We start from the raw sequence: 144179 nt of genomic DNA on the forward strand, positions 1-144179 counted from the left end.
CCTGGGTCTTCTGTGTGCCCCAGAGATATGTGAACTCTCCAGCCTGTTCCATTGTCCCCAAACATTCTCCTCATTAAAACTGAAAAATAGCATGCACATACACCCACACATCAGTGCCTGATGACCAAAACTGCAGTACCAACCTGTCAGGCAACATGTAAACACTGGTGCAGCTGTGGCCTTAAAGGGAAGATAAGAGAGAGGGTAATGGAGGAGGGGGTATAGGCAAGGTACTATAATAAATAAACAACAATAATAATAAAAACAAGTGAAATAAAGGAAAGGAAAACTAAATGTACAGATCTAAGAAGATCGACGGACAATTATAAAACCACAGACGCATCCTAGCTGAGCAGATGCAGTTCAAAGAGAAAATGCTAAAACCAGAAGAGAAACAGTCTGCTGCCTTCAAGTGATAGACATTTGACAGACTCTCCCAAGACAATAGTGCCCCCACAACAAGAGAATATACACATTCTAAAATTTAATCTTGTTTGTTAAAATATTTTAAAGTTGTAATTCAACACTGGCACTTTCTTCCTTTTATTATAATGAAATGTTGAATATAAATGTAGCTCAAGTCATTGCTTTATTTTAACAAGTTCTGGATTTTTAGTGTTTGTTTACTGTGTGTGTGCAGTGTGCCACAGCCTGTGTGTAGAGGTCAGAGGGTAAATTGCAGAGGTCCGTTGTTTTCTTCTACCACGTGAGTTCTGGGCATCAAACTCTGGTCATCAGGCTTGGCAGCCACGCCTGGACTGCTGAACCACCTCACAAGTTCTGGTTTTGATATCATGTTAAAAACAAGTCCCTACTCAACCTTTCTGCTCCCTCATGTCCTCCAGGGAAGAATAGAAGACAACAAGAAAGGAGATACCATAATAGAGGGAGACATTTTAGGTTTAAAGAGAAATCAGGCACTAGGGAAATGTCTGGAGAGATACAAAGATGACACCAACTAAAAATCTAAGCAACAGAGGAGAGGGCACCTTAAGTGCCCTCCCCTGATAGTGAGGTTGATGGCTGACTTACACGCCATCCTATAGCCTTCATCCAGCAGCTGGTGGAAATAGAAGCAGACACCCACAACTAATCACTGATCTGAACTGGAATCCAGTTGCAGAGAAGGAGTCCAAGCAAAGGAGTCCAGAACAGGCTGGTGAAACCCATAGAAACAGCTGACCTAAACAAGGGGGAGCTCTTGGTCCCCAGACTGATAGCTGGGAAACCAGCATGGGACTGATCCAGACCCCAGGAACGTGGGTGTCAGTGAGGAGACCTCAGAAATCTACGGGACCTCCTGTAATAGATCAGTACTTATCCCTAGCATAGGTGTGGATTTTGGGAGCCCATTCCACATAGAGAGATACTTCCTGAGCCAAGACACCTGGGCGTGGGCCTAGGCCCTATTCCAAAGGATATGATAGACTCTGATGATGACCCCCTATGGAAGGCCTCACCCTCTCTGGGGAACAGAAAGGATATGGAATAGGTAAGGCTTTAGTTGGAGGGAACTGGGATTGACACGTAAAACAATCTTGTTTCTAATTCAAATAAAAAATCAGCAAAAAAAAAAAAAAAAAAAAGTCCCTAGTCCCAATTATCCAAACTCTCAAGCGCTGCCAATAGGTCTTTCACCACCTTCTCCAGTGAAGCCCTTCTGGGTCCAATGTACCTACTGCAGCATCTGGACCCACGCTGAAGTAATAAACTGACTTAATTCACCTTTGCTTATAATCAAGTCATTTGGGGACATTTTAGAACCTCGAGTCCTGATTCATTACAATCAATAATTTGATCACCCATCCATCTTGCTATTCTCACTATAGACCACTGTTAGCTGCAGAAGTTTTGGGGGTGGAAACTAAGAAACAGATTTTATGGGAGACTAGACTGATATCAAATCTTAAAGCTGGCTTTAAAAGATGAACACATTATTTTAACTTAAACTTTGTGTATTTGATGTGGTGGTCTCCTGAAGGTTGATGAAGATAAATCCCTACCATGTTGGCTTAAAATAGCGTGTAAATGACTTCATCAGAAATCGACTGAAAAGAGCAAATAGATGCTGAGGAGTCTCTATTTTCAAGACCTCATTTTATTTGTTTTTCTCAGCTGATTATGTAAGTGTCTGCCGTAGTTACTTTCCCATTGCCACGATAGGACACGCCCAAGGCAACTATAGAAGAAAGAGCACATTTGGAGCTTACAGTTCCAGCAGGTTCTCCGCAGCTTCCTCGTTGTTGTTGGTGTGATAATCAGACCAGCCAACTTTTAAACTTACTTTTTGTCCTTTTTCCCCTCTCTTAAGCTTATTAGAGTCCTCTCCACTGGGGCCATTGATTGCTCCTATTGAGTGCAATAATGATAAAGGCTGTTTCAGAACTTTTCTTTTTTAAGAGTACAATTTGTTATGCCTTGATTTTTGCTGATATGAGGAACAAGACCGTCTTACCAATTTATGTCTTATGACTTCGAGAAGGGCTGCATCACTGGCAGTTAAATTAACAAGACTGGATAGAGGTCTGGGTATTGATCCAGAGGGCAAGCTTAGCCTTCAATAAAAAGAAGAAAGCCTCTCCTGTTTCAAGTCTTCAGATGATATCACACTTGTGCTGAACTGAAGCTGGAGGGAACTAAGAAACATCTCTGTCCCAGCGCTCTGCAGAGTCTTCATTTCAGAAGGACTTCTGAAAACACTTTAAAGAATTATGTATGTTCAACCAGGCAGTGGTGGCGCACTCCTGTAATACCAGCATTTGGAAAGCAGAGGTAGGTAGATCTCTGAGTTTGATGTCAGCCTGATCTACAGAGCAAGTCCCAGGATAGCCAGGGCTACACAGAGAAACCCTGAAAAAAGGAATTGTGTGCATTCTTATATAAATGTGTGTGCATGTGTTTGTAAGGGTCAGAGGTCAATGATCCTTACATCCCTCAGTCTTTGTCTATCTTGTTTGTTGAGAAGGGGATCCCTCACTGTCCTAGAGCTCACTGGTTTTGCTAGGCTGACTGGCTGTTTATCTCTAGAGATCCTCCGGTCTCTCCTCTTCAGTGTTGGGATTACAAGTATGTGTCACCACGCCCAGTTTCTTTTGGTTCTGGGAATTGAACTCAGATCTTCTTGCTTGCACTGCAAGCACTTCCCTGACTGAGGAAAGTCAGTCTCCTGTCCCCCCAGAGAGTCTTTAAAATTAGTGCCAGCTCTCATCTGGTTCACATGACTTAATTTCAGTCCTAAAATAAGTCCTAACTGTAAAATGGAAATTCAAAGAGTAGAGAGAATGCGTGTAGGTAGAGTTTTTCTGTCCCAACTGCCTGGTCCCAAATATCCAGCAACCACCTCCTAAATAATTAACTCAGAGGCCTAATATAAATTATAAGTGCTCAGCCAATAGATCAGGATTATTACTAGCTAACTCTTACATTTTAAATTCACCCATATTTCTTATCTACCCTCTGCCACATGGCTTATGGCTTGACCTGTCCTCCAGCAAGTCCTGCTCCCTCTGCTGCTTCTGGCCACTCCCTGACTTCACCCTTCTTTCTCCCTGTATCCTCATTTGATTACCGTGCCTATATGTTTTGCCAGGCTATTGGCCAATCAGCTTTTAATAGCCAATAAGAGTAATACATATTCATAATGTACAAAAGGATTGTTCCACAACAGATGAGGGTAAGTCCTTCAGCGAGATCACCCCTCCTCATCACACAAGCAAAGTCTCATAAACTCCTATAACACAGACAGATGCAGCTGTTCAGTGACCTAGGCATACATATGGCAATTTGTGATGGTTACAGGATTAGCTAACATGGAGAGTTTCTCCATGTAAGCAAATTTGTAACATGTTTCTTTAAATGCCTCTGACAAGAAGAATACACAAATCTCACAAAAGATTGGTTTGTGTGTTTATTTCTCTCCTCCCAGAAGCAGAGAAGAGAGCATGATTATATAGATAAGTAACTTACTGGGGAATATGTGACTTCAAAGGGGAGATGGAAGTGGAAACGGCAGGGAGAGCCAAATCCAGGGAGAGGAATGCAGCATGAGTAGCTAGTGGAGTGTCAGACATGCTCAGTCTTAGCAGGCTTCAGATATTATTTGATCAAGGGACCAAGAGCACTTGATTGACATGACTCAAGTCAGATGTGCTCTACAAGAGCGAAGTTGCCTGAGCAGCAAAAGGCTGACTGGACTCCATGTCCCCACAGCGCTGTTCTATAAGGCAAAGATGGCAGGCTGAATTCACACCATTTGGTGTGTGTGTGTGTGTGTGTGTGTGTGTGTGTGTGTGTGTGTGTGTGTGTGTGTGTGTTTTCTTCCCAGGTTGCTGTGGTTTGGGGTTCTCACGAAGCCTCCTTCCAGTGTCTGTGCACTGTGCAGTTTGCGTGGATTGTCAGAGGACTGGGACATAATGCTCATTTGAGGAACTGTGATTTGTTGCTTCATCCACAGCCTTCTGAGCAAAGTTTTTCATTTTCCTCCCGCTTTAACTTGCTAAGCCTTAAGAGAATTGATGGATAAGGCCAGCTCACAATGGTGGATGCTAATGTTCAGCCATCTACTTTTCTACTTCAAATCATAAATCCCAGAAAAATGGTCCTAATTCCATTGTGCATTGTTTTAAGAAGCAGTTTGATGAATCACCTTTTTTTTTAAATCTCCAAACCTCAAACCCATACTTTCTCACTAATCATTAACACAGTCCTACCAGCCAAAGGTGTCAGATATGTTTTGATTGGATGGTCCTTCTCCAATCAGAATGGTTCTTCCAATGTTACTGAATATTTGAGGACACACACACACACACACACACACACACACACACACACACACACCTTGTAACTCATCTCTGTCCAGTTGTTTTTACCATTTCTACCTATCAACTGACTCTGGTTTACCCTGCAATTCTTGAGTCAAGTGTTGTCACCCACAACCTCCACCACACCTGGTCACACAATAGTTCAGAATGAAGCCAGAGTAGCCTCTCCTTAGGTGGGGTTTCTGGATTAGAGGGCCCAGCTCTGACTCCCTGGAGTGACAGAATTCTCCTTGGTATATAAAGGGTCCATGGAACTAAAGTCTTGTGCCTGCTTGGTTCCTAAAACCTGAATAGTCACACAGTCTTCTCTTTCTGGCCTTTAAGAATTTCATCTGTCTCCATCCTCTCTGGACAGACATCATAGGTTTGTAGTTGTCAAGATTCACTGCCAACAGGTGACTCTCAGGAAGCCTGGGCTAAAGGGTTTGCATGCAGTTGCATGGTCTTTGCAGACACAGGGAGAGAAGAGCAGGTCCAAGTGTGCCATATTGGATCATTCTGACATCACCATTTTCCCAAGTGAATTTCAGGCTGAGCAACCATGGCCTATGTTGGGTTAGATGCATATTTCAACTCAATGTAACCCAAAATGTACAGAGGAAAAAAAAGAATTCGCAAGATTAATTTATTCATAAGATTAGTAGTGAGAGCCGATCACCACCACATTCTTCAGAGAAATAATTTCATTGGACCACACATTTCACTGGACCACACTAACAATCCTGGTGGGTTTCACTGTTCCCTTTAAAAATTAGGAAACCAAGACCCAGAAAAGCCTCACAGGAAGTGGGGTTTGCTCTCCATGGCCACTGTCTCTTTACTACACCTACCAGGAGTCTGTCAGTAGTTTCAACCATGCATTACAGAGTGGTTAAAGAAAATGTGTAGTATGTACACAACGGAGTTTGATTCAGCCATGAAGAACAAAATTATGTCATTTGCAAGAAACATATGGAACTGGCAACCATTGTGTTAAGTGAAATAAGATCGACTAGGAAAGGCAAGCATTGCATATTTTCTCCCATGTGTGCAACTTGATCTATACGTATATGAGTATAATATACATAAATATTGTATATGACATGAACATAGAATGGAAACTGTTTTGAGGAGATTTAGGGAAATAATGGGAGAGAGTGATGGGAATGACTATGGTCAAAGCATATTGAATAAAAATGTCATTTTTAAAGTTATCATTTTGCATAGTAAGTATAAGCTGGCAAAAAAAATCTAAGAGTAAGTGGTTTCCTATTTGCGAACTGGTGGTTATCAACCAGAAGGCTTGTGCTGAGAGTCAAACTTTGTAAAGATTGACATTCAAAAGCTGAAACCTACTTGGTTGCAGAGAATGGATGTAGGGTTTGGGTGAGAGCTAGTTGGTGGTTGGGATGGATGTGTTCTCAATTTGTTGGGCTTAATGATTTAGGAACCCCAAGGATCTTCGTTCATTTTTTCCTTCGGAGCTTGTCTTGCAGACAAAACCACTTCCCTTCTTTACCATGGAACAGATATTAAAGAGAATGAACTTCATGATGTAGGATAAGAGGATACAAAGCTACACAATGGATCTCCCTCTAGGGGGAGAGATTCCCAAAGAAGAACTCTTACCCATTTATTTGATAGGGATGAAAGTCTTAGGGGTTGTAGAGCAGCCTCCTCCAAATGGGGAGGTGATCTCAGAAAGCATGTAACCTAGTCACTAATGGACTAGGGTCAAAAGAGATGAATTTCTTGTCTGTGCATCCATGAGGCTTCTTCTAGAGCCCATGATTCAGTTTGTGAAGAAGCAAGCCATTTACACACACACTCTTTAAATGCTATTAAAGTCAAATTGAATCAAACACAGTAAGTGTGGGTATGTTGTCTCTAGGCATGGGGCTGGGGAGATTTTTATGTATAACGGAGAAAGAAATCTAAGTTCCAGGTCTTCAGAGTTAAAGGACCCCTGAACTCACCACATGGCTGTGTCTCTGCACACTGTGGTATACTGCTATTTAAAAAGTCTCTAAACATACTTTTTTGGAAAATGAATAATATTAACACATTTTTTTCTCAGAAGAGGGAAGATAACTACAGATAGCCTAACCCCAGGTTTCATACATGCATGCAAGCAAAAACTCGACCTAATACATTCATCTGAGGCCCTATGTTCTCCTAAGGTGGCTTTAGTATTGCCAGACTTAAGGGATTCTAGTAAGCACTTCAAAAGAAGTATGTTCTGTCTGAGTCAATAACAATGAAAGAAGAAGACATTGGAGATGGGTACCATACTGGGAAAATTCTTGTTTCTTCTTAATATTCTGAGTAGTCCTAAGTTAAGCAGACCATGGAATTTGTCAGGAATAGATAGATAAATAAATAAGACCGTGTGAGCTCTCTACTATTAAAAACACGGAAGAGAGGAAATTCTCCTCCAAGGAGATATTTTCTTTTGAGAATTGGAAACAGATACACAAAGATACTTCATTGTGGGAGAAACTGCCTTGAGAACATAAATTTTTAAAACTCTGTCTAACCAAATGAAAGGTGGATCATATTTTAATAGACTTTATTTTCCTGAAACTGTTGCGATCGAATCTAGGGAATCTTATCTGGTTGTGTGTATTTTTTTTAAACGTTTGACACCATCAGCCACACACTTCCTGATTTAAATAAACCCGGGCATGAGCTGGACTAAACTTTTCAAAGGAACCTTTGGGGATTTCTGTAAACATCATCTACTTAGTAAACACTTGAAAGGACGTCTGTTTGTGTTTGCTTTTTTATTTAAATACATATATCAACCTACTGACACAGAAGGGAAGAAGGATGAGGAGAGGGAGGAGAGCAAAGGAAAGGGAGAGAGGGGAAGAGAAACAGAGAGGGACAGAGAGACAGGGAGGGGAGAAATGAATCCACTTCTACGCAGGAAGGAGAAAGACACCAACCCTGAGTTTTACGAGAATGTGCGGGTTGCCGCAGAGGAATACGGTAACAGCTGGAGATTACGGTACTCTCTGGGCTACCGCCTGTACTACGTCAACCAGAGCCGCAAAGTTCCTCGCCGCTCTTTTCTGGTGTCCAGGAACTGAATATCAAACCGGTGATCCTGGATTTATTGGCTCGCTGTATTTGTCTTTTCTTTTCTCTTTATCAGTCTTTATTTTTAAAAGACCCAGGAGAAGCAGAAGCGAGCCCGGAGTTTGAGGTGCTCGGCAGTGGTGGGTGAGTCAGCTGGTGCTAAGGACTAGGACTTGGTCTTAGGAGACGTCCCCTCTCCTCCCTGCAGAGAAGCAGCAGACGCTGCCAGGACTGAAGGTCCGCTCTTCTGCACGCCAGGGCCTCTGCATCCGCGCAGCAGGTGAGTAGTGCCGTGGTGCCGGGAGCAAGGCATCCCGCAGGGTCGGGTGGGAGTGGGCAGGTGTGCCTGGCCTACAGTTGACACTGGACCTTCCTCTTAGCCCCGCGTATCCGCTTTGGGACCTGCTTTGATACCAGCACCCCAAACCACCGCGTTTTCTTGAGAAGTTACCTTCTAGTTAACAAGTGTCATTTTAAACCAGTTATAGACCCCAGGTGGGAGAAATCGGTTCCGCAGTGGCGTGATTTGGGTACCGCCTGTGAGAGGACTTGAACTTGTGATTTTCACAGCAGTCTAAGATCTCTGCCTTGGGGCTCAACCCCAAAAGACAAAGTGAGCATGTCCCCAAGCCCTGCACTCCTGTCCCACATTTCCTAGTCTTTTTGCAGTTGTAGAAATCGGGCCATTTAGGTAGATCATGACCCCTAACCCAGAAAATCCCAGGCATCCCCAACTGCACGCGGATTTGATTTTTTTTTTAACCCTTAGGGAATCCGCAGTGACCGCTACTGGAGCCTGGTCCGAGGAGTGATGCGCTCCTACCCGGCTCCCCAGAAACCCGGGTGTGGCTAGAGGCTGGAATCTCTAGGGCGGATGCCCCTGGGCGATTCTGCCTGAATCCATCAGAGCCCTGTTTAGTCCTGGGGATCGGCTTTGCTGGGAACCTGGCTCTCTCTTGCGGGTGGCTAGGCTAGTAGACAGACTCGCGCGCTCTGCTCCCACGAGCGCCAATTCCGCGGGAGTGAGCGTGCGCGTGGCCCTGCGGTTCCGTGCTCTCTGAGGTTCGCTCTCCCAGGCCGCCCTCTCCAGGTGACTGTGGTGCAACCTGTTCACAAGGCGACCTGGAGGCTCCTCCAGATTCCACCGGCTTGCCTCAGTGTGACAACCCGCAGCCGCAGTCAAGCATGTCGAGCTGGGGTGGTGGTGCAGGGAGGGGGCGTTTCAGGGTTTTGTTTCCTCCATCCTGGCTCTCGAAATCCAGCTTCCAGCTACTGCGGCTTGGGGTTTTGTTGTCATTATTTGAGGTGGGAAGGTTGTTTTGATTTTTTTTTGGGGGGGGGGGCTTGGTTTTGTTTTGGATTTTGAACTTGGTCAGCCATGGGGAGGTGAAGTACTCGAAGGCAGCTTCCCAGAGGGAAGGACTAAGGAGGAGGACAAAGCACAGGATCCCCTCCTGTGTCCTCTCATTGCCTGCATCAAGGCCCCACAAAGCCACTCCTGGACTGCAGAGCAGCAGGCACCCAGCAGGAGTCTGGGCGAGCTCAGCAGGGCCTGGCTGTCTAGGGTGCGTCCCTCACTCTCCGCATTTTTTTTTTTTTTTTGCGTTTTTTATTTTCAGCTGGAGTCAGATAAACGAAGTTCCAGGGCCACTTCAGTCTCAGCAAATATTTCAGACCCATGCCACCGCGCCAGAGTGCCTAGAAGCTGGAGCTAGCAGGAACCCATAGTTGGGCGGCCAAGCTGAGAGTAACTGCCCGCCAGCTGCAGCTCCCAGATGCCCAGGGTTCCTGCTTTGAGCTTCGACAGCTGAGCCACACTTAGCTGCTTTTTCAGCAAAGACCGGCGATAGACTTGTGGATTTCTAATTTACGTGTGAACGCACAGGATGGACCAGACCACATAGAAAAGCGAACTCCTGTGATCTCTGGGATTGCATTCAGCAGCATGTCCCCTTGAACCTCTCTGCGAGTGGGTAGGGAAAGTGTCCCCAGCAGTCCAGAGCGCCCCTGGCCATGTCACCCTTAATGCTCTATGAATTAGTGTGGCCCTCTGAGGGTTCCCAGGGCTGCCGAGGGTGGTTTCCAACAGGTGTGTTCTCTCCCTCCCCCAGCCCAACCCGGTTGGCCAGATTCCCCCAAGCTGAGGTCTTTTGACTTGGCTTCCTCACTCCCACCTCTGCCCCCCACCCCCCACCAGAGGGTGGCTGTCCAGAGCCGGACCTTTGTCCCCACTGCCTGGGACCATGGTGCTTCTCGCTGAAAATGCTTCGGAAGGCTCCAACTGCACCCACCCACCAGCACCAGTGAACATTTCTAAGGCTATTCTGCTCGGGGTGATCTTGGGGGGACTCATCATCTTCGGGGTGCTGGGGAACATCTTAGTGATCCTCTCGGTGGCCTGTCATCGGCATCTGCACTCGGTGACTCATTACTACATCGTCAACCTGGCGGTGGCAGACCTTCTCCTCACCTCCACCGTGCTGCCCTTCTCGGCCATCTTTGAGATCCTGGGCTACTGGGCCTTTGGCAGGGTCTTCTGCAACATCTGGGCTGCTGTGGACGTCCTGTGTTGCACAGCGTCCATCATGGGTCTCTGTATCATCTCCATCGACCGATACATCGGTGTGAGCTACCCCCTGCGCTACCCAACTATTGTCACCCAGAGGAGGGGCGTCAGGGCTCTGCTCTGTGTCTGGGCGCTCTCCCTGGTTATCTCCATCGGACCCTTGTTCGGCTGGAGGCAGCCGGCGCCTGAGGATGAGACCATCTGCCAGATCAACGAGGAGCCTGGCTACGTGCTGTTCTCCGCGCTGGGCTCTTTCTACGTGCCACTGGCCATCATCCTGGTTATGTACTGTCGAGTCTATGTGGTGGCCAAGAGGGAAAGTCGGGGCCTCAAGTCTGGCCTCAAGACGGACAAGTCAGACTCGGAGCAAGTGACGCTCCGTATCCACCGGAAAAACGTCCCGGCAGGAGGTGGTGGGGTGAACAGTGCCAAGAATAAGACTCACTTTTCCGTGAGGCTCCTCAAGTTTTCCCGAGAGAAGAAAGCGGCCAAGACTCTGGGCATCGTGGTGGGCTGCTTCGTGCTCTGCTGGCTGCCTTTCTTCCTAGTGATGCCCATCGGTGAGTGTTCTCAGCACCATTGCTTAACATTTACGGGGAGGGGAGTCTCCGTGGAAGGGGGCAGGGTCTGCATGGCAAAGAGCACAGGACTCCCTGGTGGGAATTAGCCTTTTCTCTCTTTCTTTTCCAGTCTCCTTTGCACTGGTCCTTTGTCAGCTGCAGTAAAGAAGGCTCTTGGTGGCTACAGATTCATTGGTCTCTTTAGGGAGAGTGTCAAATTTTCTTAATGCCTTTAAGCCTGTTTAGTTTAAATCTACTCTCTCACTCCATTTAGAGTCCCCAAAGCAGACTGCTGAATACTACTTGTGCTCTGCTATGGGTAGGGAAGACAGTCCTATTGGTTTGAAAATAACCACCATGCTTATTCTGGACAAATGTGTGACAGTCTGCTTGGGTTAGATGCTTCATTCCATTGTGTTAGTTATAGTGTGTGCTTAGGCTCTGTCAGCTAACCTTTGCTGAATTCATTGTGGAAGAGAATATAGCAAACCACTCATGACAACAGAAATAGGGTTTTGTTTGTTTTATTTTACATCAAAACCAACTAAAAATTAAATTAAATTAAAGAATCTATCATAACAATTCCAGTAAGCAAATACTCTTTCATTTTTAGCAGCCGAGTTGGAAAACAGACATCACTCTTATTCAAAGTCATCCCGGAAGTTGCACATGACAGCTTGAAAACAGTGCAATAATATTGCAAATCCAATTTTTTGCAGATGCAAACTTAGCTGTTGTCAAAATTAATTAGCTCATCCTAAGTATCAACAAGCTGATCCACTCTAAACAGTCCCCTGTCTCCGAACGGCCTTCGATGCAATCCCAAAGTACTTCTTTGCTATTTTTAGTTTGTAAGCTAAAACACAGACTCACAGGCTGGTTACCACGAACTCTAACAAACACAAAATCATAGCAAAGAACGATAATAACACAATCCCTCTAAAGTTCCTTTGAGGCCAGTATCAATTACAGTACCATACTTTGCAACTCTGCTTCAGAATAATAATAGGTCTAGTTCTTGAGTGCCAACTGTGCCCAAATGTTGATCAGGCTTTTTCAACAACTATCATCCTGCCACCACAGGTGGAAGAAAGACACTTTTCGATGTGTCTTTTTTTCAATGTGTGGCTAATGATACAGCCATCAGCCACATGTAGCTGTTTAAATGTGGATCAAAATTAAGTTATAGCCAAATTCCATCTCTCAATCCCACTAGCCACTTCTCAAGTGCTCAACGACCAGCTACATCTTTGAGACAGTGGGGACACAGGTGATTTCTACTACTCTGGGATTTCTGTAGAACAGGGCTACAAGAGAGGATGACTTGCCGCATGGCCTTCTTTGTGTCTGCCTGTCACTGTCCCTAACCCTTCTCCTGGAAGGACACTGGAACTTTGCATTTACTGGAGAATATTCTTTAGCCTCTCTGCTTCTCTCCCCTCATTCCTCCTCTTTCTGCCTCCCAGAGAGAACACTATTATAGTTGCATCCGTTCACTCTACAAATGTTCGCTGAACCCTTGTTTTAGCCACCAAGAGTAAACAAGGCACAAAGTCCTTCCCCATGAAATAGGCATGTGCAATATGCCCTAAAATGTTAAGAAGTAAGACGTACTATCAGAGAGCAAGCAGACTGAGACGCCAGGTAGCATAAAGATGATGGAAACAGGTGGTCAGAGAAGTTCTATGCAGCATAGAAACATTCAAACAGAGCGCTGACCCAACTAAGCCTGTAAAATCCGGAAGGAGGGGTGGACTGGCAGAGGGAACAGTGGGTACAGAGATGAGAAAGCCTCATCTGCTCAAGCAAGGGCCAGAGGCAAGGGCGAAAGAGGCTGACAGCATATAGGTCATGTCACGTGGCGGGGGGATGGTCAAGTAAAATTTGGAGACTTGTCTGCTTGTGGTTGAAGTCATTGGGGAGTTTGTTAGCAACTGAGTGGCTCATCTTTATATTTTGTAATGATTACTGTCATAGCTGGGTGGAGAACGGCTGATTGCAAGAGTAGAAACAAGGAGGCTAGCTAGGAGACCTTAGAAAGTTCTAGGAGAGAGGTCATGAGGCCTTGGACTCTGTTGCACTGTGCAAGTGGAGGCAGTGAGGAGCAAGCACACTGGACACTTCCTTCAAAGGCAGAACTGACAAATTTGAACCTGGGGAGGAGAAAAAAAATCAAGTGTAATTTCTAGTTCAGAACCTGAATAACTGGGTAAATGGTGGTATATTTGACAGAGATGGGAGAGAGAGAGAGAGAGAGAGAGAGAGAGAGAGAGAGAGAGAGAGAGAGAGAGAGAGAGAGAGAGATGGAGCTAGGAGGAGCTGGAGAAGGTGGGCCATCAGAACATTGCTTTCCTACTATGCTGGAAATGTCTGTTAGACATCTGAGTGTCTGCCAGGTAGGTAGTGGATGTGGGAACTTGGGGTTTTCAGGGGACATGGGCTAAGAGTAAAATCTTAGATGCATCTATGTGTACATAAAGAGGCATAGAGAAGAGGCCAGAAAGAAGGCATCCAGAGAAAAGACAGAGAAGAACCAAGTCTCAGAGGTGTCAGGTCGGGAAGAGAGCAGACAGGAGAGAGGATGAGGGTAGCACACAAGGTAGGAGGAAATTTAGGAGAATGTGGAGTCCCCAAGGCAGAAGATAAATGTTTAAAAACAAGAATAGTCTGGCCTACAGAGTGAGTTCGAGGACAGCCAGGGCTGTTACAGGGAAACTACCTCAAACAAACAAATAAACCACCACCGACAACAAGAACAAAAGACAAGAATAGTCAATTGTGTCACACACAGCTCCTGGGTAGAGCAAATGGAGGACTGAACACCAGCAGTGGCCTTGATGACGAGGTGGTCCCAAATGACAGACATTGGCCAGCTTAGGCTGAAAGCTTCTGTAAATTGATGGAAACAAAAACCCAATTGTTCATCTTCGAGGAAGAATGGAAGGTCAAGAGGGATGAGGGCAAAAAGACTATTCGTGGGAAGATTTAGGGAAAGGGGAGCTTAGAATGAGTGTTTTTTGAGAGATCCAGAGACAATTCTCAAAGGTGGAAGACAGGTCATGGTGTTTATATTCTGATGGGAAAGATCAGATAGAGCAGGACAACAAAGGAATAGGCAAGAGCAGAGAGAAGTGTCCAGGGGAAGGAAGTGACATAGCAAGAAGGAGTAAAGGAGAGCATTAGTGATCTCTTCATAATGCTTCAGTGTCCCCAGTGAGCTAAGAAGCAGAGAGGGGAAGGAATAAGGAATGTGTCTGCTGAGAAGCAAAGAAAAGACATGAAATATCTTAGGAATGAGAGTCTGTACATTATGAAAATTTAGTCAAGACACTAAAGTCCCAGGGGCCTATGAGCTTGAATATGAAACAGATCAGGGAAGAAGGCCACACGATGCTCTCCCAAAGCTAAGTGGCTGAGGGCTACAGGGGTGTAGCTGAGGATAGATAGGAGATCTAGGAAATGGAGTAGAGAGAGCTCATGAGGGATGGGCATGGACTGAGTCAGATCACAGCCCTCACGGAGAAGATGGTGAAAAGAGTCAGCGATGATGGACACCTGGGACCTCAGGATTGTGTTAGTGACGGGGGCTATAAAGGACATGGGGCTTAATGATCCAGGCCCTGGTGCCCTGAAAGGCAGGGGGCTGCGGGAGACTTTGTAGAGTATTCCATTCTCAAGGAGTTGATAATGCTTGGGTAAGCATGCTGTGACAGAGGTACTTGTGATTTCAAAAAAAAAATAAGAAATAAAAAGACACAAAGTCAAGACAAAAAGTGAAACCTATAGTTAATAGGGTGTCAGAAGACTTCTCAGTGAAGCAGAGGCCCTAAACTCACCAATATGTGATTGGCAATTTCCTCTTAACACCAAAGGAATATGAGGATGTTTCTCCCAGGAGATATGGACTGGTGATAAGTCCCAAATACCAAAGCAGAAAGAATAGAAAGATGTGTATAGCATGTCCTTGCTTTCCAGGGCCTGGCAAGCTAATTAAAGAGGCAAAGTGGGTAATTGATATGGGCCCAGAGACCAACGCTCAAACAGTATTAAGACCTCGTGCTGAGGAATATAGCAGTTGTATTCATCTGGAAGTCACTGTAGAAGCTTCTAGAATACCACTGCTAATGGAGCAGTTTCTTAAGACAGCACTATTTCAGCTGGGCCATCAGTGAGATGTTATTTGTTTTCATTAGCAGCCTTAAGTGCATTTTTCACACAAGATGTGAACAGTAAAATAAATTTGCCATTATGTTATCAACTCCCAAGAGACAAGATCATCATCAATCTGCACTAGGCAACATGGGAGTGAAAAGATTAGAAACAACACTGCAGCCAGTAGGAGGGGGTTGTGCCAAGCTGAGAAGTGAAGCATCCACGTGCAAGCTGTCTAAGGAAAACCAAATGAGCAGATTCCATTTCATCACCAAAGGTTCCTGACCACTGAGGTGTGATGGCTCACACCTGTGATCTCAAGCACTTGACACCCTCCCCTATACTACACTACACTCAAACTATAGTGCATTAGAGAACAGCCTGGAGAAAGCTTTTCATGCTGATATTGCTAGGACAAGCCCCTTTCCCCCAAGCTTCTCCCCACCCAGCCTGGCGTGCATGCTGGATTGAGTAGTGTAGGTGAGAATCCAACTGATTTCAAACCTAAGTCTTGCTTGTTCTGTTTCCTTTTTGCAAGCTGATTGTTTGGTTGAGACTCAACTGAGGGAGGTCACACTGGAGGCTACTATCAGCCATTCTGACACTGCAGTGACAGCTTGTAAAACAAAAAAAGAGAGAGAGTCTGTGTGGATGATAGAGATGAGTGGCGAGTCTTGGAAGGTGTCAGCCTTCAACTGTGGAAAGGAAGAAGGCTGGAGATTGTCCCCTAGGGAAGGTCCAGCATTGGCATGATATCATCTTTGGTATTTGACCCCTTGTCCGTCGCCTAATACTTCCTGAACCCTGGGATTTAGCTCCCTTTTTCATAAAACAGTGGAGGCCATATAAGTCAGCTTTCCCTGTAGTGCCTAGCTCAGAGCAAATGACAACAATTGCTGATCTTATTAGGATTCATAGAGCTACAAATCATTATGGATGTGTTGACATATGGCTGTTGCCATGGGGGTATAGCTGTTGCCATGGATGGTGGATGTCCCTGGAGGTATGAGAGGGAGAGAGCATTGGAAAGCAAGAGGCAGCACCATTTATCAAACATAGTTAAATGTCTGAATTCTGTATATAATACCCTATTTCAATACAATGCCTGGCATTGCTTTTGGACCCACACCATTGCCTCTGCCTCAAAGGAGGCAATGAATGGGTTGGATTTTGGCTTATATGAACAGAGGACATTTGAGGACTGTGCTCCCCAAAAGACAGAAAACATATCGCAGTATCAAGGGAGAATGTGTTCTAAGATGGGATGCTGGGGTGAAGGCAGAGCTGTCGAGATGCTTACCAAATGGGAGCAGTGGAAACGACTTGTTTCCTCAATAAAATTTCATAGACTATCTACTATGTTTTAGGTGGCTAGAGAATCACTGAGGATAATGACAACACATCCCTGAAAATCAGAACAATTACATATGTATCAAAAGCTTCAGGCAGCTGAAAATACAGCAAAGAGAAAACACTGATGTATAGAATGGCTTCTAAATGTCACATATGACCGGTTCCTCGATGGGTGCTCAGGTAACAGGTGTCAATTATTGCTTCCCTGTAGGCAACATGGGACCAGGTTCTTGGTTATTACAGAAAAGGTTGACGTCTCAGAGACAGTAGCATGAAGGCAATCTAACCATGCTCAGGGTTTAAGATCAAAGACCAATATTTCAGGTAATCCTATTACATCACAAACCACCCCAACTCCACTGAGTTGCTCAAGGCAGCATCCACCGTAACTGTATGCTATCTGTGGATGTAAGTCAGAACCCAGCTTGGCTGGCCTTCATGGTGGCCTCCCTTCCTTCAATGTTCTAAATGGATTTTCTCATAGTGCGATCGTTTGTCTCCACGGTAGAGCATTACCTACTAGACCTCTGTGGAATTAACTGCATCCACCTCAGGCCCAACATCTCTGCTGCCTCTTTCGGCATCAAAGCAAGTGAGGAGACTTACCCTAGTCTAAGGGAAAGAGAAGCAGATTGGTGTCTTGATATGGGAGGAGTGAGTCCACACAGGGATGGAGAAGTATTGTCTTCTTGCAAAGAACTCATCATGGGTGTGTCAAATAGTCTCTATATTTTATCTGTCAGCTACATTGAGAAACTCTTTCTCTCCTTCTCCTCTGCCTCCTCCTCCTCCTCCCTCTCTCCCTTCCTCCCCCTGTCTCGTTTTTCTGTGTAACAGGGTTTCTCTGTGTAACAGCCCTGGCTGTCCTGGAACTCACTTTGTAGACCAGGCTGGCCTCAAACTCACAGAGACCAGCCTGCCTCTGCCTCCTGAGTGCTGGGAGTGCACTGCCGCCGCCGCCGCCACCACCACCACCACCAGGCCTATTGAGCTGTACTTTGCATAACATTCAAGGTCCTTTTTTGTCTTCCTGCAGGTTTCTAATTTCCAGAGTGAGACAAACACATAAACAACCCCTAAATGTATACAATGCTAGAAAGTGGGTCTAGACAGTACTTTGAAAATCCATACAGTGTACTAGGGTGGTCGTAGGCATCAAGGACTGAAATTCTTTCACAGAATAACCTAACCTTTGAGCCAAGATCTGTATAACTGGTTGATCACTCATGGTTAAAAGTGAGTGGAAGAACTAGATATGTGGCTCCTCTAGTGGAGTGCTTACGTAGCATGCAGGAAGCACTAGATTCCATCCCCCACAATGAACCAACCAGGCACATGAAGCACACCTGGAATTGCAGCACTCAGAGGTAGAGGTAGGAGGTTCAGCAGTTCAAGTCCACTATACAGTGAGTAGAGTAGCCCAGCCTGGGCTACATGATAACGTATCTCAAAAAAAAAGAAAGAAAGAAAGAAAGAAAGAAAGAAAGAAAGAAAGAAAGAAAGAAAGAAAGAAAGAAAGAAAAGAAAAGAAAACAGAACGTGCAAAAATCTGGCAGGCCCAGCCTGATACCCAAGGGGATTTTCCAGATGCTCAATGTGGATATCAGATGAACTGCAAAGACAGGTACCAGATCAGGCCAGGTTTGAGAGCCATTTTACAAGTTGTTTTTAATCCAATGACAGCCAGGGTACAGAGATGACAAGCTCACATTTCAACATCTCACAGACTTGATGAAAGTAAGATTGTGGATAGACCAGTTGGGAGACCTTTGCATCAGACAAACTGAGCTATCTCCTGCCAGGTAGGATCTGATTCACGTGTTCTTTCCGGGAACCTCTGCTTGGCTCCTGGGTGCCTCTTTGGTCAGCATCTTTGATTTACAAGAAAACATGTCTCATCATCACAAATAGTGTATCCACAGTCGACTTTAAATTAACGTCGGCTCCCTCCACAAGACCAATCTGTCTTGAAGATATACCGTCATATTCAAAAGAATGCACTGCTGGCGTGGGAGGCATTGGAGGCAACTCCTGAAGCTCTTTGAACAATAGCTGATTCTTTCAAAGCAGGCTCTAGCCTGACAAGGTCTTAGCCTGAGGAAGCCTAACTCTGTAGGCATCACGCAAGGAACACCCTGCTATAGGTGGGGAAGAGGACACATTCAGAGGCATTTTCTGTGTCTAATGAGTTTCTTGTCTTTCCACCCTATTATTTAGCTTACCAGTCTGACACTTACATAGTGTCCTTTCATTTTTAATAGCAGATTTCTCTGCTATCTGAACATTTCTTTTCAAGTTTGTTTTGGTCGCTTATATTTTTCCCCTTTGACAGAATTGCTTGTCTGTGCTTTGAGGGCACTTTTCTGTTTCTTTATCATCTTCTGTCCATGAAAGATGACAATCACTCACAACTACTGGCTTACCTGCCTTCTGCAGAACTCATATGGGCTGAGGAGATGGAGCTGCTTTATTTTCATTTCCACAGCACACACACACACACACACACACACACACACACACACACACACACACACACACACACACACACGAGCACACATGCACAGTCACTCACACTTTTAATAGCATCCCAAATTTGCGCCTTCAGGTCTGATCATCCTACCTGCCCTGTCTCCTTCACTTGACTCGGTGCCTTGGTCCACTCTGACACCATTCTACACCAGGTCATTTCTAAACAATAGAAACTTATTTCTCAAAGCTCTGACACTGGTAGGTCCAAGATCCAGGCACCAGCAGATTGGGTTTGTAGTGAGACCCTATGTTCTGGTTCATACATTGTTCTAGCTGTCATGGTAGAAGAAGGGAGCTTTCGGGGCCTTTTCCCTCATCCCATCACAAAGTGCCTACCTCCTAATACCATCCCACTGAAAGCTGAGATGTCAACATATACACTTTGGAGGACATGAACCCTCAGAGCAGAGGACTTGGCCTTCCAGATCTTTCCTTGGAGATACTGACTATGCCAGTTTCTTGTAGAACTCCACTGTTGTCAGGGATGGGAATAAGAGCTTGTGTTGGTCAGCTTCCTTCCTATCACTATAAGGCAGTGGTCCTCAACCTTTCTAATGCTGCCACCTTTAATACAGTTCCTCATGTTGTGCTGACCCCAGCCATAAAGTTATCTCATTGCTACTTCATAACTGTGATTTTGCTACTGTTATGAATTGTAATATAAATATCTGTGTTTTCTGATGATCTTAAACAATCCCTGTGAAATGATCCTTCAACCCCACAGTTTGAGAACCACTGCTATAAATGGATTATCCAAGGAAATTAATTTATAAAGAGAAAAGGCTTGCTTTGGTTCATGGCTCAGCTGATTGCAGCCCAAGGTCTAGTGGCCTCGTTGCTTTAGGCTTCTGATAAAGACAGTGCACCATGATGGGAGACTGTTAGCAGAGCAAGTACTTAACTCCATAAGCCAGAAAATCAACCCAAGATGAGAGAATAAGAATCCCGTATCCACCTTGGAACTCACTCTCAATGACATAAGGACCTCCCATAAGTCCCCACCTCCTGAAGGTCCACAGTGTCACTCAAAAGTGCCAGACCTGGGAGCAATCCTTTATGGAACCCATTATGAGATGTTCAGTATACTGACTATGACCCTAAGTTTGTCTTACTAGTTTTTAACTTTTTTAGTGTCCTGCACAGGGAAGTCAGTTAACCCAGTGGTTGGCCCTCGAATATCTAGTCACTGACACTCAGACCTGAGAAACCTCAGGTTGATCACTCACAAGCCACTTCTCACCTAGTGAGCCAGCCAAACCTTTCCCTTCCTACAACTATAGACTTTCAAGGTCTGACTGTGATCCCACTGGCCCTTGGCTAGCATCCACTTGCTCTATTGCCATTGGGCAGGGAGTTACTCTGGTAACTCCCAAGCCAAAGCCTCAGTAGTGTTTTCATTCTGGTCCCAGCAGAGTGGTCTCTGGGCTCTTTGCACATGTGTGCCGCTCCAGGCTTGCTCTCTGCCTTGACCCAGCTGCATAGCCCTCTGTGCTAGACTGCCTTCCCCACACTGGGAATGGGGAGTTTGAGAAACACCCCTGGGCCTCCTCCCTTGTCTTCAGATCATTTTAATGGCTCTTCGGCTGTGTGGAAGAGGGAGCTCAGAACAACTGACTACCTGCCTCTTTTCGCTTCTCTTTCCCTTTCTCTCTTTCCCTTCTCTCTACAGTTCCTCAGAGTAGATAGGCCTGAGGACTCTTCCTTTGGCAAATAACTGCTTTGAATCTTGCCACCTGCTTCCTGGGGTGGCAGCCAGCTTCTGTAGAATAGCCACAGCTAGTGAACTGCTGAGAGACAAAGACAGGCTTAAAGAGAAGAGTGGAGATCTATTCATGTAATCCTTATATTATACATGGTGACCATTTTTATTTGCATTTCTATGGGGTTTATTTTTTTCAATCATGTAGACACAGAAAATAGTTATGCAGTCAAACATTTTAATCCATTTCTTCATGGAATGTGTCCTCTGGGGATACTTGGAGGCACTTCCCCAGTGTGAGTCAGATAGCCTATTTCTTCCAAAGTCTTTGTTTGTATCTTGGTAAATGAAACATAACCGTATTAATTTTGAAATGGTTCTAGATCTGTCTCTATAGATTTATTGAATAATCTATCAGATCCTATCATGCCTTGAAAATGCTGTTGTCATATTAAAGGGGACCTTGGATCTATTTTACTTCTCTCCCACTCATCTGTCTCTGTAGTTCAGTGTTGGTGCCATGGTAATTGAATTGCTGTGCCTTTAGAATACCTTATTTTCATTTGTTCCCCCACAGTTCCCTGTGTATCCGTAGGGACTTTGATCAGTTTAAGACCTTCTGGTTTAAGACTCCTGAGTGAATATTCCTTTTCAAAATCACCCCGTGCATTTTTTGATGTCCACTCTTCCCAGAAACCTCTGGGCGCTTGGTGTTGCTGTGCTTCTGGACACACCCTGGAACTGCTGCTGTCACTACACTTCTATCGAAAGTCTCCCAAAACCCATTTAAGAGAATGGCATTAAAAGACCCTGCCTTGATATTTAACACACGTACACAACAGTGACTATTGGCTATGGATCAGAACACCTCATCAAATCAAGGAAGGACCTTTCTATAGTTTATAGAACTATTCAGGTCCAGTTTTAAAGTGCACTTTAATTTATTTCCATCTTAGAATGCAGTTTCATCAAAGCTGGATCTACAGCTTCATCAAACACAGATTTTCTTTTCAGTCTTTTTTGGTGGCGTTCACATAATCAATTTTGTCCTATCCCATTATCCTAGTTTACATCTTTGGGTTAGATGTTGACTGACTAGGAAACTGCCCCACTAATTATTTACTTCGAGTTGTGTTTCTGCTTCCACTTGGAGTCAGTCTATAATCTTTACCACTTTTGGGTACCAGCTTTATAAAGCAAATTGTGACACTTTGAATTCCCCCCACACACACACACACCATCAGTAACAGTTGAACTAGAGTAAGAGTTATGTGTGCTCTGAAGCTTTGAAAAATTTGCCCCATAAAACACTTGGGCTCGGCTCCTTTTATGGATAAGTCCTTGAGACTGGTTCCTATTCCTTCCATGGATACTGATCGTTTCTGATTGTCAGGTTTGATAATTTTTATTTTATTTTCCATTTTCCTTCTTGCAGTTGCACATTTCAGTTTGGATTTATGCATGATGTTCTATAATTTTACCTCTCTTGGACATCTTTGTCATCTTCCTCATTAGACACTGGTGACCTCTTTCTGTGACACTCTTCCTGTGCACTGTGACAAACTGGAAGACTGTCAATACTATTAGTTCTTTTTTTTTTAATTTTCTTTCAACAAATCCAGGTTCAGGGTTTATTATTTTCATCTGTTTTTTAATTAATTAATTTAGTCTCTAGCAATTTCTCTCTTTCATTTCCTGGTTACAGTTTTGTTTTTCAATATTAGCTTGACCACAATGTTTATGTGTTTTGATTCTCTCTTATTGAAGAGTGAAAACAATCAAAGCTATTTGTCTTCCTCTAACCAAATTCTCATTTCTTCCCCTAGTGTCATACTCTCCACTTTTATCTCCTGCTTGGTCTGTATTTCTAATTTTGGTTTTTCTTTTGTTTTGTGTAGACATCAAACGAGTCCTTTGGTACTGGTTAATTTGAAAATAATTGGTATTTTATTGCCTCATTTCTTAAAATTAATTCTAATTTACTCCATTCTACTCTGAAAATGTAAACTCAATAATTTGTAGCTATGGAAATAATTGAGGCTTTTAGAATTAAGAGATGATCAATAGCTTGGATGCTTCATAGATTAGCATTTAGTAGATGTATGTGGACGGTTCATTTCTTGTATTTTTTCCCTTATCCGTTATCTAGTTTGTAAAGTGCTCTGAGGACTGGTGAGCTCCCACTGGTCCTGAGTTGCTTATGGGCACTTCTATGTCTCGTGATGGGAAGCCGTCTTTGTCAGCCTGGGGCTGCCATAACAGAGCAACACAGATTAGTGGCATAAACAGCATCATTTACTACTCACAGCTCTGGAGGCTGTGATGGCTCTTGGCTTGGCTCAGTCTCAGAGGCAGGCATGATCAGTTTCCAGACTTGCAGACTGTCTTTCACCTTCCCTGTGTCTTCACATGGCAAGTGAATTAAAAATTAACCCTCTTCTCCTTGTAAGGACGCCAGTCCCCTTAGAAGTCTCCACCCCCATGACCACATTGAATTTCAATAATTTCCTATCTGCCCAAACCCCAGCACACTGAAGACTGGAGCTTCAGCATGCCAGTAGGGAGCATGATCACTGTGTCCTTCTGTGCCCCTGGTGTGTGTAGTCACTTACAGCATCATTCTAATTAGGATAGAAGCTTTAACACTGATGTAAGGCAAGGAAACTGAGGCACGGCTGGGAGTCAGTGATTTCTTGCTGGCCCTGTGTGGCTGCATTCCCAGAGGCAGTGCAAAGGGCCTCGCTATCCAGCCCAAGCCCTAGGCTCTCACTCACAGGACACTGCCCCCTCTTCTGCAGTCTGCCTGCTTATCCAATGGGAGTTGCATTAGGCTTTCAAAGCAAGTTCCAGAATTTTGTGCAAATTACAGCGAAGATATAAACTGGATAAAAGCGGTGCCTGGCTGGTGACAGCAGACTAGAAACCCCAAGTCCCGGGCACTAAGTGCCACCCAACCCCCTTCCTGCTGGCAGCCCTGCCAGAGGATCAGAACACAGGTTGCTCTTCACCAAGGGTGTCAAATTCCAGACTCATTAAATGGCTCTGAGAGGACTGCTACAAAAAGAGAGTAGCCTGCCTTTTCCAGAAGGAAGGGGACGAAGCTGACCTGGGCTCACAGGCTGTCCTTATTCTGGAATGCCCGCAGAGCAGTAGCCTTTGCCCTAAAAGGGTTTAAGAAGGGAACAGTTTGCACACTCACTTTTTTTTTTTAACGTGCTGTTCACATTTAGATTGCCAGGCATCTAGTTACAAGTTAGAAAGCTACTATTCAAAAGCTGACTGTGTAGATCCATGCTTCCTTATGAGAAATGTCTGAAAGTTTCCCTGCAGTCTATAATGATGGTGACTTGTCTTTTCCCGTGATTTCACGATCCCTGGCCAATTACTAATAGGCAATCTTAGAAATAGAAAAATTTTGAGCCATATTTAATGCATACCAGGATTGCCTTCAATATGGAGTGAAGAGTGACCTTGAACTTCTGATCCTCCTGTTTCCACCTCCTAAGTGCTAGGATGATAGGCATGTGCCACTATAACCTACTGTGCTTCCCACATTTTAAATAATGATTTTTTTTTAAACCTCCAGCTTCCTGAAGGTCCTTAAAAAGTCTTTCCATTATTATGTGTGTGTGTGCTTAATTGTGGCTACTCACATGAAATACTATTTGCCGTTTTAATGACTTTAAAGTGCCAGTTCAGTAGCATTTGACAGTACACTGAGTGTTGTGCATCCATCTCCACTAATTAGCTCTTCTCCATCACTCTCGCCATGAGCGTGCGCATGAAACTGTATCCATTAGCCTTGATTCCTCTCTTACCCCTAACAGTCACCCGTCGCTCTCTGTCTGTATGATTGGCCTGTCCTTAGTACCGGATCCATAAGGAATCGCACCATGTGTGGCCTTCGGTATGTCCTTCCTTTAGTCTGCTCTTCTGAAAGTCATCTGTGCTGTGTCACTTGTCAGCATGTAGTCGCTTTGTTTGCGTCCAGCTAATATTTCATTGTGTGGCTATACTGTATTTTACTTACCTGTCCATCCACTGTCCTGCAGCTGAATGATTTCCGCCTTTGGGCTAGTTTTGAATATTTGCCAAGATGAATATTCATGGACCAGTCTTTGTTTGAATGTCTATTGTAGTTCATTTGGATACCTAATCACAAGTGGAAATGCTGAGTCATCAGACTTCTATGTTTAGTTTACAGAGGGTCTGCCAAACCGTTTCCCACAGCAGCTGCCCCAGTTTCTGCAGCCACCCAAGGCACCAGGGCCCTGTTTTGACCCCACAGTCACCACTTCTTATTCTCTTGCCTATAATCGTTGTAGCAACACTGAGTATGCAATAGTACTCAGTTGCTTGGCATTTCCTAACGACTCCTGATGTCCCAAGCCTTCTTGTGTGCGTATGGTGCATTTGCTTATCCACTTTGGAGTAATAGCTACCTGCTTGAGTCACTTGTCCACTTTTGTTTGCCATATGTGGCTGAGTCTTAGGAGTTTGTGTCAGGTGCTAGTTCTCTATCAGCTTCGTGAGTTCACAGATATTTTATTCTTTAGGTTGTTCTTTCCCTTCCTCCTTCCTCTTTTCATAAATAGTATATTATATATGCGTGTGTGTGCATATATACATGCATACATACGTACTTAAATATATACATACATATATATGTAAACCTATGATGGCTTCTAATTTTCGATTGTTGTGCCTCAGCATCCGACTGCTGGAATTTCAGGCATCTACCATTTTCTTCATAATGTCCTTTAATGCACATTTGTCTTGAATTATTACTTCTTATAGAAAATTGTGTAGTGTGGTACAGAAACACGTTTTCTTTGGAATGTCTAACCTTCTACCAAGGCAGAAGGTTCAATGTTAATAATAAATTGTGGTACTGATAAATTATTTTTAAACATTCCAATAGATGAAAATGCTAATTTTTCCTGATAGAATCATTCAGTGTCTATTCATAGTAAGTTATCAAGAAGCACCTCATAGTTATAACTAAAACGGAATAATGGGGACCAGAGCCTGACCTAAGGAGAACTCTCTTGGCAGAGAATGCAATCTGAACTCATGAACCTATTTGTAGATTTTAAACTCATACAGTATGTTTCACAAGTTTTCATATTTTATTTGGGCACATACCTTGTTATGATATGCTGCTTGAGGGGGACCTTGGTGAATCCCAAGGGGGTGAGAGACAAATGTGCCATGCAGGCAGAACTCGCCTGGGAAGTTAAATTGGTGGAAGGGAAGGGATAGAGGAGAGAGAAAGAGAGAGAGAGAGAGAGAGAGAGAGAGAGAGAGAGAGAGAGAGAGAGAGAAGGAGGAGGAGAGAGAAGAAGGGAGGGGAGAGAGAGAGGAAGAGTTGGAAAGAGAGATAGGAAATAGGTGGAGCTTGTTTCTTAAAGGGGCCTTTTGCACCTGTGTAGAGCCAGGCTACTGCTTTGCCATGCTCAGAAGGGTGACCCACTCTTCCAGGTCCCCAAGGGGCAGGGTTAACATACCTCACTAAAATATTGCACAATATACAGTATACAATGCCTTGCCTTTATGAAAATCTGAATTCCAAAACACATTTAACTCCACAGGAGTTGTAGGTAGTTACCTCTCGGGGCTCAGGACTCTGATGATTCCCAGTCTTTAATTAGAAACACACCAAGATAATTAACAGTCATATTTGTTTTATGCAACTAACATTGATGGTACCATGGAGCTCTGCCGGCCAAGCCAACACACCAGATACTTGTGTGTTACTCCTGGATCTACTGTGACTCCCAGAAATTCTCCTGATTGTGCCTTGCTTACAGTCTTCAGATTTGTACCTCAATCAGTCTCTTGACTGAGCTTCACCCTTCTGGATTCCCCCTTCAGATCACAATGCCCAGGCCATCCCTGAGGTGTGTATGTTCTGCCTCAGGCAGAGCCAGTCCAACACCACAGCTTATCTTACTCACTCTATAGTTTGCCGATGACTTTAAGACAGTATTTCCCATGTTTTCTGCTCCTATAAATGCGGTTTATAGAGGATAAGTAACTTAGCAGATGCTACCAAGCTATCACGTGACAGGGTCTCTGTCAGTGTTTCTCTTCTATGTCATGTTCATTTCCTTTGGCAAATGCAGCACTAACAACGGTGGCTATCACTTCAGGAGAAAACAGACAACCCCACACTTTCTACACCCCAGCCCCCTGATGTTAATGGCTCTTCTTGTCCCCAGCATGAAGAGGAGAAAACAAATGAGCTCAAGCTGGAACAAGCCATGAGGTGCAGGGGATGGGGGAAGCAAGGAGCAAATGATTAACTCTGTGGTCTAATGTCCACCGGGTTCTCTGGTGTGTTCCTATCCAGTGCTAACCCTGAACTCGCTGATTAATCAGGAAGTGCTTCCGAAGCACTGGGGCATTCACTGTACCCTCAGTCCTGAGCCGTGTCTCGTGAGGCACTTGGAAGAAGACCCACTGCCCACACTGAGAGAAAGGGCTCTGCAAACCAAACAACTGTCGTCGGGAGGAAATCATGTGCATTAGGAATGGTCTAGAAGCTCAGAGATGATGTAGCAGGGAGGGAGAGCTTAGGTAGTCACAGGATACTGCTCGGAGGAAAGAAGTTTTCAGTGGGGTCTTGAAAGGTGGGATTGGAAAAGCTAACCAAATTGCCAAGGGCAGGAGTAAGAAATGCATGATGATAGATAGTCTAGTGACATAGTCAGGTGTGTGTGTGTGGGGGGGGGAGGTGTCCTATAGAATGAAAGAGTCCTGGAGTAGACAATGATCAGATATGGTGAGACATGATCCTTAATGTCATTTTGAAAACCAGATAAAGATTTGAGTCTTGAACTAAGAAGAATCGAGAAGCCACTTCAAGTTTACAAACAGCTAAGGAACAGGATTAGACTAAGTTCAGAGGCATTTGTGGAGATGAGGCCTTCAAGCTGATTCTCAGATTTTAATGGCAGGGGTATGACAGGGGGAGGCAGACTACTGGGAAGAGGGAGTCGAGGCAGGTCAGAGGGAGTCAGAGGCCACACACATATGGGAGAATCAGAGTGGAATCTTAAGCATTCAAATGTGAAGGACCACATGCAACACTATATAGGTAAAGGTGATGAGCAAGCAGGTGGCCCCAGAAGGCCTTGAGTTTTGATAACTTTCAACCTGGAATCATGGTGTAGAAGTGAATCTCTCTATAATTGTGCTGCCCTACAAGAGGCCCTTGGACACACAGTATCTGACTAAGAAATTCCAAAGAATCATGCAAATTAAATTTGGATTTGATAAAGTTAAAAGTCATAGTCACCACACTGCAAGTGTTCCATCTCTACCCAGAGTTAGTAGCGCCCATATTGGACAGGAAGGAGATAAATAGTCCGTTTCCTCACAGTGTTCTTTTGGATAAGACGCCCTCAGAGATTAGGACTAATATCAGCGCTTTGGGAAGGAAAGAGCTAGCAACCCCTTTCCCTGTTCTTGATACAAATGGTGACATCATGAGTATAAGACACTGAGCATTCTCAAGGAGTGCTGAGAGGTGAATTTTAGGACATGGATGCCATTGGAAGGAATAAACAGAAGAACAAGTAGAAATTCCCTGAGGTCTGGGGGAAGTAGAACATCTAGGATAGTATAAAATCTTGACAAGAGAAAAAAGAGATGATTGTCAAACATAGCAACGAAACAAAGAGGAAAGAAAATGACAGGAGCATCGTGTCAGTTAACCTGAGGTCATCTGTAACCTATCAGATTCCACGCAGAGCGGGAGAGTCCTCACTGGCAGGGAAGTCCCATCTCAGGCTGTGTAGCATTCTGGAAAGGGGTTCTCAATTGAGAAAATGTCTCTATAGCATTGGCCTGTAGGCAACTGGGCAGTGGTGGTGCACACCTTTAATCCCAGCACTTGGGAGGCAGAGGCAGGCAGATCTACAGTTCTAGGCCAGCCTGGTCTACAAAGCAAGTTCCTGGACAGCCAGGGATGTTACCCAGAGAAACGCTGTCTCAGAAAACAAAACAAAGCAAAACAAACTAAAAAGAAAGAAAGAAAGAAAGAAAGAAAGAAAGAAAGAAAGAAAGAAAGAAAGGTCTGTAGGCAAGACTGTTGGGTATTGTCTTGATTAATGATTGAGGTAGGAGGGCCTAGCTCACTGTGGGCAGTGCCACCCCTGGAAGGGTCCTTGACTGTATAAGAAAACAGACTGAATAAGCAATGAGGAACAACCAAGTGAACAGAGTTCCTTCACGGATTCTGCTTCTGTCCCTGCCTCCATGTTCCTGCCTTGAGTTCCTGCCCTGATTCCCCTCAGTGATGCCCTATAACCTAATAGTTACAAGATGAAGCAAACCCTTTCTTCCCCACGTTGTTTTTGGTCATGGCATTTTATCACAACAACAGAAACCAACTATGACAGCAACTTAAGGAAGCAAGGGGTTTCCTCTGGCTCACAGTTCGAGGTTACAGTCCATCATAGTCAGGAAGCAATGTTAGCAGGGACACAAGGCATCTGGTTACATTGTACCTGCTGTCAGGAAGCAGAGAGAGTTGAATGTTCTTATCTGCTCTCTCCTTTTCATTCAGTCCAGGACACCATCCCCTGGAATGGTGCCCCCCACCACATTCAGTGAGGGTATTCTCACCTCAGTTATCCAAACGTAGAAGCTTCCTCATAGATGCACACAGAGGTTTGTCTCCAACATGATGTCAAGGTGACAGAATCGGTATTTGCCATCACAGTAGCCACAGGGATGACTGCCTTCATATTTGGATGAATGAGAAAGGGAAGGGTGAGAGAGTAGAGTTTGGGACCTCAGGTAAGAGGAGCTGCAGGTGGACTGGACGACAAAATCATCTCATCACCTCTGACCATTTTCATTTCCCTATCTTCCCCTGGATTCTTCCTTTGGATTGGCTTGCTCTTCAGTCTCAACTAATTGCAATTGGATACACAATTCTTTATGCATATTCACTCATGTAATCCTTGAAGACATTTAGAGCAATAGGCATTTTGGTTCTCGTTTCAAAAAAGAAAGTGTGGCAGAGTGTCATGAAGCAACTCACCCAAGGTCATGCAACAAGTGTGTGGCAGAGCGAGAACTGGAGTCTGGATCTCCCTGGTGCCAAATCTCATGCCCTTAATGTCCTCTGTGCCCTCCAGACAAATATGCTAGAGGCCAGTCTACTCCTGCTATGGTGAGTGGCATGTCCAGCTGTGCCCATGCCCACATAAGGATTCGTTTGCTCCCTTCAGCCATAATTCTGCCTTGTTACTGAGAGGTGGAAAAATGGGTGGGGAAAATAACACAAATAACACCTCCCAGTGTCAACTCGGCCTCCACAGGGGACAAAAGTGCTTTAGCAACTCTTCCAAAGTAACTAAGGCAAAACTTGACCTTTGGGCAGTTTCTCCATTTAGAGTTAAATTTGTCTTCAAACAAATATAGTTTGAATAAATCAAGACCTCCTGTTTCAGCTATGTAACTGGGAAGGTGATATTTCTAATCTGATTTAAAATTTTTCTTTTGCCAAATTCCACAGGGTAGCATATTTAAAAGAGAAAGAAAGAATGTCAATGTTCAGAATAAAAGAGAAATGCCCCAAGAAGTGCATTGTTATAAACCGTCTCCATGGTCATCAGAAATATCACTTATATTTTCCAAACCCAAATATAGGGTTTTCATGGTAACTTCCTTTATTCTAGCAGGTAGAAATCATGATGTTTGTGTAGAAGCCATTGGCAAGAACTGGATGTGTGTCAAAGGTCAGGTGTCAATATCAAATGGATCTTCTGGGACAAATACCAGAAAGAAAAATTCTGTGCACAGTATCATCTCCTACCCAGTCACCACCAGGTCTTCCCACATTCTGCTACTGTGTGAAACAGGTGCTCAGTGCTATCCAGAATCACAGTCCTTTCAAAGTCCACCCACTGCCTGTATCCTACTGGGACCATTTCTACAGTCCAATTGTGTCCCTTAGAAGGGAATTACAGCCACAGGCTCTTAGTTTACTAATGTTGACTTTCTTTGAGTGTTCTTGGGTAATAATGTTTCACAAGGGTCAGGTCAGGGTGGAGATTTGACAGTAGGAGCCAAACACAAACTTGAGAAACTGCATATTGCCCAGGCTTGCAGATGGAAGTGAGGTCCAGGGTCAGTGAGCAGCTCCATGTTAAGGTGTCTCATATAGAGAACATATGGTATGAGGTAGTGCCAAGGGCCTGTTCTCTCTCTTGACCTTGGCCAACTTAGTTTGCCTGATCCTCCAGTCACAGGAGAGTCATGAAATCAGTCTGTATGTTCCCCCCACCACCACCCCCACGCCCTTGTCTCCATCTCTAGGCCCTCCCTTCTAGTTTTTAGTCTCTGTGAAGGACTGGGAAAAATAGATGCCCCTTTTACCACATCAGTTCTAGCCTTAAAATGAACCGCAGTACACCTCTTCTGGAGAGCTATCCCAGACTGGACTAGGGTCTCAGAATATCTTTAAGAAACACACTGAAATCCTAGTGAATGCCAGACTCCAAAAAACTGCCCTCAAAGTTGGCCTGTGACCAAGATCAGCACAGGGCTCTGATGGTCACACAGGTATTGTCAAAGGAGGTCAAGGAGTGTCACTCTAGGCTTACAACCTCTATTACCTTATGAGACAACTATCAGGCGTGTGTGTGTGTGTGTGTGTGTGTGTGTGTGTGTGTGTGTGTGTGTGTCTCCAGATGTATATGTATATGTGTATGTCCCTATGTGTGTGTGTCCCTGTGTGCGCATGTGGATGAACATGCTTTTGGAGACAAGAGGTTGATGTTGGGTGTCTTTCTTAATCACTCTCTACCTTATATTTTCAGACAGGATCATTCAGTGAACCTGGAGCTCACTGATGTGGCTAGACCAGCCACATGGACTCTCTTGTCTTCGCCTCCCTAGCACAGAGATTGCAGGCACATGCCACACTTAGCTTTCTATTTGGGAACTGGGAATCCAGATTCAGGTCATATTGCTCATGTGGTTATCAAATGAGCCATCTCTCAGACCTCCATTTGTTTTGTGTGCTTGGTGGGAGGTATAGGTGTGGCTGGGGGGACTGTAGAAGCCAAAAGTCCTCCATTGCTATTATGCTTTGAGACAGGGATTTCCTCTGACCTGAAGTTTCCCAAGTAGGTTAAGCTAGCTGGCCATGGAGTCCTTGAGATCTACAGGTCTCGGCCTCTGGTGCTGAGATTACAAATGCTTACCCACATACCTGACTTTGTTTAAAACAGATTCTGAGGCTCAAACCCAAGTCCTCGAACTTAGATGTCAGGTACTGTGTTGACTCGGCCATCTCCCCAGCCCTATATCACATAAGATTCCCAAAGTCATATGTAACCAGACCAGCTCTGTTCTTTAATAACAGACCTTGAGTGTGAAAACTTAGTCTTCACTAGTTTGAGTTCAATATCTAACTTACCCAGAATAGAATACAGTCAGGGTCATAGTGAATTTTACTCTACTTCCATTCTGAGGGGATCGCTTGGAGGACAGACAGGCAGCTTAGCTCTGAGAGGAGGTGGCCCTGTGCCATGTGGAGATGTATGTTCAGAGAAGGAATGGAAAGTTCCCTGAGCCCCGGGGCTACAGGGGAGCACCTTGGGCTTGTATTTTATCTGTCATTGCTTTCCTTTGTTTGCTTTGTAGTAATTCAATCCATGGCAGTCCTGAGTTTAAACATTTAAATTGTCCAAACTCTCCCTTGCTCTGTGCCCTTGGGAAGCTCTCTTGTCTCCAGGCAGGCCTCTGTGGTCCATCAGCAGGATGGCTGGGCTGGCTTAGTGATCAGCACTTAAGCCTCAGAGGATATTCTACAGGCCTAACCTGCATCTGTCTTAATCATATTTGAATTCGCAAGGCCTACTAGGCATCAGTAGTAAGCACTGAATAAATATTTATTGAATTAAATTTAAGAGACTCAAAGTCTCATCGTATTTCATTGGGGAACACCTGGACAGCTGTGGTTTGTTTAATACAAGAAGCTTGGGTCTTCTGCCTGCCACCCAGACTCCAAAGGTGGCCTTAGTGATTTGATCTTTAAGTAGGTCCATGTTGGCTTCTTCAGATGCAGATTCAGAAGAGCCCTGGATTTAGGTCGCATGTTGTTGAATATGTGAATACGCACAGGAAAAAAACAATTTGATTATCCAAGGTGCTTAAATATGTTCTATAAACTTAAAACTGTATCCTAGCAGCTTTCTGATGCCTAGGGGTGGGGGTGGGAGAACATGGTGTGAAGCATCTGTATGATTAACTGCCTGCCTGGCTTGTACTCAACTGCTCAGCTTAACTTCACACAGCTTGGAGAAGCAAGAGTCTTGTGATTGGTGTAGACAGCCAACTAGAACAACTCAAGCCAGGGGAAAAGATCTGAATTGTCCTGAATGTGTGTCGTGCTTTCAATAAGTTGGCGAATCCTATTTCCTTCCCTTCTGTGGTACTTCGGTAAAGACTAAAGTAAGACAGGCCTCAAGGTCACTGGGGAGATGGCTCAGTTGGCAAATGTGTGCCTTACAATTGTAAGGAGCACAGTTCCATCCTCAGCAGTCATGTTAAAAATCCCATCACACGGGGCGGCAGAGACAGAAACATTCCTGGGGCTTTCTGGCCAGATGGCATAGACTACTTGGCAAGTTCCAGGCCAGTGAAAGAGCTGACCCAACCCCTCCCCCACTCCTAACCCCACAAAGGAGGACAGTACTGAGGAATAACACCTCTGGGCTCCATATGCAGGCATTAGAATGCACACACAGAATGGGAAGAGTCACTGAAGTTGGGACCATTTTGAATCACATATGCAGCCACAGAGCCCTCTGCAAGCAGACTAGTTCACTGGTTTAGCCATCTGAGCAGCCCCCACAAAGCGATCTCTCCTATTCAAGCTGGTATGACTGGGCTGTACATCTCCAGGACCTTCAGACTGCCTGTTCCCATTCCTATTAAGACTTTAGTATTAATCTTCTTATTTCTCCTTTTATTGCTCGGTGTGGGGATTTTTTAAATGTAAAAAAATCTTCTCTCCTCCTGAAGCTGTTTTCATCCTACATGGGATGAAAATCATAGGGACTAAAATAACTTAACAATCTTTTTAGATGGGTCTGAAAGAGTGTAAGCAGGAAACGATGAAGTCGGCAAGTATTAGTCTCATTTAGACATCCCAAGGTCAACTGTTTCTTAGTGCCTTTGTGTTAGTCAAGTTCCTTTTCTCATTGTTTACTACTAATAATTCTTGGGCACAGCAGGTATAAGATCATGAGGGCTGGGAAGAGGGCTGGGGTTCTACCCAGGACCTCCAGAGTCTAGAGTAAGCACCTTTCCCAGTTGCATGGCTTTCCTGGTCTGCTATGGGCCTCTGTTCCCTCCTCTGCCCCCCTGGAGCCTCATTTAACTATGCACAGTCTAGTGTGACTTTAATACTAACCTTGAATCACTATCTACATGGTCCCTGATGCCAAACACAGGAGAGCACCCCTGCAGAACACAGGGGGAGCACACCTGCAGAACAACACAGGGGAGCACACCTGCAGAAGAGCACAGCGGAGCACCCCCTTCTGAATAACCATCTGGGTTTTGCTTGAAAGTTCTGAAATCTGTTTGTGGTTTGCAACTTGGCATATGAGAGCTACTGGCTTGCTCTCACACACGCTTCAATATGATATAGTCTATTGTTTCTGAAATACACCTACTTTCTGACTGACAGGTCATCTGACACTTCCTCTTACACAGATACCATGTGGGAGCCTCAGCATTGGCCCCAGGAAAAGGGCTTTAGCATGTAGGAGCATATGTCCAGCACAGCAACCAGTTCTTCTCACTGAATGGTAGATTAGTGGCCCCAGTCCTTTGTCACATACTTGACTCTATTAAGGAGTAAGACGAGCCCAGGATCATGAAGGAGAATGCTACAGAACACATTCCAGCTTAGACACTACCCACTCAGGATAAGTCATGGAGTGTCTCTCTAAGCACCCACAAAATGAGGATTGTAACAAGTTCCTCATAGGGCTCAGAGTTAGATTTTTGGAGACTCCCAGAAAAGAAGTAAATTTGTATACCATAGACAAGGAAGCATTATGGATGTATAAGACAGTGTTGCATGGATCATGAGGTGCAAAGGTTCTCCCATTCCAAAGGAATCCAGGCTTTCTCTAATGAGTTACACAACAGTCAATGAGGGCTGCCTAAGAAAGCTAAGTATTTGGAGACATTGATAGCAACAATGAGACCAACTTTCCTTCTGTTGCTGAACATAATAAAACTCAGCAGCTGCTTTTCTTGTTTCTCTCCTTCATTTCATTTTTGCAATTATTTCTCTTACATTTACAATGAGCACCTGATGGGTGTGAAAATGCTGGCTTTCCACACAAAGGATATGGCCACTACCAAAGCCACTACCACCATGTGAGGCCTCAAAAGTCTAGCAGACACATTAAAAATTAAAACTGGGATCTACACCTTTCACCCATGAGGCATGAGGTCTACAGGAAATGGGAAGCATCCAGTGTTCCAGCTGGATATGCTACTTCTCTGCCAGATGTTTGTTGTCCTGGAGACCCAGTCATAGGATGTGCACTGAGCTACAGGCTCTCTCAGTGTCATCAATAGACACAGGTCCAAATTATAGGCCTGTACTACTTTGTCTAAGATAATGCCTGGGGCTCTCCTGGGCTGGTGAACTGGGGTACAGGAAGCCCCTGTGTAAAATAGTTATCTCCAAGAACCCACAGTTGCCTGAAGAGAGGATGCTGGTTTCTGTGTCCAGAAATGTTGGCTGTGTAATAGAAAGTCTGATTTGTATTTTATTACAAATGTTTAAAAATGTACACAGCTTTATTTTCATTTAATGTGTGTGTGTGTGTGTGTGTGTGTGTGTGTGTGTGTGTGTGTGTGTGTGTGTGTGCTGTGCATGCCATGGTGCATATATGGGGGTCCTTTCACCTTTCTGCCTGCTCTGGGATTAAACACATGTTGTTAGGCTTCACAGTTGACATTTGTACCCATTGCACCATCTTGCCAGCCCATATGCAACTTTAAAATACATTTTAAAATCAAACCAGTCAACATTCATTCCCTTCTCTGTCTCATTTTGTCTTTTTATCCACATTGATTCCTCCAGGTGAAATTAAGATTGCGTTTTTCCAGTGTTGCATAGTTTGGAATTCTGTTCACTAATATATTCAAATAGATACAACTGATACATTCACAGTATAAGCATGTCTCTTTGAAGAAAGCAACAGTTTCCTATAAGTTGGTCCATGTGTGCAGTTTTCCTTGTTATTCATGCTGTACCTCTTTTCTAAGTGTATCCCTAGGCATTTCATGTTTTTACTACTAATGTGAGTGGAATCTGGTCCTCTATTGTGCCAAATTCTAGTTGTATCATTACTAAAGAAAGCCTCAAATTTTTAGGCATTTATTGTTTAGCCAGATATGTTCCTGCTTTCTTAACTATACTGCTAATTGCTTCCAGCTAATCCCTGTGGGTTATCCAAGCACACAAACTCTATCCTAACTTACCGGCTGCCTCCTCTTTCCAGTACTCTTAATCGGACTTTTTCTTGGCTGGCCAAATTGGCTGTTATTTCCAGAACAGCCCCATCTTAGTTTATTTCCCTGTTACTGTGATAAAAATTCTCTGACAGAAGCAATTTAAGGAAGAACAGACTTATTCTTCCTCATGGTTTAAGGTACAGCCCATCATGGTGGGAAAATCAAGGCAGCATGTGCTTGAAGCTTGCTGGTCATGCTACACTCACAGCCAAGAAATGTGTAGAGCAATGAATGTGGGTTAGCGCTCAGCTTGCTTTCTCTATTTTGTATGGTCCGGGATCCCCTGCCCAGGGAATGGTGCCACTCATAGTAGGCAATAATAATAATAAAGGCAATCAAAATAATCTCATCCGGGCATGCTATAAAGCTCATCACTGAGTGGCTCTAGATCAAGGTGACAACACTATCACAAGCACCAAATAGATGAAAATAGATGGTTAGAATATGACAATCTTCTGAACTGTTCCTTCCACATCAAAAGCAACAGGTCACTCTGAGGATGTGGGAGAGCCTCCTCTTCACCTTCATCCTTCCTCCAGCACTTGCTAATAAAAGCAGAGTTCCCCCACTGAACATCAATCCTGGGAGGAACTAACAGGTTGAATGCATCGTTTCTACTTGCTTTGGTGATGCATTTGGGGCAGAAAGTGTCTAATGATGAGGTCCTTCCATTTTTACAGCATCTTAATTAGTCTCAAGAGGAGAGCCTGAGTCACACTGGGCTGCTTGTTTAAGGCAAAGGCAGAGCGAGTACCTTTATTTTTTCAGTGCTCTGAGTCACGCTCTGCCTAAGGCAGACAGTGGGGTGTCTACTTTGGGTCTTTACTCTCTATTTTATTCTCAGTGCCAGTATGAATCCATATTCAAGGTACTCCAGACAAGTCAAAGGGAGATAAAATTTATCCCTTGGTTCTATTTTCATCCCATTCAAAAATAGAAAGCAGTGAGTTCTCAGGGACTGGTATGCACTCAGACAGGAGGCCTAGCACCTGCTGCCATTGTGACAAGGTCAGAGGCAACCATTGGTCTTGAGACAGAACTAGAGCAGCAGTACCCAGGGGCATGTCTGTCTCCCATGGAAAAGGAGTCCTGGCAACCTTAGAGTGATTGGCATTTGGCATATTTTATGAATTGAAATTAAAGAGCTTTCTTCTGCTAACTTTCACACACACACATGCCTATCACTTCCCAGATCTACACAACCTGTACCCATGCCCCCAGAGCTGCGATGAGCCCCTGGCCCATTCACATCCACTCCAGTGTGTGTGGATGATGGACAGCAGGTAGCTGAGTATCTGCCCTATGGCTTCCTTCTGCAGATGGGAGCTACCTCTTTCCTTGGAGCAGAAATCCCAATGGTTAATCCATGTCCTCATTGGACACACATGTCTTTATTGGACACCCATGTCCATAGGGATGTCTTTCTTATGGTTACTATTGCTGTGATGAAACACCATGACCAAAAGCAACCTGGGGAGGAAAGGTTTTATTTCACTTACAGATCCATGCATACTTCATTATCAAAAACAGTAAGAGCAGGAAGTCAAGCAGGACAGGAACCAGGAGGGAGGCAGTGGCTGATGCGGAGGCCATGGAAGGGTGCTGCTTGATACCTTGTCATCATCCCTTGTTCAGCCTCTTTCTTATAGACCCCAGGACCATCAGCCCAGAAATGGCACCACCCACCATGGGCTGGGCCCGCCTCCATTGATCATTAATTAAGAAAATGCCTTACAGCTGGATCATATGGAGGCATTTTCTCAATTGAGGTTCCCTCCTTTCAGATAACTCTACCTTGTGTCAAGTTGACAAAAATCTCCAGAGATGGGCTAAGACTTTGGCCTGGCTTTTTTTTTATAGCCCAGCTCTTCTTTCTACAGGTCCAAAAAGCTAATTGAAGGTGCATGTCCAACTCAGCCTCCTCCCTTAACCTACACAGTCTGCTTGGTATCATTTTGTGTGTACATGTCTACATTTAAGCATATTCCTGTCGGGGAGGTGTGTGTGTGTGTGTGTGTGTGTGTGTGTGTGTGTGTGTGTGTGTGTGTGTGTCTGTGTGTGTGTCTGTGTGTGTGTCTGTGTGTGTAAGCAAGCTTATGGAGGCCAGAAATCACCCTCGGTTTTCTTTCTTCAAATGCCATCAATCTTGGTTTTTTTAAAGACAGTGTCTGCCGCTAGTCAGGAATTTGCCAAATAGGATAGGCTACCCTGTCAGTGAGCCCAAGGGTATACATTTTCCTGCCTCCCCAGTGCCGGGTTCCCAAGCTCATGCCGCCATAACTGGCTTTTCTTACATGGGTTCTGGGGACCAATCCCAGGTCCTTGAACTTGCAAAACAATTACTCTACCAACTGAACTATCTCTCCAGCACCTGCCCCCACACACATACCTTTTATTTCTCCCAGTCTCCTGTCCCACATACAACCTAATCTGTATCTGCATTTTTTTTCTCTTCACATTTTTAACAAAAGCTGTTCATAGTGTCTTGAAGACTTTGCTTCCTCTGTAACCACCACCCACCTTGCCCCAGACTCCACTAACAGTGCCTCATTGGGCACTAGTGTGGCATAGACTTCTAACTAGAGACTGCCAGGTAGAGGAGGGCCCTGCATGTTTTCAGTCAAAAGCAAAACTTTTCAGCAAAAATGTCACCATTCCCTTTCTCAGGATGCTGGAACATGTTTCTCTAGCCAGAAAGGAGAGCAGCCTGCAGCTTCCTGGCCCTGTAAGCATCCCACCTGCAAATCAACGGGCAAGCCAGCCCACTTTGTTCCCAGCTGCATTGCCTGCACTGCTCCCATGTTGAAGGAGGAATTTGGCAGGAGAAAGGGAATGCTGGCAGCCTCAAAGGAAGGAAAGTGCCTAGGCTCTTGGTGGCACTTCCTCTAAGCAGATGAGGGACGAGAAGGGCATCCCACACACCCCACCCCACCCCCCACCCCCCACCCCCGTAGCCTGCAAACCAGGGACAAAGGTGAGCTAGCCTGGGGTATGGGATATCCAAAGAAGAAAGTACATAATACATGGGCAGCCACTGCAGCTGATGGCCCCCCAAAAGGGGTGGGGCACCGGAGGCCAGAGACTGGAGATGGAGAAAGGATAGGCAGAAAGCTGCATGCACACATGTCCTTAGTTCCCTGTGAGTATGATGCTATGTTCTCCTCTGGGCGAGGAGAAAGTCAGAAAAAGAACTTTGATGCTGTCCCTTCTTTGCCCAGGCCAGGAAGGGGCCAGTCAGGATGACCAGTTTAGAAAAACCCACTTAGACTTTTGAGGCACAGTACACCTCCTCCAAAGTCTAAGACACCAAGCGTCACCTGGAATTTTCTTGATCTCTAAATCGAGTGTGTGTGTGTGTGTGTGTGTGTGTGTGTGTGTGTGTGTGTGTGTGTGCAGAAGCCAGAGGAAGATGTCAGGTGTCCTCTTTAACATGCTGTCTTATTCCCTTATGACATTATCTCTCACTGAATCTGGAGCTGGGCTGGTGGCCAACAAGTCCTGGTGATTCTCTTCTGACATCCACACACACACACACACCCCAGTGCTGGACCACATATGTACAGGCCCACAGCTGGGTTTTTCCATGAGTTCAAACTCAGGTCCTCACACCTGCCTTCACAGTAAGTGCTCTTACCTGCTAAGTGGTCATAACCCTTTCATAAAGTGGTCATCATCAGTGAAGAGGTGATATCAGTAGCAGGCTCCCAGGCAAGCTTGGAGGGGTTCGGTCGCAGCATATCTGCTTGAGCGCTGGGCACAACATCACATTGTGTTCCTGCCTTTGCACTGTTGGCGTCTTCTCTCCCCTCATCAGTGTGTGAAATGGAGCTGACCCTATAGGCTGATTTGTGGCAGAGTCATTATCCATAACAAGCATTTCATAACTCCATCTATTTTTGCCAGTTGTTTTAGATCCTCCTCATTAGCTGCGTTGGGCATGCTGTTATCTTAATCTTCATAAGATCCATGTGAGTTTGACAGGTCTGCAGCGGCTCTCTGTGTGGCTGCCAAGGATGTGTGATTAGGTTATAACTCTGTGATCTGGGGTTCCTGGACTCCCTCTCCCCCAACCATCTGCACCCCAGATTCACCTCTCAAGCATATTTCTTTAACCACAAGGAACTATTAAATCTGGGAACAGCCATGTATCAGGGTGAACAAAGGCACTTAATGGAACAACATCTTGGGCTGTCACCAAATCCTTCGATCTTGTGTAAATCGGCAAACAACAGAAGGTCAGAGAGAGACCCCCATCAACCTTGATCTCCTCTCAGAGCCTGCTGTGGCAATGCAGGCCTGCTCCGGTAGGTGGCAAAGAAGTTTCCACAACATTCAGGGGTTGGAACTGGCTCTGTGAATTTGGATGGTTCTTCTAGGATCGGCTAGCGTAAGAAATTCATCTGGGTGTTGTCAGCTGAAATGACTGTGGACAGAATGGCTCAGATCTTAGTTAATCCCTTAAATAAACCATCCATCGTATCTAGATTCTTGTTGCAACCACAACTGGTGAGAAGGCCCAACTGTGCTGGCTGTCCCTCCAGCCAAACTGTCTTTTGGTCTTCTTTTGTATTAATGCTTCCTTTTCTGTATTAGAGGAGTATCATCTGACTCCAGGGTGTCGTCTGTGTGAGTGTACGCATGTGTGCATGTGCGTGTGTGAGTGTGTGCAGATGTGTGTACATATGCATGTGTGTGCATGTACAAGAGCATGTGTATATGTTTGCACACATGTATGCATGTACAATTGTGCACATGTGTCTGGAGGCCAGTGAACAGCCTTGGTACTATTCCCTGTTTTTTTGAGACAAGCTCTTACTAAACCTGAAGCAAGGTGAGCTGGCAAGTAAGTCTCAGCCATCCACCATTTCTGCCTTCCCTGTGCTTGGATCACACACCACCATATTCAGTATTTTGTTGGTGTTTTTTTGTTTTTGTTTTTTAATGGGAACTCTAGGTTTCACACTCTGGTCTTCATACTTTCACAGCAAACAGTTTTTCAACTGAGTCATCTCCCCCAGCTCCCATGCTACCATCTTTTATGGTCACTTCTGAGGGGTCCAAATGTGTGGTATCCCGACACAAGGAAGCTTCAGGAACTACATCTGGAGTTCTAGGGATGGCAGAAAGCACCGCTTCAAGCCAGTTGTTAGTTCTAGCTTAGGGAACACTGCCATTCACAGTCATGTTCTTCCTTTTCTTTGAAGCAAGGACCCCCCAGGTCTATGTTCAGGTTCAAGGGCAGGTGTAAGAGGAATGTGCTGTCTGGGTGTTTTTCCAGTGTGAGTCAGCTTCGTTTCAGAAACAGACTGAGTAGTTGGCAGGGGACACTCAGGGGGAGGTGACAACTCTCAAGCTGTGATGAACATGAATAAGAGTCACCTGTGAAGTGAATTGCTTGCATGTATTCCCTATTCTTTCCCCCCAAAGCCGGACACTTTCTGCCTGAGTGTGTCCTCAATGAATCTTCCACATGTCACACACTTGAGCATATTGGAGACTCAAAGTAATGGACACACACACACACACCATTTACAAATAAGGAGCCATGATTCCCCAATGAATAAGCTTGGTGTATCTCCATCTTCCCTTGGGTCTTCTTTTTCTGTTAGGCTGCTCTGCACCCCATCACTGTCTCTCTGCTCATCTTTATCATGAGCCCAAGTGTAAGAGGGCACCTTGTTTTCAGAAGTGCAATCAAGGACTGCGATGTCTAGCTGCATCTCTGTGATGGTCGGAGCATCATGTCATGTTGCTGGTTGTTCACTTGTTGCTGATTCTCATCCTTCTCCCATTTGTGCCAAGGAATATTTTATTAGAAGTACATGCTGTTGTATTTTATTATATAATATTTATATATTTACACACAAATTTCTATATAGCATATGTTGTATCGTAACAATAACATATTGCTAGAGATAAGATGTGAATGAAAACTTGTGATATTGTGAACAGACACTGGCATTCATTCGTTTGCCTGAGTTTGTGTTTGGGAGTGCGTTTGTGTGTGTGAGTGTGTGTGAGAGTGTGTGTGTGAGAGAGTGTGTGTGAGTGGGTGTGTGAGTGGATGTGAGTGGGTATGTGAGTGTATGGGGGTGGGTGTGAGTGGGGGTGGGGGTGAGTGTGAGTGTGTGTGTGTGTGAGTGTGTGTGAGTGTGAGTGTGTGTGAGTGTGTGAGTGTCAGTGTGTGTGTGTGTGTGTGTGTGTGTGTGTGTGTGTGTGTGTGTGTGTGTTAGAAGTATGCACACATGCATGTGGGGGCCAGAGGCTTATATTAAATGTCTTTCTGTATAACTCTCAACCATGTCTTTTGAGACATGGTCTCTGACTAAATCCAGTGCCCACTGATTCAGCTGGATGTCCTGACTGGCCAGGGAACCCCGGGGATGCTCGTGTTCCCAGCTCCTCCCCACTGGAACCCGTGCCCAGCACTGGAGTTACATAGGTCACTACGTCCAGCTTTTAAGAGTGGGGACCCAAGCTCAGGTGTTCGTGTTTATACACAAGGAAATCTACCCACTGCACCACTTCCCTGGTTGTTTTAAGAATACATATATCTCTATGTTCTTGTTTTTTAGAAAGACTGTCAGGGAGCTGGGGGCAGTTCTTCATGATAGATAATGCCAATACACATTTGAATTTCCTTTTGGTCATGGTCATACTTTCATCAACCCCTATCCACACCATCTTGTGTGGAGCAGACTCTGATGTTAACAGTGGGAAAGACAAGCAGGCTGCCTATACTGTATTAGTCACAGTGGATAATGGCCAAATACCACAACTCAGGTGACAGGTTGATGCCACCACTGTTGCTTGTGTCTGAGATCCCAGAAATCATGATCGAGTGTGACTGCAGCACTGAGATGTGACACTGTGGCAAAGGTGTATGTGTGTGGGGGGCACAGGGGGAATCAGACACAGTGATAGCTATCAAGTACTACTTTGAGAAGGCAACCTCCTGAGGTAGACACTGTAAAAGAAGAGGCACAGAAACCTTAAGACAGTATGAGCTGGCATCTGAGAAAGGTGGAATTTGAGCCAGGTCCTTGGCTCCTACCGAGAGTGCCCTGTATTTGATGATCACATGCCCCTGACAAGCGGCCATAGGCATTGCTTTGTTATGTTGTTTTCATTGTTCAGCTCAACTGAAGATCAGACCAGGAAGCACAAGGACTTGAAAGAACTGGGAATGCAAGCCATGGCTTCATAGAGAAGGTCGTTTCATGGCATGAGGTTCTCTGAAAACAAGCAAGTTTTGTCATATTGTGGAAATGCCAGTGTCACTGGAAAAAAAAAAAAAGTCAGTCCTCAGTGTCTCAATTCTCTTGTACCAAGCCTATACACCTTCACATTCCTTCACATGCCCAGCCTATGTCCTCACACCACACCTGGCCAGCAGTCCAGCTCCTCAACTGCACCCCTACCCGTCCCAGTTTACATCATCAAATCCTCTACCAGTCCCCAGATAGTCTGGGAAATGAGAAGCACATGTGGGTTAGTGTTCTTGCCTAACGAGGGACATGTGCATGGCCTCTTCCAGGAAGACTACTTCTACTTAACAGAGATGGGAACAATGGAAAGGAGCTAGCATATCTGAGGTTAGAACCAAATATGGTCCCTGTGGGGACTTGGGGATTAAATGCCACAGATAAGTCAGAAGGATTTGTTTAGGTACCAATATTCCATAATATGAGGAAAGGGGGGGGAGTCTGGATACCTGGGACAGGGTTTTAATTCTTGTGTGAAGTACTGTGTTAGTATCACACAGTTCCACAGATGAGAAGGTAGGATCTCAGTGCTATGGTCTGAATATTTGAACCCCCAAATTCCTATGAGGAAGCCTTGTCACCATTGTGGTAGTAGCAAGGGCTGCCAACTTTAGGAGGTCGTGAGAACTGATGAGGTCATGAGACCATAGCCCTGGCTGTTAAAATCACTGCCATTATGAAGGGACCCCACAGAGCTATTTTATTCTTCCACCTGTGGGGACACAGCTACAAGATGGCACCTATGAATCAGGAAATGGGCTGTCATTAGACACTGAATCTGCCAGTACCTTGGTCCTGAACTTCCCAGCCTCTGGGACCATGAAGGATGAATCTCCATTGCTTATAAACCACTTATTGTGAACTGTTATATTAAAGAAACCTGAATGAACCAAGACAGTGTGGTAGCATCTTGCCCGCCCTGAGCTTCTCTGCCTTCCAGTCACGTCCACACCTGAAGCCACACCCAAAGGCCACTAACACAAATTCACTGGCAAGGTGTCGATGCTACTACAAGACAGAAATGAAACAGGGCCTGAATGCCACCTTGCTGGTGGGTGACAGAGCCAAGATCTCAATCCATGTCTGTTTTACAGCAAAACATTTCTACACCACTCTATCCAAAACTGTCAATTGGTTACAGTGAGACCAAGAAATTATAGCCTAGTGTCTGTTGTCCTGCGGCAGTTCTTAACAAAGACTAAGTATTCCATAATTACAAATTCTACTGTGCTGAATCACAGGGGTGCAGTGGTCACAGTTAATGCTACCATGAAAGAATTACATCTTGTACTCCATTTTATAGATGAAAACACTGAGTCACAAACTTGTTCAACCATGCATGGTCATGTCATCTATGTGCACAGTACCCTGGCTCTAGACTAAGCTTAGTACAGTGTGCTGGAAAGCAAGCCAGAGACCCACTCCTTGCTGTCTGTCTGTGGGAGGTGATGTCTGTGAAGGCAGCATGAGATGATGCTAAGGATGTGGAGCTGAGTGAGATCAGAGCCGATAATGGGCATAAATTAGATGAGTATATGTCTACATACCACAATGCACTCTCTGTCTCTGTCTCTGTCTCTGTCTCTGTCTCTCTCTCTCTCTCTCTCTCTCTCTCTCTCTGTATGTGTGTGTGTGTGTGTGTGTGTGTGTGTGTGTGTTCATGTGCACACAATGGCCAGGAGATGATCTCATGTGTCCTTCCCTATCACTCTGTTCACTTGAGACAGTGTCTCTCACTGAAACCAGAGCTGAGCTGGCAGTCATCAAGCTCTAGCCATCCTCCTGTCTCCATCCCTCAGGGCTTGGGAGTTATAGGTGAATATGTGGCCATACCTGGCTTCTGACATGGATGGTGAGATACAAATCCAGGTCTTTGCACTCTTACCCACTGAGGTAAGAGTGCAAAGGTCCAGGTCTACACCACAACATTTTGAAGGCCTCAGAGAAATGCTCTATTTCTTTCAAAATCAGAATAAAAATAAACCCTGTGTCAAATAAGGTGTACTGATGCACAATAAAGTCACCTTTATACCAATAAGAACAATAAAATATCATCGTTGGTTTTCTGCCTGGCAGAAGGGTCCCCTAGCAGTCACAAAGCCACGTGCCGTCTTCCTGTGGTCTTCTTGAAGCTGATGAGTCAAAGCCATTTAGAGGGTGATACAGCCACAAGCAGGAGGAGTCTGGATTCCTCCTACATCACACGTACCTATCAATCACAAAGGCCCAACTATCAGATAAGATAGATTCAAGAGATCACATGACCTTCATCTATTCCTTTAGCGTTCCGTGTGCCATTTTTCTTGACAAAATGAAAGTGTTAGAGTTATACTTTCTGAGGAAAGCCAGAGAAAGAAATTTGATCTGCTCTGAGCCATGACAGGCAGAAAGTCGTAGCTTGGCTGGAGCCCTGCCCATGGTCACTGTCTCCACAAGGAGAATGAGGTCAACTTGTGGGGGTGTTGGCCTCCACCACAGGAAGGGGATGGAAGTGCTCACAGAGCAGAATGTGATTCTGGCAGGGCCAGAGCCCAGCTCAGTATCTGGAACACTGGAGGAATTTAAGAAATGGAGTTTGCTTCCTCATGAAAACAAAGTAAGCACACTCAGAGGCTGGCTTTCTGCTATACATAGCCATTCTGTAGGCAACACACATTGCCCAGCACTGCACAATCATTCGCTATGCAGAATTCTGGAGGGGTGGAAAGTATGGTGCCTAATATTGCTTGTCAATGCCACAGGATCTAGAGTCACCTCGGAAACAACCGGGCATGTCTGGAGATTTTCTAGATTAGGTTAAATGCGATGGGAAGACGCACCCTGACTGTGAGCAATACCACCCCACAGACTGGGATCCAGAGCAACATAAAAATGAGAAGAATGAGAGTTCATCAGTCTCCGTGCTTCTACAAATACAATGTAACAAACAAGCTGTGCCAGCTCCTCTAGTCCTGCCTTCCGCACCATGATGGACTGTGCACTTGAACTGTGAGCCAGAATAAAACTTTCCATCTTCAAGATGACTTCATTAGCTATTTGATTATAGAAAAAAAGTAACTACCACAGAAAGTTGATCCCTTCTCACAAGATCATCAAATCAGGACTGACACACATTATAGATACAATTCCGATGAATTTATGAGGTAATTTCAGATCTGTTAAAAAGCAGTGACAGGAGCCCAAGGGATATAAGCAGGAAGAATTAGGATATGTTTGACAAGAATGCTTGACAATTCAATATGGCTTTGGGGAACAAGAAACCCTAGGATGACCAGCACAGAATGTCTGTGACCACTTCCAAAGTGAGGAAATGAAATCCATCTGCCCACTCTTCCCATTTCTTAAAACAACCTTTCCATCATGGAGCATCCTTCACAAACAACCTAAAAATGAGGAAAGGTCTATTTTATTCTTCAGTTTCATGGATGTCAGTACTCCGACCACATGTCCCTGTGGCCTTTGGGGGCTGTAGCAAAGCAATGCATCATGAGTGACATGGATCATACGGTCAGAGAAATGTTCACATCATGTCTCCCAAGAAGCAATGAGGAGAGAAAGGGAGAATAGCTCTAATATGCTATTCAAGGACATGACTTCAAAAATCTCCTCTTGCAGTTAGGCTCCACTTTCTAAACTTCCCACTATCTCCCAGTAGCAGCCAAGCCTTTGGCCTGTGGCCTCTGAGGGACATTGAAGATATGAAGCATAATGAGCTAGAATGAGAAGAGAGCTTCAGGGATCGAGAAAGAAGAAAACAGTCTAGGGATTAGTGGCCCACAGAAGCCATTAGTAAATAAGTGCCCCATGTAAAAACCTGAGGCCTGCAGAAACAGCCAGCGGGTAGTGTGCTTAACTCCTAAAATGGTTCCCATGACTTACATAAATAAGCCAGGCATGGCGTGCCTACTTGTAATCTCAGCACCAGGAAGACAGAGACAGAAGGATTCCTGGGGCTTGCAGGCCAACCAGTGAGCCCTAGATCCCAGCGAGAGGGGGACCTGTCTCTAAAATCAGGATGGGCAGTAACTGAGGCATGACATCTGAGGTTGCCCTCTAGCCAGCAATTGCACTTATTCACGCATATGCAGGCACTTGTGCACTTGTACTCATGGATGTGTGCAAGCGCATGAGCATACTCACAAATACTGGGAAAATGGCACTCTGTTCTGCCTCCCTCTCAACACAGATGCCTGGACCAAGGCCTTGAAACTGCAGCCACGTGAGGACGAGACAAGTTGGTTTCTGTGGCTTCCTTACAACACGCAGTCACCATTGTTTTATACAGCTCTTGAGTTCAGAAAACCCAAAAGCAGACAGCATGGAGTTGCCTCACTGTTACAGTGGTGATTGGGTTCCATGTTGCAGATGTTTAAATCTATTCTTGAGGGAAAAACTACTCATGCAACTGAGATCCAGCATCTGGTCAGAAATGGAAGCCACCCTCTTCTCTCTGCCCATGATTAAGGAGTAAGCCTGCTCATGGATAGAGAGCATCGCTGATATTTTCTTTCAGGAATAAAGATGGGCTCATTTAACATAATTTCTACCTGTTCTCCTGTGATTAGTGTTTAAGTGACTGTCTCTGGGTATTAGTCACTCCGAGGAAATGAAATGATGCCACGGTAATTGGCCATGTGGTTTTCTTTGCTTCCCTGGGGATTTCACTAGGCTCAGAAATCATTTTTTAACATAGGTCCTGTCTGCACTCTCTATTTAGCTAATTAGAGGGCTTAAGGGAGCAGTTGGCGTGGGAGGGGGCGTGGGAGGCAAGAGGAGAGACGGCGTGTTATAATGTCAAAAGAATCGCTCAAAATGGACGGAGCTCTCTTCCAAACTGATAAGCTTGCATTTCTACCTCAGACGACAGCATGATGCTCTCATCTCACTTAACCCACACCCTGCAACGTTGGCATCATGCCCTCCTTTACACTGATGAGCAAACCTAGTTCAGAAAGGCTACCTCGGTCAAGGTTTCCTAGCTGAGAAGCAACAAGAGTGGAACCTGAGTTCTAGTTGGCCTTGACTCCTCAGTGCCCCTCCACCCGCACCCCTGCATCATTGTTTTGCCTGTTAAATACACCTGGGATTCCTGGAACTTGCCGCTCTGTCTCTCCATCTTTGCTTTCTCTGTCCATGGTAATGTGCAGACACCGGCTCTGCTGGGTGTCTGAGTGCTTTTCTTTCTGAACAGTGAAAGCTATTAAGCATCCTCTCTGACTTTCCCCTCCCTCTTGTATGCTATTCTTCTTGTCTTTCCTCCCACATCCAAACCAGAGCTGATGTAGCAGGTACAGAGGGTGGGGAGGGGAGGGACTGGGAAGAAGAGAGGGGAGCAGTTCTGTCCATCACAGGGTCTTCTAAAACTGGGTGATACTTGTTTCTTAATGAGAACAGAGCAACATGGGAATGAGATGTCAAATTTCTGTCTCTTTCTTCCCCATTTTTTTTTACTGAGGAACATCCAATGTGGTTATTGCACATCTAAGTCCTTGTCATCTTTCCAGCTATCATTAGGATCTGCAGGAGGTGTTGTCTTGGTTAGATTTCTTTTGCCAACTTGACATAAGCCACCTAGAAGGAGGCAACTTTGTTTGAGGAAGTGCCTCCATCAGATTGGGCCATAAGCAAGTCTGTGGTGCATTATCTTAATTAATGATGTGGGAAGGCCAAGACCACCGTGGCCAACGCCACCCCTGGTCAGGCGGTCCTGAATTGTATAAGAATTCATCTAAGCAAAGCCAAGGAAAGCAAGTCAGTAAGCAGCATCCTTCCATGGCTCCTGCTGCACTTCCTGCCTCCCTGTTCCTACCTTGAGTTCCTGCCCTGACTTCCCTTCACAGTGGACTACAAGATGTACAATAAAATAAATCTTGCTCATGATGTTTATCATAGAAGCCAAACAACAACAGAGATTGATCCCTCAAAGTCATAAAATCCTACAAACACCAGGCATAAATGTTGGAATTATAGTCCCAGGACTCTTAGGCCTTGTAGTCCCAAACTTCTGTTGAACAGAAAGTATGGGTGAATTTCCTGGTGTTGCATAGATGTTGCAACATTTTCCCCATTTTTAAGGGTTCTTTTTTTCTTAATGGAAACCACACCTTTTGTAGAGGATTTGTGAGCTCTCCACAATAAAACTCTAACTTCCCTTGGCTCCATTAAAGGTTCTACAGACAGGGCTCACCAGGGGAATTATGACAGAGTGTATTCTCATTGGTCACCTGCCTCAAAAATCAATTATCTGCCGAGGGTAGAGCTCACTGCCAGTACCCAGCCACCCCCCCCCCCGAATCAGCCATGCTACCACATAAGACAAAACTCAGCAGCTGATGAAATGTGGAAGGTAGGCACTGCGGAATGTGGCCTCGTGAGTGTGCATCACAGGCAAAGGCACACTTTGAAGGAAGACCAGTCATATAGTTTGCGTCCACCACCTTCCCTTGTTTTGTTCACTTCTTGCTTTTCTATCCGTGCTTGTAACAAAGAATTTCAATTTACAGTTGGGGATGAGGTCATCCTGTACTCAAAACAGCCCTGCACTATTATATGGACTGTATAATCACTTTAGTTTGCATGTGGCAATGTTTGCAAAGCACATTCCCATCTTTGTTTATGCTTTGCATCAACCCTGTAAAGATTATTGGAATTTTATTTTATAGAAATATGTACCTAGCCACACATAGCTATTTAATTTCAAATGACTCCAAAATTGAATAAATGAAAAGTTCCTCACACAGTAGCCGTGTTTCATGTCTCAGTAACCCCGTGCACATGTAAGCGCATGTATATAATCATGTTTAGTCCTCACTAGATTTAGAAGAATGATCCACGAAGCAAGAATAGCTTTACAGATGAAGAGTCCAGGCTTTGGAACAAAAAGCACACAGCAAAAGCTTGGTAGATATCAGGAGTCAGGTTCCCAAGTCCCCTTTCTGAAGAATCACATCACACTGTTCTCAGGATGGAGAAATAGCCACTGGGATGATTGCTGAAGGCTTTGGGCAATTCTGCTTCTAGGAGGTGGGGCATACAGTCTCTTACCTGCTCTTCTCAGTGAAAGCACCACGGAAAACCCTAGGCCCTGTTTATACAGTAGATAGGAGAGGGTTCTGAGGGCTGCAAATGTGACTGGCTACAGACCTTGAGACCCAAGAAGTGATCTGGTGACAGATCCCCGGAGATTTCTTTTTTCCTTATCCATTGATCACCTCACTGGAGATAAAGAAGCCAGCAATGCAGAAACTCAGGCTCAATAAAGAATACTGCAAGCCAAGGCTGCTCTCTTCAGTCAGACGTCTTTCATAGGAGGAGATAGAGCATGGCTGGTTTTGAACACTAATTTCTCTGCTTCAAAGAAACAGCTAAGGAAACAATCATAGCCCCATCCCCACCTGCATCAAAAAAGGCTGAGTATGTAGCCAAGAATTCTACCATTACCAAGCTTGGTTGAGGTACCTGACCCTGCTCTAGGAAGCTGGGACTTTCATCTCCATCGACTGAGAAAATGCTCTTCGCCATATGCACCATATCCTTAATGGAGACACCTGAGGAGTCAAGACTCCTTTTTTCGGAGGAGGGGGGATGCTGCTACTGTGTACCGTGCTGTTAGCCGAGGGTGTTGTTTGCATCTTCTAGAACACGAACAGAATTATAGCCTTACTATTTTTTCTTATAATTATTCTTTAAGATTTGTTTCATTTATTGATTGATTTACTGTGTGTATGTGTGTGTGAGACACACACACACAGAGAGGGAAGGGAGGAGGGAGAGAGAGAGAGAGAGAGAGAGAGAGAGAGAGAGAGAGAGAGAGAGAGAGAGATCAGGTGCCCCAGAAGATCAGTGGCATCCAATCCACTGGAGCTAGAATTACAAATGGTTGTGAGCTGTCCAGCATAGATGCTGGGAATTGAACTCAAGTTCTCTGCGAAAGGGTGTACTCACTCTTAACCACTAAGTCATCTCTCTAGGCCCATGATTATTCTTTAAACAATATAGTACAACCACTCTTATTTTAAGATTTATTTTTATTTTGTGTGCATGAGTGTTTGCCTCATGTATGAATGTGCACCACATGAGTGTCTAGTTCCTCAAAGGCTAGAAGAAGGCATTGGAGGCCCTAAAAGTGGAGTTACAGATGGTTGTGAGCTGTTGTGTGGGTTCTGGGAACTGAACCCAGGTTGTCTGTAAAAGCAGCAAATGCTATTAACAGCTAAGTTATTTCTCTAGCCCTGGTATAACAGCATTTTCACCGTGTATTATAAATTCTCTAGAAATGCTGTGAAAGAAATGAAAAGAGTATACAGGTTGCATACAAACTCTGTGCCTTTTTATATAAGGAGTTTCAGCATTCCCAGACTTTAGTATCTTGGTAACCAACGGATTTGAGTTCTAGAACAAATTCTCCACAGATAATATAAGACTTTCTAAAATAAATAAATAAATAAAGTTAGAATAGGGGGCTAGAGACATGGCTTGTTAAGAGTACTGGCTGGTCTTACAGAGGACCCAGGTTCAGTTCCTATCACCCACATAGAAGCTCACAGCCATCTCTGACTCCAATTCCAGGTCTTCACACTTGAATAGCATGTGTTTTAACCATCAAACCATCTCTCCAGTTCCTGAGCAAATTTCTTGTATCTGTATAGTTATTTCTTTTGCTAAATTTGAGGGAATTTCTGCCATTATGATTTATGCCTGGTTTATTGGTGTTTTATTTGTCTTCTCATTCCAAGGCTCTACTGACACAATGTTGGATCTTTTATCTGTGGTTACGTTGGTCCCTGAAGTTAGGCTCTGCTCCTAAAAAGAAATCCATTATTTCCTCTGTTTCAGTTGAATCATTGCTACTGTTCTGTCTTCCAATTAACTGATTCTTTCCAGTCTCCTTTATATTTTCCCAGAGTTTATTAAGGAGATGCCTGTTGCTTGTTCCAGTCCCAGGGGCTCCGATGCCCTTTTCTGACCTCTGTGGGTATTACACACATATGGTGCACATACTTATGAAGCAAACATTCATACACAGAGAATAAAAATAAATAATTTTTTAAAAGGAAGTAGGAGAAAAAGATCAAATTAGAAATAAATTTAAAAGGAGGGGGGAAAGTAAGCAGAAATCACTGAAATTGAAGGGAGAAAAGTCAATGACAGAAAGGACTAATTCTTTGGAAAGATTGATAAAGTTGACAAACATTCAACAAGTCTGAGGAAGAAACTAAGAATGAAGACATACTCTTCAAATATCAGAAGTGAGGTGGGATATTCCCTCAGGCTCCGTAAATATCAAAAGGTCCAGAACTAATGTCAGCAACTCAGCACATGGCAGCTTGAGTTTCAGATTAAGTGGATGGTGTCTTGGAAATACCATAACTCTCTCAAATAGATGAACTAAGCAGCACTGTGATTAACCATTTGGGAACTTGAATTAATAATTTTAAAACTTCCAGAAAAGAAATAGCCAGTGTCAGGTGGCTTCACTGAAGAATTCAATCAAAAGAAGTGTTAAGAGCAATCATAGACATTTTCTTCCAGGACTTAGAAGGTAGAATCTCTCACAATTTCTCTTGAAGCTTATATTGTCCTGGTACTAAAACCAGAGGCCATTCAGAATAAATACCTATCTAAGAGTCTATCATGAATATAACCCCAAAGTCCTTAACAAAATAGTAAGAAAATTCTAGGAGCAGTGATGAGAACGCCTGTCATCCCAGCACTTAGGGGATTGAGGCAAGAAGATCAGGAGTTCAGAGAAATCCTCAGCTACACAAGTTCAAATCCAGCTTCAGCTACTTGAGACCTGATCTCAAAATATCTCAAAAGATGGCTCAAGCAGGTTCTTACCACCCAAGTCTGATGACCTGTGTCGATACCCAGGCCCCATGTTGTGGAAGGGAGGAGAGAACCAACCCCTCCAAGTTGTCTTCTGACTTCGGCATGTGTTTTGTGGTGTGACCATACACACACACACAGAGAGAGAGAGAGAGAGAGAGAGAGAGAGAGAGAGAGAGAGAGAGAGAGAGAGAGAGAGAGAGAGAAAACAAATAAATAAGAATGTAAAAACAGACAGTAAAAATGAACTCAACTATACATCAAAGAATTTATGAGTTGGAGGTGTAGCTGGGTTGTTGCAGTGTTTCGCTGTGTGCTGGAGGTTGCCCAGAGCTCAGGGTTCTCTGCTCCAGCCTTCCAGCACCAAGATGGTAAGGCAGTGGCCACTTCCAGCACCAAGATGGTAAGGCAGTGGCCACCACACCTGGCTACTCTTTAAGCCTTTTTAAATCACACAGCCCCTAAGTTAAGACGGCTTCGGTCATTTTAAAAACGAGTATCTTGAGCTTCTGTACTGGGGGAAAGGGCATTTACATACAATCTTCATAATGTAAGAGCATTCTGAATTTCAACACTCATTCGTCTTTAAAAGTTTTACAATTTGTTACACTGTTGCCTGTTATCAATGAGTATCCTTTCAACTTAAAGGGCTCCCTCACATTTCTTGTGAGGCAGGTGTGGTGGGACAAACTCATAGCTTCTGTTTACCTGAAAATGTTTCTGTATCTCATTTGTGAAGGACAACTTGGTGAGGCATGGGGTTCCTGCTTGACGAGTCATTTCCTTTCTTTCTTCTTGCTTGGTTCCTTCCATTGTTTTGTGTCTATAACACCATTCTTCCATGTCTTTCAATGTATCTACTGAGCAAGCTGCCAGTGGCCTTATGCCATCTGTCTTCTATGAAATTGAACAGCTCCCAAAATTCTTGATTATATGTGTTTCCATCATCATTTTTTGGTTGGTCCTTTGGGGACCTCGGAAGTTCTCAGTGAACCTACTTTTCCAGTGCTCTGGTATGTTTCAGTTTGGGTGCCTTCTCTATAGGCCCCATCAGGTTAGAGGCAACACAGGTGGCTGCCAACGGAATGCTGATGGTGAGGGGGGTGGCTAGTTGAAGAAGATGGTGACGGGATTTGAAGCATGTGTGTAGGCCTCATTGTGACTGTCACAGGGGACTTAGTAGAAAGTGAGGCAGGCTCTGCACTCCAGTTGCTGTAAGTACCTGCTTTTCCTCGCTCCCTTCTGTCTCCAGACTATTTATTCAACTGTGCGGATCCCTTCTGCATTCAAGGTAAAGTGAGAAACAGGTCTCTTGCGCCGTATCCAGTAGGTGTGGGGAAGTCCTGCGTTAATCTCTTTGACCTGAAGGGATCTCTCTCGGTTCTATGTTACCCTTAAGGTAACCTAGGTGAGGTGGAATCGTCCTCACCTCTGAGGTGCATCTATCAGCAGATCATCTTTGCCACAGGGGAAAGTCATGAAACCAACTTAGTGGGCTTCTGAGAGCTCACAAAACTCCTCTGTGGGTGTTGTTAAAAGGGGTAATTCTAAGAGGATGAGGTGAAGCAGGGAAATGCCTATCCCATAGCCTACCCACTTCCTGATTCCATTTAAAAGCTTTTAAAACAAGCCAAGGAAATGAAGGAGTGAAGGAAAGCTCTCTCTTCTAACCTCTCTCACTAAAATAGGAAGTACCCATTTCCTAAGAAAGCTACAAAAAATTAAACGAGAGGATGCATGTAGAAATGCTAACTAGTGCTCACCTTGTTAAAAAGAGATTGATAAAATGTATTAAGCTCTAGAAGTTCTATGGGTATTTTTGACAAATGCATGTAGTTATTGACTGCCGCCACAATCAAGGAATCAGACCCCTCAGGATCCAGTTACCTCCACCAGCTCCCCCTTCCCCACACTGTCGCATCACTTGCTTTGTGGGAGACATTAAATTGTAGTTTATAGCTAGGGGGAAGGAAAAGAACGAGAAGAGAGGACCTGGGTGGGGTTCGTTCATAAAGGGAAGAACTAAGCTGAAGAGACAAGCATACACTTAGCAAGCTCAAGGGTAATGATTGCCATGCAAGTGTGAGGGCCAGAGTTAGGATTCCAGGAAGCCTTGTATATTCTGGCTGGGCATGGCAGCAGCCTGTAATTCCAGCCTTGGAAAGCAGAGACAGGATGGGATGCTCAGAACAAGATAGCTACAATGGCCATATCAGTGAGCTCTGGGTTTGTTTGAGAGACTCTGCCTCAAAGAATAAGGCCTCGAAGCAGCAGGGTGGTGGCAGCACACACCTTTGATCCCAGCACTTGAGAGGCAGAGGCAGGCAGATCTCTGTGAGTTGGAGGCCAGCCTGGTCTACAAAGTGAGTTCCAGAACAGCCAGGGTTACATAGAGAAACACTATCTTAAAAACAAAGACAATAGAAAATAGTGCCAAAGTAATCAAAGTAATCGAGATGATTCCTGACAGCAACATTGGGCCTCCAAAGACTAGTGCCCAAATGTGTGTACAAACCAGCACACACATGCATCTGCACATGTATATATGTGCGTATTCATGCATGCACAACCTCTGCCTTCAACTCAAGGAAAAGCAAACAAAGCCTGTTGGTTTTAGTGTCCACTAGGAGAATGGAAGGCAAGCTACAGACTGGTAGACGTACACTTGCAAACTACATGTCTAGTAAATGACTTGTATAAATACACAAAAACCCTCAAAACCAAACAGTAAGGTAACAACTCAATAAAAAAAAAAAAAAAAACAGGAGCAAAGGCTTTTAACTCACAGTTCACCAATAAATGACAACAGCAAATAAGTAGCCGTGATTTAGTTCCATCAGTGGTGTTTAGGAAAATGGAGATTAAAACAATGAAATACCATTATACATGCATTGGAGTAGTTAGAAACGAATCAAGACAACTAGTCCTCCTCCTCATTATGGTTTGAATATGAATATTCAGGTGTTGTAAATTTGGTCTCCAGCTGGATGATGCTAATTTGGGAGGTTCTGGAAACTTTCCGTGGATGGGGCATAGCTGGAGGAAGTGGGTACTATGGGTGTGTCCTTGGGGACTGGTACCTTGTCGTGGTCTCCTCTCTGTACATCTCTGAATCCTGACTGTGGAATGAACAGCCCGTGCCACGTGGTGCCACCATGATGTGTGGTTGCACCAAGAGCCCGGTGTCGTGGAGCTCAGGGCTGAAGGCTGCCATCTCTAAGACTGTGAGAAAACACTTATTCCCTTCCTTTGGGTGAGGTGCATCAGACATCTTAGCACAGTGTAAGGCATCGGACTAACACATCCCTTCCAACAAAAGCTTCCCTGGCAATCCTATCTGAACTGCTTATAATAACACAAGGCATTACCGTCACATTGGAAAGCAGTTTGACAGTGTCCTAGGACACTTAAATCTGCGGTTATCAAAACAACCCAGCAATTCATTTGCAGGTGTTCACACAAATGAATGAGTATTCATTCACGGATCTAAACGTGAACGCCTACAGCAGTTTTAGCGGTAAGAGTCAAAAGCTGAGAATATCCCAAGAGTCCTCTAGCTGGGAAATAGGAAATGTGGTCTAGCCACATGATAGAATATGCCTCGGTTCTAATAAGAAGAATCGTCCACACAACACTGAGGGATGTAAAATGTGGGTGCTGAGGGAGTCATATATGGATACATTCATGACTGCATTCCTATGACATTCTTAGAAAGTATTATAGAGGCAGGAAAGTCAGTAATGGGTGGGCAGAGAACGAGAAGGGGCAGCAAGGGAGAGGGGTAGAAAACTCAAGTGCTCTGTAGCTGTCTGAAAAGGAGTATGAGGGAAGTCTTGTGGGTGACAGAACATTTTGAATGTATTGACATCGTTATCAAAACACTTAAGCTCTGTCTCTGGCCCTCTCGCCTTCCCATCCCGTCTTCCAGGTACCCATGGGATGATGCTCTATGAAGAAAGCCTTTACCAGTAAAGTCCCTTTGATCACAGACTTTGCAGCCCAGGAACGGTTTTATAAAGTTCGTGTTCTAGTAAATTAGTCTTAAGTATTGTGTTTTGGCAGCATGAGACAGATTAAGAAAACCACAGTTCCTTGCTACTTGATGTTTGTGAGACAGCACCACTGGGAGAGCTGGACAGTGTGTTCCCTAGTGTTCTGATTAGGCCATCCCTCATACTCTTAAGTCTGAACGAGCCATAATGCCCCTCCCTTTAACGAGAGCCCCACCCCTACTTCATCCCCTTCCCTGCTTTGCATGAGTTCTCTAGTGACAAGGTTTGTGGCTGAAGGCTCTTCCACTGGTAACAAAGGCATGATGGATATCAGGTGTACATGCAACCCTCCCAAGGCCTGCTGGGCAGAGTGCTACTCAGGACCCTGACTGCTCTTTGCTTAGCCTCTCTGTAGCTACAGAGGAGTGACTGAGTGACCCAAGGCTGGTCCAATCAGAGTTCACATACACAGCAGCAAGCCTGAATACATCACCTGTATCTTTTCTGCCTTCCTGACACATTTGCCTCTGCTTCAGCTCACCCAGCCCTGGGTAAACCTCTCAGATGCCTCGACCTCCATTTTATAGGGAACAGAAACAAACACTCTGCTAATTTTCAGCTTTCTTTTTCTCCTATGAGAAATATGTAAGGCTGTGAATTTCCCCTAGCTGCTTGGGCTGTACTCTCTAAGCTTTGATGTGCCATATTTTAACTATCATTCAGGTCTACACACGGCACAGCCTTGCATGGTGTGAACTGGATGAGGGGCCTTCGGTCAGTCAGTTGCCCTTCATGTGGGAAGCCGCTCCCCCTGTGACTCTCAGCTCTTATTCTGGTATCACCGGTCGTATTTCCTAATATTACATAGATCTTGTCCCAGTATGACACCATGCAAGTTATGTTTCTTGCCTGTCATGGTGATGCACTCCTACAAACGTATTTGGGAGGCTGAGGAAAGAGGATTGCAAGTTCTAATCCAGCCTAGGTAACAAGAATCTGCTTCAAAAATAGAAGTATGGGGAGGGAAGAGGAGGGGAGGTGAGAAGGGGGGAGAAGGGGGGAGAGGAGGGGAAGGGAGAAAGGGAAGAGGAGGGGAGGGATACGGAGGAGCATGGAGAGAGAAGAGGGGAAGGGATGGAGGGGAAGGGAGGGGACTTATCCTAGTCAAGAGTCTCACCTCCATCAACACTACCAAGTCCTCCACAAGCTAACTTGTGGTCAGTGTTTCATCTATTTCTTATTCTTTCTTACCTCTTTCTTGGTCCTTGCACATTTATTTGTTTGTCTCTCCAATTTAACCATGTGTCCCAAAGGGAGCTTGTCAAAATTTATCTATCAATTAAAGGCTCTGCCACAGGAGAGTTTTTAAACTTCTAGACTGTTCTCTTTCCAAACCTGAAACTCGAAACTACGATCTTTAAGTGTCAATGGAAGACTTCCATTTCCCTGTCTTCACCCATGTGTTCTAATCCAGTGTGGCTCAGTGAGAATTGTTTAACGGAAATTTTTGACATTTTAGCCCATGTGTCTAAATGATCTTGACCCACAAAAAGGCAGAGACTATGCCATGCTAAAATATCAAAATGATCTGAGAGCAAAAGAGTTTATGTTGAGGAATGAAGCTGCCTGACAGAGAAGTTCAGATTCCAGCTCCTCTTAGAATCTGAAAACAATGAAACTCACCATCTACTCAGCTTTCATCTAATCACACCCACTAAAAGTACTGTAATAAAAAATGAATTAAGAATCATTCAACAACCTCTTCTTGTTAGGATAAGCCTGCTTCATATTTTATGTAAAATAATCTAACTCTAAAATTTGACAAGTACAGGGCATGGTGGCTTCATGCCTTTAATTCCAGCACTCTGGAATCAGAGACACTTGGATCTCTGAGTTCAAGGCTAGCCTAGTCTACAGAGTGAGTTCCAGGATAGGTAGGGGTACACAGGGAAACCTTATCCCAATACCAAAGAAAAATAATTGACAGGTAATACACTAAATTCATAAAATGTTTGGGCTGGCCAAAGAAAACACACCTGTGGTATCCAAGGATCACCACATCACCCTTTCGGGACCACTTAGAATCTTTCTCCATCCCCAAATGAGGTACTCCAAGTTACACCGCAAACCTGAAGAACTGAAGCTGTGGCCCGCATATAAGGGGGAGCATGTGTCTCCTGTGTTTCCTGATCCAGGTTGCTTCATTTAGTGTAATTTTCCAGGTCCATCTATTACCTGCAAATTTCATAGTTTCATTTTTTTTCTTCTTTGCAGCTGAACAAAATCTCATTGTGTATATTACCACATTTCCATTATCTGTCCATCAGTTGGTGGGCATCTAGGCTGTTTTCACTTCCTGGCTATTGTCAATGAAGCCGAGAGAACATGCCAAGTGTCTCTGGGGTAGGACAGAGAGTCCTTTGGGTACGTGCCTATGGGTGGTATAGCTAGATCATACTTCTACCTCTATTCCTAACTTTTTAAGGAACCCCCATGTTGATTCCCAAGCACCAATCACTGATAAACATTTTAGGAGTGGATGGATATCTAGTGGCCATAAATGAGGGGAGACTAGTGCCAGGAATAGCTTCTGTCTTTACACAAACAGAGAATGAGTGTGCCTAGGTAGAACCCAGCCTTCCATGCCATTGTTTCTCTCCTAATAGCCCCCAAAAAATAATGATGAACACAGCCAGTTTGTCAATCAACTCAGTGCTGTAGACTGTCCTGTATGGATTCAAAACATTCCTTTAAATTCATACTTGTGTATTAACTAAGCCCTGAACACTAGCTGAATACATTGCCAAGAACACATGAGAAATTGAAATGCTACACCAAGCAAATCTTGATTTTTTTTTCTTTGGGGCAGGAGGTATTGGGGTTTTCCAATGAATTGCTTCATGGCAGCTGAAATCAAAGCAATTTTCTTCATCTCACTTGAATAAGATACGTGTTGAAAGATGTGCCATTCAAGGAACAAAGTCATGAGAGCCTCTGTGATTATATGGTGGTGGGTTTGCTAGGGTAGGGGGACAGACCTCAGAAGGTGACTTCTGGCAGCCTCCAGGGCATTGGTTCTCAACCTTCCTGCTGATGTGACCCTTTGATACAGTTCCTCATGTTGTGGTGACCCCCAAACGTAACTGTAATTTTGCTACTGTTATGAATTGTAATGTAAATAACTGTGTTTTCCAATGGTCTTGGTGACCCCTGTGAAGGGGTCATTCAACCCTCAAAGGGGCCGTGACCCACAGGTTGAGAACTTATGCTCTAGAGTTTCTGCCATTTTATTGATGGGTAGTTGATCTCCTGTAAGCAAAATCGTAGGAGTACTATAAACTGGATCATGCCAGAACACCATCACCAAAGCGCCGTAGTATTGGGAGGTTGTAAAGACCTTCCTTGTGGTTTTCTTTTTACATTTTTCTTATTGGGAGGAGAGGAAGCATGCCATGGCATACAAGTGGAGATCAGAAGACAACCTGTGGGAGTGGTTCTTTCCCTCCAACATTTGAGTCCCAGAGAACAACACAGGTCAGGAGGTTTGGCAGCAAGCACCTTTGCCCTACGAGCCACTAGTTGCCCCAAAGTGTCCCTTCTTACTTGAGTGTTTCAGAACATTATGAGAGTAATTAGGAGTAATTAGTTGCCCTTAATTGAGCTTCTTGAAAGTACTGTTTCATCCCTTTGCCCATGGCTGGAAGATTCCAGCAGATGGCTCCGCTCAGGAAACACATGCAGCCGTTCTCCCCAGTGAGGCAGAGCAGCTGCTTCAGGCTTGTTGCCTGTCACCAAGTCTTCAGATGGAGCAAAGAAAACAAAAATCCTGCAATCTTGATTGACTCAGTGGGAATTCAGACATGCAGCGTGAAATTAGTCTGAAATGAACTTTGTCTAAATTAATAAAAATCACACAGTGGCCCCTTTGTAAAATTGCTTTGGTGGCAAGCATAATTGGTCAAGATCCTGGTGTTATTGATATGACCTCTGAAAATATTCAAGTGTTAATAGTAGGTCATAAGAAAAGACTTGTACAAGCCAGCAGAACTCTGTTCAGGGAAAGGCAGGAAGTAACAGGACAGCCAGCTTTTGTCAGACGTTCCCTTCTCAGAACCAAACTTCCACAGCTGTGACAAAGTCAGGGGCTCCATACTGAAAAAGGAGCAGGATCTAAGGGAATTTCCATTAACAGTCTATGAAATGTTAAGGTCCAAATTTATCATGGACTTTGCCAAAATCAAGCAGCAAGTAGACTGGAGAGACAAGCCATGGCTAGGATTGTCACTTCACTCTTATCCTGTGTGTATGTAGCATCCATCTGCATATATTGAGACTAAATCAGTAGTCATAATTCATTTCCAGTCCTTTTTCTCCCTCTCTCCCTCTCTGTTTCCCCCTTTGTCTTAGGCTTTCTATTGCTATGAAGAGATATGGCCATGGCAGCTCTTATAAAGTGACATTGATTGTCATGGTTCGCTTACGTTTCAGAGCTTTAGTCCATTATTGTCATAGCACAACATGATGACATGCAGGCAGACACGTGCCGGGGAAGTAGCTGAATGTTCTACGTTTTGATAGGCAGGCAACTGGAAGTGGTCTGAGTCACTGGGCATGACTTGAGCATATTTGAGACATCAAAGTTCACCCCCACAGTGACACACTTCCTCCAATGTGACCACACCTACTCCAAGAAAGCCACACCTCTTAATAGTGGCTTTGACATTATGCAGGACAGTCAGTTAGGTTCAAACTACCACATCCTGCCTCCCTTGGCTCCTCCCTCCCTCCCTCTTTCCCTCCTCCTTCCCTCCGATAGAAGATAACACTCCACGTCTAGCACATTTCTCAGTATAGAAATAAAAGTTAATATATTTTCACTTAACTGACTACATGAGCACTATATGCGTGACAAAAGTATGTAAGACTTTCTGCTTTTATAAACTGTTAATATACTGATTGTCCCACTGCCTCCCTGTTCCCCAATGTGGTTGTGAAGTACTTATCTTTCATCCTACAAGGGCAAGGTGGCAGGATTGCTGTGTAGCCCTGGCCATCCAGGAACTCAGACATCTGCCTGCCTCTGCCTCCTGAGTGGCCCACCAGGAGAGCCTAAAGGTGTATGCCACCATGCCTGACTTAGGATGTTGTTGAGTTTTTTGTTTCTTTGTTTTTCATGCTTTTACTGGCCATTTGTATGTTTTCTTTTGGGATCTATCTGCTCAGTTTATTTGCCCATTTATTGAATAACTGACTTAATCTTTTGGTGTTCAGTTATTTTAGTATTCTGTATGTTCTAGGTATTGTTGCTGTTGAATATACAGCTGGCAGAGAGATTTTGTGACTGCGGCCTTGTCTCTTCACTTGGTTAATTGTTCCCTTTGCTGTAAAAAGTTTTCTAATTTCACTCAATCCCATTTTAACATGGTTTCTGAGCTATTGGAGTCTCAATTACACCTATCTTGACAGACACTGCCTTTTGTCACAGGAATGTGTGTGACACACTGCCGAGAGTAAGGGGGATGTGTTTGTGTTACTTTACTTCTGGGTGCTCCACTCCATCACCCTGCTGAGACGTCTGCCTTTGTGTACTGAGTTTTGAGTACTGAGTAAGCTTGTCTCCACACAGTTCTGTAAGTGCTTGCTTTGTGTTGTGTGGTGATGGTAGTGTTGTGTGGTAATGGTAGTGTTCTGTGGTGATTGTTGTGTGGTGATGGTTTTGGATTAGCTCTTTGTTCTCCTCACAGTAAGCTATTAGGGAATGTTAAGGTCATTTTTCTAGATCTGTGAGAAATGTAATTATATTTTGATGGGAACTGCACTGAGTTTATATATTGTGTTCAGAGACAATCTCATTTTAACAGTATTGATCCTGCTGATCCATGGGCATGAGCTATCCTTTCATCTTCTACTTTCCTCAGTGATTTATGGTCTTCAATGTATAAGTTTTTAACCACCTTGGCTAAACTCATGCCTAAGTATTTTTTTTCTTTGTGAGATGCTTGCAATTGGGATTATCTTCCTGATTTCTTTCTCGGCAACTTCATTGTTGGTTAATTATTCATTGTTTTATGCATAACTAGGTATAGCCAAGCATGGTAGTACGCCCTGTAATTCCAGCACTCAGAAGTAGAGGCAGGGGGAAATCTATAAGCCATCCCAGTCTACAAGTGAGTTACAAATCAGACAGGGATACATAGAGAGACCAAGTAGTTCAATGATGTTAACAAACAAGAATGAAAAGAAAGGCCCTGTGCAAGGAACAAAACTGAGTTTATTGCTCTATTCAATATAGACAGCTGAGGTTTCTAAGCTCAGTGAGAACAGCCAGTGTGGCATGCTGGTATAGGTTTTTATTGGGAGAAGACAACAGCAGAGAAATATGAAAGGAATAATCCATGTGAGTGGAGAGGCAGTTGAGATGTGTAAGAGATCCCAACACCATAAGACCAGACAGACATCCAGGAGCAGGCTAAGAGACAAACATGAGCAAGAGAGAGCTTCATCCCTGCTGCAGATGTGAACTGCAGAGTCCCCAGAATAGCCAAGTTACCATGGAAACAAAGAAAACAAGTATGTAAAGAACCATGATGACAAGCTCGTCACGGTTAGTTGCTATTTCCACAGTGTATACAACATGAAAAATAAGCAACCTAGCTACTCAACAATAGGAATGGGTAGAATAAGCACACACACACACACACACACACACACACACACACACACACACACACACACACACACACACGAATACACACAATGACCTATAAGGTGAGGGCCAGGTTGCATTAAGTTTAAAAAAAAAAAAAAACCCATGTGGGAACATGTAGTATGCTACCTTTTTGATAAACAATGTCAGAAGTAGAAATAAAGAAACAAATTTTATGTTTCCATAAAATTAAGCAGTAGAAGAATAAACAAGAAACTAATAAAAATGATCACCAGCAGGGCTGGAGGGGAACAGGGGAGACAGGGGCAAGCTAAAGCCATCATCATGTATTGTGCACATTGTTCTAAACAAGGAAAAGTTAACTACTCAGGGTGTGAACTTAGGAAAATAAGGCAATGCAAAATTCACACCCATGTGTCTGATGTGAGGGACTTGAGAAGCACGTGTTTCTAGAGAAGAACAGGTGATGGCAGGGAAAACTGTCCATCCTGTAAGAACTTGAAAAGGAAGAGGTGGGGTCAGGATTTACAGGTGAGGGGCAAAGATGGATGTATCTCGGTCTCTCTGACTCCTCCTCTTTTCCTCAGTCTCCCACAGTCCTTATCCTGTCTGCTCCTGAACCTTCTTAGCATGTTCCCACTCATCTACTGTCCTACCAAAGTGGGCATCCTTCCTGCCATTTCCCGCCCACGGGACTCTTCATTCACCCACGCCCCCACCTGCCCAAGACACCGCAGAAGACCCAGAGCTGAGCAAGCCCCAGTCCCTCCCTTGAAAGGTTAGGGTTGATGGACAGGAAGCGAACTGTGCAGCACGATCTTCTAAAGCAACTTCCCAGATAGCTGGCATTTGCTCTAATTGGCAATCACCAGAGAATAAATTCCCTCCAGTCAATCCAGAAGGAAACAGAGCAGCAGAACACAGCCACTCTTCTGTGACTCAAGGTGCTGGTCAAGCGCGTCAATTCGATTTCTTAAACCCGAATCTCCTCACACATGGGCTTAGTCACCTTCCTTTATTCTTGTACCTCTACCAGTACGTGACTGTCCAGATGAGAACTGTGAATATAGGGATGACCATCCTCATTGTGTCAATAAACAAGGGGAAGAAAATTCCTGAAGGCTTTGGCTCATCATGGTTCTATTCCTAGCTATAGGAAAGACTTGGAGAGTTGACTGCTGTGCCCAATGCTAGACACCCATTTTTTTCTTTCTTTATTTCCAAATTATCCAATCAGGCCTTGAACTAGGGCCCTTCCTTGTCTTTCCAAGTAGCTGGAATTACAGGTATGCACCACCAGGCTCCCAAACCTGGTCTTTTTAGGAAACTCTTTTTAGTGAGTAAGATTAGCTTCGTGAGGCTGATAAAGAGAATTGATGACTTGCTGTTCGAGGATTGCAAGGCTCTTTCCTTGCAAAATAGTCTTGGAGATACAAAGGCTTCTGGGTTTTTCAAAAGCTTGTTCAGTTAGCACACATATTTTTCCTGTGTGTATGTATGGGAGAGTGTGTAATTGAGGAAGCCAGAGTACAACCTCAGCTGCAATTCCTCAGGGCCTATTCACATTGGCCTGGGACTCACCAATTAGGCTATGTGGGTGCTGGCAAGTCCCAAGGATGTGCCCGTCTCCACCTCTCTTGTGCTGGGTTACAAGCACTCAGCATCACATAGGACTCTTTATGTATGAGTTCTGGGATCAAGCTCATGTCTTCAGATTCTACATGCACATGGTTCACACACACACACACACACACACACACACACACACACACACACACACACACACAGCAAACACTCATATGCATAAAATAAAGGAATAAGAAGTCCATTACATGACAAAGCTCTGCCATTCTCTCCTAGCCTTCATTTCTCTCCTGTCTGTAGATGGCGCCCACCTGCACCCACTCTGTAGGTTGTGCCAATAGTCTCTCCCATCTCTTAATTTACTTCTCCTAAGTTGGATTTAGAAAGTTACTTGTCATTCTTGAAGATTCAGAGACAGTTCTTCTCTCCCAAGGTTTTCTCTCTGCCACTTTTGCCAAGGCCATTGCCAGTTGTTCCACTCCTCCCAGCCTCATCCCTGTTTCATTCTTGGGGGTGGGTGGCATCTATTGCAGTGCATGAACCCTGATGCAACTGAAGTGAAGAGACGGAGGGAGCAATCCACAGCGTTGGGGGTTCTGCCCTAAACTGTAGGCTGTTTCATCTCCATGCATGGAGGCCGGACATCTTTCCCCTACTGTATGATGACCCTCTTAGCAGTGATTTACTGCCTGGACAGGGCTCTGTACCCTGGAGCGTTTTCATTCCTGTTAGACTCTGGCATTGCACTTACATTCCATTAAAACTGGCCAAAAGTCACAGAAAGCTTGAGCTGTGCTGTCTCCCTAGTGCCACTAGGAACTGGATGAAGGGTTACCTATGCTCTTCGTGCTCATTATCCTACAAGAAAAAGCAAAAACAGAAGGTCAACTTAGGTGTGAGAGCTTAGCGTCTAGAGTGAGGAAGGCTGTAGAAGGAGAGTTTGGTTCAAACACAGGAGGCTAAATGAATTCTTACTGAGTTAAAAGTCGAGAAGTAGCAATCCCCCATAGCAGGGGTATTGCTTTGAGGAGGAAGGGGAGAAAGGATTCCCATTTGTCCTTCAAAGAAGGAAAAACAGAGATGGACTCAGCATTTTGTTGTCTGAACAGAGCATAGAAGAAGAGAATATCAGATTCCAGGGTTCAAATCCACCCCTGACTGCATGGTTTGGGGCAGGTAATTTAGCTTCACGTGCCCAATTCTACTCTGAAATTCTAAGCTGTTAGTATCCTTCTTTGGAAAACTTAAATGAGATGATATAGGAATTTGAAAAGTTCTGGGCACAGAATGGCCACACAGTTACTACTAGATCCTGTTTCACTTTGGCCCATGCTCTCCCTCTATAACAATGTGGTGGTTTGATAACACAGCTGACCTGTTCTAAAGTGGATATGGGCTGTACCTTGTAGATCTTAGCCAGCCCACATTATTCACGACAATTTATTATAGAGCCGAGATATCTTGGAGAATGAGATGAAGCACCATTAGTGTTCTGTTGCTGTGATACAAAATCCTGACAAAAAGCAACTGAGGAGAGAGTTTGTTTCAGGTCACAAACTCTGGGTTACAGCTCATCATTGCCAGGAACTTCAAACAACTGGACACATCATATGTATAGTCAAGGGCAGAAAGAAATGATTGCATTCATGCTAACTTGCTTGCCTACCCTTGCTCGGCTGGAATGCTCCACTCTTATCTATCTAGTTCAGGGCTCCTGCTTAATGAATGGTGTCACCCACAGTGGACTGGGTCTTCCCTCCTACACCAATTAAGTTAATTAAGACAATCTTCCAGGACATGATCACAGGCTAACCCAATGTAGACAGTTACTTGTTGAAAGTCTCTCCCTAAGTCTAGGCTACATCAAATTGATGAAGTGAAGTATGACAATGAGTTACTAGGCCAAGGTGACATGAATACATTAAGACTAAAGGCAGAGAATGAGGTGACAAACTGGTGTAGACATGCCTGAGATCTCCTTGCCAGTAACCACAAAGAACAGCCATCGACCTGATATATTCGATTTGATTCCTAACCTACAGTGCTCGTCAGAATCACCGATGGCATTAGAAGAAAACTCTAGGCCTTGCCTCAGATGTTAGAATCAGAATCTGTGGAACGTGTGTGTGTGTGTGTGTGTGTGTGTGTGTGTGTGTGTGTGTGTTCAAAACCAATTATTACATAAAGCCATAACTGTGCTTACTGATGAGCTATGAAATTCCAATTTTGTGGCTTCTCTCAGCTGTTAATGTCAAACAATAAGAATAAATTAAATTTCCACCAGCCCTTATCATTGCAATTATTCTCATAACTCATGTCATTTGGGCTCTACCACAGCCATCCTCTGTTCTGCCACGGAGACACATAGAGGTGGTCTGTGTCATTCTGGACCTAAACCCAAATTTTCAGTGTATAGATTTCTATTTTATATGGCCACTTGTTCATTAAACAGTGGTATGTGTCAAGGTGATTCCAAATGCCAGATGCCCATGCAGTCTGCGGTGATGCGGATTTCAGTCACCAGGCAGATGCTGTTGTCTGTCTATCATCACATCAGCTTTCCATTTCTGGAGCTGGACACAGAGGAGTCATACAGTAAATGCCTCTTTTCTCATTCACTCACCACAGTGATATTGAGATGTGTTGTGTACAGCATGCAGCTTGTCCTTTCTTTATTCTGAAGTATTTATGTGTGTATAGAGAATAATTTTCAGTGAGCCCGTGTGTGCGTTTCCAATTTGGTGATTTTACAAATAATGTCTGAATATACAATTGCAAGCCTTTGTGTGGCTATATATTTTTATTGTTATTTCCCTTAACTATCAAGGAAAGAAAGTGCTGGGTCAGGTGGGAGGCATGTGGCCTGTGTTTAGCTTTGTAAGCAATCACACTTCTTATTCTCTTGTAAAGTGATGGCAGTTTCAGTAATAGTATTGTGATTTTAATTTCCATGCCCCTGATGTCTAAAGATGCCACTATTGTCTGGAACTGAAGGGGTTCCCTGGGGCCTGTGTATTAAAGACTTGATTCCCAGTTTGGGGTGCTATAGGAATCTGACAGAAACCTTTAAGAGGTGGGGCCTAATGAGAGGTTCTAGGTCACGGGAGGTTGTGCCTGTAGAGGGAATTGTGGGACGCTGGCCTTTTCCTCTCTCCCTATGTCTAACATCTGCTGTGAGGTAAACAGGTACCCTCCACCACACACTCCCCCAGTGATATACTTTGCTACCACGAAGCTAAAACTATGAGGTCAGTTTGTCACATACTATTGTTAGCTACTTTTCTGTCAATGTGATAAAATGCCATCTCCAAGGCAACTTAAGGAAGAGTTTGTTTTGGTTTATAGTTCCAGAAGATTAAAGGTCCCTCATGGCAGGGAACACAATGGCAAGAGCAGGAAACTGAGAGTCACATCTTGAATTACAAGCATGAAGCAGAGACAACAAACCAGAAGTAGCTGGAGTCTTTCAATTCTCAAAGCCCTCATCCAGTGACACACCTCCTCCAACAAGGCCACACCTCCTAAGCCTTTCCAATCAGCCCCACCAGCAGGACCAAGTTGGTGACACACATAAGCCTATGGGGAACATTCTTATTAAAATCACTCCATAAACCAAAACTTCCAAACCCATGCGCTAAGATGCACATATCTTCTTTGTAAGTTGATTGGATAGTGTCTCAGATATTCTATTATAGTGACAGAAAGCTGACTAACAGATGCTAAGTACATTTTCATACCTTTAAACCAATTATGTATCTTCCCATTCTGAGGGTCCATTAATGTTGTTTTTCTGTTCTCTAGATTGGCACTTTTATTGAGTATTTACACAAGTACCTGTAAGATGTTGACAATACCTGCCTTTTCTCCCATGTTTTATTTTATCTATTCATTTTTAATGCTCTTTTATCAAGCTGGTTGATCTACTTAAGTGGTTATTGGTTTCCATGTCCTGTGAAAACTTCTCCTAATCTAACACCACAAAGAGATGTCCCTATCTTCTTGTGAACAGCTTTGTAGTCAAGGGTCTGGAGAGGCAATCCAGCAGTTATGAGCACTTGCTGCTCTTGAAAAGGACACAAGTTCGGTTCCCAGTGTCTATTTGGCAGTTCACAAGCATCTGTAACTTCAGTTACAGAAAATCTAACACCTTTTTCTGGCTCCGAGGACACCAGACATGCACGTGGTACACATACACACATTCTGGCAAACACTCACATACGTAAAATAAAAACAAGTCTTTGCAATGAAAAAAACTGTATAGCTGAATCTTTCAAGTTCACAAATTGATATCAAGTAAATCTTTATTGTATAATATAAAGAACAAATAAATGATCCATTTTTTTATTTTGATACCCAGCTTCTCTTTAGCACTCATTGAAAACACTTTCCTTCCCCCACTGAATTGCTTTTGTACCTTTGTTAAAGAAAGAAAAAAAAAACAGTTTGACTACGCTTGTGCAGTCTGTCTCCTGAGTCTGTTCTCTTCTGTCCACCATTCATCCATACTCTCATTAGCACAGCTTTGAGGACTACACCATCTCCGCAAGTCATGAAGTTGGTATAACTTTGCCAACATTGTGTTTTCATTGCCTATCCTAGGTCATTTGCATGTCCATACAAATTGATCAATTGAGGAGATACTTTATCTTCTTGAGTAGGTTTTGAAGACTTGTCTATTCAAAGAATGTACTCACCTACATTGTTGAATTTGTTAGAAAATCATCCAAAATAATCAATTACTCTCTGTTTTAAAGAGTGATTCAAGAGGTTACACACTATGTGGACACATTAAAAATGAAACATGGCAGAGTAGAAACTTCATCCCATGATTTAGACTTAGCTGAGACCACAGAAAAGTATCACTTAGGGTCTCAAGAACAGTGGCAAAGCTTAAAGTCAAATCTCAACAAATCCCTTGGTTCCCTTGTAGTTATTGCCTCTTGTTTGAACAGCCCAGTGTCTAGCCTGATTCAGGAGGACCCAACTTCAGATTGCTCCCACATCCTGCATGGTCTCCTCCTCCCCAACCCATTCCTTGTGCATTTCATCCATCTCTGTATCCCTGAATAACAATCTCCATTTCTTCCACCTAAGGTATGCTTCTGTCCAAGCCCCTCCCTTCCTAGGTGACATGCAAAATGTGTGTGTATGTGTGTGAGAGAGAGGGGGGAAGGAGAGAGAGAGAGAGAGAGAGAGAGAGAGAGAGAGAGAGAGAGAGAGAGAGAAAGCTCATTTCAAGTTGTGTGTTTTCTCCTCTGGAGCCTCGAACCCTAAACACTGAAAACAACAGCAAGTTTGTGCAGTGCCCAATTCTATTGCTTATTTTTTTTTTTGCACCAGGAAGGCATGTCACCACCCATGACTGTGCCATGGCTGGGACCCAGCACTGAAGTTTTGAGCAGCTTCCTACATCACGCAGATAACTCTCAGAAACTTTCAGCTAATTAAATTTGAGCTCTGTTATTGAAATTTGTACATAGAAGGATCTGTGCATGAGTTGGAAAGCAATAGTCATAACGTCTCTTGGGAAGCTCTCTCTGGATGTGGGGGAGCAGAAAGGGGATTAGCAAACTGGCATGTTCTGACACACACGAAATAGGAAGTTCAAAGTACCTCTGGGAACAAGGGTGCAGTTCTGGCATGTGGGGTTGATGTGAATATATTTTAGAAAGTTCCTTCAAAATCTCTGTTTCCCCCTCCACCCGAAGAATGGTAACCTACATAATCTCCCAAACATCCTTCTTGTGAACTTTAATATATCTTATAAATTGTATTTTCTCCAGATAGCATCCTAGTTCCATTTTTCCTTAGGTTCCAGAGGCTCAAACAAGCCTGCTTTCACAGCACATATATTAAGTGGCATGTCAAGTCAACGGAATTATTATCTCTGCCTAGGAAAGCGATTTGGAGATGAAAAATGTCCTAAAAATGAGAGTGAGCAGGAGGTGGGTAAGAGCGGCCGGGGCTCCTGACTTCTGTGAGCAGACAAACGCACATGTGAATTTGCCGGCCGAGTTCTCAGCCCACCTCACAGTGTGTTCTTTTCATGCTGCTGAAGAAAACTGCTTTTTCTGAATGGGAGAAGTTCAAACGTTCCCCCACACTGACCCCAAGAGGTGGCTCAATAGATAAAGGTACTTGCCACTAAGTGTGAAGACCTGGGTTTGACCCCAGGGACCAATGAGTTAGAAGGCTAGAGCCAGTTTCCACTAGTTATTCTTTGAACTCCACACTTGAGCTGTGACGCCCATACACACACACACACACACACACACACACACACACACACACACACACACACACACAATTCAAAAGTGCAAATAATTTGAAAAATAGAATTTGCTCATCCAGCTAGCTGGACACAGGGTATGGTTAGCAGAAAGTCCACTGTTTAGAGGGATGACCAGGGTCGGTAAAAGGAAGGCAGACACAGGAGGCTAATGGGGGTGAATATGAGCAAAGTACAATAATGAACTGCATGAAAAAGTCATGATGAAGCCCATTGTTTTGTACACTAACTAGCAAGTTTACTTTTAAAAAGAAGTCATTTAAGACTCATCTGTCTGTCGGTGCAAACAGCAGCAGTCTGATTTTTATTCAAACAGCCATCTTGATAACTTGAGGAGGTCTTTCTCTCTCCTGCTTCAGCATCAGAACCCCAAACCCAGGAAATGCTTAGGGATCACCAATCGACTTATTAGTTCATTTCTTCTTGACTTCCTTTTTAATTTCCCTGGAATTCTTTTTAACAAATAGACGATAGTTTTCAGACATTACTGGGCCCCAGCTGCATGCCTATATTCGAGAAGATAACAAATATATTTTTGTGAAAAGAAACTGTTTTCCAAATTTAAAAAACAAGCAAGCAAACAGAACTAGAGAAGAAGCTGAGCAGTTAAGCTCACCTGCTGCTCTTACAAGGGACACAAGTTTAGTCCCAGCACCCGCACCTAGATGCTCACAACCTCCAGGGTCCAACTCCTTTTTGTGGTCTCCAAAGGTACCTGCACACATCACACACACACACACACACACACACACACACACACACACACACACACACACACACACACACAAATAAATAATATTTTAATTTTTTTAAATCAAAAGGGGGTATTAATAATGGTTACCCAAAGTGGCAAAACTCTAGCCCTATAATCTGTCTTCATTTCTTAGTTGGAAGAATTCCTAAGAAGCAGCATTGCCCATCGGTTCTTTGAGGTGTGGATCCTACACACAAGGCAGGATTAATGCTGAACCTTTTATATATTGGCTCTCTCAATAATCAGGTGGTTAGTTAATGTCCGTCAAAGACAATCAGTAAGAGTTTCTTTTCTCTCAGAACCATTAAGCACTTGTGGAACTAAACACATTGCCAATCCCATTGTCATTATTCATCCTCTACAAAGCCTTATTGATCCTCACATTGTCTCCCTTTGGGCCAATGGTGACTTTATGGGTGAGTTTTAAGGCCTCAGGATATAGCCACATTTTTAATAACAAAGTTTTAAAATTTTTAAAATAAAAAGTGATCAGGGAAGCTTTGGACATTTAAGGTCTTTGAAAATATTTATACAATACCAGCATTAACAGGCAGTTTGGACCCAGCACTTGCTGGGATAAATTCTGGTCATTTTCATTATTTAAAAGTTTTATATCTCCTTGAATAAAACTGTACAAATATCTACAAAATTATCCCAAATCCTAAGATTAGTTACAGTTTTCTCCCAAAGTTGCCTTTAATCCTCTAGACATTTGCAAATACATCTTATCTCGCTGTTGGTAAAAGTTGTGTTTTCCCTCTTACACCCAGCCAGGCTGCTCAGGGAACTCTCTGGTTTGGGGGTCATGACAATGAATCAAACTAGATTTGCTGATTCAGTCTAATGACTTTCTGCTTTCTAATCACAGACTTTAGTTTTCCTTTCTTCATTTTAATTAATTTTTGGTCTCTTCAAGGCTGCTAGGTCTAAATGATTGGTTTGGCTCTCTCTTGTGTCTTCCCTGGCTACACACAGACCATCTAACTTTCTGTGGAATCCAACTGCAGCTTCTTGCATGAGGCTGTCATTGTCAGTGTCTACCAGTTGCCTATCATTGAAATTTCATTTCTAAATGCTTCACTGAAAGGTTCTTAATTTTTAATTTGTGTGTGCATATGTGTGTGTACGTGTGTGTGTGTGTATGTTGGTGTGCACATGCCATAGTACTCCTGGAAAAGGTCAAAAGACAACTTTCAAGGGTCAGGTCTCTCCTTCCACCATGTGGGTCCTGGGACTGAACTCTTGGTGTCAGGCCTGATGGCAGGTACCTTTACCCACTGAGCCATCTTCCCTGACCCATTATTTTTCAACTGAAAATTTATTAGTGGTTATTTTATTTGTGAATATTTTAGACAGTGACTTTGGAGTGCAGATTTCAATTTTTCTAATAATTTTAATTACACATACATCATTTGTTATCATTTAGTGCATCAAATTTGAAAACTGTAGTTCCTACTTGGTAAGTATGCCATTTATTTTTTTAATAGTAATTAAACCAATTTAAATTAGAAACAAGATTCTTCTAATTTTATAAAAATGGTGCCAGGTACCACAAGAGTAACAGAACTGTGCTGTTTTCTGGGATTTTGTTTTTTTACTTTTTTGTTGTTATTGTTGTTTTGTCTTGTTTTGTTTTAAATGGAGTGTGCTGGATGTCTCTACAATTTTGTTCAAATGACTGCAGAACCTGGAAAAGCTGTTGCTGCTATTGATGCATAACATACTGCTATTATTGGTATATATATATATATATATATATATATATATATATATATATTGAATTTTTGGAAACTTTAGCTGTGCTGTCAACTTTGGAAAAAGTATCCCAGTTTACCATGATGAGTTGGCATAGTACAGAAATTAACAGCCATATTTGTCTAGAAATGTTGAACTTAATTTTTTTTCCATTTGTACAGGGGTAACATACTGTATTTAATATGTAAGGTCTTATCTACGTGGGTTTGATTATAAAAACTAATAAAGTATTCTCTAAATAAAAAAAGAAAGAAAGAAACAAGCTTCTTTTACATGTCAATCCCAGTTCTCTCTCCCTCCCCTCCTCCCCAACCCCCCACCCCCTATCCCAAACCCTTTGTGCATCCCAGGGAAGGTGAGACCTTCCATGGGGGATCTTCAGACTCTGTCATATCATTTGGAGCAGGGCCTAGACCCTCCCCTGTGTGTCTAGGCTAAGAGAGTATCCCTTTATATGGAGTGGGCTCCCAAAGCTCATTCGTGTACTAGGGATAAATATTGATCCACTACCAGAGGCCTCATAGATTGCCCAGACCTCCAAACTGACATCCTTATTCAGAGGGTTTGGAAACAGTCCTATGCTGGTTTCCCAGCTATGGGTCTGGGGTCCATGAGCAACCCCTTGTTCAGGTCAGCTGTTTCTGTGAGTTTCTCCAGCCTGGTCTTGACCCCTTTGCTCATCACTCCTCCCTCTCTGCAACTGGATTCCAGAGTTCAGCTCAGTGTTTAGCTGTGGGTGTCTGCTTCTGCTTCCATCAGCTACTGGATGAAGGTTCTAGGATGGTGTATAAGGAAGTCATCAATCTCATTATCGGAGAAGGGCATTTAAGGTAGTCTCTCAACTATTACTTAGATTGTTAGTCAGGGTCAGACTTGGAGATCTCTGGACATTTTCCTAGTTCCAGAATTCTCTTTAAATCTATAATGGCTCCCTGTATTATGGCATCTCTTTTCTTGCTCTCCTCTGTTCCTCCCCTGTCTAACCTTCCTGCTCCCTCATGTCCTCCTCTTCTCTTCTCCCCTTCTCTTCCTTCTATCTCCCTCTTCCCTCACCCATGCTCCCAGTTAGCTCAGGAGATCTTGACCCTTTCCCCTTCTTCGGGGGACCGTATATATCTCTGCCTGTGAATTTGAAGATTCCATTGGTTTTTTCCCCCACTGAGTAGTACTCCATCGTGTAAATGTACCACATTTTCTCCATCCATTCTTCAGTTGAGGGGCATCTAGATTGCTTCCAGTTTCTGGCTATTACAGACAGGGCTGCTATGAACATCGTTGAACAGATGTCCTTGTTGTATGAATGTTCATTTTTTAGGTATATGCCTGAGAGTGGAATTGCTGGATCTTGTGGTAGACTGATACCCATTTTCCTGAGGAATCACCATACTGATTTCCAAAATGGTTGTACAAGTTGGCACTCCCACCAGCAGTGGAGGAGTGATCCCCTTTCTCCACATCCTCTCCAGCATAAACTGTCATTGGTGTTTTTTATTTTAGCCATTCTGACAGGAGTAAGATGGTATCTCAGAGTTTTTTTTTTTATTTAAGTGTGTCATTTCTTAATTTTGAAAAACCAGTTGTTGCTGTGAGGACCTAGGAGCCTTGTACTCAGTACACACTCACTGAACCTCACTGTGACTGCGAGTATTTTTTCTTTCTGTCACAAATGTATAAGGTGTGCGCTGTCCACAGAAAATTTAGGAATATGGATTCAAACACTCAGAAAAATATGTATCATATGATTCATAAGTCCTTTTCTAAGAATGTATCTTGAGAAAATAGACAAAAGAATGCCCCTCCAAATTCAGCCACAAATACGTGTGTGTGTGTGTGTGTGTGTGTGTGTGTGTGTGTGTGTGTGTGTGTGTGTATTTTAAATGTATTTTAAATATATATTTACTTCATGATTATTTATAATGTGCAGAATTTGGAAAGAATCAAAACATTCAAATTACCTAAGTAGGAAAATAAATTTCATTTGACTCATATGATGAAACACTATGATGTCATGAAAAATGGTTTTCTGAAACCAAAATAAAATAGAAGAATGTTAGTGGTTTTTAAATGAAGAAAGGCTTGTCACAAAAGCATGTGCCAGAAATATAATCCAAGTTGTTTGCCATGTGTTCTTGTAGCCAGAATTAAAGAAGGGGTGCCACACAGAGGCCAATGCTCTAGGGATGAGTGTTGAAAGAAAGGAAGGCATTTGTATCTTGAGAAGACAGGAGCTGTCACCTCAAAGCTCTATCCCAAGAGCTCAGCGGCACCAGAGAAAAAGAAGCAGGCTGTAATGTGCCAGTCAGGGCCATTCTCATTCAGGGTATGTGTATCCTGTCATGCAATGGACCCAACCCCTTCCCCCACAAAGGAGGGGTGGTTAATTCCTCCACTTCTTTAAAAAAAAAAAATGGTACTTTTTCTGTCAGTTAGACCTTACATCAAGTCCCAGAGCCTGGGAAGGCTATTTCAAAAGTCTTCAGATATTCAGGGTAAAGGTAATATTTAGCTGTGAAAACATTAGGTGAGACTTGCCTTTAAAGCTTCAAATTCTTGACAAAGGGGATGGGGAGAGGCAACCAAGGTATGGAAGGACCAAAGGAAAGAAAGAGAAAGACATCTCTGAGGCTGAGCCTATTGCCTCCATGTTTCTAGCCTATCGAGTTTTGATTGGTTTTGGTTTACTGTGGGCATGTCTACACACACACACTCACACATGTGTGTGCATAAAATAGGCACATAGTGGCCTGTTGTGAATCAATTTAATAGATTGTACATATTTGGCATTTGCAACTCAAACACAACCATTTTTTCTTTTCATTCATTTATTTAGTTCATAAATAAAGTCATGCACAATTATGATACAGAATACAGTATGTTAATAATGGCATGGCTAAATTAAACCAATTAACATGCTATCTCACACATACTCATCATTTTTGTTTTGAGAACACTTAAAGTATACTGTCTCACAACTTTTAAAATTTAGCATATTGTTATCAACCATATTTATCATGATCTCAGTAGACCTCAAGACTTCACAGAGTCCATGACTCTTGTCCAACTGCAGTTTTATATCCTTAAACCAAATAGCCATAATTCTGCTCTCTGTTCCCATAAGTTCATCATTTCTAGGTTACACACAAAATTGAAATTGAAACACAACCATTTTTAAGCACAGTTTCAATGACCCCTTTCAGATGGTTTTGATGCCTGGATACAGACAAACTCATTCTTAAAGGAAATCCACTACACATTTCTACATGAGAAGTTTCTAAAAGTATCTTAATCACTGATTCAACCTGCTTTTGCTTTTGCTGTCTAAGTCGAGACCTGATTTTTCTGATGAAGCACATAGCAGGAAGAAAGTGGGCTGCAGCTATGCAGACCTCAGCAAGTGTGCTGTTAGGGCTACAACAGGACTGAGGTGAGGTAGCATAGCAATGGTTATTTGTTCTTTGGAAAATTACAAAATACCTCTGTCTCATTTTCCTCACCTGTAAAATGGAGATAAACTGTATGCAGCTTCTACAGTTGAGCTGAGGCAACTCAATAGTACAGAGCAAGCAGCCAGCTCACATGTCTGAACATAGCTGATGAATTGCACTGCTGTTACAGTTATTGTCAGTAGACAACACCACACACCAATATGCTAAAGAAAACTTCAGGTGTTTGTCAACTTTGTGTCCCTAAAATGAATTATTTCAAACTCCTAGAAGCCTTCCAATCTAAAGAAGACAAATATGCTGGGTGGCACAGTGACTCATGCCTGTAAACCTACTGTTCAGGAAGCTAAAGAAGAAAGATTGCAAGTTCAAGGCCAGTCCGAATTACCTAGCATGACCCTCAAAAAGACACAAATAAGAAAATTGGTACATACATGATAGCTTGATAGAGCTGAGTAGATAACAGACAGACAATAGGTTGATAGAGAGAGCTATGTAGATGATAGGAAGATTGATAGGCAGACAGACAAAAATGGATACATAGATGATATATTGATAAAGAGAGAAAAGTAGATGATAGAGTGATAAAGATGGATTGATGGATGGATGGATGGATGGATAGATGGATGGAGATAGAGGTAGATAGATGACAGATACAGATAGATAGATAGATAGATAGATAGATAGATAGATAGATAGATGATAGATAATAGATGACAGATAATTTATTTAAAATGATCATACTTTCTGACCCAATACTGCTTGTCTTTAAGCACATTTTATTAATAAAATTTTATAAGAGATTTTGACAGAACATAGTGTGCACAGTTGACCCCATGTCCAAACATGTCTGTCCCAAACACATAATTATTCACATTCAATGATTTTTATTTTGCTCTTAATGATCTGAATTGTATAAAATTCTGCTTTCTGAAAAAAATAGTACTAAGGTGATTAATTTTCTTGTCCTCTTGGATAATTGTTTTGCATTTTTAAACTCACACTGCTGTAATACTGTATAGCAGTTTCACCATAAAGTCAGAAAAGTAGAAGCAGGTTGCATATATTACATAATCTAGAAAGTGAAATAATTCAAACACTAAGTTGGATTTGCATCTTTCATCCAGCCAGATATTTTAGTTATAAATTATAAACCCTCTGAGCCTCAACATCCTTTAATGTAACATGGGTTTGCTGGTGTGCTCACAACCTTATAAGGTTATCAGTAGAATTAAATGACACAAGGTTTGCAAAATATTTTACATGATGCTCCATATTAAAAGTCCCAGAACAGGGCTGGCAAAATGCCTTATTTGGTAAAGAACTTTCCATGAAAGCAGGAGGACCTGGATTCAGATCCCAACACCCAACTGAAAGTTGGGTATAATTGTGCACATCTGTAATCCCAGCACTGGGAGGCAGAGACAGATGGGTCATTGACTGACCAGCCCAGCTAAATTGGAGAGATCCAGGTTCAGTACAAGATCCTAGCTCAAAAAATAAGAGAGTAATAGAGAAAGTTGAGTAATGCATACCTCTGACTTATATATGCATGCATACACACACATAGATACATACATGCATGCACCCACCCATACACACACACCTAAATACATGTTTTATTCGTGAATAAACATTACTAAACATCTATAATATGCCAACTACAATTTCTTTCTTAATGAAATTTATATATATATATATATATATATATATATATATAGAGAGAGAGAGAGAGAGAGAGAGAGAGAGAGAGAACGACATTGAAGAAGTCATCACACACATTTTCGGAGAACAAATTTCTAAGTGCTGTAATGAAAGAGCCTAGTCTGTTTTTACAATGTTTATCAAGACAACCCATCCTAGACTCACTGGGGCATGTGAGTGGGTACAGGGGGAACAGAGGTCCATTCCTGAAGAAAGTGGGATTTTAGCTAAGACCTCAGCAGTAAATGGGAGCTTACTCATGAAGGGGATGGAGATACAGAGAATACTCCATGTAAGATCCTAACAGAAGATGGCTAAGGAAAAGAAGCACTCCATGAATCAGAGTGGCCAGAGCAAGGTTAGAAGACCCTGGGAGGGAGAGAAACACAAGATCATATGTCCTGGTGGACCATGTTAAGGAGGAGATTTCATCTCAGGTCCATGAAGATGGCAGATTATCATAAATGTCACCAAGTTGGAAATACAATTTATAAGATGATCCTTGGGAAAGGGGACAGTAACAAAAACTCACATAAGTTTTATGAGAAGGCTCTTGCAGGTGGCAAGTATTATGACTTGGCTTAGATAATGGATAGGCATGGAGTACTTGGGTAGGCTTGTCTTCTACTGGGGATGACCAGAAGATGTTAGAATTGATTCTGTGGAGCTTTTCATTTTCTGTGACAAACTGATATAAAGAGTTTTAACAGAAGACTTGCTTTGGCTCATGTTTTTAGAGGTGTTAGCCCATCATGCCAGGAAGAGTGGGTAGAGTGTTCAGTAACAGCATCCAAGGAGGAGTGCTAACTCATCTCCTCCTTTCTTTTCTCTTACTCCATCAGGACCCCCAGGCTATGGTTGCTCCACCCACATGCAGGACAGGTCTCTCCTTTTTAACTAATCTCTAGGACTGTCCTTACAGGCATAAGTGAAGATGTGGCATATCTGTCTCCCAGGTGCTTTTAAATCTAACCGAGCTGAACACTAAGATCAACCATCACTATATCCCACTTTTTGTGATAAATGAGCAGTTGTTATCTGTCACTTAGGAAATGGGAAGCCCTAGAAGACAAGCAGAGTCATGTGTGCCACTTTGGACTTAACTACCATTCAGACTCCTAGAAGACATCTAAATGGAAATGCGTGTGAAGTTGTGAGTTCAAACAATATAGAACAGGTCATATCCTTGGTAGCTAGATACCAGCTAAAGATACACATCTCAAAAGTGGCCATGTGACGGGCGTTGGTGGTGTATACCTTTAATCCCAGCACTCGGGAGGCAGAGGCAGGCGGATCTCTGTGAGTTCGAGGCCAGCCTGGTCTCCAGGGCGAGTGCCAGGATAGGCTCCAAAGCTACACAGAGAAACCCTGTCTCAAAAAAAAAAAAAAAAAAAAAAAAAAAAAAAAAAAAAAGTGCCCATGTTTTCTCAAGTAGGTTTCCTGAGCAGTCCCAAATAACAAAGAGGAAATTTCTACCATTGCAAATGAAAGTTTTGGTATATTAATTAACAAGAAGCATTATAAACCAGGAGCCAAAAATCAAAGCATCTTACCCAGACATTACTTTCCTGAACAGCAACACATTTATCAATTTGTAGGCCAGTCGACAAAAGTATTCCAGTGAATAATTTATTTGTTATAGTGTTAAAAAGAAAGCAAGGCATTCAGAACAACCAACTTGCTATCCCAAGAAGTTCTAAGGCTTCAGGGTTAAGAGGCTCCATAAGAAGTATTTTTATTTCGTTAATTTATTTTTATTGGTTCTTTGAGGGTTTCATAAAACATGTTTTGATGACATTTGCCACCCTCTCCTTAACTCTTCTCAGTTCCACCCCCTCCCTTCCTTACCTACTTTTCGACCTTTGTTTTTAATCCTTCAAGATCAATTTGTGCTGCCAAAATATTCTGGGATATGTGGTCTTCTATTATAGAATGATGAATTTACCAGGGGCTACACTCTTATGATCATTAATTTGTATTTTAATATTTTTATTTTCATTGAAAATATCATGCATTTAGACAATGTATTTTTATTGTATCTACCTGCCTTTACTACCCTCCAGGCTCCACTTCACCCTGGTACTTCCCTTACAACTTCATGTCCTCCTTTTTTCTCCTAGTAAGATGCTCTATCATGAATCAGATTTTGGTCATGTGATCTCAAGCAATTCCCTATTGGGAATAGGTATCAGATGACATGTCGGGCAGGAATCACAACTTTGGAGAACCACCTTCCATGACAAACATGGCTGCCCTTGATAACATAAAAATGACACCCTGAACCCAGGATTGGATCTTTCTTCATAATATTTTACTTATTTCTATTTATGTGTATATGTGTGTGCCTGCTTGTCTGTATGTATACTACATGTATGCAGGTGCACATGGAGGCCAGAAGGGGCACTGGATCCCTTGGAACTAGGGTTGCAGGTGATTGTGAGCTGACTGACTTAAGTGACAGGAATAAGAATCTGGGTCCTCTGTTAGAGCAGCAGGGGCTCTTAACCATTGAGTCATCTCTCTTGTTCCAACATTAGATCTTTCAAACAGCCTTGAATGCTATGTTTCCTGTCTTAGATTCATTTTTACCACCTTTCCCATGAATCTTCATTTCTTCTGGGCTTTACCAAACTTTCTGAACCATTTGTCAAAACTTCCAAAGGAGCCACTGGACATTCTGTATGGTTTCTATTCTTTGGTCTTAAGAAGACATTTAGTGCATATGTTGCTGTCTGGAAAACACATTTTAGTCTAGAAGTAAATGCATCAGCCACTTTATACATCATCCATTCTAGTGTTATAACAATCATAATGAGTGAAAGACACTCTATCACCCCAATAACTTAACACACACATTTGTATTCAAATCTTACAAATTGAATTCCCTATTCTTCTTTAATATTTGTTAGAGACCTGGGTGAGCACTAGAAAAAAAAAAACATGTAGCTAACTTGTTACCAAACAAAGTGGCTATTCAGTCTCCTAGAATTTGCACTTCATCAGGGAGGAGTCACTGAGCTTAATTAATCAAAGGAAGTATATAATCAGGATTGCTTCTTTCTCCCTTTCTCTGAATTTCTATAGCTATGGTATGAAAAATAAGTTGGAAGGTATATAAGTCAAGGTTCTTTAGAGTAACAGAACTTATAGAATGAATCTATGTATATGATTCATAAGAATTACTTATAGGTTGTGGTCCAGCTAATCCACCAATGGCTGCCTAAGAACAGAAGGTCTAAGATCCAGTAGCTGTTGTAGGCACTGGGTGTCTCAGCTGATCTTCAGTATATGCCAGAATCTTGAAGTAGCAGAGTTTAATACCAGTGGAGAAATAGAGTTGCTAATGAAGAGAGAGCAAGCAGGCAAAAAGCAAAAGCTTCCTTCTTCCATGTCCGTAAGGAAAGCATGGCCAAATTTTCTACCTCAAGATCCAGATTAAAGGTATGTCTTCCTACCTCAAAGGATAGGAAGTGGGTCTTCCCACTTCAAATTAAGTGAAAATGCCTCCCAAGTGTGTCTCTCCATTTTCGGATTTTAGTTAGTTCCAGATGTAGTCAAATTGACAACCAAGAATAGCCAACATCGAAGGGGTAAGACCAACGACAGGAAGCCAGTTGGAGGACTGACACTGGTTTCCTAGCCAAAGGAGATGGTGGCCTGAGTGGAGGTGGACAGTAACAGGACATTGACAGTTCTGTGGTCAGAACCCATTGCTTAGTTGTCATGGAGACATCAGGAGAATGAGTGGTTGAAGATGCCAACAGGGTTCTGGCTTGAGCAACCCGGGGAAAAGGTTGCCATTGGCTGCATGTGGAGCAAGAAGAAAGCAATGACTTACATTTGGTTTACTAAGGATAAAAAAGTTGTGAGCATCAGGAGGAAGGGTCTCATGCTAGTGCACCAGAGACAGGCACTCAGGATACAGATGGAGTCTCCAGAAGAGGATGTGAGAGTCATAGGTCAAAGAAGAAACTCAAGGTACAGAAATCAATGAGCTGCTCCAAGTTTAGTCTTTTCCCTGAAAGTACCACAGTTCCCAGGAGAGACCACAGAAAACTTCATTGCGATTGAAGAGTGAAAAATAGCTCCTTCAAGCAAAGCGGAAGTAACTAAATGCTGCAATATTTACAATGAACGACAGAACTATAACCAACTCTCATTTACAGAGATGATTATCGTCAATACACTGTTTTCTACTTTAAAAATTCATTGCTCCAATCCTTTATAGTAAAACTGGCTAGCCTCACTGTACTTAGAAGCCATATTATAGATTCTAAAAGGCATCCCACAATTTTTAAATGAGCTATTAAAATCCTTGGCTATATTTACTCCAACAGTTAAAATACCCATATCCTGTAGAGATCGGGGACTATGGTAGTCAGTATAACCTGAGCCTAGGCTGGTTTTCTCTATGGCTAGAAGTGGCAGGAAGCCACAGACAACTCCACCCCTGGCTCATCCTGGGGTGTTGTGGGCAGGAGGAGGTTGGCATGTAGGAACCAGGAATAGAAAACAAGTAGTTACCCAGATTCCTACATGCTGCTGGAGAGTGGCTCTAGAATCAGTGGACATGCCTATGGGTGATTCGGTAACCATCAAGAGTACATGGTACATACTTTCCAAGTAGGGAAATTTTCCAGGAAGCATTAAGCAGCATCCAAAACCAAATCCCTTTTGTGAGCTCCCCTGTTCAGTTTTCACTATCCTCGACATTGGCTGGCTCACCCATGACCTTGCTGTCGAGAACCAGGACTTGGACTTCACTGGACCTTTCAGATCAATGCAAAGGAACACAGTCCTGAAAAAGTCCCACACTTCCTCCTACGAAGACCGATTTTGGTTATTTATGTCACTGCTTTGGATTGATGGTATTTGGCTCTGGACTCATGTCCACAAATATGGGTGGAGATGATGGCTATCGCAGCTGAATTACAGGTTTTAGCTCTTCCTTCAAGATCCTATAAAATGTTTTTATAAGTACTGGAAGTAATAATTTTATGAAGTGCCTGCAACTTAACCATATAAAATTGTTTGGCAAATATTCTTATTCTCATGTAAATATGAGCATCTTGAGGATCAGGAAGATACAGTTTGGGAATTGAGTTAAGATATCTCCACTCTCTCTCACTCCCTCTCTCTCTCTTTCAACAGTGTATCTATAGTTTTGAGTTGATGAAGCAGGGATTTTATTCAAAATACCATTTTCTTCCATCAACAGAGGCCATCTATAGACTCCGTAAACATTCATTGAGCACTGTGCCCATCACCAAGACAGATATAAAGGGTCAAAAGTAACATGCATCTTCAAAAAGACTAGACACATAATGGTAAAGGATACCATCCCATAATATTGGCAGGAGTCTACATATTCTAAAAACTATTGCCAGTGTTGAGGATACAATAGCAAAGATAAAACTGAAATGCTCTATCCTCTGGTTTAGAAACAATAAATGAATGAATAAATAAACAGATAAATGGAAAATAGAAATGGATGCTAGAGTAAAACTAACTTCTGTGAAATAGTATAAAAAGTGAGAAGAAGGTTAGACTGCAGGTGTAAAGGGGCTTATAGATGAGGAGCTTTGACAAGAGTCTTGAAAAGAAACAAAAGGAATTTGAATAGACTTATGTTTAAGTATCTGTAGGAGACAGGTCACTGAGAAGGAGAGAAGAATGAGAGAAAAACCATGGCCATGTCTCTGAGGCTGTAGTAGTCTCAATGGATCAACAAAAAGGCAGTAAAAGTCTACCATGCCAAGAAGAAAGCCCTTGCATTGGAAACCCATCGGTCATTTATACAGACATCAATTGGGTATTAGTATAGACTCTGAATTCCATAGGCAGGACATATGTGCCTGCTTCTGACAACCCCCTCTCCAGTCTCTAACTGCACTGCCTGACCCAGAGAAATATTTGTTAAGCAAATAAAGTAATGGAGGAAAAGCTTGTATAGAGAGAGTGTAGGGTCTTGATGAAGGGTCTTGATTGATGGCATACTATTTGATGATCTTGGACCTGGTCTTATCAGCACCAAAAAGATGGTGTTTGACCAACGTCATCTGGAAGATGCTTCCCTTTTCAAAGAAGAAAAGTAATACTCTAGGCATTGTTGGCTAGGGAGATGGGACTTTTGAAGAGCTCTGGTTTGGGCAACTCAGATGTATTTGTGGGGGAAATCTGTAGAACTGCAGAGCTGTGTTCAGATAACCAAAGAAGGCTATAAAGTGCACTTCATCTATCATTTGCTGCCTGTCCTAATCTGGGAGTGGTGGTGGATCCAACTCTGGGAGAATAGACAGCCATCCTATCTCACAGTGAGTAGGCCACCAGGGGACCCAAGCTTGCACTTTGCATATCCCTCTTACTCACCATGCCCTCCCGTGACTCCACCCTTTCTCACCTGCCAGGAAGTTCAGAAAAAAACCAACATGCTGACCTAAGGAAGGAACCACTGTCTACACTCAAGCATACAATGAGAACCATACAGTTTCCAGTTACAGTTAAACAGGGGAAGGAATAGGAAAGATCCTTCTAGAAAGACCCTCAAGTCACATCTGCTGGCCCTGCTTATTTGCTGAGCACTGTCATGGGACACTGGTTGGAGGAAGTGCACCAGGCAAAGGCCCAGCTTGTCCTCACTAACTTCCCAGGCTTAGTCATGCTCACCATCACCATAGACCACTGTAAGATCCTAATAGAAGCTGAAGACTTTTTCCCATAAAATGTAAACTGTATATAGAAAGACTTGAGTTGAGGTTCACAGGAAATCAATCTGTCCATAGGTCTTGAGTTGTAATCCTAGGGTTCCCTTATAGACTAACTCAGGCAACATTCCTAGTCATTCCCTGGCCACCACCCCATGTGGATACTCTGAAGATTTCTGATAATTGAGAACTATAATTGTGACCTGGATGAACCCCAAGAGGTACTCAGTCAGGTCACTATGACACAGCCAAATGAAGAGCCCAACATGGGTCATCTGGTAGACCCCAGGAGACTAAGAGTCTCTTCTTATGCTGTCATACCTACAACATTTCTCTAGGATTTGATTGGATGCGGCAATTTTCTCCCTGGTATTAAGGTGCCAACTTGTTTGGCCTGAATGTTACTTGGCACTGGAGCTCCTTGGCATGGCAAACTGGCCAATTGTTTCTCTTCTATGTTCATTGGATATGTACCACACCTACTACTGAGACCACTGGTTAGACAATAATCAACAATTAAGGGTAATTTTCTCCCATGGTCACATCACATCAGATTCTCCTTTCTTTGGAGTCAGCCTTTTTTAAAAAATCTAGTCATTTAAACTCTAATTTTCAAAATATGATAATAAGAATGTTCTGAAAAGCTTTCTGCACAGTACATTCTAACTTTTTAAGTAATGTAGGTATTAATTATACCATTTCATGATTCCTTGTTATATGTGCTATTCAACGGAATCTGCCTGAATTGCCTTTAACACTGCCTTTGTCATCGCTGGATTGCTAAAATGGCAGGTGAAGATTGGAAGTGGGCATGGGTAAAGTGAAAAAGGCTCTAGTCTAGTCTTGACCCAGTCACAGAAGAGTCACACAATTTGGGGAAATCACTGGCATATTCAGCTTAACTGTCTTGATCCCTACAGGGCAGAGGGAGGCTACTGCCTCTGGAGTCCTGCCAGTTCTTGAAGCCTAAAAATTCTATGGCTGTAGTTACCTGGCACTCATCACAACTTGGGGTCTCTTAAAGTTGTCACCAGGATCTCAAGCTTTTGGACAGGTAACGTGAAGCATGCATGCTGGGAGGCTAACAGCTTTCTGCTTCCATACTCAGTCCTCCTGATTCAGGAAGAAGCTGTTGAGCTAGAAAAGGGGGGCCCTCTAAGTACCACCATTAGGTTGAAATGGAGGCAACCAATTTCTGTTCTCACTGAGTTCGGAAGTAAACAAGTGCTGTTTACTTCCGGTATTCAGGTAAAGGAATCAACATGCTAGTTGATCTTCTCCTGAGAGCACTGAGGGGAAAGGGTTCTGTCACCCCATAGCTGAAACATAACTGTAATAGCCAAGACTTTTAGTGTCTCCTTACCAACACATCAGTGGAACCCTGGATAAACAATGAGAAGTCCACATTCCTGATGGTTAGGACTTCAGATGAAAAGTTGGGTGACTTCATTTTAATTCACCAGTGTCAGTTTGTCCTTGGAATCTAGAAGCTTCTACAATGGAAGTGAGGATTCTGACTCTAGAGGTGAGAAGATTGTTGATATTGGCATTTGGCTGTGAGCACCTGCTCTCCCTGTCTCTAGCTAGCTGGTTTTAAGGTGGTCACCGTGTTTTGGTTGGAAAAGAGTCCAAAACCCTGAAGCAGCTAATAGTGGATAGAAATTCAATTGCCCCAAGCCAGGAGATGGCTCAGCAGGCAAAATTACACTCTCTATAAAACCCTGATAAGTTCAATCCCTGGATCCCACCCTTTACCAGATACAGTCATACACACCTATAATCTGACACTCCTACAGAGAGATGGGAGGCAGAGACAAACTGGCCAAAATCCAAAACCTACAAGCTAGCTGGCTTAGAATACACAGAATGGGGGTTAAATTAATTAACAACAACAATAATAATAATGATAAATCCTGCCTCAGTGAGGCAGAAAGAAAGAACATTCCATATAAAGGTTGTCCTCTGACTTACACAATCATGTTTGTGCATCTCTCTCTCTCTCTCTCTCTCTCTCTCTCTCTCTCTCTCTCTCTCTCTCTCTCACACACACACACACACACACACACACACACACACACACTGAATAAATGAATAAATAAATAAAATAATTTTTAAAGAAGAAGCCCCAAAGAATTTAAAATTTTAGCCGGGCGTTGGTAGCACACGCCTTTAATCCCAGCACTCAGGAGGCAGAGGCAGGCAGATCTCTGTGAGTTCGAGGCCAGCCTGGTCTCCAGAGCGAGTGCCAGGATAGGCTCCAAAGCTCCACAGAGAAACCCTGTCTCGAACCGCCCCCCCCCAAAAAAAAGAGTTTAAAATTTTCTAAAGCTAAAGAATTAAATTAGGGGGCTGGAGAGATGGCTCAGTGGTTAAGAGCACTGGCTGCTCCTCCAGAGTTCCTGAGTTCAATTCCCAGCACCCATATGGTGACTCACAACCACGTCTAGTGGGATCTGATATCAGCCCTCTTCTGGTATAAACTCATACATGCAGATAGAGCATTTGTATTCTGAAAATAAATTTTAAAATCTTGGTTTAAAAAAAAAAACTAAATTAGGCAAATTCACATGTGAAAGGTGACCTGGCCTACAGGCCAAGATGTTCCAGCAACTAAGCTGATTGCTGTTGGATCCCTGGAGGCAAAGTCTGGGCAGAGGTCACCGGGGGATGAAACACAGCAAGGGTGACAAAAGGAACAGGAATCTCTCATATGAGGGTTTCAGAAGACATTCTTCCTACAAAGCATAAGAAATGCCGAGGTATTTGACAACAAATGATTCAGAATGGGGAGAAACTAGAGAGAAATGACAACACAGAAAACAACAGAGGACTGGAAAGAAAGTGCACAAACCGTGAAGACAAAAAGAAAAATGGCGAGCTTAAGGAGAGCAGTATGCAGCTATGGTGATTAGGGGAAAATGCTCCATGACCCCAGGTAGCCACAAGCATAGAGAAAACGAGGTCACTCAGCCATTCAGTCAGCTACAGTCATTGTCACCCAGGTCAACCACTTAATAGGAATTTGCAGTTGGCCTTCCAGGTCGTTATACTGGATTCTAGAGTCCTGTGAGTGACAAAAAGAAGGTCCTGGTAGAGTGGAGTTCATATACTTCTGTCTGAATCAGAGAAACCCAACTTGTATTAGTTACATTTCTGTTGCTGGGACCAAATACCTGACCAAGGCAACTTAAAGAAGGAAGGTTTTGTTACAGCTCGTGGTTTAAGGAGATGCTGTGTATTGTGGTGGCAGGAGTGTGAGGCAACTAGTTACATTGTATTCACGGACAGGAAGCACAGAAGGATGAACATTGATGCTCAGTACCCTTTTCATGCAGCCCAAAACCACAGCCTAAGGAATGGTGCCACCCACATTCAAAGTGGGTCTTCCAATGTCAATTAATTCAGAAAATCTCTCACAGACATGACCATCGATTTGTCTCCATGGTGACTCTGGATCCTGTCAAGTTGATATCAGGATTAACCACCACACATTTTCTGCATGACTGGTTGCACCCTGGTGCTTCTGATAAATGGGACCAGAAACAGCCTTCTCCAGCTGTGCTCACACCCCTAAAAGCATCACCAGGAACCTGGGAGAAAGGGGTCTGAGAAGAAACTGAGTTTGGGGAGATCAAAGAAGACTGGGTCTGTGTGGTAAGGTCTGGGCCAGGAAGGAGACAGTAGGGTAACACTTGTTGTTGGGAACTGTGTGCTAGCAACTTTTCCAATTTTTGTGCCCACTCCTGGCATGCTTTCTAAGAGAGGAAAATGAAGTAAAGAAAGAGAGCAGAGGATGTGGCTAGTATACAAAGGAGAACAGGGCTGCCTGCTCTCTTTTCTCTCCCAGTGGGAAGAGGTACTGCTGGTAGAGGTACTATTCTGCATCCTTCCCCTGAGCACAGGCCATCAGCAGCTACTCAGAGAGATTCACAGGTATCTTCTCTGAAGTGAAAACAATGCTCTATACAAGGAAGGAGATGCAGCCACTGGCCTCTGGGGAAATCAACAGATTGAAAGTGGGCAAGCACGTACTAGGCATAGACACATTCCGATACTGTCACCCACTTAATGGAATAAACCAAATGGTGCTGTTTATGGAAAGGTCTTTGGCCTGGAAGTATTTCCCACTCACTGTTTGAACAGCCAATATCCAGAGATGACTTGGATTAGAAAGAAAATGTTCCTGAAGAATTAAGGCTGGAGACAGTCTGACATCCAAATCTTAATATGTTGATTTAAAAAAAAAATCATTTTCTTGCCTTATAGCTTAGCTGCAGGAAAAACAAATGGGATGTTTTGAGTGGTGCGTGTCGAAATAAGAACTGCACCTCCTGTTGACAGTGTGGATACAGGATAGAGACCACAGAAATAGAGCGTAGGAACTTAGCCTGTGGGTCAACTAGACCCAAGGTTAAGGAAATGGGGTCAGGGGGAATACAGAGGTTCAGAAATCGAGGAGTAAAAGGAAGAATAAGAATTATGAATGCAAACCTGGACTCTAAGCAGAAATAGCATCCTGGAAGGAACTGGGGCTCTCAAATCACTTTAATAGCTTCATGTTTAGAGGGCTTATGGGCTGTGTGGTTGCTGCTGTTAGCTAAAAATTCTCCAGATAAGGAAAATACTTCCCCTGTCTGGCTGACTTGTTTGTAATGCAGTCTCCAGATGAGGTGGGTTTTGCTATGCCAAGCTCATCTCTGCTTGCCATCAGTCACTAAGCCCAGGAAAAGGCAGAGGTTTGTGAAATGGGTTGCCTTAATCACATTGCTGTCACCATGAGAGAGAAATATTGAACAATATATAGACATTGGAATGCAAAATGAAATCTTCCCTAGAATTGACCATATTTGCACAAAGCCATTCATCTTGTTAGAATAGACCACTTTCTCTGCTCCCAAACGAAGTTTGAAAAGCTTGATTCTAATTCAGCCTTCCCTGACTACTCATTTCACTCTTTGTGTGTAGTGTTCTCTTCCCAAGAAGCGTATTAGTCTAGGAAATTCTGAGACAAAATTAGACTGCCTAATGTCAAGTCCTAGCCCTCCCAGAGATTACCTGAATGTCCTAGGTTGAGTTACTCAGCCTCATTCAATGACAGTTTCTTTTTTTGGCAAAATAGAAATACTGATATTAAGTATGTAACTTGGTATGTGGGCACCTGTTTAGATGCAGGTACATATGTGTGTGTAGACGCATATACACATGGATATGCTTGCATGTGTATGTGCGTGAGTGTGAAGGTCAGAAGGCAACTTCGGGTCTTGTTTATTATGCATGATCCTCTTTGTGTGTGGAGGAGTGGGAAATAAGCTCTCTCTCTGGTCTAGAACTCACTAAGTAGGCTAGGCTGGTAGACCAAAAAACCTGAAGGATCCACCTGTCTCTGCCTCCTCACTGCTGGGCTGAGCATGTACCACCACACATGTATTTTTTTTACATGAGTTCTAGGCACCAAAGTCGGGTCCCCATGCTTGCAAGGCAAACATTTTACTGACTGAGCCATTGCCCCAGCCCAGAAGTCATACAACTCCCAATATGACTAATAATGGTTAAATTATAGGCAAAAAGTTAAGCACACTGCCTGACTCAAGACAGATAATTGGCGACTCTAAACTTTGTTTTAATAATTACACAGCATTGAAAACTTGGAACCTAAAGAATAAAATTTCCTCAGCTGTATGGTTTCCCAAAGTCAACTCCTGTGTGTCTGTGATTACTTGGAGACGTGTTAAACTTGACAAGATTTGTGCTTGGGTGGTAAATGTTCCCATCATCCACTGCACCATTCTGACTGTTTTGACCTCCATGGCATGTAAGTTTTGTCTCCGGCTGAGCCAAGATACTGTTGGCTGGAGCCCTCTGTAATGTGTGCTAACTCTGATGGGTCTGCAGCTCAGAGAGAAAGAGAAAGAGAGAAAATCAAGACCACATTCTTCTCAGCATGGATACAGGAAATCCCACCCTCATCTGAGGACCTTTCAGTACCTGATGGCTGCTGGAGGAGACAGGGCATCCTTTTCTTAAGGAATGCATCCCCTGATGGGCTGCCCCTGCTCCCGGCACACGGCGCTGAGTGGGTTCAGAGAGTTATGGGAAGCGTACATGAACTTGAAAGGGGAAAGGGGTGAGGATATGAGAGAAGTTGGAGGGGACGACCTATGGGTGGATTTGATCGAACCCCATTATATGCACGTGTGAAGTTCTCAAACAATAAGTTAATAATACTAGAGAGCATAGGCTGAAAGAAAGGAAAACAGATTGTGTGGGACCATGAGGAAAAGTTTCACTTCACCTCCCGCTTTATTCAGAAGGAAAAACTGAAGCCTACAGGTGTCGTAAGTCTGCCCCAAAGTCATTCACCTAAGTGGACATAAATCTGTTACACATGCGGGGGAGGGGGGGGGGAGGGGGGATGGGAGCAGCTGAGGAGTGAAAGGAGGAAGGGAGAAAGAGATAAAGGACTGTGAAGCTGTACTTACAAACCCCCTGGAAGGAATGAAGAGGAAGATTTAGAGGTACATAAAGTCATACAATGCCTTTTCAGGGAGCTAGTGAATGTCTGGGGTGGAAAAAAGGAGCTCTGGGCTGGGCATTCTAGAACCTTCTGCTCACAGAAGATATGATCAGGTAATCACATTTTTTCTCTCTATGTAACAGAGATCCGCCGGCCTCGGCCTCCCGAGTGCTGGGATGAAAGGCGTGTGCCATCACCCTGCTGGGGCAATCACATTTTAATGTGGATGTGGGTTTGAATGTACCCCTACCTTATTTTATTACCCAGGCAAAACCATACGTCTAGACTCTACCAAAACGGGATGCTGCACTCTCTAAGGCTTGGAGGAAACCAACAGATGATTCTCTACCTCTGACAGAGGGAGCTGGTACAACCCTATCACTATCTCCCTGAATGGTCTTTGAAATCATAACAAAGGGTTACAAGCAAATGTGGGACACTTGCATGCATCTGGAAGCTTTGGAAACTTTTAAAGATATAAAAAGATGTGTGTTGGTTTGTAGTTCTAACCGATTGGCCGCTTGACTTGCCAATCATATGTGTCACCACCCTTTGTGTTCTCTTCCAGGCTCCTTCTTCCCTGATTTCAAGCCCTCGGAAACCGTTTTCAAAATAGTATTTTGGCTTGGGTACCTAAACAGCTGCATCAACCCCATCATATACCCATGCTCCAGTCAGGAGTTCAAGAAAGCTTTTCAGAATGTCCTGAGAATCCAGTGTCTCCGCAGACGGCAATCTCAGCACGCCCTGGGCTACACCCTGCACCCGCCCAGCCAGGCCGTGGAGGGACAGCACAGAGACATGGTGCGTATCCCCGTGGGCTCCGGAGAGACTTTCTATAAGATCTCCAAGACAGACGGAGTCTGTGAGTGGAAGTTTTTCTCTTCCATGCCCCAGGGATCGGCCAGGATTACAAGGCCGAAGGACCAATCTGCCTGTACCACAGCCCGGGTGAGAAGTAAAAGCTTTTTGCAGGTCTGCTGCTGTGTGGGGTCCTCGAACCCCAGCCTTGAAGAAAATCACCAAGTTCCAACCATTAAGATCCACACCATCTCCCTCGGTGAAAATGGGGAGGAAGTCTAGAGGATGGGAAAGGTCACAGGAAGAGGGATGGCACTAGGTACTGCAGACTCCCACTCAGAAGGCCAGTGAATTCTTGAAGAACAAGCCAGGACCATTCAAGGAGGTCCCCATCTGGGAAAGGGGAGAGGGAGCGTGTGGGTAGAACGTAGGGTAAGAGGCAGGGTCTCAGGCCCATTTCCCTTCAGCTCAAGCCCTCAGTCATTCTCTGATCCCGCTCTCCACAACTGACCCTTTCAACAAGAAATACCATGGGAAAGAAAATTTCGTACACAATCCAAAAGACTATAAATACAGGATGATGATTTCATTGTGAATATTTTGAGCACACACTCTAAGTTTGGAGCTATTTCTTGATGGAAGGGAGGGTATTTTATTTTCAGGCTGAATCTACTGGCAACTACATTTGACATTTATGGAGAGGGGACCTAGACAGAAAGGCGAGTAAGAAAGGCGAGTAAGGTAGTGGCCAGCATGCCTTTAGAGCAAGTTTGGAAAAGCCACCAGATCCTCAGCTTGGGAGAACCTGGACCGGGGTTTCCCAAGGGTTGCTTTCTGATGGGTTCCTTATCCCCATTTGAAACTGGGATCTAAGGAGTGTGGCAGGACTAACCAGGGACAGCATGCTTTTCTCAAGGAAAGAAGGTATGCCTGGGGCAGCAATTGCAAGACTTGTGAAGGAAGGCTTTCTTCTTTTACCTCCTTAAAGAGCAACGTCAGGCTGATCCCCTCTTGTTCTGCAGCCTCTTTGATGTGACAAACCACTTGCCTTTTCCAGAACTCCATAATGGAAATCCAGGAATGGCAGAATCCTGGCTTCCATTTCCTCTCCCTTGCTTCATGGCCATGTAGTGACTGGCGTTCACCTGTGGTGTGGAGAGTCTTGGGGTCCAGGTACATCCCTCCTGAGCTTCCAAACATACTGACGTTAACCCTCAAACACTTTAGCTGATTGCCAAACCACTGCCCAAATTGACTCCTACTTTTTGCAAAATCTTGTGGAATGTGCTGTATTTTTTTCTTGCTTTATGTATACCAAACCCTTGCATCCTTAATAATTCACATGATTATGAATGGTGACTATGGTAATTACATATAAAAATTAAAATGTGCCTGTCATTCTACCATAAGAATTATAAAATAAGGTTTAATGTTTATGCCACCAACCCTAATAAGAATCACCACTACCAACATTTTTCATAACTTCTTCCCCTATTTACTGAATTTCTCCCAAGAGCTCAGAGCAGGTTGATGTTACTGTGAAGCCTTGACAGCGAGGCTCCTGACCCTCGCAGCTTTCTTTCCTCCCTTACATCAAACTGGTGTAAGTCTTTCTAAAGGCAAATATTTATCCATATTGCAACGAAGAAAATGCATGCATGTGGCATGTGGGTTTGAATATGACCTGCTTCTTCCACTTTTTCCTGGGCCGTGTCTTCTTGTTGGCCAGCAAGATAGTTACTTGGCCTTGTGTTCTGAACTTGGATGCTGCCACTGAGAAGTTGGCTGGGATCTTAGCCTGTCTTGGGCTCTCTGCATGAGTCCTAACAGCTCTACCAGATGTGGGTGTTAAAGCATGTAGGGAGAACTTGAGAGTGCAAGACTGACTCATTTCTCTCTAAGCTACACTGTTACGATTAACTTCCCTCTAAATCTGAATCCTATAACCATCCCTTCTTCTTGTTATCCCCTCATAGAAGAGCATCCTTATGGGAAGAGGGATTGAAGCTTTTCTTCAGCAGGGTACCATCCCATGTTACCGATGATCTTTAAATCCCTTGGTGAAAAAAATACAAATGACAAAAAATGCAAATGGTTAAAAGCTACCATTGATGCTAGTTCTAATCAGAAAAAGGAAAAAGTTGGAAAATCTTCAAGTCCTCAGATAAAAACCATGACAATCGTATCAATGTGGAGTTATCCATAAACAATTGCCTGTACACTGCCTCTAAGGAGTCAAGCATCTAACAGCTTTTTCCATTCCCACAGCAGGGTACTGAATAGAAATATAGCAACTTTGTAAGAAATTGATAATGTCACCAAAACGTGGTGACAAAGGTGGGTTAAACAACATAAACACGGAGTAGCTTTTTAATCATCCACCAAAAAATAAGTCTGTACCTTTAAGTATGCCAAAAACTATCTAAAATGGTTACAGCCAAACAAATGATTGTCATATTTATATTCACGTGTTTACTGCTTCTATTTGGAGTTTGAGGAATTTACCCAGAGTAACCCCAGTTAAAAAAAAAAAAAGATCGCTTTGGGATTATCTCTATGTCTCAAAATCAATGGAGTATTATGGTAGACAACTTTAAGACTAGTGTGAGATTCCGACCAAGTTTATGAAGAGGGTCCTAGGATCTCATTACTCAAAACTTTCTCCAGGGCATCAGAGATGTAGCTCAGTTGGTGGAGTGCTTGCCTGACATACACATCTCAGCAGCACCCTAAAACTGAGAGTGGTGGCTCATGACTGTAAACTCAGCATTCAGGAGGTATAAACAGAATAATGAAGAGTTTAGGGTTAACCTTGAATACTTAGTAAGTTTGAGCCAGCCTAGACTACTTGAGGCTGTCTCAAAAAAATAAAAAATAAAAAATAAACAAAAACAACAACAACAACAGCAACAACAACAACAACAACAAAAACATTTCAGGCTATACCACTGCAAGAAGAGTGCTTTCCTCGTCATAGTCCCATCCAAGACCGTTTCTGCATGGAATCACTGTGTATGTGACACACTTTGCAAGGCACTTTGCAAGGCTTCTGACTCTCATCGATGACTCGGATTGGTCCATTGGAGATAGACAGTGACAGCTGGGTTATAAGCACTCCCTTGTGGTGCTTCTGTTAGCTCCACTGCATGTCAGGGATCCGTGGCTCTAATCCTCCATTAACTCTTCCATTACCATTTTAAAAATGAAACTCTGATGGCTGAGAAAGCCTGAGGACTTACCCATGGTCAGGAAGGAACTGTGGCTCAAACCTGAGTATCCCCCTAGGTGTTCACATTCTGTGTAGTATCTCTGCTTCACACACAGGGAGAGGAGAGTTTGAATTGAATATTCTCAGGAGACTATTCCACTACCATACTTTAATGTAATTTATTCCCTTGGGGTTTTTCCACAAATTAACCTTAGCAAACACACCACCAAACTTGTGTCTACAATTCCAACTACTAGCGAGCATCCCCACCTATCCAGGACATAGTGCTCTTAGATATGGTGAAAGCCTTACAAAGAGGACAGGTTATACTAAACCACGACAAGATGAGCATATAACAGAACATGGAAGAGTTGGTTAAGAATGAAAAAAGCCCAGTGACAGATGGGACACACATTGGATGGTGTGTGGAAGTCCTGGATTGCCAATCGTGGTTAACATGGACACTTAGGACATATGCCTCTTCAAAAATATATACAAACAAATACAACACTTGTTCTCACTCACCTAAATTCCAAACTTTGACTTACAAGTTAACAAAAAGGGAAGAGGCTCGAGGCATCCCACAAAGAATTGCAGAGCATGTACTGAGCACATGATTTTCTTGGATGCCACTCAGAATGCTGGTCTCTGGATACCCAGAGACTATGGCAGTTTTTGAAGACGGGCCATTGGTAGGCAGCTGTGCATCCTAGGCTGCTTCTTTTTCTGTATGAACCATCATGAAGACTCTTTAGCCCAGTAGGTTTTAGGGTGAAAGCCTGGGAGAGAAACTCTTTTAGGAACCATTTTCTTGAGCAGGTAATTGCTCATGTATTAATCACCACTTCTTAATCACCACTAACAAGCATTCCTAATTGCTTCTGGGGAGATCTCTGTCCCCATCCTCTTGCCAAAGTATGACGATGCCTCTCCGATGAATGCTTGCTGACTTAATTAAGGGAAGAGATTGGTTTGTCGGCAAAGGGAAAAGTGAACAGGTGGAAGGCAACGGAGGCAAGGCAATCGAAAACCAGGGCGACAAGAGAAGACAAAGGTAGCAGATGTGCAGGCATCAGAAATGCTCACTCATCACTCTGATCTCTTTTTTACACTACTAGGGCTTTTAACCGTGAAACCACCTGTACGTACACAGCTCCCAAAGAGCCCAGTTGGAACACTGCACCTGCTCTGGGCCTCCAAACTATGCTGAGGAGCTGGGCTGAGGCCACATCTTCCAAAAGCCATGGCAACAGTGGCCTCTGGCCCTCCAAGTTCCCTGCAAGATGAATGAGTGGACATGGCTTCTGTGAGGGCTGGGCTGGGAAGCAAGTTAGGATTTCAGCATATGAAGTCGGCCCCTGTCCAAAGGTGCCATTGACCGGCTCTCGTTCATGTTTCCCAGATCATATGTTATGTGAGTGAGCTGAGAAAGAGCCTTACCTGCTCTCTGCAGGAGAATGTCGGACTTACACGGCCACTGCTAAACCTCCAAAGGCTGTAGAGGGGTGGCAGGGAGCATTGAGGGAGGAGACCGACCACAACCGAGGCTCAAAGCTGGGAGAGTTAGTCATGCTTTGCCGCAACTGACAAGAAAAGAACCGTCCTGAAACTGGTGGCTTCTTCCAAAAGGCCAAATAATGACCTTTTCTTTCATGTGGCTTGGGAGCTATTGCCATGCTGTCCCTGCAGCACTCGGTGCAGTCGTATTATAAGCTGGGGTTGATGACTGTTGAACCATGAAAAAACACAGACTTAATTAGGTGGGGAAAAAAGTCTTAACACAACTTAGCACTGCATAGAGAGAAAAAATTATGATGAACATCCTGGCCTATGAAACAGGCTGAATAAAATAAGTGTGTTTGAATGTCATAGAGAGTCAACTAAGACAGAAATTCCAACATGAATTTAACGTTTCCATATATATATGGGCTTGTGTATGACCACATACTTATCAAACCTTTCTCAGGTCACCCCTGTGTGGGAGTAGGGAATGAAAGGAGCTTTTATCTAATTTGGCATGTGAAGAAACAGGAGTCATGAGTTAGGGACTTCTTTGAATACCCTCATATCCAAGCTTTATCCATGATGCTTCCATGCCCCCAGTGTCCGCCATGTATTTTGACTCTGACTTTCATTGTCTTCCTCAGTTCCAGTTCATAACTCTATCTCTGTCACATCTTCCCCCCTCGTACCCCGGCCAATGATTAGGACGAGCTTGTAGGACATGGTCACCCGTTCTTCTTTCCTTGGCTAACAGACAGGCACGTGTCATTCTGTTCTTTCTCCATAGACAAGCTGCTACAGATCCAGGGAAGTAGCCAGGGGCAGAAGGCTGTTGCTCTGCTCAATAGGGTGACAGATGAGGCAAAGCCAGCTGTGACTGTCACCCTAAGGTCCTCAGGAACACAAAGGTCCCAAAGGGAACCTCTGATTGGCAGTTCCAGATGGCTTCTCTTCACTGCATCACCCTAGCATGAAACCAAAGGAGGTGCAGACAGTCCCCAGCGGACCAGCTGGCAGGGTTCTGAGTTGCTGCGCTCAGAAGTCAAGCATGTATTTTTCCAAGAGGCATTGTTATAAATGGGGAGGTGTTCCTAGAGGAACCAAAACTAAATAAGTAAATATCTGTTTAATGTATACCAGGAGTTGGCAAACTTTTTCTGTAAATGGCTAGATGGTAAACATTTCAGGCATGGTGGACTATACATTCTCTGTTTTGGCTCTTTGGTGGGAGGCTATGGACAGACCTTTAAAAATGTAGAGCCATTTGCAACTCAAAAGACATCAAGGTGTGGACCAGGATTAGCCCGTGGGCCACAATTTTCCCTCCATGCTCCACACTACCACTAGCGTGTGGTATAGAGCCAATACTACGAAACTATAGCTGTAGGTGATCATCGTGATTATAAAAAATAGGTCACTGATGTATTTCCCCTGGACTAGATCAATTTTCCCAATCAGTATGAGTTGTTACATCAAACAGCCAGTTCACATCTTCATGATTTCCAGGCAGGTAGTAGGAGCAGAGAAGCACTTGCCACTCCCCCCCTTGCACCCTATAGGGTGCAGGGGTCTTCCAGGCTTAGAAGGCAATTGTCCCCATGACATGTGTCCACCTCAGAGAAGTCACGTGACCAAGACTGCCCTGAAATCTCTCCCAGGTCCTCAGAACTCATCAGAGTAGAGATCCCCAGAAGCCTTTGGGGCTTCTTGAAGAGGCCTTCTGACCACTATGCCTTGTGTTAGGGAGTTTGGATCCTCCTTGGAACTCATCAGGAGAAGTAATAGAACACAAACAGCATCTTTCATAAGATAAATGGCAATAGAATTTTCTCTCATGTCCCCTTCCTTCTGTGCCTCCCTTCCTATTTCTCCTTTTTCTGTTAAATTAAAATCACTTATGGAAGAGAAATTGCTCCACTATAAGGAAATTTACTTAGCACTCCTGAGAAATGCGAAAACTGTGAGTCCCTGAGCCAGCACTTCAATGGAGGACTCCCTTCCTTTCCTCTCTGGTCTGGAAGGGACAGTGAAGAGCAGAGGGTTTCCAGATGCAACTAAGACTCAGATCACATGACTTAGTGCGGCATCTGAGTATTGAGGAAGGAGACTCTGTGGCTGGGCTTTGGATAGGACAGTGGAGGCAAATGCAGTCTGGAAAGATCCAGAACTATCGGCACCATCCAGTAAAAGCACCACAACCAGCCTGAGCGTGGAAAGGAAGGCATGAGTGAGTGCTGGATGGCAGCTTTCCCTCCTCGCTCTCTCTCCCACCTCTTATTGTGTCCACACCCTTTGCCCTTTCCATCCTTTGCTGATTCCATCCTACCCCCCCCCATAAGTCAACACTCCACTCCTGCCAGCTTTGCAGACAATAAAAGGTGTTTCATTAGCTCCTGTCCATAGGATATGTGCCCCATGCTGCGAGGAAAAAGATAAGTTCCCAATGCAACTACAGTAACTTTGGCCATGAGCCTGGGCCAGGAAATGAAGCCAGCAAAGGGACAGCATCCTCAGGGCCCTGGCCCTTCCTGGACTTTGATCCTCACCTTGGATTTCTGACTTTCTGTTCTTAGGCGATCCATCCCACACACGAAGGGCACAAGCGCATTGTGTAGCCTCATTTCAGGGGAGCTGCAGCTTGCAGTGGTTTCTGGAATACTTCTAATTCACTTTTCACAATCTGGACATCTGAGCCATGCTCTCAAAGTCAACTTTTATTCTCCATCCTCACCTTTTTGTCTTTTGCTTTTGTTCTCTCTTTCTTATGAGCTTTCCCTCTTAGGAGTTCACTAGGGCCTTCAAGGCCATGATGAACCCATAAAGTAAACTCACTTCTCCCTTCCCATTGAGCAACGACTGATCTATCAGGACACATACCCTCAGCTGGACTGTCCACAGGGATGCTGTTTCTTCCAAGGCTCTGTTCCTTGTTCCTCCCACACACACACCATCCAGTGCTCCTGGAACTTAGGATTACCCTTCTCGTTTACCCTGCCCTTGAACTAGGGAAACGTCTGCCCTGAAGAGTCTTATCCCACATTGATTGTTCCAGTTCTTGTTGGCAGCTTCAGCATTTGTATCCTCATATTCATTTCTCAGGTGCATTTTTGCCCAATAATGTAGGCTTGTGCCACTTCAACAACATCCACTGGTGTCCTTATGGTCCTGGATGCTAGAAATACAAAACCAAGGTGTTAACTGGCTGTGTCTCCCTCAGCCGATGTGGACTTCCCCCTAAATATCCAAATGGTCTTCTACTTGCAAGAACACTGGTCACATTGGATGATCTGTCCCCATGAGCTCACTGCATCTTAATTACCTCTTTAAAGACTATTTCCAAATACAGTCACATTGTGAAGAAACATGAGACCTGGGAATGGGAATTTAGGAGGCATTCACTTCAACTCATATGATTCCATACACTCTCTCCTTTCTTCCCATACCAAAAAAAAAAAAAGTTCCATGATCCTTTACCTAGATAGGAAGTTCAAATTCAGCCCTTTCTGTTTATTCTTCCCCCAAGTTTTTATGCCAATTGTCTGTCAAATATATTTAGCAGCAAATTGTGCACTTGCTTGTGATCTCCTGGATGCTTCTTAAAATCTTAATACTTAAAGTATTTTGAAAGGTACCTCGTATACATTGACCTTCCACGGGTTCTCACGTCCCAACCAGATGGAAGTTGTAAGACGCAGGATGGTTGTGTCACTCAGTACACACACGGCCACACTCTACCCCCAAAAGGAGGAAAGTCCCCAACCCCCAGGCAGGCAAGGAGGCAGAAGAGAAGGAGTGGCTGGGAAGGCAAATCAACAAGAATGTGAAAGGCCAGGGTAATAGTTGGAGACCTGGAGTCTCTAGAAATGTAATAACTTTAATTATGCATTAACTGTGGAGAATCCCAAGCTAGCATGTGTCCTGGGTCAGGTGGGCATTTTGTCGGAGTGAGACAGAAGGTGGAATTAAAGACCAGTGGCAGTCTTAGTATTGAGAAGTGGGTCACTAGGGCCTCTTGGGAACACTGTGATCACCCAGGTCCCATTTACTGAAATAACTTGACCAAAGGGCATGATGGCCACTCCTGGTGAAAGGTTTTTCAATTAAGAGGCTTCATTTCTGTCAGAGCCTCCCAGGACCACAGTGATATGTTTTCTCCTCTACAGGGCTATTGAGCTCCTCTCACTGTCTAGATCACTTCTATGAAGTTCTACATCTGCTTCATAATCCACCCAAGCCCTTAGAGTAGACAGATTTACTACCCACAAAGCATCACTGTGGCAAGCAGGGCAATGTCTTCTCCTCTGCCTGGCTTCCTGTTAAGATGCAAAGAGCGTCCTTCCTCATTTGGAATCCTCGGCTGCCCTGTGGCACGTTGTCTTCCACCATGATTTCCTTACTCCAAAGCATGCTTGTTTAGCTTCCTGCCCTTGCTCCTACCCCAGAGCCTCTCAGATAGACAGTGTCTCTGGTCCAGCAATCTCAGTCACAGTGCAGTGCCCTTGTCTAGGGTATCATGACACGCTTAGCATTAGTGTAATGAGGAAGAAGACTATGTCTTGAGAAACCAAAGCCTACAGAAACGTTCAAAACAGGTCTGAACGTGTGTGGCTCTGTCTTGATGATGGATCCACTAAAAGTGTCTGCCCTTTGTGTCCTCACTGATCAAAATCTGAGCATGGTATAATGACTTCTTGCCATGTAATGAGTGTCTCCCCTTCCTGGTCCCTGTGTCACACCAGAAGTGATGAGGACATTGATGGATGCTAGATCAGTGAGCAGCTGTCATCTACAAAAGAGGAGCTCACATTTAATCTGACAAATGAGGAGGCTATGAAGAAGTACATCCCCAGGTACTTTTAGGAGAAAACTGTTCAAGTACTTCGCAACAATTTGCCAGTTTTCTACAAACTTGGTTTTTGTTTTGTTTAGAGTAAAACACTTATTGGAGACTAATTGAATTAAAAGGTAAAGTCCATTGCTTGCTCTCACCTCCATTTCTGGCAGCCAGCCTGGCTCCTGTCTTCCTATGCTGGGTACAGCAACCCTCATCCCTAATTTCAAGTGAGAACCAGCAGTCCACTAAAACCATCCTATCTCAGCTTCGAAAGCCCAGATCAAAATGCGTACTTTCTTCATCAGATGTGAAGAACAATTTTTTATTCTATGGCTCTAATAAGTTGCAAACAGGAAACATCCTTCAGGTTACATCCGTAGCAGACATTAAGATCATTTTACTCCTTCCTGGGATTCTAATAGAAGATGCAGAAGCAAGGCTTAAGTCATTAAAAGTAGACTTTAAGGTCTATGGAAATAGCTTAGCTGGTCAAGTGTTCACAAGGCAAACGCTAGGAATGAGTTCAATTTCCAGAATCCATGAAAGAAAGAAGAAAGGAAGGAGGTAAGGGGAGGGAAGAATGGAGGTGGAGAAAGGGTAGCAAGGTAGGAAGAAAGAAAGGGAGGGAGAGAAGGAGAGAGGGAAGAAGGGAGGGGTGGAGGGAGGGAGGGAGGGAGGGAGGGAGGGAGGAGGGAGGGAGGGAGGGGAGGGAGGGAGGGAGGAGGGAAGGGAGGGAGAAAAAGGGGAGGGAGGAAAGGAGGGAAGGAGGGAGAGAGGGAGGGAAGGAGGGAGGGAGGGAGGGAGGGAGAGAGGGAGGGAGGAAAGAAGGAAGGCATTGTAGTTCACCCTTGTGATCACAGAACTGGGGAGCACACAGGTGCACCCCTGGAACTCATTGGCCAGCCAGCCTAGTAAAATCAGTAAGTTCCAGGCCAAGGTGAGAGACTGTACCTAAAAGACAAGGTGGTCAGCTTCTGAGGGATAATTCCTGAGATTTTCCTCTTGCCTACACCACACACACACACACACACACACACACACACACACACACACACACACACACACACACACACACACCCCAATCCCACAAACTTTAAATATTTTGTGCACAACTTTGTTTTTAGAACATCTGCTCCATGATAAACCCTTTAACACAGTTTGAAATGAATGGGGCCAAGGTTTCATAGTCATATTGTAGATGACAGATTTTCACAGAGGGCAGCCACAATGATTTGGGCATCAAAGTAAAGAGAGGGGAAAGCCAACAGGGAGTTTGAGAAACAGAAGCCTGAGACCCAAACCCTCCCGTTGCTTGTGAAATGCTCTCGTGTGAACCTGAACCAGACTCAGCCTGCTGAACCTTGACCTACTCAGTTCCACCCAGACTGAATCCCAAGAGGGAAGCAAAGCAATATTAAGATTGGAATGAAAAGAGCCATCAGCAGAGTCGTCACAGTCCTGTGCATCAGTACATCTCACAGTGGTTCTGAGGGAGCCCCTGGACCCCTCTGGCCCCATGTCTTTGTCTGTGACCTGGGGAGCAGGTGAAATGTGAGTTCAGGAGGATGTCTCGTGAGATGATGAAACCAATTCCTGGTGAGCCTGCACTCCATGCCAGCACACTCCCTGCCTTCTTTCTCCTCCCCGCTGTTTCCTACATGAGACGAGTATTATAAAGGACTTGTAAGGCATCTGTAAGCCCCAAACACTCTACATACAACAATTGGAGAGTAAGTTTTTCCTTTCCCCTTTATCCCACCTCAGGCGTACCTGCAGAATTCACCAGCATCCACAGGTGACACTTGTTTCTGTATAATTCTAAAGGAAATCAGAAATGAGCTGGTACGTGGTAGCTGCTGCCATTCCAAATCTCACATGCGGGCTCTCGGTTGTCGGCACCACCCCCACCACCATGCTATTTCCTTTAGATTGGAGATACCTTTACCTGGAAATTCCACTTTGCTATTTTTTAAGTCAAACTCCCTGAACCGCTTTGAAGGTTTCCAGGAGGCTCAGAACTGTCCAGGAAAGGATGGTGCTTTGCACTTTTCCAGCTACCAACACGGGGCTGGGAAGTGTTTTACATTATCTTTGCTGTCCTGGGCAAGTCACTACATGCAAGGTACATGTGTGTTTATAAAACCGATGCCACGAGCAAGAAAGGAGAGTCATTCTGACTGCAGGAGGAGGGATGGGATTCAACACAAAGCTTCCGTTTAAATTTGTCTAAGGGAACAGGGCTAAGCAGTGCCTGGCAACTGTCAGAAGTAAATGTTTATAAGATGAACAGCCATTCCCAATCACTAACAGGGGCAGTTTGAGTTTGAGCGCAATTGAGTGCCTGTCATGTGAGCTGTAGGTCACAACCTATTGTCCTCAGATATTACCATGGGCCCTTGAAAGGACCTCTGGGAACCTCTGGACAGGTGACTGGATGGGAAGGGACACACCCCAAGCGCATCTGGGCTCGACTGGATGGGAATATAAGCACATTCAGAGGCTGTCTCTGGCAGAGGTTAGCCACCATCTTCCTGCCAAGAGTCAGTCTCTCATGACTCAAAATCTCAAATTTGCTCTAAGCAGAGGGGAAAAGTCAGTTTCCGAGCTTAGGTTCTTGGCCCAACTGTGCTTCAGATAAACACAGTCCACGGCTATTTCAGTTCTGGATTTTAGGAAGCAGCTGTGAGGCTATATAGCAAGAGCCAAGAGTAGAGCCTTGGCCCAAATGGCGGTACTCTGAGTGTGGCAAGAGGGAAGGCTGGAGCATGATCCCTTGGAGAACAGGAGGGCAGCACAAGGCTGTCCCTCTGACAGGGGACATGCGCTTCAGTTCTAGGAACCCTCTCTGCCAAGGCCTGGTTCTCTAAAAAATAAAATGGATATTTGTGTTTTGGAGTAAAAACTACTATCCTACAAAAAGAATGTTCTTGATTGGTGCCTAGTATTCTAAGAGCATAATACGAGGGCCGTCAAGATGGCTAAACACTTGCCACCACACCTGATGATTTAGGTTCAGTCCCTGGGATCTGTATGGTGTAGGAAAGAACCAATTCCTGAAAGATGTCCTCTGCCCTCCACATGTGTGCTATGTTATACACACAAAACAAAAAAAATAAATGTAAAACAAGCAAACCTGCTCTTTAGAAACATGGTACCCTGTTTTTATCAAAACATACACCTATTACAGGAAGCCAGATCCCTGTCTGGACTTCTGTCCTTCTCTTCCAAATCATCCTCTGTCCTTTTTGGATCACTTTAGGAGACACTGAGTTCTGTCTGACATGTCTAAGCTCATCTAAAGAGACACAAATCTACCATATCACTGTTGTCAACAAGAGAACAAAAGCCGTTCAATGTCTATATAGCAAACTTAGACAATTTCCCCCACTGGAGTCTTACAAATTAAACACCAAGGTTGGAGGTGTGTCTCAGTGGTAAATCACTTGCCCAGCATGAATACAACTCTAGAGTTGATCCCCTGCACTACACACAAATCCAGTTAAACCCTAACATGGACATCCCTGCAGTGTCCCTCAAACTCTGACACAGCCACAAAGCAGAGGGAAAGCCAGCATACAAAACAAATCCCACCTTCTTCCTGAGGAAACTGGCCTGCATCCAGGTGTGGGCTCCATCACTGATTCAGTATGTAGTAGGGCCTTCTGGGACCTAAGAGATGGAGAATCACAGTGACAAAGACAGTCTTCACCCTAAGAGCATCCGTGTATGTGGACTGTGGAGGGGAGGCTCACACCAGGATCTTGTGTGGGAGCTTGAAAGGGAGTGCCACTAGCCACAAAATTAGGCTTCTCAAAATTACCAACTTCCTTCTGGATCCTGAGAGGAAAGGCAAGTGGTGAACAAAGAAAGTTTCTCCCAAAAAAAGAAGGAACACACCCATGCAAAGGCCCTAGGGCTGGTGCATCCCACGAATGGGCTAGGGTTGCTCCTCTTTCAGTTTTCCAGCACAAGGGGGAACAGCTTCATTAGTCATACTGCCCCTTGGTTCAGCAAGCCCCATGCCCCTAGTCCTGCAAGGGAAACGCATCTGTTTTCCTACCCACTTTTTTTTAAGACAATGGAAAACTCATTGGACACAGTGAGTGTAGGGGCTCTTTCCCCGTAGGGCCACCAGGTTTGGCCTGACTGGAAATTGAAAAGTGTTGGTTATTCAGTAGCCTGCATTTGTTCTCAAAGCTTTCTCAAATTACAATGAGATGAGATGTACAACAGAATTATATACACACACACACACACACACACACACACACACACACACACACACACACACTTCTCCAAACATGAGGTGTTTAATCTAAAACAGTAACCAAAGGCTTGAGAAGACTTAGCAAGGAAATTATAGGGAAAGCAATTCAACACTCTTAAAAATAGAGAAACCGTTGCAGTAAGGAAACATTGCGTAATATGTTTGGGAAGAAGGGGTTTTGTCCTGCACAAAGTTCTCCATGAACTGCATCACTATATTACCACAATGGCTGCCTTCTATGCCAAAGAGGCAGTAGCCAGCTCTGCCAGGACACGTGTTCAGCCAATGGTGTTTGGTGAGATGATTATAAACTAAACACAGCCGAGGAGGTGGAGGAAAGAGCAGAAAAAGCAAAGGACCTGAACTACACTTTTACAGTCTGCAGGCGCTTGCCAACTTGACTTGCTAGGGCACAGGAAAAAGTGTATCTTAGTAAACAAGGCTGCTGCTATGCAGACATGAACCTGACATTTGCTGGCCTGCTGCAGCTTTTCTGCCTGTCTCTTCCTCTGGACTGCTGAAAATGCAAACACAACATTGCCATGCTGCCAGCATCGCAGATGTGGGTTGCCTGGCTGGTTTTGGCAGCCATTACTCTCCTATAACGTTGACAATTGTGATATGTAAGATTCCCAGGAGGTACAGCTCCTAAGCGCCCAGTGCTTGAGATCTATGCCCACCAGCTCCAGGTTTGGTCTTGGGTCAGTGGAGTTGATGATCACACTCCCTTCAGTTAGTATGCTGGTATGTGCTCTATGCTCTATAAGGGAGAATTCTCTACCATGTGAAAATAATATATTCATGTGTGTGCATTGTACTTGAATTGTGTGCACTATTGTGTATTGATGCATATAGGCAACACCCAGACATCTACAAAGGCTTTGAAGCATTTGATTCCATCTAAATGGACTCCATACCCTTGGAATGTGCTATTTAAGTGTTTATGAATTTTTACACACCATTTTTACAGGTCCATTTGTTTATGATGTGACATGGTAAATAATCATGTTGGTTTTATGTTCTTTTTGTTTCTCAAGGAAATAAATGTACATAATGCTAAGCAAATGAATAAATTATTAAAATGTGGACTTTATGATTGTGCCCACTGTTAAGAGTAAATTTATTTTATTTGTTTCATAATGTGACTGTCCCAGTGATGAAAATTTATATGGCCCTTATACATATTGATGCGTGTATTTAAGCTTTGTTCAATATTGATAAATGTTCCCTAATAAAATATTTTAAACCTCTTTCTCTAAATACATAATGATCTCATTACTTAGTTGTGACATGCTGGTGATATGTGGAGTGGGTAGTTGAGAAAGCTGTTGTTTGGCTACGTATGGGAGAACAGACATGCAAAATACAGAACGGCTGCATTCAAGGACATATGACTGGGTCATCTGGCTTAGAGGAAAGTAGCCAGAGAAGGAAATAATGGAAGTCAGACATGGAGATATCAAATATGTTCTGGGCTGATTGTAATGAGTAGCCCAAAGCTGAGGTAAAGGGCAGAGCAGCCAGTGGTCAGAAAAGGGTGTGGGCAATTCAGCCCAAGGAGAACTTTCCATTAGAGACTATCTTCTGACCACAATGTCAGAACCTCAGAACCCCAGGGTTACACTTGAGCCCCATTCCCTTCAAAAGATTTTACACCATGACCAAGTGAGCTTTATAGTCCAGGGGTACAGGGATGGTTCAACATGTACAAATCAATACATGTAACACATCATACCAATAGATACAAGGGCAGAGATCTCTCAACAGCTGCAGAAAAGCCTCCAATGAAGTCTAATATCCCTTCATGATAAATGTCCCACAGAACTAGAACCAAAACAAACAAACAAACTGATGCAGGGGATATACTTCAACAAAATAAAGGCTTTATATGCCAGACCTATAACCAACAGTTACTAAGTGGAAAAACACAAAGAAGTTCTACTAAAGATAGAGCAAGAACAGGGTCTCCATCTCCTCTACTCTTTTTCCATAGAGTATTTGAAGTCTTGGTTAGAGAAATAAGACAAGAGAAAGAAAAGGGCCACACAGCGGAAATAAAGAAGCCAGATACTACTATAGGCAGATGATAAGTTCCCATACATAAGGCACCTAAAGATTCCATCAGAAAACTCTTAGACATGGTAGACACTGTTATAAAATATCAGGATATAAAATCATCATACAGAAAGCACCAGCTTTCCTATATGCTAACTGCAAATAATTCCACTCATAATAATATCCAGAAAATAAAATAGCTAGGGAAAAGTCTTACTAAGGAAGTGAAAGACCACTATAATAGAAATTTTAAAATACTAAAGTAGTTGAAGAAGACACTTAAAAAGACTTCCCACACTCAAGGATAGTCAGAATTAATATAGTGAAAATGACTACATTATCAAAAGCAATTTACTTATTCAATGTAACCCCCCATAAAAATGCTAATAACAATATTCACATATATATGAATATATCATATATGTGATACATATGTATTTAGTATATATATTAATTTTTAAATTTTTATTGTAAATAATTTATCAAGTTCTTATTGTCCTATCCTAAAATGATCTTATAACTTATATATACATATATAAAATGTATATACATACACACACATATATATATATATGTAATATATATATAGTGTATATATATTTAGGAGATACACACACACACACACACACACACACACACACACATATATATATATGTACTTAAACTCATATAAAAACACAAAAGACCTTAAAGTAACAATGCAATCTTGAGAAGAAAACAAAACCAGAACCATATTTATAGAGAATCATGATATTGAACAAAAGCTGACACATAAATCAGCAAAATAGAGGACCTAGCACTAAACCCAAATAAGTACAGCCACCTGACCTTTTACAAAGATGCCAAAATATACATTCTGTAAAAGACAGCCTCTTCATCTGGTAGTTCTTGGGCAACTGGCTGTCTATGTGAAGAGAAACAAACTAGATTCCTATCTCTTACCTTGTACAAAACAGATTCCATATGAATCAAAGACCTTAACAAAGACCTAGACCTCTCAAACTGTTAGAAGATAACGTTTCAACACATAGAGGTAGGAAAGAACTGTCTGAAAAAGACTCCAGTAGTTCAAGAATTAAAGCCAATGCTTGACAAATAGGATTGCATGCAACCAAAAACTTTACAGCAGGGGAACAGTTATTAAGCAAAGAGACAGACTATAGAATGGGAGAAAATCTTTATTAGCAATGCGTTCAGCACAACATTAACACCTGTTATATAAAGAACTCACAGGCTAGATACCAAGAAAAATGAAGAAACTAATCTATAGGCAAGCCAATAAACAGATCTCAAAAGATGAAATACAAAGTCAAGAAGCTTGTTGCAGTGGTTGCTGGAAAGATGGTTCAGCATTTAAGAGCCCTGCCTGGTCTTCTAGAGGACCTGGGTACAATTCCCAGCACCTAAATGGCAGCTCACAACTTTCTGTAATTCATGTGCCAAGGGATCCAGCTCCCTCCTTTGGCTTATGTGGGTACTACACACATGAGGTGCACAGGCATACATGCAGGCAAAATACCCATACATATAAAATAAATAAATCTTTTTTAAAAAACAACACATGAATAAGTTTTTCAACATCCTTAGCAATTATGGAAACTCAAAGTTACACTGACATTCTGTCCTTGTCAAGAAAACTATAAAGTCAAGTTCTGGCACAGATGTGGGGGAAGGGGACTCTTATATACTGCTAATGGCAGTGTAAGTTAGTCAAGCCACAATGGTGAACATGGAGGTTCTTCAAAAACCTAAAGATAGAACTACCATTCGGCTCTGCATGCCACCTCTGGGTATGTACCTGAAGGATGCTTAGTCATGTATCCCTGCAGGCCAGAAGAAGGCACAAGATCTCCTTATAGATGGTTGTGAGCTATCGTATGGTTGCTTGGAATTGAACTCAGGACCTCCGGAAGAACAGCCAGTGTTCTTGACCTCTGAGCCATCTCTCTATCCTCCAAAAGAATTCTTTATGAAGCCCAGCACCACATACAATAAACACTCGCCAATTTTAAAAGTTTTTAAAGAATAGCAAGTCTTTTTTCTACACTAAATTCCTGAGAAATGCCCCTTCTGGGGTATGTGTTTCAGGCATTATATAGCACAGGCTCTTTACTCCCGCCTACACTGAATTTGTTAATCTCTATTTCAGATTCAAAAGGTTGAGTGGTAATTCTGCCCCTTTCCATTTTGATGTTAGCCAAGGTATTTAATGATTTCACGAACCAGTTTTCCCAGACAGAGCCTGAACACTAAGTCATTCTGCTGGCCAATTATCATCACTCCAGTTTACAAATGGAAATTGCTTCTAGCAGAATTTACAGAAAAAAGAATTAGTTATGTAAATGGGGAAAAACATTCTCTGTTCTCACTCCTCGCTGTTACTCTGTTCTGATCCACACACTCCTTGTTTGAAACAGAGTTTACGTACATGGAAAGGCCATCATGCTGAGGTTGAGGTGAGGGCTGGGGTCTGGACACTATCACACACCACCGCCATGCCTCTCCCTTCTGCAAGAATCAAACACAGAAGGATGTGAGTCAAATTGGAAGTGATGCTCAGTTTTTATTAATCCCTGGGAGAGGTCCCACATCCTGGCTGTCATTACTGAGCTGTCTGACTCCTTCCGGCTTTCCACACGTGATTTTTTGAATCTGAAATGTCCAGGGTTGGAGAATGCTAGGCTGAATGTTTAGGTCCTTCCAAAATCCCCACATGGAAGTCTAATTTCCAGTGTGAATGTATTTGAGAATGAGGCCTTTGGAAAGTAATTAAGTAATGAGGGAAGAACCCTCTTTCATAGGGATTGTGGCCTCCCCAAACCCCAAGTATTAGGGAAAGGGAAGGTAACTGGAAAAGACCAAAGAGAGAAGACTGTGAGAGAGCTCAGGGCTGGTGTGTGTACATGTGGAAATGTCCAGTGAAGTTCATTAACTTATACAAGATTATTATGATTGTCGGCTTGATAAGGTCTAGAATCACCATAAACACAAACTTCTGGGCATGTCTATATCAATATTGATTGGATTGATGTGAGAAGTTCTGCACTAAATGTGGGTGGTACCATTCCATGGGCTGGGGTTAATCACTCTCTGCTTCCTGACTATGGATGCAATGTGACCAGCTGTCTCCTGCCCCTGTCACCACTTCCCCACCATGAGGGACTGTGCTCTTGAGCTGTGAAATGGGTAAACCTTCACTTCCATAGTTGTAAATATCGGGTACTTTGTACTGACAACATGTAAAATAATGAATACAATTAATATGTCTTAATAACTATAATAAATAATAAAATGGTAAGTCTAGCCCGCAAATAATGACCTCAGAAAAATACCTCACCCCTTCTGCCTTATGAAAGTACACCCAGAAAATTATCTAGAAACCAGAGAACAGGCCACTGACACTGTCCTTCTAGGCACCTTGGCCTCCACAAACATCTGTTGAGTGGAAACCACCAGTCTATGGCTTTTTGTATATAATGGCCCAGACTAAGACAAGAGGACACCCCAATGTCCTCATCCATCCGGCTCCACAAGCAAGACAGAGGCAGAAACACTTGCAGTTTTAGCCATACCTACAATACAAGCAAGCCCTGACCACAGAGTGATGGAGAGGGAACATGAACAAGGAAGAGTGGCATTCTTACACTAAGACTATGAGATTCAAAGACAACCATCCATGCTGAACCTTCCTCCTTGGTATAAGCAATGGGGAAGAGCCAAGGGTTTCAGGAAAGTCGGGGCTGTTAGGTTCTTCCTCTCTGTGCATGAAGAGAAAAGAGGCAACCTTCCCAACCTCTCGATATAAATGCTGATTGAGGGTTTAAATTGACAAGGCCCCATTCTAGCAGCCCTCCCACTCCCAGGAGGCAGCCACAACTTCTTCTTAACTGATCCGTACAACACATTTCTACTGAGCATTTCCTATATACCAGACGTCATCTCAACATGCATTGAAGAAAACTGTAATGGGGGAAAGATGTGGACCATGACACTTGCATACTAGACATCTTCCAGAAATGGTTCCTGCACATTCGAATGTGCAGCTCTTTTTCATCACCTTATAAAAGCAGAGTGAACCGGATCTTCTGATTGGTTGCCCTTGGTGCATTTTATAGGCTGGCAACTGAGTAAATGGAGGTTCTTGGTTATCTCAGATCTTGTGTTTCTGCCTTAACAAACACACCACAAAGTTAATGCCAAGTCCAGTCTCCTGCCCTTTGGAAAATAGCAGTTTAATATCGAGAGTCTTACAAAATGACTATGAGAGCTTATTTTAGAGTTTCCAGCATTTTGAAGGGCCATAAACTTGTTTCAACAGTGTTGTCACTGCCCAAAATATTTCTGGAACTCTTCTGAGATTGCCTTTGCAGTCAATTTATGTATGGCACAGCCCCCTGAAAGTCATTTATTTACTTATGACCGCAGATAATACTAGCCATGACTATAAAATTCCTTTCTCAAATGAGAAGAGTGAGCCTTCTAGACTCAGGGGAAGCTTCTGGGACCCCCTGCTGTTGGGGTCCTCAAGTGGCTGTGGCCAATGCATTGACCAGATGATTCTGTCATCCTGTTAGCCAGATGCAAGTCACAGGGGTCAGGCCACTATAAAAAGCTATTCTGAATAGTCACTGGGAAAAAGTGGGTCAATGCTTTTCACAGATTTTTTCTCTTTTTTTCTTTATCCTTTCTTTTTCCCTTTCTTAAATTTTCCATTCTCTCTCTCTCTCTCTCTCTCTCTCTCTCTCTCTCTCTCTCTCTCACCTGCCTTGTGTGTGTAGTGTGTGTGCTTGTGTGTGTGTGTGTGTGTGTGTGTGTGTGTGTGTGTGCATGTGGAAAGCAGTAGTTTGAAGTGCCATTCCCCAGGTGCCATTCTTCCTTGTTGATGTGAGACAGTGTCTCTCACTGGCCTGGAACTCTTCAATTATAGTAGGCAGATTAGCCAGAGAGCCCCCAGGAATCTGCTCAACTCCACGTCCCTGGCACTGGGATGACAAATACAGCCACTATGTCCGGCTTTGATTGTTTGTTTGTTTGATTGTTTGTTTGTTTGTTTGTTTGTTTTACATGAGTAGTGGCAAACACTTTACCAACTGAGCCATCTCTGCAGCATGCAAATATTTCAAATCAATGCCATTGTTTCACTGAATAAAATTTTACTCTGATACCCACCATGCAAAAACAAAGTGAAGGAGGCATGAACTTTTGTGAGGGAGAGAGCAGACCCCAGCTACTCAGTTACTCACATACTATCCTCTCTCTCTGCATCCTCCATAAGAACCACTGTAGCAAGGCTGAAATTGAGCTGAACTGCACAGTCTTCTGGAGTAGCAGCCATCTTGTTTTCACATTGACTCTTTGCCCATAGGCATCAATCACAGAGAGTTCCCCAAACTAGGGAAGGAATCCCTGACTACTGTTGTTGGAGCATGGTCACTGAAGAGCTTGACTTTATAAGAGAAGCCTACTACAGTCAAAAGGAGAGACAAAGACCAAAGCTGGTCACCACACAGGACCAGCATCTGTAAGAACTCTTCCTGGTAGTCTGAAATCAAGAGCAACCTGAAGTTTAGGAAGACTTGAAGGAAGCAGAGGGACTGCTCTCAGGATCAGGGCATTTGGGATAATAGTTTATGACAAAGAAGGTGACCAGCTCTCAGAACTCATTTTGTTCCCTTCTTCCACAGTGAAGAAAATATTATATTTTGAAAAAGCTGGAGTGATGACACCATGGTTAAGAACACTTTCTGCTATTATATAAGGCCAGGATTTAGCTCCTAGCACCCATATCAGGTGGCTCACAACCACCTTAACTCTAGCCAGCGCCCTCTTCTGGCCTCCTTAAGTACCTGCACTTATGTGCACATACACATAATTAACAAAACTCTTTAAAATTACCCAAGTAGCACATATACACTGAGCAAGTGTTATAGGAAGTATACCCAAGACAGGTAAAACAGTCCAAGGAGTTTCATGGACAAAGTGGCCAGAGGAGAAACAGAGCCCAGAAATGAGTCATGAAGGTTCCAGGCTCCATCATCCACCTTCCACTGGGCACTGGCTGAGTAAATGGTAAGCAGAGTGAGTTGCCCTCTATTTGCATCTTGGGATCAGGTGTTGTTTGAAATGCTTTCAATATGTTAATTCATCTAATGCTTTCAACTGAATTTTGACACAGCTTCTGTTATTTTTTGATTCTTTAAAGAAGAAAAACTGGAGTTCAGCAAGGATTGGGAGTTTAGATAATTGACAGTCATGGCCAAGTTGGGATCTGAATCCAGTCATTTTGACTTCAGAGATGTTGTGTGCAGGCATGCATAAGTCCGTGTGTGTGTGTGTGTGTGTGTGTGTGTGTGTGTGTGTGTGTGCGTGCGCATGCTTTATGAGTGTGTGTTTATATGTGTGCAGGTGTGCTCACCTATGTAAGCATGTAACTATTCCTCTAACTTATTTTTTGAGACAGGGTCTGTCCCTGAACCCGGAACTCTGTTTTGGCTACACTGACTGGCCAGTGTGGCCCCAGGATAGGCCCATATCCATCTCCCTGGAATTAGATAAAAACACACTCCCTTACTTGGCTTTTACATGGATTCATGAGATCTGAACTCCTTGTGGTTGTGCAGCAAGCACGCTACCCATTGGTCTACCTTCTCAACACCTCAGGAAACCAACTTTTTAACCATAACTTCTGAGAATTAGACTTATTTCAACAAGGACTCAAATGGAAGGATGTGGCTTACATCTGTGGGCAAATGGGCTTTGTGAGGGCCTCCCCTATGAACAGTGAAGATCTAGGGAGCATAAAGGGAGAGCCCAGGGGTTCTGATAAACAGTAACAGAGCTGAGAGCTACTAGGGAAGGGCTGCTCTGGAGAAGGACTGGAGTCTTGCAACTGAGTCTGCCAGTTTGTTGTTTTTCCAGATTCATCAATCCGATCAAACTATTCCTAAATGAGAAGGAAAGATGAAGAGAAGGGTGGGTCCCTCTCTCTAACACAGACATAACACACAGGATAATTCCGAGCAGCAGAGAGGGCCACTAGAAATCCAGCATGGTACACAGAACTAAAGACAGCACAGGGAAGAGACTGAATTGCCACAGTCTCAAGCCAAGAGCCAGCTGAGATGGAGGAGGGGCCCAAAGAAAAGGTAAGGGCTGGCAGAGTCAACAACCAGGACATTTGTGAAGTGGCTGTAACCAACTTTCTGAACCAGGCCCTTGACCTGAACTGTCTGCAAGTCAACCGTTGGTTACCGTGACAAAGACCTGAGGCGATCAGCAAGAAGGAAAGATTTATTTGGCCTTGTGGTTGCAGTTCCTGGTCATTTTTCAGAGTTCCTTTGGGCTTGTCACAGTGCAAACATCACAGTGGAAGCATTTGAGAGGCAGCTCACTGTATGGAAAGCAGAAATCAAAAAGGAACCAGGGGCTGAAGTCATTCATTCCAATTCAAAAGCTTGTTCCCAATAAACTCATTTCCTCCAACTAATCCCATCTCTTTTTAAAATTTCTTGTCATATTTTTATTTACTTACTTTATATGCACAGCATTCAGGAGGGGCATATAAGCCACCACGTTGGGTGGAGGTCAGAGGAGAATTTGTGGAAGTCAGTTCTGTCCTTCTGCTTTGTGAGTGTCAGGGACCAAACTCAGGTCACCAGACTTGGAGGCAGGTGTCTACCCACTGAGCCACCTCACTTGCTCCTCCTCACCTCTTAGAGTTTCCACCTCTCCCACCCAGGATCATGGCCTGAGGACTGCCTTTGACCTGTGAGCCATGGGAGGATAGTTCAGACCCAGGCTGGCCTCTGTCTAATCTCTTCTCTGCCAGCTTTTAAAGTCCAGACTGTGTCCCTTTCACAGATGGAGAGGCTGAGGCCTGTTCCCAGCAAGTGCTGCCATTTGCCAATCATATCACTCCTCTCCCTGTCATGTTGCCTAACTTCTTAGCAAGGAAGAAAAGGAACTTGCTGAGCTATGAACGATGCCCCACAACCCTTCAAATTCTCTATGCATAATGACGTTCTTAATAAAATGTTTGATTGATTTCTCACTGAAGTACTGTCATTCCCACGCATGGTGATATTTGAAATGGGGGTGCATGGTTTTAGAACAAGACAGGATATTTAGAGCTCAGACACCCCCGGATACCATCAACCACAGTGATGGTTGCCATCACTGTGCTGGTCCCCAGTTCCCAAAGCAAGCATCTTCAGGAAAATGCTCTCCTACACTCAGCTATATTAAGTAGCCTCCAAACTAATTCTGTGGTCCCAGGAGTGAGCTGATTCCATCTGACTTCCTCACTATCTGATGAGAAAGCCAAGGAGACACCAAGCCCCTGTATCCAGGCTCTTTCAGCAACCTCCAGACTTCCAGCCGAAAGACTCTTTGGAAACTCAGTGTTGAAACCCCCAGATAGCAAATATCGCTTTCAGAAAAAAAAAATCTCTTCTCAGAACTCAGCTCAGTGAGAGACTCTTCAATTACAGCAAAGAGAGTGTCCCAGAGTTAATACCCCAGCTAACCGAGGCTGGTTGATAGTTGGAGTGCCCGTTTAATTCTCACTTGGTCCCCACACTAAGGGTCAAGGGGATCCTGTCATGCTATAACAAATATTTAATTTGAGAAGAGAGGGACTGTTCATACCAGGCTTGGTGTTCTGTGGACAGTCAGGATCATGAAAGTGTGGGGCAGACTCCATCTGTACTGAGGTTCTCATCTCCTCACAGTGTACCTACAGCTGTGAGGCAGGGAAGAGATTCTAGGACAAAGCAAGGCCTCCTGTCTCAGGCAAGTTTGCTATGCACACCTCTGTACTGAAATGGTCTGAAAAACACTCAGTTCTTGAGGGAAGAAAAGTACACTGCTGGACAAGCCAAGCTTCATGGTTGGCTTGTCATTAGCTCACTGGGGAGATAGATGACTCAGTGGGATAGTGCTTGCCTTATGAGCATGAGAAACTGCATCTGACCCTAGTACTCATGTCAAAATGCCAGCTGTGGTGGCACATGGTTGTAATTCCAGCACTGGGGAGGCAGAGACAGGAAGGTCCTGGGCTTTGCTAGCTGGCCAGTCTAGCTAAATCAGTGAGTTCCAGGCCAGTGGTAGACCTTGCCTCAAAGAAGATGTACAACACACACACACACACACACACACACACACACCAAGCATGCACACAAACACTTTTAAAAAATTTTCTAGGAAAACAAGAGAACTTTTAGCTGGATGAAGAGAAGACTCATCCACTCCTTTAGTCTCCAGAAGCCTCAAAACCAAAGGTTTTCGGCAAGAAATCCATGAGATCAGAGAAATAGCCCTCCACCCTTGAGGCTAGCTTGCAGTTACCAGTCCCAAGGGCCCCAGCATTGCTACCAGAGCCTGCTCTGGCCCCGCCCCCAACCATTCCAGTTAAGCCATTGGCCAAGAGGAGCCAATAATTAGCCTATGGGTAGAGCTTGGAGTTAATGGCTCAGAGAGTCTGATCATGGCCTCCCCCGATGTGCTTTCAAGCTGTAACAATAACATTGTCTCAAACATTTCTGTTTAAATACTGCTTATTCGGTATGTATTGCTGATTCGTTCACATCAAACACACCACCGCGGTCACAGCACCTCAACCAGAATGAAGCATACACAGCTTGAGTGGGATCTCGACAAGAGTCTACACTTGGGAAGCACAGACAGAACTACAGCACTGCCTGCCGGGGAGCATGGTAGGATGACACTGGGAGCAGCAAAATCTCCAGCAAAGAAGAACAAAACGTGGCACTACATAGGTCCTATAAAGGACGCTTGTTTACTGAAGACAGACTGCCAATATGAGGCCTGATATTGATTGACAACTTGACAGGTCTACAGTCACCTAGGAGACAAGCCTTTAGGCACACCTGTGAAAGATTTTATTAGATTAGATTATCTTCTGGGCATGCTCTATAGCCAATAGTAGGTTAATAAGGGCTTGCTTGATGATATAAGTCCAATCCTCAGCACTCACATAAAATACAGATGCAGTGGTATGCATCTGTAACCCTAGCACTCCAGTGGCAACATGGGAAGTGAAGCCAGGAGAGTCAGTTGGAGGCTTTGGGGCCAGCTAGCCTGGAGTACACAGCACCTTGGCAGAAACAAGAGAGACTCTGCCTCAAAAGGTGGAAGGTGGGAAGTGACTCCTAAAAGCTGTATTCCGACTTCCACATGCACACCATGGCACACAAGCACTCACTCTCTCTAGTAGTAGTAGTAGTAGTAGTAGTAGTAGTAGTAGTAGTAGTAATTTCCTTTTTTAAAGGAAAAAATAGCTCAGCATCACCTCTCATGGCCCTTTGCTTTTAACTGTGACCAGCCAGCCTCAAGCGCCACTAGCATTACCTCCCCACCGTGATGGGCTGTATCTTTAAACTGTGAGCCAGAATAAGTCCCTTCTCCATTAAGTTGTTTTTGTCAAGGAAATTTATCACAGCATCAGACAAGTAACCAATACAGAAAATACAAGACAAGTAGTTAATGCTCAACTTGGGCTGAACATGTGTGTCTCTAAGTGGAACGAGTCACCCTACCCCACCCTTTCTTTCTTAATTTCAATCTGGAGTCCAGTTTAGCCTGTGCTGTAAGGTTAAAGCCCTGTTTCTTTTTTGTTTTGTTTTGCTTCTTTCTCTCTTTTTTTTTGGTAAATATCTGATTATTCCAGCAAATTCATCCAACAACTTCCTTGTCCCTGCTTCTATAAATTCGCATAGAGTAAAAGAGGTATTCAGTCTTCAGAACCCTTATAGATGCCTTTTCCATCACCCACAGAGATCCTTAAATTAAATCTGTCTTGATGTCACCATAAATACCAAATGAAGAAGCTTCATTTATTTCCCATTTCTGATTATACTCGGTGACTCATTCATCTACTGATAAACAAATTCAGTGCATTCCAAATATAAAATAGCTCCTTGTCACATGAAATTTCCAGAGCTTTTTGGGAGAGGTGGGTATGCATGTGTGCAGAGATGCTCCAAGTCCCTGCATACAAAGAGGCTGGAGGGGAATGTACCTTCCTCTATCGTTTTCCACTTTGTTTTTCAAGACAGAGTCCCTCACTGACCCTGGAGCTCACCATCTGAGCAAGTCTCCAGGATCTGCCTGTCTCTACCCCCTAGTTCTGGGGTCATAGGTGTGCATCACCATGCCAGATTTTACATGGAGGCTGAGGATGAGAGCTCAGACCCTCATGCTTGTTTGGCAGGCACTCTGTCCACTAAGCCATCTCTGCTCTGCCCCAAAATTTCATGTCTTAAACTCACGTTTCCAACAGTGCAGTGCTCTAGTCTCCTAGGGAAAATGAGGTCTACAAAACCAGTCTCCAGACAGCCTAATACAAGTCATTGGTGGTTTGAATAAGATGTCCCCTACCTGTTCTCAGGCATTTGAACACTTGGTCCCCAGTTGGTGGTACTGTCTGGTGAGGCTTGAGAGTTAGAAGTTGTGACCTTGCTAGTGGTCATATTTAAGTGGGGACAAGTTTTGATGTTTCAAAACCCATGTGCCATTCTCTGGTCTGTCTCTCCATCTCTCTCCATCTCTCTCTCTCTCTCTCTCTCTCTCTCTCTCTCTCTCTGTCTCTTCTTCTTCTTCTTCTTCTTCTTCTTCTTCTTCTTCTTCTTCTTCTTCTTCTTCTTCTTCTTCTTCTTCTTCTCTCCTTGCTACTTATGGTTGGATATGTAAGCTCTCTGCTGTTTCTGCTACCATGCCTGTCTGCTGCCAAGTCCCCACAGCTACCATAGTCCACAGGGTAAGGATCCATGGGAGGCAAGAAGGTACTTCGGTTCAACATGACTAAGTAGCTGGTGTTGGTTCAAACCAGCTATTTAATTATTTTAGGAATATTTAAGCACAGCACAATTCTGTAAAAACTTTGATGGTGATATTTAACTCAATCCCCCGTGCACAATAAAGCATGCATAGTCTCTTTAAGGAACAAAATAAACTAAATAAAGATCCAGTGTAAGTATATCAAAACTCTTTAAAATACATGTGACACCTTCCATAAAAATAGGTTCTATAGTCAAGTTCATGAGAAGGGTCTGGGGAGAATCTGGTCTCTGTGGTTCTGGCCACACAGATAGCACAAAGGTCACCAGGCTACTAATCACATCAGCTCCCAGCATTATGCATCCCTTCCTTTAAAGGAACAACCATGTGTGTTTAACATTCCAGGTTCCCAGAACTTATCTGTGAGCACAAGGACCTCTGTGCCTCCTACAATAGTGGTGATGGACTCTTATCCACCTGGAACCTTAACCCTAAAATAAGCCTTTTTTAAATAAGTTGCCTTGGTTATGGTGTTTATCACAGCAATATAAAACTAATACAAGGATGCCAATGTCTCCAAATCCCCTAATGTGCCACTGTTTCCCCCATGAAAGACACAGGTACCTGGGTCTGAAGCCTGATTTCTCCAGAGCCAGATGGACTATTATACTCTGAGATCCCACTAACTCTAACTGTCCAGGAGTCATGTTTTTCCAAACTTCCATACTCCCTCTGACCTCAGAGTTTTGCAAACAAAGGCAATTTACGGAGGAGGTGTGGCCTCTTCAATTACACTCCTTTATTTTGCAGGAGAGTCCTGGCTAAGGGGCATTCCAGACCGTGCATGCTTCATGTCTGGCAGTCCTCAGTGTTTCTCTAAGAAGGAGGTAGACAGAAGGTGGAGAGGAAATGGGGAGACATGATTTCCAGCTGCCTTTTTCAAGGCTGTCAACAAAGCTAAGCAAGCTGCTGCTGTGAGTTAAAATTCATTGTGAGATATTCCCCCAATAAAGAATGGATTTGAAGGGGGAAAGGAGTTAAATCGGGGGTGAGCATGAATTGGTAGGAAAAGAATTCATTTGTACCCACATTGGATTTTGAAGGGATGGGGAGAATTAGGACATCTGCCATCCATGTGGCTTGGTCCTAGAACTCTGACTAGTGGTGACAAGGAGTAAAGAAAGGACAAACAGGCATACGGAATAGCTGGGATAAGGCGAGATGTGTGCACTCTTGATGGAGTGGTACCAATGATGTAACAGTCTGGAACCTTAGAGCATTTATTATGTGGGGGTTAGTGGGTAGCTAGTCCTGCTAGAGGGATAAGAAGTCTCTGTGGGAAAGCTGTCTTAGACTGTATACATCCTGAGGAGAAAACTGCACTTGCTAGCTTTCTTGCACACTGGTCACTTGTTTGTAAACACACACACTTGAACCAAAGGAAAGTTTTGCCTTTCTAAGACTGACATGAAGGGAAGGCTTTACCTATTTCTTATGGACCATGAGAAGCATTGGTCTTTGACATGGCCAGCTCATGTCAAGCAATACACATTCCTTCCAGACTTTGCTCTCTTCCCTACATCAGTGGTTCCAATCTTCTAATGCTGCAATCCTTGAACACAGTTCCTCATGTGGCTGTGATCCCCAACCATAAGATTGTTTCATTGCTACTTCCTAACTGTAATTTTGCTACTGTTATGCATCACAATGTAAAAATCTGATAATCGATCTCCACAGGGGTCGTGACCTTCTGTTTGAGAACCACTGCCCTACAGGGCTTTATCACCTAGAGAAACTAATACTTCTTTCATGAAGAGACACTGAAAAAGTCACAATTACTTAAGACTTGTAGTGCTGAAAACTGTATTCCTCCAAGTCTGTGGGTCATTCCTTACGTTACCTCTTCCAAATAGGAAAAAAATACTAAAGCCCCAATTTCAATCTTTATCTTCCTCTTGACCCCTGTGTCACTGGTACCTCAAAACCATCTCTAGACTACATTTTAATGACACAAACTCCACGTGACAATTCTAAGAAGCGTTCTCTAGGGCCATTGAAATAGCTCAGTGGGTAATGGCCCTTGCTGCACCAGCAGATAATCCAATGTTCTATCTCAGAACCACGGTGAAAGGAGGGAACACACTCCTGACACGTGTCCTCTACCTCCACTATGTACATAGTGGAAACAGGAAGCATCTGTGGGGTGGCTTTTCATTTCCATATTACAACAATACCCACATGTGTTAGACTCCTCACCATTGTGACAAATAGCTGAGGATGTAAATTAAGGAAAAGACAGACTTACTTTGACTCATGGCTTTGGTACACATTTGGCTGGATCTGTTGCTTCCAGCCCAAGGTGAGACATAATATCATGGTGGTAAGAGCATGTGGCAGAGCTTGCTTCATGGCAACCAAGAAGCAAAAAGAAGTAGCAGGATGGAGTGAGGACCAAGACCCATACTTTAAAGTCACACTCTTCCTCCAACTAAATCTACTTTGTATATAGTTCATCACCTACCAATGGTCAGTTCAAACATTTCAGTCATCAGCAGATTAAAATACAAGTTACATGAGCACCCTACCCTCACGATAATCATTTTTAGAAAGCCCTCACAGGTACATACAGGAGTGTACTCTACAAATCTCCCAAGTTATCTCTCAATTCAATCAAGTTGACATTCAAGATGAACCATCATATACTTAAACCTATACTTCTGGAGCGCCATCTGTCAGCTGGGTTGAGAAGTGGGATTAAAGGGGAATAAAGAGTCAGCAATAAATGCTACAGGGCTCTTTAGTTGACCCACATCAGGTGGAGCCCTTGAATTGGATTTCCCTTCAATCTGGAACCAACTCTGTCTGCTTCTCTGAGAGAGTTCATACAGAAAAGCCATTTGCCCGACTGACACTGCTCAGGCTCTCAAGTTGATGGCTCATCTCCAGTGGTATCTGATCTTTAAGAACATCTTTCCACCACAAGTACCAAATTTCTTCTGATGAGAATTTGCCAGACATGAAAGCATTCAGTGACTTTCTGGCGGAGACTAGAGGAACTCCTGGGCACATGTTCAGACCCTTGGGTAGGTATCATCTACATCCAGCAGTGTGGGTACCAACTGTGTTTCAGGGGAAGGGAACTGATGAGCATCGAGAAGCCTCACATTCTATTTTGCCCACCCATGTCCCTGCCTGGTCTCTAAGCCGTTTAAACAAAAAGGACAAAACTAAGCACATGACAAACAATCCTTACAAATGAGGACTGGCCCAAAATGCTCCCTGATCTTCTGTGAAGTGGATCTTGTTCCTCACTGCTTACACTCTACAGTGACTTCTCCGTGTTCTCTGCAAACAATCCTATCCTTACCAAGCCCCTGGCCAGACTCCCTCTGCCTTCTCCATCCTCAGCCTCTGCTTCTTGAATGGTGCCTCCTGCCTGCCAGGAAAGTTCCTCCATCTCTCCAACCTCTCTCTCTACTCATCCTTAGGTCTCATCTGAAACATCATCTGTCCCTCCCAGATGCCAAGGCAAGGCCAGCTCTTCGGTATGAACATTGTGATAACATTCCCTTACAAGATTACAAAGGAAGAAGGGATCTGTAAATATATCTCTGTGTCTGTGAGGTATTGACTCTCTCACCCTGGATATAACAAAACCCACTAATGCTCAAGTCCTTTCTCTAAAACAGCATAGGATTTATGTATTAGTTACAATCATCTTCTCACATACATGAAATCATCTCTGCACTACTTTCAGTACCAAACACAATGAAATGTGACATAAATTATTGTTATGCTCTATTGTGTACAGCCTGGCAACAATAAAAAAAGTCTGTACATGTTCAGTACTCATAAATGTTTCCCTGTTTATTTAGTGTGTGTGCATGCATGTGATGTGCTTGTGTGTGAGAGAGAGGGGGGGTGCTCACTCATGCGTGTGCCTGTGGAGACCAGTAGTACATGCTGAGTGTTTTCCCATTGCTCTGTACCTTATTTGTTTAGACATGGTCCCCCACTAAAGCTGGAGTTCGCCACTTTGGCTAGGTTGGCTTGCTATCAAGCCCCTGAGATTTAACTGTCTCCACGCTACCAGCACTGAGTGTGCCACAGCATCCGGCTTTTACACGGGTACTGGAGATCTGAATTCAGGTCCTTATGCTTGTGCAGCAAGCACTTAACTCGATGAGCCATCTCCCTGGCCCATCTCCAAATACGTCTGATCCACTGTTGTTCAGAACCACGTGTAGGGCCTATGGATTTTGAGGATTGGCTGAATTTAGCTAATAAGTCTAGATAGAAGATGAACTTCACTTCAGTCCAGTGAGAACCATGTCTGTTAGTATTTCTGTTTGTTTTCTTGTCTAATATAATGCCCAGTGCATAGCAAGAGCTCAAAGATATCTATTGGTTGTGTAAATAAGTTGAGTGAGGTCAAATAAAAGAACTCACAACTTCCTGCTCACTCTGGCTTTGTGTTTTTCTCTTCTTCTTGCAAATATCAGTCTTATTGTTCCTAAGTGACTTAACAATACTCTTCAGCCATGCCTGGCCAGGGCTCACACAAACAAACAAACATTGAATACAGTCAAACAAGCCTCATTACTTCAGATCCTAATTGTCATTCAGGTACCACAGTTTCTGTGCCTTTCCCCACAAATCAAGCTTTCTCGCTCTCTTCCCAGGAGCCGTCAGCCTCAACCTTTGAATTGCTATTTTTCCTAGAAAACTGTTTGTTCTTAAAATAAAAATGAAAGCTATTAAATATTCCCTGTACTGACCCATCTTTTCCTTTGCAAAAACTAATGTGTTGGAGCAAATCTTCATTGAAGTACTCTAGATCTTGGTCTCAGCTATGACCACACTGCATGGGCTTGTGTGCAATCAAAGCTCACTTCTGACCTTACACTCCACAATTCTGACTACCTGGTTAACCATGGTGGGGAGAGAGGATGACGGAGCATGGATATTTAGCTAATGACATAGAGTCAAACTTGGATTCTTATTCTTAGAGTCCCTTTACCAACTGTGGGACCCACACAGTTTCTTAATCTCCCAAAGCTGAGAGGTGTTTCTCTTTGTACTATGGATACATGGGTGGCACTTTACCTCACACAGTCACTGGGGATAAAATAAAGTGATGTTTATAAATATTTTAAATCCCTAGGCCTCCAGAAAATCCATTATTGTAGATGTCACCAACATCAACATTGTTCTGGGTAATCTCCAATTGTAGAGTCAGTTTTTCTGTTCCACTCCACAAAGCATCCTTCGGAACGCACCAGGAGTCCACTCAGTTCTCCCAGAATGATCAAGAGGTCAGGCCACATGAAAAATAAGGTGAGAGCAAAATACCCACTGTGTAGGGCAGGTCCTTAAGGACTTACTCAAGAAGGAAGTAGCCTCACCAAATTTGATTAGATACAACAATCACAAATGTTGGGTTATATTTTTTTAATGTTTAAACTTTTCCACTAGGATTTAGAATTCATGATGCCTAAAATTCCAACCAATTTAACTATTTTCTTTAGCCTGTAATGTTCATCATCATCCATTTTGTGTTGCTATATCCAGATACCAGAGACTGGGTGATTTATAAGGAATAAAGTTTTAATAGGCTCATAGTTCAACAGGTTGGGAGATCCAAAGTCAATACGCTGCCCCTACTGGTGGCTTTTTGCTAGTGATATAAGGGGAAGGGGTAAAAACAAGTGACAGAATCAAACTGGCTTTTATAACAGATGTACCCTCCAGACAGTGCATTAACTCATTAATACGCCAATCTATGAAAGGGTTAACTTATTAATAAGGGCTCTGTCTTATAACCTAATTACCTTTAAAGATCTCACATCTTTTCTTAATCTCTTGTTTATTCCTTGAGAATTTCATATAGGTACATAGAAAATGCAGGAATATAGTGTACCATATTCACTCCCCACTCCCTGTCCCACGCCCCCTGAACCTTTCTTTGTCCCAACACAGGATCCCGTTCTCTGTTTTCATGTCTGTTTTTATGACTCAGAGAGTTTAATTAGGATTGTTTGAAAGTACATTGGTGGGGTGCTCTTTCCTTGAGCATGGGCAATTCACCAGTCTGGAGGAAAGGCACTTCCTTCCCCAGAAGGTAGTCACTTCCTCCTCTCAGGGAGGGGCCTCATGAGCCCTTCTCCATCCATGCTGGTCTTGTGCAGGTAATCACAGGTACTGTGAGTTCTCGAGGGCTAGAAGGTAGCATGCACCCTTCGTATAACTCTTACATTTTTGTTCCATCCCTCTCCTGGGTTTTCCTTGAGCATGGAAAGGGGTGAATGATATGTATGTCCCTCTGAGGACAAGGTTTCTCATCTTAACATCTCACAATGGGAATTAAACTTCAAGGTGAGTTTTGGTGGAGTACTGAAGCAACGACAGCATCTAGATCATGTAGACCAGCGATTCTCAACCTTCCTCATACTGTGACCCTTAATAGAGTTCTTCATGTGTGGTGATCCCCAACTATAAAATTATTCATGTCTACTTCCTAATTGTAATTTTGCTACTGTTATGAATCATAATGTAAATATATTTTTCTCCAATGGTCTTAGGCAACCCCTGTGAAAGAATCATTCGACCCTCAAAGGGGTCACAACCCACAAGTTGAGAACCTCAGATGTAGACGGAGCTTACCGAAAAATTAATGCAGGGAAATACTATACTCCTTGCTTGATTAAATATAAGTCATAGAATTCAGAGATCCAGTTGGAGGGGAGAAATAATGCACTTTCAAAACATCCCACAATGAACTAGCTGCCCCAACTCTAGACTCATCACCCTAAATGATCTATGTACATGCCCCAATATGTTAGTTTCCTAGGACTTCTGTGAGAAAATACCACAAGTCTGACATACTAATCAATGGGCATATTGCTGCCATGGTTTTGGAGACACGATGCCCAAGATCAAGATGTGAACAGAGCTGCACTTGTGAGCTCACAGCAGCCATAGTGGCCTAAGTCCCACCTGTACGAGACTGAACTGTAAGCACTCGTGATGGATGGGGAGGTGCCCTGAGGGGAAGTCCCTTCTGTGTCCCCTGCTCTATTCTGCCTTCTGCCAACAATCTTTGCATTCCTTGGCCTGTAGCTGCGCCATGCCAATCTTGTTTCTGTCTCCATAGGGCTCTCTGTTTCTGTTTGTGTCTGATTTCATTTTTCTTCCAAGGACTCAAGGTCTATCCTAATTTAGGATAAACTCCACTCAACATCTTAACAACCACGAAGGCTGGTCTTCTAAATATGGTCATATTCTGAAGTGCTGAGTGGACACATCTTTGAGGGGGAGGTACCCATGAGTCCTCTCGACTTACTGTTTATCTTCCTCATCCCTATGATAAAATAGTAGAGAAAAGCAACTTGATAGAGGAGAACTTTCTTTGGTCACAGCTTCGATCCACCATATTGTGAGGATGTTGGGTGCATGGTGGTAGAAACATGAGACAGAGACCCCTGTGTCTTAATGGATCAGGAAAAGGAGACAAGACTAAAAGAGAGAGCAGGCTGTACCCTGAAAGCGCCTCCCCCCATGGCCTTCCTCTGCCAGTGACCTCCCATCACCTCCACAAGCAATATCACCAGGTGGGGATTGACAGTTCAAACACACAGGTCAACCCTAACACACACCTAATTCATTTTTCCCAAGTATTTGGAAAGCAGTTCTCCATTTGGTAACTCTGGAACATTCCTGCACTGCATTCTCCGGGAGCTTCAACATGTCTGTATTGGTTTTCAGCCTGGGTCTTGTGTGAAGCCATCTTCTTGAGACTTAGAACTGCCTGCAGGAGCAAACTTCTGGGCATGCTCACTGACACACAGCCTCTAAGAATCATTGTAGGCTCTTTAGCGTGCGTGCGTGTGTGTGTGTGTGTGTGTGTGTGTGTGTGTGTGTGTGTGTGTGTGTGTGTGTGTGTGTGTCTGTGTGTGTGTCCCTCACTATCTGACCACAGCCACATTTCAAGCTTCAGACCTTACTTCTTTTTCTCCTACATGAGACAATACCCCTGCCAGAACAGTCATGTCCTGCCACCACAGCACGGCAAGCGTCTCTCCTGTGTCTTCCCTTAGAACATTTTCTCTCTGATGTCCTCATCTTTTGTGATATTAATTAAATCCCAGCTTCTCCAAAAAGGCTTCCCTCCTTGATGATATCTGGATAAAGAATAAACATTTAAACCAGGTGGTGGTGACACACGCCTTTAGTCCTTGCACTCAGGAGGCAAAGGCAGATCTATCTGAATTCGAGGCCAGCCTGGTCTACAAAGGTACACAGAGAAACCCTGTCTCAAAAACTAAAAATAAAAAAGAATAAATACCTTGTACCTTCTATTTGAGGGGCACTTTTCCTATTTTTGACTCACTCCAAGACCCCAGTCCATCACATGATAATGCCCGAATTTGGGTGGGTCTTCTCATCTCAACCCAATCTAAAAACTTCCACTCCCACGTGCCCAGAGGTTTGCTTCTGCAAACAGTTCTAAGTCTGATGGGGGATGTCCTTATGTATATATGTTTCTCTTATTGGTTGATGAATAAAACACTGATTGGTCGGTAGTCAGGCAGGAAGTGTAGGCAGGGCGGCCAGACAAGGAGAATGCTGGGTAGAGGAAAGAGAGAGAAGCCATGTAGCTGCCGAAGAAGTAACATGTTGGATTACAGGTAAGTCACAGCCTTGTGGCAATATATAGTTTAATGGAAATGGGTTAAAGCCAGTAAAAAGCCTAAGCCATTGGCCAATAGTTTCTAATTAATATAAGTCTCGGTGTGTTTATTTGAGGCTAGAACATCTGTGGGACCAGACTGGAAAGAAACTCTGGCTACAAAAGTCTCATCAAGATGATGACACACAAAGCCCTGACTAAAAAGTAACACAAATATATTGAAGCTCCTGCAGAATGCGGAGCAGGAATGTTCCAGTTAGTAAACTCATTTACAAAATGTACAGCTGCATTTTGATTCCAGATAACCAAACTTATCATTGAAGTATGTACAAAGTGTCATAGAGGGGCTGGAGAGATGGCTTAGAGGTTAAGAGCACAGGCTGCTCTCCCTGAGGTCCTGACTTGAATTCCCAGCAACCACATGGTGACTCACAACCATCTGTAATGAGATCTGGTGCCCTCTTCTGATGTGCAGGCATACATGCAGGCAGAACGCTGAATACATAAGATTTGTTTATTTACATAATTTACAAGTGCCATAGAATCCTTTGCTTCTACTCTAATCTCTTTTCTGTGGTAGTGACTAAAAAGAAAGCAACAGAGGGGAGGAAAGAGAACCTTAGAACTCCCGGTTACAGTCCTGTGCCCGCCCCACCCCCGTAGAGGGACATCAGGACAGGAACTGGAAGGAGGGATGGAAGGCAGCCCCACTTGCTGTTCCAAACACTATGACATTCAACCAAGGAGCTCACTTCACAGTTGAGAAGTACAGCAGGAGCCACAGAGGACGCTGCTCGCTGGCTGACTCATAGGCTCTGTAACTCTCAGCTACGTTTCCCATACTTCACCTAGGGGTGGCACTGCCCATGGTAGGTGGGACTCTCCTACATCAATTGACAATATAACCTCTCACAGACATGCCCACAGGCCAAATTGATATGGACAACCCCTCAGCTGAGTGTCTCCTCTCAGATGATGTGAGGCTGCGTGGAGCTGATATGGAGCCAATGTGATCAGGACTGTCTCTAACTCAGGACTCCTGTGTCTTTCTGCCAAATTCCATGAGACACACATGCACAAAACATCCCATGCTAGGTTCCATGAAATAGTCACAGACCAACTTCTTAGCCTGCAGAAAGGTATAAATCAAACCCCACACTGGATCTTAGACATTCCAGCCCTCCAAATCTGATCTTGATAGACAGACAAGCAATGAAGACTTCTAAAACTAAACAACCAGCATCCCCCTAATGATCCCCCATCTCCTAGTTCTCTTATGATGAGGAACCCAGCACAGAAGCTCACATATGGCATACACCTGAACAGGTCTGGGCTTGCCATCAACCTCAGAAGAGCAACACCTCAGAAGTACAGAAACCTCGAGTGACTGGTTTGGTCTTCACTGTTGATGTGATTGCTGTGTCCTGGTTTACTCTGGCTGCTGGTTCAAGGTCACAGCAATGAGCTAATCATTTACTGCAGGTCCAAGGATGGTCGATATGTCTTAGCTGAGCTCAGGATGTGCTAGGCAAAATGAAATGCAGCTGACAGGTTTTTTCTTTACTTGAAGCAATGGAAGGCATACCTTGCTAACTTGAAATGTATGAAGAGTCTATCAGCAAGCTCAGAGAACTGGCAAGCAAGTGAAGGATGGCAGTAGGGTCTGTCAAGCGGACCTGGGAGGGAACACAGCTGAAGTCACACCACATGCATCAAACGAGGACATTATTTCTAGATCTGAGCCCTCTGCTACCATCACCCTGAGCAGTGTGCTGGCTCACTCTGAAAATTCAGGGTTCCAGGCTGACTAAGCATAGGTTGTGACCACATCTATCTGCCAGGCTTGAAGACCAGGAGACCAGGTTCTGAATCTTTCTCTTCCTTTAGTGAGGTCTTGTCTTCTGCCAACACTCATATAATGGAGTTTTCCCCGAAATAAAAAGGGAATTGATCCAGTTACTGGGTAGTAAAATACAACAAATAGTCAATTGTAAAGAGAAAGTTTTTAAAAGCACGGCATGAATCTCTACAGCAATTTAGCTCAAGCACACATAACGACAAAAAGAATTACCAGGTTGGAGAGATGACTCAGTTGTTAAGAGCACTTGCTGCTCTCCCAGAGGACCTGAGTTCCATCCTGAACACCCACGTCAGGCAGCTAATAACTGCCTGTAACTACAGTTGGGGGGGGGGGGTCCTGATGTCCTCTTCTGGCCTCTGTAGGCCCTGCACACACACATAGACGGACACATACATGCACATAACACACACACACACACACACACACACACACACACACACACACACACACATAAAAATAAAGCTTTTTTAAGAAAAATATTATAACCAATCCTCTTCCCACTTGCCCCTATCACCTCCAGCTAGCAAAGGAGCTGACTCTCCCCTCATCAACTGCAGCACTTAGGAAAGCAAGTCCTGCTCCTCACCTGGGCAGCACAGTAGAGCTGATGCCATTGGCAGAGGTGCTGGTGAGCTAACCCTAAGGCTGTAGAGTGGAATAGCTGGCCACACCCCCTTTTTGACCATGTGGTGGTGGCCCTGCCACCTGTGGTAGGCAAGGGAACTGACACATACCCCCCACCACACCAGCTGCAGCACTCAGGAAAGTGGACGCTGCACCTTGCCTGGGCAGCATAGTAGAGGTCGGCCCTGAAGGTGTAGGTGTGGAAAAGGAGAACTGGCTTCTCCCATTGCTCATAGCTGCAAGGGGTGAACTGGGGCGGGGGGCGTAATGCTGGAGAGTTCACCCTGGTGGTGAGAACAAGAGACTGGTGGACTGACCAACTCAGCTACCATCCTGGCTCAGAACCAGAGTTAGAAGTTATCCCACCCCAACATCACCCCATCTATGATTGGCTGGAGCATGTGAAGGGGCTGGTCCTGCAGACCCAAAGCTGCAGAATCTCCACAACACAAGACAACAGGATATCCAAGAGGAGTCCCAGTGAAGGCCCAGTATCAATAGTGAAGCAGAAACCAGAGGCCTCAAACCAGACCAATGACTCTTTGCAACGAACACTTGCAAATAAAAATATATGGATAAAAGAGTTTACTGTGTCGAGCTACAGCTTTCATAATGAGATTTTTTTTCCTTTTTTTCTTTTTTTTTTCTTTTTTTTCTCTTAAATTTTACTTTAAGAGACAGGTAGATCTCTATGAGTTTGAGGTCAGCCTGACCTACAGAGCCAGTTCCAGTGCAGGATACAAAGCTACAGAGAAGTCTTGTTTCAAAAATAAAAAAATTAAAATTTTATTCTATTGGGGGGGCTTGCAAGAGCAAAGGGCAGACAAGACATGAAGGGATGGGGAAATGAATGGGATCAAGATGCGAGATGTGAAAGACACATAGAATAAATTAAAAAGTTTAAAAAGAAAATAAAAAGAATTATAACCTAGTCCTTTTGGAACTAGGTGAAAATATTGACCAAATTACAAAATAAGGAACTATTAATCTAAGATGGGCATTAAGGAGGCAGTCTTACTAGCCAGAAAGAAAGGCAACTTCAGGAATAAATCCATGTCACTGTACCTTCAAAGTTCCCTTTCTTTTATCTTCAACTAAAACCTCATGAGTGCAGACTGAGCATGCCCAGAAGTAATCCTATCCATCATTTTAAGGTTTCAAACATGTGCTCCACAACCTTAAACTGAGCAGGCTCAAGAATGCTCTCATGAACTGGGCATGATCAATTATGAGGACCTGAGTTCAATCCCCAGCACACACATGAGAGGAAAAAAAAAAAAGCATGTGCATGTTTGTATTCCCAGGTCTGGTGAAGGAGAGATGGAAAGATTCTGGCGATGGCTGATCAACTAGACAAGGTTACTCAACAAACTCTAAAAGAATATTAACTGAGGTTAGCCTCTAGGCTCCATACAAATGCACAAACATGAGTGCATGAGACACTCGGGCGAGCTCAAACACACATACACGAGAGAGAGAGAGAGAGAGAGAGAGAGAGAGAGAGAGAGAGAGAGAGAGAACTAGTAAGTTCCAAATCTGTCCAGAACATTGAATCTATTCCTTCCTGCTCTAGTGTTTTCTCAGTCCTAAGCCACTGCCACCCACGGTCACGCACGGCTGCAACAGCTCCTGCTTCTTCATATGCATTGCATCAGACTTCAGAGAATATGAGCAACACCAAAGGGCAGGCTGCTGAACTGAGCCTACTGCTGACTAGGTTCTGTGCGGGGACAGTTGGCAGCTGAGCCACAGAGATCTCTGGCTTGGCTGAATGAAGCATGTGTCTGGTCCTGCAAAACCAATCCAGCTAATTCCAGATTCTGATTGTCAATCCAATGGCCAGAGTTTTTCCATGATGAAAACTAGAAAGCAAATGGATTAAAAATCATGGACTCTGAACTTCTGTTCAGAAGAGACACACACGGGGGGAAAAAAGAATGGAAGGGAGAGAGGAAAGGAGGGAGGGAGGAAGAATAAAAGAAAGAAAAGAAATTTGATTTCTTAGTGAAGCAACCCCCAAAGAGTCCCAGGACAGGAAGTCAGGACCATTCCAGAGTCTTGGAAACCAAAATATTACTCCCAAATTTTCAATGGGACAGTGTCCACTCCCATTCATAAACTAGCATCCCTAGGGCAGGAAGGACGCTTCTGCAGCCTCGGGTCTTCAGTCAGGCTATTTTTAAGTGAGCCTGGAACTGTAGCATCACTAGGTTCCCAGATGTAGTCAACAGACCGGAAAGAGACAGTTAAATAAAGTACTGGAGTTTGGTTTTTCCATTTCTAGCCCCCTGGCACTACCTGTGAAAGCTCCTGCTTCTGTCAGAAAGCACCCATTGTGAAGCTCATCCCCACAGCTCCTTTCATGGCCCCGTGGATGTGGATGCATTCTGGTTTCCATCTCCACAGTTTTGTTCATGGCCCTGTAGACATGGATACATTCTCCATCCTCTGGCCTCCATCCCCACAGCTCTGGTAGACTGGTTGCATTCTGGAACCTGCAGCACAGTTATTCACCTGTGTCTGAGTTTCAGTACTCTTCCTGGCGGAAGGGGCAGGAGAAAAAGAGGGGAAGTCCTCCAAGAGGATGAAGAGAGAACATATGAGAACAGAATGACAACCCTGCCTTCAAAAGCATCTCATAAAAGAGGATAAAGTCTTCACTTTCCAGGGAAATCTTCCCAAATTCCCTGACACAGTGGAAGGCTGTAAAGACCCTCAATGTTTGTCCTTGGGACATTCTGAGTTCCCTGGCGGTGGACTGGCTCCATGTTGCTGGCACCTTACTAGGCACCACACCATTGAGATAGCCCAAGCTCAGCAATGACCCCACAATACAAGAGGCTTCTCCCCTTCATGCAGTCCTATTTATGTTTGGGGACATCTGGCAATAATCATTTCACTCATTTGCACTGAATGAATGGTGTCTTATTTCCTCCCTCTGCACGAAGCCTCAAGTATGGCCATTAGAGGCTCTCATGTGTCATCGGATGTTGTGTTTTGCCAAGAAAGTCTTGCTCCTTGTTTTTAAGCTCTCAGAACAATCCCATTTTAGGGTATCTTCTATCTGGACTGGCCTTTCAACAATTTGCAACACGTGCTTTTTTAAAAGATGATTTATCCTCTGTCTACGTTGGATGCCTCTAGATCTCCTGTTGCAATGTCCTTGTGTTGCTCTCCAATGTCCCTTCTGATTTAGTTAAGAAGGCAACAGTCCTCATGCTTCCTGAGACATAAACTACAATGACCCCAATGGACAACTCCAAGAAAATCTTTGAGGTGTAGGAACTAGTCTGTATCTTGTTTGTGATGGGTATTGTACGAGTCTAAATGGAGGGAGAAATGAGAGCGTAATGGTTAGGGAGGAAGATAAGTCTTTTGTGGTTTATCTTATGTGGAATCCAGTGGGGGGTGGTTAACACAGTAACATGGTATGGTAATGTTATGGAGTGGAATGGCATGAGATGGCATTTGCACAGCATGGCATGAGACGAAAGTAGAAGGGGGTGTTAACTGTGGAGAGGAAAAGACCAGCAGGAAAGGGGGCAGGGAGAGTAACATAGGGAGGGCAAAAAGAGCAGAAAACAATAACACATATGTGGAAATTAGAAAATATGCATGAGGATATATTTTACTTTAAATTCCAGAGCCCAAGTCATATCTAAACTAATAAATCATAATTTCTGGGTAAACACCAGGCATCTGTGTTTTCTCCAAGTTGCCCAAGGTTTCCAGAGTGCATTCAAGGTCAAGATCACAACCCTGAGTACTGTTTGTTTTGCATAAGAAATTGTTTTGTCAGCAGCTCAGTGTCCACTTCCCAGAGGCCAATTCTATCAGTCAGGACACACCTGCCCTAGCTTGGGCAAGGGACTGGCTTTGTGACTGGCTTCTCCAAATCACTTCCTTAGAGACTGTGGTTTCTGTCATGGAGGCCCCACTCAGGAACCCAGAAGTAGCCACAGGAGACACAGAATAGACTAGGACCCTATGTTTCTAAATTCACTGTGATCCCACTGCACACTCCAGTCACCACACATGATTAAAAAGCAAATAGAAACCCATTGTTTTAAAGGCACAGGAAGCCTTCCTGGCCTGGTGGTTCATGCTTTTAATCATAGTACTCATGAGGCTGAGGCAAGAGAGTGCCCTGAGTTTGGAGACAGTCTGAACTGTTTACCAAACCTATCCTTGAAAACAGAGAAGAAAAGGCATAGACGGTCAGGATGAGCAAAAACAAATGACAATGTTATGCATTAATTAGATCTGCCCACAGGGTGCTGAAGCATCACCTCCGGTGAAGGTGTTGGGGGGTGTCGTTGAGTGGGTCTCACCCCACCAGCTGAAGACCTAAACAAACAGAACAAGGTGCTCCTCTCACCTGTGTGACTTGAGACTGAAACAGTGGCTTTTTCCTGTCTGCAGCCTCAAACCATCCATCTACTTCAAAGGTCTGGGGGCTGCAGTCTTCAGCTAGAATGTGTATGAATAGATATGCAAAGGTTTGCAAACTTAACCGTGCAGCTCTTGGGATCCTCAACCTTCAGGGAGTTGCTTGAACTAATTCCCTGAAGAAAATACGCCCCTACACACACACACACACACACACACACACACACACACACACACACACACACACACACACCTCTTTCTTTGGTGAGTTCTGACTAATACATATTTCTTTTTTAGAAAAAAATTTACAGTGTGTGTGTGTGTGTGTGTGTGTGTGTGTGTGTGTGTGTATGCATGTGCCATGACATTCGTGTAACAACTTGCAGGAACTGGTTCAGGTCATCAGCCTTGGGGGCAAGTACCCACACTTGATGAGCCATTTAGCTCTTCTGTGTTCTTCCATCAATTTCAGTAAAGTCTTGAGAAACTAATATAGTATTACAGGCAGAATATTAATACTGATCCAGCCAAGGCACAGGAAAACTCCATATGATTTCTTTCCTTTCTCCCTTGCCTCTTCCTTAACTCCTGGCTGTATTTCCTCCATTTCTGTATTTTGGCCATTTCAAAATTTGGATAAATGACATCACACAAGAGGCTACTTTTTAACCACTAAGTTACACCATTTAAAAAATGACCCAAAGCCCTTTCCTGGACCTGTGGTTAGGCTCACAGTCCTTCCTGACTTGTATTTCTGCTCCAAAACACACCTTTCTTCCTGGCACCCCCAACCCCACCCCCATGCATACAAGCAGTCAGGAAAGGGAAGGAAGCTCTCTGGCATTTTCCTGGAACTCACATCCTTCCTAGAACAAACTTGGGAGCCCAACTCAATCAGCTTCTCCATGGCTCCCTTACAGGTGTCCAGCCCTGCTTGAGTGTATGGGAAAGCGTGCCTGGTTCTCCTCCCTCTCCAGAGTTGACTCACTCCCACTCTTCTGGGCTCAGACTCTGGGCTTCTCCTCAGCATCTGATGAGGGACAGAGCATGAGTAACCCCCCCCCAACACTGTGCCCACTGTTTTCCTTCCCACCCAGCCCCTCACTGCCTGCAGCGTCCACAGTATTTCTTTAATTACTTTGGAACTTTAGCACCTTAACCAGTAAGTCTGTTTTGTACATATTTTGTCCCTTCTCCTCCTCCCTCTCTACCTTCCCCCATTCTCTTGCCACCCTCTTGCCACTCCGTTTGTCCCCCTAGCACCCCCTTTCTGCTTTCACATCACGCATCTTCCTTTACTCTCCGTCCCCTTAGGGTCTCACCCTCCCTTCCTCTCGAGGTCCTTTGTTGAAGCTGCTGAGTCTGTAACTGTTTGGCTGTAATGCTTCCTTAATTTGAATACTAACCTCTTCCTTTATGGCAGCACCTTCATGTAATTTTCTTCCCCTCTGCAACTGAAACGCAATGCTATGCAAATGACCCCTTCACTGCCCTTCTGCCTCCGCCCTGGACCGCTGTGGCCCACAGCTGAAGCTGCTGGGGTTGCCTATCACTGTTGATGGCATGGGACTGCGTAAGCCCCAGAGTGAAACGTTTTCTGTTGACTGATTCAATAAAGAGAAGATACCTATCTAGGCTCCTTGTTTACTAAAATTCAAGGTGTGTAGACTGTCCTTGGCCCTGAACGCTCTCTGCTAAGGTGCTGGCTGAATTTCTGTTCCTCCCTTGCAGCTGGAGAGAAGAAGCTTGTGGATTCAGCAACAGAATCAATTTCCATGTCTAGAAAGCTGTTGTCTGATGTGATTCTGTGAAGCCAAAATGAAATCAATTTTTGCTTCTAGGACCTGGAGCTTTGCTACTTGGAATAAATGAAACACATACAAAATCCAACCCACAAGATGGGCTGCCACTGGGTTTAGTCTCTGAACCTCCACAGAGAGTGCAGAATTCGGGAAGTCCGTGGCAGGGATTGGTTAAATGGTTCCCTATTAAATGAGCCCTGGCCAATGCCTTCCTTCTTCTTGATTGATCCGAAGGCAGAGCTGGAAGTCAGATACAGGTAAGGGGGGCGGGGAAGATCAGCCTCTGCCACAGCACAGCACCTCGACTGCTCAGTGCTTTTCATTGAGTACCTCTGAAATGTCTGCTCTGGGTGTATCTTCTCCACGCTGTCAGGTGCAGAGTCCATGAGAAGCCGTGGAAACGAAGAGGCAATGAATGTGCAGATGCTAAGAAGCGTCTGAGGAGGTGGCGAGGATGGAAAGTGCCCCCAGGGGACTGAGTGATCTAGGCGAGGCATCTTACAAATTGATTTTTAGCAACTGTTTCCTACAAAATAAATATGTCACACAAGCCCAGTGTGTGACACAGATGTAGTTTCAACGGGGCACTCAGCTCCTCCCTGGGGACCCTCAGATCCCATCACAGAACTGAGGGCTGTACAGGACATGGGTAGGAAACAGCTCCCAGGAGCCCACGGCTCACGTGGCTTTCAATATTTTAGTGGTGGTGACTATTCAGACTTTGAGAGTGGAAACCTGCTACTCTACCTCTCAGAATAGGTCTCATTTCTAACGTGAGTGAGCAATCTGGAATTTGCATTTAGAACCTCTGAAAACAAAGAGAGAAAATTGAATATGACTATTTTTTGTTGTAAGAATGAGACTTGCAAATGGTAATAACCATGAGGGGCAACTGCAAATTGTTCAAAAACGACCACAGTTTTTGGAATAAAGAAATATCCCAAATGAACCCTCTCAAAGAAGTGCAGGATTGAGTCTGGGATTTAGTTTCCTTAAAGGCTCAGCTCCCAGGAAGTAGGATGCTATTGTGGAGACAAAAGAAATACTTTATGTTCAAACAGACCTGAAATTGAAGCCCAGGATGCCAAGCGACGCTCACATGACCACAGACAAGGTCACTGACCTCTCTCAGGATGAGTTCTCTTCTGTAGAGAGATGAGCATAACCAGAACCTGTGAACATGGGGCAAGACTCGACATTATAGTGTTCAGGGACATGTAAAGCCAGATTTTCATAAACTGTCATTGTACCAGGAAAGAAGAAAGTCGAGAAAAGTCAGGTTATCTTTCATGCTCACAAATACATGTGTGAAACTAGACTGAAAACAGTAAGGCCCTTAATATGTACCCTGGGAAGCTAATGACTCTCCTAGGGAGAGACAGGAGCATCAATTTGAACCCATTCCCTTTAGCTACAGACTTTCCTGCCTCCAGCCAAGCACTTAAACTACAGTAACACAAGTTGCTTGTCAGATTCATTAGCACAGGTCAAAGTTCACAGACAGTAAGCCACAAAAATGAACTAAAGATGAGCCATTACAGGAAACCATGAAGACTTGGATACCATTGTGTAAAGAGGAAGTAAAGTGGACTCTCTCTCTCTCTCTCTCTCTCTCTCTCTCTCTCTCTCTCTCTGTCTGTCTCTCTCTCTCTCTCTCGCTCTCTCTCTCTGGGGGAGGGTGGGGGAGGGTGCATGAGTGGGTGGGGATGTGTGTGGGTGTGTGTTCCACCCTCTCTCCTTTACTTTCAGTAGGTCAGGTTGTGTCTCATAGGTCATGGGGTTTCCTATCGACTGCCTTTCTATGGAGAACTCTAGTATAAACAAGAAGGACATTTGGGTCACTAGTCAATTGCTTGTCCTCGATGGTAGTCGCATGGATATCCGTGTGCATAATTTCATCCAGCTATAATTTAGGCTGTATGCACTGAACTCTATGTGTATTATATTCATTACAGAATGACTACTTTCTAACCAGCCCTAAGACATTCACAAATAAAATTCAAATGAGGTGTCTTGAACTGAACCCCTGGGAAGTCCTGACAAAATACCCAAATGTCAGAACGTCATTCTGTCACATCTTTTTCCAGTGATTTATCACTGGCTCCTCACACTCTCTAGAAGCTTTGCTCCTTGTGGACACCCTCATTGCTTTACTGATGACTTGTTTTACTTTCTCATGCCCTCGGTTAGAGCCTAAACTCCCCCTGAGGAAACAGTACATTTCTTTCATCTGTGTTTCCACCTTTGAGGACACGCATGCAGTTGGAGCTTCAGGAGGATCTTAGTAAGTGAGAAACGATCTTGTTCTGAAGAATGCCCCTCCAGCTGTGACCTGCCATGGTTCAAGATAAAATGGTTCTGGTCAAGAAGATATCACAGTGACTGAACAAATAGTAGTAAGAAGAAAATGAGGCATGTCTTCTACTCTGAAGGAGATGAGAATTAGGTAGGAAGGTCTATGGACAAGCGTTCTCTTCACAGCTTAGAGTGTGGAAGACGTGGAGAGAAAAGGATCGTAAAACTGTGGACACAGCGCCAGAGCAGGGGAAAACAGCCAAGCTCGCTGAATAAAGAAAAAGTTTAGTGGATTTGGCTTCTGCAACACACAAGAACCCATGACTGTCTCCTGATCCTGTGTACAAGGTTCCAGAAGGCTCCACTTCCAGAAATAGGGGCCTGTGGGCTCCAATTCTTCTGGGGTATGACTCTTCATGTCTGGAAATCAAGTTTCACACAGAACTGTACCCAAGCTGCTGACTAAGAAGAGAGCTCAGACTTCCACCGTCTTTTGGTGTTGTGGCCAGAGAGAAACTCGCTTGTCATTGAGGTCTTCACTATCAGCCATAGCATGGGGTGGTCCTCTTTAGGAAAATGCCTTTGAGTCCCATCCAGAAGGTATTGGAGCCAAGTTCTGACACAGAAATTCCTTCTTTAACACAGAAAATAAAAGGCTGAGACCCAGCAATGTTGAAATTCACCTTGGTCCACAGAGATGGATTACATCATCCAGTGATTTACATCTTTATCTTTGACCATTAATAAGTTAGACTGTCACTTTATGTGCTGGGTTCATGTGCCTTGGTGTCTAGGAAAATTTATAACCTCTATGGAAATGCCAATCACACCACAGAAATTACCAGCTCATGGGGAATATGTTGACCCCTAGTTCAATCATTGTTCTCTTCTATTCTCCATGAAAGTTTTGCATTTGCTTCTCTTTTCTTTAGGCTTGGAAAGACTTCAGTGTAATCCCTAACTCTGTAGAATTTTTTTAGCATCTGCTTTTTTAGATAAACTATCATTGATATCCAGACTGCATTGGAATGCAGGTGTCACTCAAGCTGGCCTTAAACTCACAGCGTGCCTCAGCCTCCCAAGCACTTGGATGATGGATGCTTTGTACCACATCCAGTTATTCTCTAGCTTTTATTTCTTTAAGTTTATTACATTTATAATGGAAGTATAAAGCATCACTCCAGAACTGAATCTAATTTTTAAAAATGATGGAATTAAAAAAAAAGAAAAGAACAGAGAAAAGAGAAACAGAGAGACTGTTAGAGCAAGATTTGGTCCATGATTCTCTTAATTATTAATTCCCAGTGGCCTCTTCCGCTTGTCCTTTAGTGGGAGAGAAGATCTATGTTTCAACCTAGAATGGACTTGGGGTGATGGATGGCCTGGCCATTTGATAATTACATTCTGTGTGTGTGTGAAGGAAGCTTCCCCCGCCTGCATGGAAAGCTAAACTCAGTTGGCTCCCAATCCCCACAAAGGCCAGAGGCAGCAGCACTCCATGTGGCTTTAAATGCCAGCATCTCTTCATCTGGTAAGGATGCTGTGTTTGGTAAACTCTTTGTCCTGGAATTCATGGAGGCTGTTTCATACCTCTATACAGAGCACACATTTGGAAGTAATTATCCAGCTGTAGGAGCTGTTTTTGTTTAGTGGCATGTGTTCTTGGACATCAAAGTAAGCTTTCCTTTGAAAATAAAATAAAGCAGGCCAAACAAAATATACCTTCTGTCCTACCACAAATAAATGATCATCCATAATTTGTTCCCCTGCATTTTTCCAACACCTTGTATGTGAAAGAGTTGTGATGAATCAGATGTCTGTGTTCCCAGCATCAGCATATTGAAGCCATACTCCCAGCAAGATGGTAATGGGGTATTAGACTTTAAATGAAGCCGGAGCCCCCTGCACTGAATTAGTGCCCTTGTTGGAGAAGAAGACTGGAACTCATGTTATGATCTGAGTGTAATATGTGCACTGCAAGCTCATGTGTTTGAATATTTGGTCCCCAGCTGGTGATTCTGTTTTGAGAGGTCATGGAACTTTTACAGATGGGATGTTGATGGAGAAAGTGGGTCACTTCCTAGTATCAAGGGGGGATCTTGAGGTTATAACCCAAACCCACTTCTCATCTTGCTCAGCTAGAAGTGTGGGGAGGATGAAAAATTCCACATTACCATGATGGACTGCGTCCACTCAAACCGTAAGTCAGCATACAACCAGAAAATGTTGGGCAAGGGCTTATTAAAGGGACGATGGGACACTCTTTAAAACCTGAACTGTGTGCTTTACCTACAGGATGATAGACTTGGAGGGAACCCTTGTAACAATTGACCCTCTCACCTCCCTTGCCTCATATTTAGATACAGACAAGCAATTGACATTAAGACATCTGAGGAAAGCCTATACTATGACAAAGAGATGATAAAGAATGAAAGTACATTCCAGGGGCTGGAAGATGGCTCAAAAGGGAAAGTGCCTGCCATACAAGCATGAGCACCCCTCTAATCCATCTAAGAAAATGGAAGCAAAGAGAGGGAATCCCCATAGCAAGCTGACTAGGTAGACTAGTGCACTAGTCTAATATCCAGGTTGGGTTCCAGTAAGAGACCTGGCCTCAATGTATAAAATAGACAGTGATCTGGGAAAATATTTGTCATCAAACTCTGGCTTCCACATGCCTGTGTGCATATAACATGTTCACATCACACACACACACACACACACACACACACACACACACACACACAGAGAGAGAGAGAGAGAGAGAGAGAGAGAGAGAGAGAGAGAGAGAGAGAGGCTGGAGAGATGGCTCAGAGGTTAAGAAGTCCTGAGTTCAATTCCCAGCAACCACAGGGTGGTTCACAACCATCTATAGTGAGATCTGGTGCCCTCTTCTGGCATGCAGGCATACATGCAGGCAGAACACCATACATAATACACACATTCCAAGGGTTCTATTTGCAATTTGGGGAGACTGGATCCCTAATGAGCTTGGTTGAACCAAAGCACACACGTTCCAAAAACATTCAGTTGTCAGTGTCTCAGCAAACACAGGTCTGTCTGCAGATTCCCAACGGTAGTTAGTGCTGCTCCTAAGTCACACTACTAACAGCTAAGCCTGGCTAAGTCTGGCTGAGACTTAAATCAGCCCCAATAGAGGGGCCTGCCACCCTTTGCAATCCCTAGACTGGCAGGTGTCTGAGGTGCTTCATATCCAAGTGTTGAACTCACAGAGATACTCCTGCCTCTG

At 43.7% G+C, this 144179-nt stretch overlaps 1 protein-coding gene across 1 annotated transcript; it reads left to right on the plus strand.

Moving 5' to 3' along the window:
* The first annotated feature begins 10123 nt into the window (after window positions 1-10123).
* On the plus strand, window positions 10124-93888 carry Adra1a (adrenoceptor alpha 1A). Its single transcript, XM_035453319.1, has 2 exons — window positions 10124-11006; window positions 93374-93888. Exons 1-2 carry the CDS (start codon window positions 10124-10126, stop codon window positions 93886-93888), a joined length of 1398 nt encoding a protein of 465 aa, XP_035309210.1.
* The last annotated feature ends 50291 nt before the right edge of the window (window positions 93889-144179 follow it).

Source organism: Cricetulus griseus, assembly GCF_003668045.3.
Source record: "Cricetulus griseus strain 17A/GY chromosome 1 unlocalized genomic scaffold, alternate assembly CriGri-PICRH-1.0 chr1_1, whole genome shotgun sequence".
Classification (NCBI taxonomy): Eukaryota; Metazoa; Chordata; class Mammalia; order Rodentia; family Cricetidae; genus Cricetulus; species Cricetulus griseus.

Bases quoted from the DNA above. Each gene is read 5' to 3' on its own strand.
- Adra1a (XM_035453319.1), top strand. From the start codon at position 10,124: ATGGTGCTTCTCGCTGAAAATGCTTCGGAAGGCTCCAACTGCACCCAC. The intron at 11,007-93,373 runs GTGAGTGTTCTC...GTTCTCTTCCAG, and splicing joins CTTCCTAGTGATGCCCATCG to GCTCCTTCTTCCCTGATTTC.